The 144179-nt window shown below is 47.1% G+C and overlaps 1 protein-coding gene across 1 annotated transcript; it reads right to left on the reverse strand.

Annotated features, from left to right (window-relative positions):
- Window positions 1–10772: 10772 nt before the first annotated feature.
- On the reverse strand, window positions 10773–113502 carry BCAS2 (BCAS2 pre-mRNA processing factor). Its single transcript, XM_063955428.1, has 7 exons — window positions 113311–113502; window positions 81138–81230; window positions 38530–38600; window positions 37566–37727; window positions 37237–37287; window positions 36436–36516; window positions 10773–11286 (listed from the first exon to the last, which is right to left on the reverse strand). The coding sequence occupies exons 1-7, from the start codon at window positions 113401–113403 to the stop codon at window positions 11166–11168; spliced, it is 672 nt and encodes a 223-aa protein (XP_063811498.1). The 5' UTR covers window positions 113404–113502; the 3' UTR covers window positions 10773–11165.
- Window positions 113503–144179: the final 30677 nt, after the last annotated feature.

The following is a 144179-nucleotide window of genomic DNA, read 5'->3' on the forward strand; positions in this document are numbered from 1 at the left end:
AGGCTTGAGAAATGGTCTAGAATGTGGCAACTACAGTTTAATGCTAAAAAATGCAAAATCATGCACTTGGGTCTCAAAAACCCAAAGGCAAAATATAGTATCAAGGGTACTATGATGGAAACTACTGAGGAGGAAAGGGATTTAGGAGTGACTTAAAGGCAGGAAAGCAATGCAACAAAGCAATGAGAAAAGCAAGTCAGATGCTTGGTTGCATAGGGAGAGGAATCAGTAGCAGGAAAAGTAATAATGCCACTGTATAGGTCGCTGGGCAGGAGGAGGCGTGCCAATGGCATTAGAATGAAGTTGGCGGGGCGCGGTCTGGACAATGGAGACATGTCCAGACCGTTGGGGGGGGGGGGCGGGCCGCGGCAGCTGCGTGACGTCACATGCAGCCGCTGCGACCCGGGATGCATCCAGTAGCTCCATGCCAGAGCGCAGGGGTTGCGCTGACAGGGAGCTACTCATCAGGAACAATAGCATCTCCACAATGCAATGCTTTTGTACCTGTGCGGGAGGGGGGTAGGGCCTGACATGCGGGGCGGATTAGCCCTGTGCTGGGCATCCCCCCTCATGCCAGAGTAACTGATCGTAGATGTGCTAAACTTAGCACATCTACTATCAACTCTGAATTACCCCCATATCTCCAGAAGGATATAAATACATTAGAGAGTATACAAAGAAGGGCAACTAAAATGTTGCATGGGACAAAACTTACCCAGAAAGGCTAAACGATCTTAACATGTATAGTTTGGAGCAGAGAAGGGAAAGGGGGGACATGATAGAAACTTTCTCCGGCAGGGTCCACAGGTTATCCACAGGATAACAATGGGATATGATGGAGCGACAGCAGATTGGCACCAAACAATCACAAGCTTTCCGTCCTCCCAGGGTGCAACGGGCTCGTCCATATATCCCTGCCCACTGGCTCAGGCAAATCAGTTTTTTGTTTGGTGCGGCAGGAGCCGGACCATGGTCACAGGGCTGCTGTGTTTAGCAGCCCTAAGCTTTCTTATTTTATTTTTATAGTCTTACTACATTGTTTTTGAGTGATCTTTCCTAACAGCGTCTTACACGCATATCGGAAAGAGTCGCTCCAACAACTCTCCGCCGGGTCGCAACAACGCTTACCCACAGTACAAGTGCTGTCTCGACGGACGTCTGTGTCGGATATACTAGCAGGTCCAGCAGACGTTACCAGCTGTGGCCGGAGCAAGGGGAGAAGGTAAGGCATCGGTTCCGCTTAGAAGGGGAATTCGGACACAGCCGCACTGTTTTGGGAGGAGACTACCAAACAGTAGCTGGCACGCTGCCACCACGGGTGCTCCAGCGCTAGGCCTTAGGAATCAAAAGGCACCAGGGTTAGTTTGAGGCTACGATCCCTAGGGTTGATGTCAGCGGTGGGAAGTCAGACGCTCTCCTGGTCACCCCTCCCCCCAGTTCATGACCAGTTTCCGCGCGTCTCCCGCCATGAACTGATTGCCTCACTTCTCAGACGCTACCACGAGGGGTCTCGGTCGCAGCATAGGCCGCTGCATCTGTGTACACTAAGGTTACCGCTAGGAGACCGGGTCGCAGACGGGTGCATCTGCATGCACTAGCGTTCACTGAGCGTCTGTGTCCACTAAAAAAGTTCCCGGAGCGGCAGTGTACACTAGTAGCATTTGGATCCACTCAGTGTTCGCTAACGTATTGATCGATCCTGGAAGTGGGGCGAGTCTCCCTGTATCCCACTCTACGGAGTACGGGTTATACAGCACTAAAATTCTATCTACTTTTGTTAGTATGAATAGTTAACTTTAGTGCCTATTACATATGAGTTTGTGTACATTCCTGTGGTTTTCTTCGCAATGCGTCTGAATACGTTAAATAACTGTATAGAACAGAATGCAGTAATATGTACTCCTACATACTTTGAAATGTGTTCGTAGTTGATAATATGCTCATATGACTAATATATAACATGTGACTGACTGCTAGTGTGATTGCTGACTTTATATATGTTTGTCAGTGGTTTCTTCTGAACCTCAATGCTGGTGCTTGGGTTGGGGTCAGATCGATATCATTTTAATACAGTAGAGTGATTACAGTCACAGATTGTGTAGTATACTGTGAAAAGCTGATTATTTATCATGTCTAAGAGCGGCAAAGGTGACGAGGTTACATTAACAGTAACACCAACACTCATAACATGTTTATCCTGCAAGGTGAAATTATCTACTCAGCATCTGGCACATGACAGGTTATGTGCAAATTGTTTTGCGTTTCAGCAGATTGCAAGGCAGATCTCTGTTCAACGACAAATAGATCCACCTTGGGCTGTGTTTGCACAAACCTTATCCAGTATAGCTGACAGGTTGGTCCCTACAGCTTCAACCTCAGGAATAGGGTACACTATTAACCCATACATGCAGCGCCCTTCTTATGGTATAGCCCCAACAGCTTTTACAAATCAACAAGCTGATAAACCAAGGGTAAATATATCATCAAATTCATAGGCTACACAGGCTGATACATCAGATGAGGATAGCTCTATATACTCTACTTCGCCATATGAAGAACAGATAGAAGGTATCAGCTCAGAGGATATAGCTGAGTTCATTGGAGCAATGAAGGATATTCTGTCTCTAGAGGATCCAGCAGAGCCATTAATAAAACCTAAGGCACCTGTGTTTAAACGTCCCAAAACAGTTAGGGTTGAGTTTCCAGGGTCAGTGGAGCCGACGGAAATTATGGAGGAAGCTTGGGCTACACCCAATAGGAAACATAGAATTCCAATAAAATGGGATTCCTATTACCCTTTTCCAACTGGGGACTGTTTAAAAAGAGAAGTGCCTCCTAAGGTAGATACGCACATCATCCGTTTAGTGCGAAAATCTATTTTGCCTTTACGATCAACATCATTAAATGATGTCACAGACAGAAGAGTGGATGGTTTTTTGAAAAACATATTTTCTCTGTCGGGGGCAGTCATAAGGCCAGCTATGGCCTCAGCCTGGATGGCAAAGGCGGTAGCTGAATAGGCTGACGAAGTGGAAAACGGGCTTTCGGCACCTACTAGGGAGCAGGAATCCCATATAGCTCATATGAAACAGGCTGCGTTATTCTTAGAAGAAGCAGCAATGGATATGGGTACTATTGCTTCCAAAGCGTCAGCCTTAACGGTAACTGCTCGCAGAGCAATTTGGCTACGTACATGGAAAGCTGATTCAGAATCCAAGAAGGTTCTGGAATCTTTGCCTTTTGTTGGGAACATTCTCTTTGGTAAGGAATTGACAGATATTCTGGAGTCAGAAGCAGAATCCAAGAAGGTCAGGTTTCCTGCCAGTTATAACCCTAAGCCTAGGGGTTCGGGGTTTCAGCCATTTCGGTGGCAAGGTAAACAAAAGGCAAAAATGATTCTAAGCAGACCTAGGACAATAAGTCTGGTAAAAGCAAAGAAGCAATGGGCCACCAGAGGGCCAGCTTCCAAACCAGAACAGAAACCATCAGCCTGATGGTGCGGGCCTTCACCTGGGGGACCCCAAGGTAGGGGGCCGACTTCTTCAGTTTGCACACATATGGCATCAGTCGACAACAGATGCTTGGGTACAAGAAGTGGTATCTCTGGGTTGTTTTCCCTTTCAAGAAGCAGCCTCCTCGAAGGTTTTTTTGCACCAGTCCATCTCATATAGAGGCGAAGGCCAGAGCCCTGCAAGAAGCAGTTCAGAAATTGCTTCAGTCAGGGGTAATTATTCCAGTACCCCCGGCACAACGGGGGCAGGGTTTTTACTCAAACCTATTTTTGGTTCAGAAGCCAAATGGGTCATTCCGGCCAATTCTCAATCTCAAAATGTTAATCAAAAACATTTGGGTCCCACGGTTCCACATGGAGACGTAACGTAACGCTCCATAGTTTTGGCCATGGAACCAGGGGATTACATGGTATCTCTGGATATACAGGATGCTTACCTGCATGTGCCTATAGCATTGTCCCATCAGTGTTATCTCAGGTTCGCCATCCTCCAGCAACATTTTCAGTTCCAGGCTTTACCCTTTGGGTTAGCCACAGCCCCCAGAGTATTTACCAAAATCATGGTGGTTATGCAGATTATCTCCGCAAGGGATCGGCTGTCTTTGACGGCGTGGCTGTTGAAACCTCTATCCTGAAGTCAAGAGGTTTTTCACAACAGGTAATTCAAACTATGCTCAGAGCAAGGAAACCCTCCTCTGCTCGCATTTTCACCGAATATGGCAAGCCTATATTCAGTGGTGCAGTGAAAGAAGTATGGATCCAAAATCTTTCAGAGTATCCAGAATCTTAGATTTCCTTCAGGCAGGAATGGATAAGTGGTTGAAGGTGGCTTCCTTGAGAGTTCAAGTATCATCATTGACTGTATGGTTCCAAAAGAAAACTGCCACTTTACAGGATGTGCGTACTTTTTTCCAGGGAATGCTGCACATTCAACCACCTTTTGTTCCTCCTGCAGTACCTTGGGATTTAAGTCTGGTCCTCAAAGCCCTTCAGGGTGCTCAGTTTGAACCACTTAATAAAGTGGATCTTAAATGGTTGACAGCTAAAGTGCTCTTTCTACCGACTATGACATCAGCTAGAAGAGTATCAGATTTAGGAGCGCTGTCATGTAAGTCTCCTTTTCTGATTTTTTTTATCTAGGTAAAGCAGTTCTCAGAACTAGGTCTGGTTATCCTTCCTAAGGTGGTCTTTAAGTTTCACCTTAACAAAGAAATTGGTGTCCCGGCTTTTCAGGTACCGGGACTTCCTGCGGGAGAAGCGTCGCTGGACATAGTCCGTGCATTAAGACTCTACGTGGATCGTACGAGTGCCATCAGAAAGACAGATTCTCTCTTCATTCTCTACGTATTTCACAAGAGGGGATGGCCTGCTACTAAACAGACGCTAGCAAGATGTCTTCGAATGACGATTTCAGAAGCATATTCTCAAGCTGATCTCCCTGTTCCGGCTAATGTCTCTGCTCACTCTACACATAAGGTAGGTCCTTCATGGGCAGCACAACATGGTGCTTCAGCAGAACAGATATGTAAGGCAGCCACATGGTCTTCCATTAACACATTCATTAGACATTATGCCTTGGATACTTTTGCCTCTCATGACGCTGAAATCGGGCGTAAGGTTCTCCTGTCTAATCAGGAGCGTCCCCACCACTAAAAATTGCTTTGGGAAGTCCCATTGGAAATATACATTATAGTAAGAACTTACCATTGTTAACAGTATTTCTCCTATGTCCACAGGGATCCCACCCTGACGCACCTGATTTGAGAAACTTTATACTCACTAAACTCTTCCCTCTTGCATGGAAGGGTGTGCATGTGTGTTCTTCTCGCCTGAATAGGGTTCTACATAATGCTCCTGCCTAAATGCTTTGGAATACAACTGATTTGCCTGAGCCAGTGGGCGGGGATATATGGACGAGCCCGTTGCATCCTGGGAGGACTGAAAGCTTGTGATCGTTTGGTGCCAATCCGCTGTCGCTCCATCATATCCCATTGTTATCATGTGGAAACCTGTGGACATGAGAAATACCGTTATCAACGGTAAGTTCTTACCATAACGTATATTTCCAATACACCAAGGGTCTTAACAAAGTTCAGGAGGGAAACATTCTTCAAAGGAAGAGAAGTATTAGAACTCAAGTACATGAACTGAAACTGGAGGAAGGCAGGTTCAGGGGAAATTTAAGGAAAAATTACTTCACAGAAAGGGTAGTGGATAAGTGGAATAGCCTCCCATCAGAGGTGGTAGAGGCTAAGCCTGTAGAGCAATTTAAACATGCTTGGGACAGGCATATGAATATCCTTACAAAGAACTAAGGTTCAAAAAGGGTTGAGATTACCTAAAGGATAAAAAAAGGGGCAGACTAGATGGGCCAAGTGGTTCTTATCTGCCATCAAATTCTATGTTTCTATGATGTAATGGCATCCAAGATCGCCGGTGGTGCGGTATGCAGGCCGTTCTCAGACTTTTTTAAAGGAGCAATCACTTACAAGGCATGGTTTTGCCTTTTAAGTGATTGCCCCTTTAAAAAAAAAACCTCTTGAGCTCATCCAGCATCCCGCACCTCCAGCGATCTCAGACACCATTACATCCCACCATTTGTATCTGTTTCTCCCCTCCACTGGTAGTCTTTTCGGATACATGTGTAAAGAGCAAAGTATATAGTAAGGAAGGAAATAAATTAACGATAGGGGGTGGGACAGGAATTCGGGCTAAAGAAAGGAGGTGGCAGAGACAAGGGAGAGAGAGGATGGGGTATAAGGAAAAAGCTGAGTTATAGTAAGGGGTACAGCCAGGCTGGGTAACAGTAAAGGGGTACAGCCAGGTTGGAGGTAGGAGAGGGATCAGGGGGACAGGGAGTAGTAAGAAAAGCAATGAAAGGATGAGGATGTCATAGATGGGGCCGGCTGCTCACACTACTAGGAGTTCTCCAACCTCTGCCTTGGTTCCCCATCTCTGCCCTTCCATGCCATGAAAGCCTGCAGTGCTGCTGAGCTCCGGTCTCTTCCTGGATTGGTCACATGACACATCCAAGGTGTCGATCATAGCTCAAGGCTTATGTCATCTTTTAGTCACAAGTATACAAAGTATTGAGCCATGTTGATATGTTCCAAATTGTGTCACTTTGTCCTTAATTATGTTGAAAAACATAGCAGGAAATATAAGTAGTAGTAGTTGCATTAGTAGCTAGCAAAGATATTGTAATCAGTACACTTTACCATGCAAGCTAAAAATTCTGATGCTGAATTTATCAATTTGTGAGCACACACATAGTAACAGGTCTCCTGAAGGGTGATTCCTTTACAGACTGTGAAAGTAGGCTGATTTATCAAGGATACCTTACACAAGATAGGACTTATTTTATATGGGGTTTATTGTGGGCTGTTGGGTTATGATGATTTGTTCACATTAGTGGTGGCAGTTGTATGATGAATAGAGTTTATCACTGTAATTCCGTTACCGGTGGAATTACCCTCCAAAAATTAGCAAGGAATGAGTTTTTTTTTTCCTTCTTTTATCTCATCCTTTAAAAAAATCTTTCTAGTCCTCCCAAAAGTATAAATTTTGTTAGTTATCCTCTAGTATATTATTTCTGTATGTAACATGTAGCTATTTTTAACTCCTGACAGTAATGTTTGATATACCCATATTGGTTAGCAAGGAGTTGCCTAAGGACTGCTGGAAGGGTTACTGTTCTTGCAATGATATTTTCCCCTACAGTGGCTGAACATCATTATGCAGTTTCATATAAACAATGAGTTCTTCATCAATCACCCAGCAAAATTTGTACAGCTCTGTACCTATTCATCTCAAGTTTTAGTACAGAAATACATTTCAAAACCCTTGCCTGCGTGAAATTAATTCATATGCAAACAAAGTAACTCAGGATATTAGAACGAGAAATGTACTACAAAATTAATTTATAGCTATCCGGTCGCAATCCAACACTGGACTTAATACATTCTTAATCACAATAGGATTCTGTGAGCTATACATTTGTTACAGAGCGCTATAACTGTACCCTAGAGAAAGCAGTGTAAGGAATAATTTACACTAGAGTTGCTCACACCATACTTACTGCTCGTGGCATTTTTAGGACTACAAGAACAGAGTGAGTTAATAGCTGACCACACAAGATATAGAGATACTGGCTCCAGTATTTCAGTGTTGTGATAGATTACCAGTTATTGTGGACCTGTGCTGTATGCAGATGAGAGACATCTACAAATGAGGGGGAAGAGAGATTGAGTAAGAGGGGAAGAGGAGAAATAAAGTGAGTGGAGTGCTAAAGACAGAGAGGAGGAAAGACAGAAACAACTCAGGCAGTACTGGGACATCTTGTACTGTAATTATATAATGACAGTATAATATTTTATACTGTAATTATAAAAGAACGGTTTACACTTGACTGAATATGGGCATTAAGCTGTTTCACTCAGTCATATTAGGAAGGATAGGTTTATCGACCCCATTTAACAAAGACATAAATTTATGATCTACAATGATTCTGTGGCTGGCACCAGGTAAGATTATTAGTTTAATTCTCCATTTCAACTGGTCACAATCAGCCAGCATTGAAACCTCTAAAAATCATACAGATTATGAACAATGAAAACATTTGTGTAACTGAAGAATAAGCATATTGAAAGCAAACAGCTCCACTTAAGGGGATAGTACACACAGGGAGATCCGTGCTTAATTTCTAAGCAATCTGACTAGATTGCTTAGAAATTAAGCACGGATCACTCCATGTGTATGCCCCATAGCGATGCACGGCCCCACGCGTCACTATTGCCGGTACTAGATTGGCCTGCACAATCTAGTAGATCGCTCACTTCACCGCTGTGTGAAGTGAGCGTCCCCCCCTAACCCCCCCACTTGCTCAGCATACATCACTCTTTGTGCCGAGCAGGGGGGAGAGATGTGTGCTGAGCGATCTGTGCTAGATCGCTCAGCGCACATCTCCCCGTGTGTACGGAGCTTAAGGTGTGGTTACTGTTTTTTTTTTTTTTTTTTTTAAACAACATCCAAGTAGGGTCAAGTGTAAAAACAGCACACTGCCCTTCTTATGACTGTTCTAGTGTCTCACTATCCATTTTGTCAGCATAGGGTAATAGTGGGTGGGTGCGCATACTCCTGGACCATGATGTCCGTTAGTGCAAAACAAGAAACTGCTAAATTTTAGCCTGTTGCTGAAAAAACAGAGAACTGCACAAATCAGGATATTAATCATGTTGCAGGGCATAAACACATGGCAAAGCGAGTGTGGGGCAATGACCAGGTCTATGTAAAGTACTAGGAGAATACAGCAGGCGGCACTCCAGCTATGTAGAACATATCCCAATGTACCCTGTCAGGTTTGCTATTTGGGCTTGCTAAAACTATGGCAGGGCATGCTTGGATGTGTAGTTCCACAGCAGCTGGAGGGCTGCATGTTGAATACTCATGCTTAAGTACAGGGGCAAAACCAGAATATTGTGGGCTCCCATAGCTACATTCTGAAAGGGCCCCTCCCCAATGCTTCTAGAGACCTCTCCCAGCACTGGTCGTTCATTTTATGAACCATAGAAGTGCTCTAGGTCACATTATACCACACAGTGCCACCAGTTCATATAATGCCACACTGAATTGTCTCTAGTTAATGTGCCACATTGTAGTGCTGCCAGTACACGTCACACAAGGGGCTGGGACCAACCAGCTCCTTCTTGAGGAGGATATTTCCTAATGCAAGATATTTCATTTTGATTGGAGATCTTCTTAAGACACGCACACGGTCTCTTTCGGGGACAATTGCTCCCCATCCCCCCAAGCTTTGCAAAGGCTGTATACAAGACGACGCCTACTCATGGACAGTGCTGAGCTGACGGATAAGCACAGCTGTGTGGAGCATGAAACAGGATTGTGGGAGATGAATCAGATTAGTCCATAGGTTCTCAAACTCGGTCCTCAGGACCTCACACAGTGCATGTTTTGCAGGTAACCCAGCAGGTGCACAGGTGTATTAATTACTAACAGACACATTTTAAAAGATCCACAGGAGGAGCTAATTATTTAAATTGTGATTCTGTGAGACCTGCAAAACATGAACTGTGTGGGGTCCTGAGGACCGAGTTTGAGAACCTGTGTATTAGTGTGAATGTGGGCGGAGAGGGATAGACAGATTGCCACTGACGAGACCCCCTTTTCATGTCCAGGCAATTGGCTGGATCCAATTTCTTAGCAGGCAATTTCTAAAACTTTGTAGACAACTATATGAGCTGGGTTCAGGGCCCCTAAACCTCTGGGCCCAGTAGCTGTAGCATCCCTTGCACCCACTATAGTTACAACCATGACATTGTGGTTCCAAAATATTGTAGGGTGTCACCATACAAAGGTTTAATAAGAAAGACGCAGATGTTATCCATATTGCATGGCCTTTTCATTCCCCACATCTGAGCGTTTATGGTATATTCTTGATCAGCGCTTGAAGTCTTAGTTTCCAAAATGATGCGAAACCCTTCCACAATGCGATAGCTGGATGTGGTATAGGAGATCCACTTTATCTATATACAGTCATTAGGGCAATGCCATGTGGTCAACATGCAGTAGGTCGACAGTGGGTAAGGTCAACAGGGTCAAAAAGTCCACGACAATGGTCAACAAGTTTTTTATTTTTTTTGTTCTTTGGGTGTCATTATGTATGTTTGATCATATGTGACCACAATCAATGTAAAGGTGTACGCTCGCCATGTTTCGGGCAAGGTTACTATTCCCAAATCGTAGTCCACGTGTATGGTAAATCAGGCATGTTGAAAAACAGGTAAGAAAAACAAAACAAAAAAAAACACTTGTATCAACCATGTGTGTGTCGACCATTGTCACATCAACCTTTTGAAGCCGTCGACTGTATGGTGTCAACCTATTAGAGCCCACAATAGCCATGGCCAGTGGAAATGGGTGTGTGAGACATCATCAGGGAAGGCGCGTGATCTGTATCGGGAAAAACTAACAATATGGCACAGAACATGCCAACTTTCTACAACATAGCTTGTAGATTGTATACTGGGATAACAAGAATATATCCAACATATACATTATCCCATGTTAGGTGCATGAAGAAAAACAACAGTCTTGTTATACATGTATTCAGCCAAATGAAAGCAGGATTAAGCTGAAGGTGCAATGCTGGTGTGTCTTCACTTTCTTATGAACGTGGAGAATAAGCTTACGCATTCTCTAATATCAGTAGTAACCACAATAGGCTGTACAACTCCAAAATGAATAATAGGTTAAAAACAATTTTATTCAAGTCATGCTTAAAAAAGACAAACAAACAAACATTGGGCTCCAATGTCTTTGTCTAAAGTAAAGCATTATCCATATGATGCAGTCACAAACTTCTGGTGCAATAACCTGTTACAACACTTTCGGGTGACAAAGCCAAGAGGTGTTCATATTCAGCAGTTTGTAAGAGATAACATTTTCTATTGCGAAATGATGAATCTCTTGGTAGCCGGCCATCATTCAATAGACCGGGTAAAATTGGTTGACAGCTACGATTACATAGAACTGGAACACAGGCACAATGAAAAAAGAAAGGACAAGTAATCTATACTAGGGATAAATCTTTACTCAATCAGAAAGGCCCAAGAAAATGCTGTATTAGTTGCCCCATTTAATAGTCCTGGATATTCTCTTTGTTTTCCCCATCATTCTGCTTGAGTTGATTGATTTCATTCTCCAGCTGTACAATTGCACGTTCAATCTCATAGTTCTTACTCACAAGCGATACCCACCTGAAGAAAAAATGACACCGAAGATTTAGCACGACAGTATATGCAGATTATTAATACAACAAAGAAGAGCAAGAAAAATTATTATATGAAGGGGAAAAAAATGCTACATATATTTTGCATGTACCACCACATTACACGTTATACCAACAAATCTAACATGTTACATAGACAATGCAATCTGAACAGGTGTTATACTGTGACCCTGCAAGGAGAGAAGCATTGCTGCATGTGCAGTCAGGTGGTGGAATCGAGCATCCTAGATTTTGTTTTGCCTTGCCAAGAATGACTGTTAAGAACTCCAGGTTTATGTTCAGCATACGTCTCGTCTAATTAGTTAGTAACATTTTTATGGGTTCCAAATTACTGGAAATGGCACTAAGACTAGAGGGAAAAGAGACTAGAGTTAAAGATTTGGATTAGGGATTATTGTGATACATTAGCTACAGCAGTCAGAGACTGTAGACTTGAAGAACGGGACTTCAATAAGGACACTGAACTGTAAGTTAAAGCATAGTAGCCAAGGTTAAAAATTGGGGTAATGCATTAAACACTAGTCTGTACAGTATAGAGGGCAGGGGTTACAGAAAGTATTGGGATTGAGACCACTAGATATTGAAAAACGTCTACAAAGTGTTGATAATGAGGGCAACTATAGGTGGATTCAGTGATGAAATGGGCTTTATGGTGGTTCTGAGTTGGCAGCATATTACTTTAATTTTAACACAAGTTACTATAATACTGGTCGCACAGGTAAATATATTCAGTATATGGGAGAGTAAATTCAGATAGATAAGGACATAGACAATATGAAGATCCAGATTACAAACTCCGGGATCTCATGTTGCCAAATAGGTACCATCCGCTGGATGTAACACATGTAATTATGTGCTTGAAGCACTGCACATCACGGATAGGTACTCGATGGATTTGGTCTGAATAATTTAGTTCTCATAGTGACTGTGTTGGATTGATTGGTCTAACCTGAAAAGACAGCATAGAAAGCTTCAGTGTATGCTGATCACGTGACTGGAGTGTCAGCATGTGAGATGGCATAACATGATTGGATATCTGATACTGACAGGCGGTTCCCATTGGTGGAAATACAATTATTGCTGGTATTTAAGGACAAACTGGGAGGCAATCTGGCTCTGCCTCTGATGAAGCAAACAGCGAAGCGTGCGTCAGGCTAGCTGCGCACTTTAGGTAGTCACCGGACAATGCTCAGCTAGATAGATTAGGAAAAATGTATACTGAAGCTGAGAGTGTCTGATCTGTGTTAGCTGTGAGGCTTATCTAAAGCATACAATACTAATAGCTGCTTACAGAATGCTATACTGTGCAAGTAATTACCATGTGTAATGAACCATACTGAACCCTATACTAAGGCAGGTTCTAATCCATATGGTCAATAGACATTTAATGTGCATATGTATCTATATCAGAAATCATTGATTTTGCAAGTGTTTCAGTTCAGGCAAAGTGTGGGAGTTACAGGGAGGAAATTGCACAACTAGATGCTGCTGTGCAAGTAATTACCATGTGTAATGAACCATACTGAACCCTATACTAAGGCAGTACACTAAGGTTCTAATCCATATGGTCAATAGACATTTAATGTGCATATGTATTTATATCAGAAATCATTGATTTTGCAAGTGTTTCAGTTCAGGCAAAGTGTGGGAGTTACAGGGAGGAAATTGCACAACTAGATGCTGATGATAATAATTCACCATGCCGAAATAACACTGTATTATGAATGGTATTAAATAGTGTTCACAAGGCTGAATAATAAAGCCCTGATACGCACACCAAAAGATGTTTAATGTGTATATAACATCCACATCAAAAATTATTTAATAAAAAGCTGGATGTGTGTCAGGATATTAATGACACATTTTACACTCACATTAACTCTATAGTGATTGCAGACCCATTCACAGCAAGTGCTATATACTCACTGTATATATAATCCTCCCAAATAAAAGGGCAACAGAGGGCGCCTAATATACTTAGGCACCTGGTGTAAGACTCACTATCATATACACACCTTGAAGGCTTAACATGATACATTAACGAACCATGTTTATATTGATACTTTGAGCCTACATCCAAATAAGAGTGTGTTGAGCCCTTAACATCCCTATTATAACACAGAGGAATAAACTACTCTTATGATCCGAATTAGATCACTAAACATCTATTTGAATATAAGGATCCCAAGGGAACAAATATGATGTACAACAATATCTGGTTAAAAAGATTTCTGATCATTTATTATCATTAATTGTCACAGCTCTCTATGAGCCATAGCGAAGCTATGATAAAATCTTGTGACAAGTAAAAGATTGGATACTGTCAGAGCTTAATAACTGTTTCCCTTTAGTGGATACATTTGTATCTGAATGTTTCATATGCTCCTTTCTCAGTGGATACAACACTGCTCATGGAGCTAGAACACACAGACATTACTGAGACCTTATGACTGAGCTTGTATATTAACTCTGAGATACAGAGAGACACAGTACACATTTAGCATTCTGATCAGTTTATTGAGAGACAATTCAGCAAAATATATAGTAAATCATTAGCACCACATAAGGTGATATCTGGAATTTGGTTTCAACGATCCCACATCTGGAATCCTGGGAAGGAATACAATTAATTTGTGGGACATTTATTCTTGCAGCTTTCTCAGCTATCTAAAAAGTGTAATATAACACACATAGACATGGAATATTTTTGACACACTCGTGACCATCTATAGATTTTGCTAGCAATACATGAGCGAATCCGGTGACATCTAGTGCGCAGCACTTTTATTTTAAACACTATTTCTTTTCTATTTACACGATTCTACTTTCCTTTTAATATTCGCTGGTTTTAACATATAATTCAATAAAAGTTATATCTTAATACAAGATTGTGTGCACCACCATAGGGCATTTCGAATTCTTTCTTCTCTTTTTTTCTTTTAATTTTAACACATCAAGATGAGCCACAAAACCTTACCAAAGTTGTGGGTGCATAAGCGAGTACAGTATAGTTCAAAGCCTCCATCAAGCAACCAGGAAACAGGATTAGGTATTACAGTTTCCTACCATTCCCCACCAAGCACCACTCCATTCAGAGAGACTGGTAATGTCTCTCCTCATAGCATAGAGGGTTATTACTGTATCATGCCCTCAGATGAGTAGTTCAGTTGTTTATTCTAGCCACATTCATTGCGTTCTTAACCTATCCAGTCTGTAACCCAAACCCTTAACTACAGTTCCTAATATGTATATCATATAACCTAAAGAATTTAAATCAAGGTGGTGCCCAGGTGACACACATACCACTCCACATAAGGGACTTGAAACACAGTAATGCTGCCCTTTTACAATCCAAAGATTTGGAAATCTCCTACATTTTGCTTTTTTAGTCTCTCGTGGCTACTAAAGATTTTGCTGTGTTAAACTATGACAAGTTTTAAGGTCTATAATAAGGAGGTAACATTGAAGTAACCCGTTTTATACAGGTTTCTATGGAGGCAGTTCTTTTGTGGCTAAACCAATATTACTATAATTGAAGCCTAAATAAACTAAGATCAATAAATAAACGGTATCAGGACTATAGATCTACACTAAAAAGGTCTACAGTCTATAGGTATACCAGTAATGGTAGACATGCATTAGGTCGATGGTGTCAAAAGGTCGACACACATGTGGTAGACAATTTATTTTTTCTCAACTTTTTTATACTTTACCATCCACATGAACTATGATTGGGAATAGTAACCTGTGCCAAGCGCAGGTGAGCGAGGCACCTTGCCCGAAGCCCGCGAGCCATGCGACTGGACGTGGTACATTAATGGGGCTCGTTTGTGGCAGACAAGTGGCACCCCCCCCTCCAAAAAAAACCAATAGAAACGGTCTAGTTTTTTGTGCTGCCTATTTACATGTCGACCTTTTGACCCTGTTGACCTTTCCTTCTGTCTACCTATTCTATGTTGACCTTTTGCCCCTGTCGACCTAATGCTTGCCTACCATTAGTGGTAGACCTAGTGACTGTAGACCTTTTTTTTTTTTTAAATAAAGTAATTTTTATTCAAAAGTATGGAGATTGAGTTACAGACATTGCACATCAACGGCACATCTCATATATCAAATATATCACATCCTCATTTATGAGATAGGTTTACAACAGTGGAGTATTAGACTGTGTCCATGAGGAAATGAGCAGAAAGCATACAGTTAATCGGCACGTTTGAGCCTGCAACATCCGCAACCAATATATAAATCCCCATATCTTTTTTTTTTGGGGGGGGGGGTTTCGCCCTTAAACTACCCAAAAAAAACAGAGGGTACATAAAAAAGAAAAGAAAAAAAAAAGAAATAAGAAACATAGAAAGAAACATATTGAAGAGTAATCATCTAGACCAGGACCTTATCAGTCGTGTACGTAATTAGGCGAACCCGCAGAGCTCAGCTGGCAACCATCTAGACATACATCCTTAAACAGTAAATCAGTGGCACAATAGCTCTTCGATATCCATTATGATTGAGGGACCAGGTGGGAGTGGGGAGACTCCAGCCAACGAGACCAGACTCTTTCAAATTTGGCTGAAGCGTTTTGTTTCATGTAGATATATCTTTCCTTGAATATTGTATCATTAACTAAGGTCTTGAGCGCAGAAACTAAAGGGCCACTAGGGGCCATCCAGAGCCTCGCAATGCAAACCTTAGCCAAGGCACATACATTGCGAGCATATAGATCCTCCGGACCAGTCTCAGAAGTAGAGCATCCTATCCCCAAAATACAGAATTGTGGGGTAAGCAGTCCGCCAGTCACTCCCGTACTCTCCAGCATTGACCTAACCCCCGACCAGAACACCCGCAGTCTTGGGCAGTCCCACACCAGATGCCAAAATGTTCCCATATCCGCCTCGCACTTAGGGCAGAGGCCAGATCTGCCAGTCCCAAAAGAGGCTAGTCTAGCTGGAGTCATATATGTTCTATGTAGAATGAAGAATTGGATTTGTTGATATCTGAGGGACTTGGTGACTGTAGCAGGGTATTCCAGAGCAAGGGCCCAGTACTCCTCACCCATCAGACCTATATCCTCCTCCCATTTTCCACGGAGACGTGTCAGAGGGTCCGTATGGAGTTTGGTGAGAAGATATCCATACGCAAGGGAAACCATCTTAGTTCGACCCATTGTAGTTACAAAAGTCTTGATGGGAAATGGGAGGATTCGTGGGGAGGACTCCGCAAACTGGGACCGGAGGGCATGTCGAAGTTGAAGGTATCTGAAAAAATAGGAGTTGGGTAAATCAAACTCATCCTTTAGTTGCTGAAAGGATTTGAATACATTAATTTAGATAGAGTTGGGAAATAGAGACCACAGATCTAGGGGCCCACACCTCCCGTCCCTCAAGCGCATGCAATTCAGGAAGCCAGTCAGAGTACCAAAGGGGGGTGTCTGGGTCCAGGTCGTCGTACCTTAAGAGGTCTCTCAGGGCCCGCCATATCTTTAAGGCCTGAAAGATAATAGGGGGGAGAAACCGGGCCATGCTCCCGCTCAGCAGCACCTGCATAGGAGAGAGGTGAGGAAAATAGCAGCGAATGAACTCACACTGCAAAGAATCATCACCAGAATCCCGCACCCATACACTAATATGGGTCAGCTGAGCAGCGTAGTAATACATCTGGAAATTAGGCAAAGCTAGGCCGCCATCAGAGCGCTGCCTTGTGAGGGTATTTAATTGTATCCTAGGTCGTTTGTTAGCCCAAACAAGTGAGGACAGAACACTATTCAATTTCCTATAGAATGTTGGATAGATATATACAGGGGACTGGAGAATAATGTATAAAAGTTTGGGCAGTATGATCATTTTAATGAGATTAACCCTGCCAGACACTGTCAGTGGAAGCCTACACCAGGTTTTAGATTTGCACATGATCTGCTGCATGGTCGGGTCCAGGTTCAGAGGGATGAAATCAGAAGGGTCATTAGTTATTTGGATTCCGAGGTATTTAAAATAAGATTTTATTTACCGATAAATCTATTTCTCGGAGTCCGTAGTGGATGCTGGGGTTCCTGAAAGGACCATGGGGAATAGCGGCTCCGCAGGAGACAGGGCACAAAAAGTAAAGCTTTTCCAGATCAGGTGGTGTGCACTGGCTCCTCCCCCTATGACCCTCCTCCAGACTCCAGTTAGGTACTGTGCCCGGACGAGCGTACACAATAAGGGAGGATTTTGAATCCCGGGTAAGACTCATACCAGCCACACCAATCACACCGTACAACTTGTGATCTAAACCCAGTTAACAGTATGATAACAGCGGAGCCTCTGAAAGATGGCTTCCTTCAACAATAACCCGAATTAGTTAACAATAACTATGTACAATTATTGCAGATAATCCGCACTTGGGATGGGCGCCCAGCATCCACTACGGACTCCGAGAAATAGATTTATCGGTAAATAAAATCTTATTTTCTCTATCGTCCTAGTGGATGCTGGGGTTCCTGAAAGGACCATGGGGATTATACCAAAGCTCCCAAACGGGCGGGAGAGTGCGGATGACTCTGCAGCACCGAATGAGAGAACTCCAGGTCCTCCTTAGCCAGAGTATCAAATTTGTAAAATTTTACAAACGTGTTCTCCCCTGACCACGTAGCTGCTCGGCAGAGTTGTAATGCCGAGACCCCTCGGGCAGCCGCCCAAGATGAGCCCACCTTCCTTGTGGAGTGGGCCTTTACAGATTTAGGCTGTGGCAGGCCTGCCACAGAATGTGCAAGTTGGATTGTGCTACAGATCCAACGAGCAATCGTCTGCTTAGACGCAGGAGCACCCATCTTGTTGGGTGCATACAATATAAACAACGAGTCAGATTTTCTGACTCCAGCTGTCCTTGCAATATATATTTTTAATGCTCTGACAACGTCCAGTAACTTGGAGTCCTCCAAGTCACTTGTAGCCGCAGGCACTACAATAGGCTGGTTCAGATGAAATGCTGACACCACCTTAGGGAGAAAATGCGGACGAGTCCGCAGTTCTGCCCTGTCCGAATGGAAAATCAGATATGGGCTTTTGTAAGATAAAGCTGCCAGTTCTGACACTCTCCTGGCCGAAGCCAGGGCTAGAAGCATGGTCACTTTCCATGTGAGATATTTCAAATCCACCTTTTTTAGTGGTTCAAACCAATGAGATTTTAGAAATTCCAAAACCACATTGAGATCCCACGGTGCCACTGGAGGCACCACAGGCGGCTGTATATGCAGCACTCCCTTAACAAAGGTCTGGACTTCAGGGACTGAAGCCAATTCTTTTTGAAAGAAAATCGACAGGGCCGAAATTTGAACCTTAATAGATCCCAATTTGAGACCCATAGACAATCCTGATTGCAGGAAATGTAGGAATCGACCCAGTCGAAATTCCTCCGTCGGAGCACTCCGATCTTCGCACCACGCAACATATTTTCGCCAAATTCGGTGATAATGTTGCACGGTTACTTCCTTCCTCGCTTTAATCAAAGTAGGAATGACTTCTTCCGGCATGCCTTTTTCCTTTAGGATCCGGCGTTCAACCGCCATGCCGTCAAACGCAGCCGCGGTAAGTCTTGAAACAGACAGGGACCCTGCTGAAGCAAGTCCCTCCTTAGAGGTAGAGGCCACGGATCTTCCGTGATCATCTCTTGAAGTTCCGGGTACCAAGTCCTTCTTGGCCAATCCGGAACCACTAGTATCGTTCTCACGCCTCTTTGCCGTATAATTCTCAATACTTTTGGTATGAGAGGCAGAGGAGGAAACACATACACCGACTGGTACACCCAAGGCGTTACCAGCGCGTCCACAGCTATTGCCTGCGGATCTGTTGACCTGGCGCAATACCTGTCCAGTTTTTTGTTGAGGCGAGACGCCATCATGTCCACCATTGGTCTTTCCCAACGGGTTACCAGCATGTGGAAGACTTCTGGATGAAGTCCCCACTCTCCCGGGTGAAGATCGTGTCTGCTGAGGAAGTCTGCTTCCCAGTTGTCCACTCCCGGGATGAACACTGCTGACAGTGCTATCACATGATTCTCTGCCCAGCGAAGAATCCTTGCAGCTTCTGCCATTGCACTCCTGCTTCTTGTGCCGCCCTGTCTGTTCACATGGGCGACTGCCGTGATGTTGTCCGACTGGATCAACACCGGTTTTCCTTGAAGCAGAGGTTCTGCCTGGCTTAGAGCATTGTATATTGCTCTTAGTTCCAATATGTTTATGTGAAGAGACGTTTCCAGGCTCGTCCATACTCCCTGGAAGTTTCTTCCTTGTGTGACTGCTCCCCAGCCTCTCAGGCTGGCGTCCGTGGTCACCAGGATCCTATCCTGTATGCCGAATCTGCGGCCCTCCAATAGATGAGGACTCTGCAACCACCACAGAAGAGACACCCTTGTCCTTGGAGACAGGGTTATCCGTAGGTGCATCTGAAGATGCGACCCTGACCATTTGTCCAACAGATCCCTTTGGAAAATTCTTGCGTGGAATCTGCCGAATGGAATTGCTTCGTAAGAAGCCACCATTTTTCCCAGGACTCTTGTGCATTGATGTACAGACACCTTTCCTGGTTTTAGGAGGTTCCTGACAAGCTCGGATAACTCCTTGGCTTTTTCCTCCGGGAGAAAAACCTTTTTCTGAACCGTGTCCAGAATCATCCCTAGGAACAGCAGACGAGTTGTCGGCATTAACTGGGATTTTGGAATATTCAGAATCCACCCGTGCTGTTTTAGCACTTCTTGAGACAGTGCTAATCCCATCTCTAGCTGTTCTCTGGACCTTGCCCTTATTAGGAGATCGTCCAAGTATGGGATAATTAATACGCCTTTTCTTCGAAGAAGAATCATCATCTCGGCCATTACCTTTGTAAAGACCCGAGGTGCCGTGGACAATCCGAACGGCAGCGTCTGAAACGGATAGTGACAGTTTTGTACAACGAACCTGAGGTACCCCTGGTGTGAGGGGTAAATTGGAACGTGGAGATACGCATCCTTGATGTCCAAGGATACCATAAAGTCCCCCTCTTCCAGGTTCGCTATCACTGCTCTGAGTGACTCCATCTTGAACTTGAACTTCTTTATGTACAGGTTCAAGGACTTCAGATTTAGAATAGGCCTTACCGAGCCATCCGGCTTCGGTACCACAAAAAGAGTGGAATAATACCCCTTCCCTTGTTGTAGAAGAGGTACCTTGACTATCACCTGCTGAGAGTACAGCTTGTGAATGGCTTCCAAAACAGTCTCCCTTTCGGAGGGGGACGTTGGTAAAGCAGACTTCAGGAAACGGCGAGGTGGATCTGTCTCTAATTCCAACCTGTACCCCTGAGATATTATCTGCAGGATCCAGGGATCTACTTGCGAGTGAGCCCACTGCGCGCTGTAATTTTTGAGACGACCCCCCACCGTCCCCGAGTCCGCTTGAGAAGCCCCAGCGTCATGCTGAGGCTTTTGTAGAAGCCGGGGAGGGCTTCTGTTCCTGGGAAGGAGCTGCCTGTTGCTGTCTCTTCCCTCGACCTCTGCCTCGTGGCAGATATGAATAGCCCTTTGCTCTCTTATTTTTAAAGGAACGAAAGGGCTGCGGTTGAAAGGTCGGTGCCTTTTTCTGTTGGGGAGTGACTTGAGGTAGAAAGGTGGATTTCCCGGCTGTAGCCGTGGCCACCAAATCTGATAGACCGACTCCAAATAACTCCTCCCCTTTATACTGCAAAACTTCCATATGCCGTTTTGAGTCCGCATCGCCTGTCCACTGTCGCGTCCATAAAGTTCTTCTGGCCGAAATGGACATAGCACTTACCCGTGATGCCAGTGTGCAGATATCCCTCTGTGCATCACGCATATAAAGAAATGCATCCTTTATTTGTTCTAACGACAGTAAAATATTGTCCCTGTCCAGGGTATCAATATTTTCAATCAGGGACTCTGACCAAACTACCCCAGCACTGCACATCCAGGCAGTCGCTATAGCTGGTCGTAGTATAACACCTGCATGTGTGTATATACTTTTTTGGATATTTTCCATCCTCCTATCTGATGGATCTTTAAGTGCGGCCGTCTCAGGAGAGGGTAACGCCACTTGTTTAGATAAGCGTGTTAGCGCCTTGTCCACCCTAGGAGGTGTTTCCCAGCGCTCCCTAACCTCTGGCGGGAAAGGGTATAATGCCAATAATTTCTTTGAAATTATCAGCTTTTTATCAGGGGCAACCCACGCTTCATTACACACGTCATTTAATTCTTCTGATTCAGGAAAAACTATAGGTAGTTTTTTCACACCCCACATAATACCCTGTTTAGTGGTACCTGTAGTATCAGCTAAATGTAACGCCTCCTTCATTGCCAAAATCATATAACGTGTGGCCCTACTGGAAAATACGGTTGATTCGTCACCGTCACCACTGGAGTCATCGCCTGTGTCTGGGTCTGTGTCGACCGACTGAGGCAAAGGGCGTTTCACAGCCCCTGACGGTGTTTGAGTCGCCTGGACAGGCACTAATTGATTGTCCGGCCGTCTCATGTCGTCAAACGACTGCTTTAGCGTGTTGACACTATCCCGTAGTTCCATAAATAAAGGCATCCATTCTGGTGTCGACTCCCTAGGGGGTGACATCCTCATATTTGGCAATTGCTCGCCTCCACGCCAATATCGCCCTCATACATGTCGACACACACGTACCGACACACAGCAGACACACAGGGAATGCTCCTAACGAAGACAGGACCCACTAGCCCTTTGGGGAGACAGAGGGAGAGTTTGCCAGCACACACCAAAAGCGCTATATATATATATCAGGGATAGCCTTATAATAAGTGCTCCCTTATAGCTGCTTTGTTATATCAAAATATCGCCATAAATTTGCCCCCCCTCTCTGTTTTACCCTGTTTCTGTAGTGCAGTGCAGGGGAGAGACTTGGGAGCCGTCCTGACCAGCGGAGCTGTGAGAGGAAATGGCGCCGTGTGCTGAGGAGATAGGCCCCGCCCCTTTTCTGGCGGGCTCGTCTCCCGCTATTTAGAGAAATCAGGCAGGGGTTAAATATCTCCATATAGCCTCTGGGGGCTATATGTGAGGTATTTTTAGCCTTTATATAGGTTACATTTGCCTCCCAGGGCGCCCCCCTCCCAGCGCCCTGCACCCTCAGTGACTGCCGTGTGAAGTGTGCTGAGAGGAAAATGGCGCACAGCTGCAGTGCTGTGTGCTACCTTTAGAAGACTGCAGGAGTCTTCAGCCGCCGATTCTGGACCTCTTCTGACTTCAGCATCTGCAAGGGGGCCGGCGGCGCGGCTCCGGTGACCATCCAGGCTGTACCTGTGATCGTCCCTCTGGAGCTTGATGTCCAGTAGCCAAGAAGCCAATCCATCCTGCACGCAGGTGAGTTGACTCCTTCTCCCCTCAGTCCCTCGCTGCAGTGATCCTGTTGCCAGCAGGAATCACTGTAAAATAAAAAACCTAGCTAAACTTTTTCTAAGCAGCTCTTTAGGAGAGCCACCTAGATTGCACCCTTCTCGGCCGGGCACAAAAATCTAACTGGAGTCTGGAGGAGGGTCATAGGGGGAGGAGCCAGTGCACACCACCTGATCTGGAAAAGCTTTACTTTTTGTGCCCTGTCTCCTGCGGAGCCGCTATTCCCCATGGTCCTTTCAGGAACCCCAGCATCCACTAGGACGATAGAGAAATTGTATTGTCCAACATAATGGTAGGGAAATTTTGGGAACAGTAGGAGGGGGGCCTATGACTGGCATAATGTAAGATTTAGACCAGTTGATCTGAAGACCTGAGTGAGCACCAAAGTCCTCAATCACACGCAGCAGAATGGGCATGGACCTGGCGTAGTCTTGCAAAAATAACAACATGTCGTCGGCATAAAGTGCTATCCTATCCTCGCGTGAACCCGTGCAAATTCCCACAATATCTGGGTGCGATCGTACCAAACAGGCCAAGGGCTCGACGGCCAAAGCAAACAGTGCGGGGGATAAGGGACAGCCCTGCCTGGTACCTCGGGACAATTGAAAGGAGGGGGATACATAGCCATTCACCAAGATCCTGGCACTCGGATGTTGATACAGTAATTTAGTCCATCTGATAAAGTTGGGCCCAAAGCCCATATAAGACATCACCTCCCATAAATAAGCCCATTCAATACTATCAAAGGCCTTGGCCGCGTCCAGCGAGACCACAGCAGAGTCAGAAGGGAAGTCATGTGGGAGTTGTAAAATGGTATACAGTCTACGTAGATTAATAGACGTGGACTTCCCTGGCATGAAGCCAGTCTGGTCCGGATGAACGAGGGAGGTGATCACTGTGTTAAGTCGTACTGCCAATATCTTTGCCAGGATCTTAGCGTCGGTGGGAATTAGGGATATCGGCCTATAGGAGTCCGGAGACCTGGGGTCCTTACCGGGCTTTGGAATCACTATTATAATTGCCTCTGACATAGAGGGGGGAAGTTCATTACTGGTAAATATATCTAGGTATAAGCTAAAAAAATGGGAACTATCAAACTGCGCACAGCTTATGGAAGTAAATATATCAGTCTATGATGTTGATCAGAAGGTTATGGACCAATGTTCCTATATTCTTCTATCTTTCCTTCCAATTCTTTCCTATCTTACTTCTGAAAAGTCCCCTTCAAATTTGTCGAATGTCCCTCAAAAACAAGGAAAGAACAATATTGTGTAGCAGTTCCTGGATTTGAGTGATTCTCTGAGTAATCTGGTTCGACAAGATGGTTCGTACCGTACTCACGTCTGAACGGTGGGATTCACACACATAAAGGTTTCTTTTTTGGGAAGGTTTTCTCCTGACTGGATTTGGTCATGTTCTCTTAAATCCTCGTCAAGTGGTATCCCAACATGAAAAGTACCGAGGAGAAAAAATATCCTAATTAGTGGATATCCCACGGTATAATAAGAATTTACTTACCGATAATTCTATTTCTCGGAGTCCGTAGTGGATGCTGGGGTTCCTGAAAGGACCATGGGGAATAGCGGCTCCGCAGGAGACAGGGCACAAAAAGTAAAGCTTTAGGATCAGGTGGTGTGCACTGGCTCCTCCCCCTATGACCCTCCTCCAAGCCTCAGTTAGGTACTGTGCCCGGACGAGCGTACACAATAAGGAAGGATTTATGAATCCGGGGTAAGACTCATACCAGCCACACCAATCACACTGTACAACCTGTGATCTGAACCCAGTTAACAGTATGATAACAGCGGAGCCTCTGAAAAGATGGCTCACAACAATAATAACCCGATTTTTGTAACTATGTACAAGTAATGCAGATAATCCGCACTTGGGATGGGCGCCCAGCATCCACTACGGACTCCGAGAAATAGAATTATCGGTAAGTAAATTCTTATTTTCTCTATCGTCCTAGTGGATGCTGGGGTTCCTGAAAGGACCATGGGGATTATACCAAAGCTCCCAAACGGGCGGGAGAGTGCGGATGACTCTGCAGCACCGAATGAGAGAACTCCAGGTCCTCCTTAGCCAGGGTATCAAATTTGTAGGATTTTACAAACGTGTTTGCCCCTGACTAAATAGCCGCTCGGCAAAGTTGTAAAGCCGAGACCCCTCGGGCAGCCGCCCAAGATGAGCCCACCTTCCTTGTGGAATGGGCATTTACATATTTTGGCTGTGGCAGGCCTGCCACAGAATGTGCAAGCTGAATTGTATTACACATCCAACTAGCAAAAGTCTGCTTAAAAGCAAGAGCACCCAGTTTGTTGGGTGCATACAGGATAACAGCAAGTCAGTTTTCCTGACTCCAGCCGTCCTGGAACCTATATTTTCAGGGCCCTGACCACATCTAGCAACTTGGAGTCCTCCAAGTCCCTAGTAGGCGCAAGACACCACAATAAGCTGGTTCAGGTGAAACACTGACACCACCTTAGGGAGAGAACTGGGGACGAGTCCGCAGCTCTGCCCTGTCCGAATGGACAAACAGATATGGGCTTTTTTGAGAAAAAAACCACCAATTTGACACTCGCCTGGTCCAGGCCAGGTCCAAGAGCATGTTCACTTTTCATGTGAGATGCTTCAAATCCACAGATTTTACTGGTTTTAAACCAATGTGTTTTGAGGAATCCCAGAACTACGTTGAGATCCCACAGTGCCACTGGAGGCACAAAAGGGGGTTGTATATGCAATACTCCCTTGACAAACTTCTGGACTTCAGGAACTGAAGCCAATTCTTTCTGGAAGAAAAATCGACAGGGCCGAAATTTGAACCTTAATGGACCCCAATTTGAGGCCCATAGACACTCCTGTTTGCAAGAAATGCAGGAATCGACCGAGTTGAAATTTCTTCGTGGGGCCTTCCTGGCCTCACACCACGCAACATATTTTCGCCACATGTGGTGATAATGTTGTGCGGTCACCTCCTTTCTGGCTTTGACCAGGGTAGGAATGACCTCTTCCTGAATGCCTTTTCCCTTAGGATCCGGCGTTCCACCGCCATGCCGTCAAACGCAGCTGCGGTAAGTCTTGGAACAGACATGGTACTTGCTGAAACAAGTCCCTTCTTAGCGGCAGAGGCCATAAGTCCTCTGTGAGCATCTCTTGAAGTTCCGGGTACCAAGTCCTTCTTGGCCAATCCGGAGCCATGAGTATAGTTCTTACTCCTCTACGTCTTATAATTCTCAGTACCTTAGGTATGAAAAGCAGAGGATGGAACACATACACCGACTGGTACACCCACGGTGTTACCAGAACGTCCACAGCTATTGCCTGAGGGTCTCTTAACCTGGCGCAATACCTGTCCCGTTTTTTGTTCAGACGGGACGCCATCATGTCCACCTTTGGTAATTCCCAACGGTTTACAATTATGTGGAAAACTTCCCCATGAAGTTCCCACTCTGCCGGGTGGAGGTCGTGCCTACTGAGGAAGTCTGCTTCCCAGTTTCCATTCCAGGAATGAAACACTGCTGACAGTGCTATCACATGATTTTCCGCCCAGCGAAAAATCCTTGCAGTTTTTGCCACTGCCCTCCTGCTTCTTGTGCCGCCCTGTCTATTTACGTGGGCGACTGCCGTGATGTTTTATCCCACTGGATCAATACCAGCTGACCTTGAAGCAGAGGTCTTGCTAAGCTTAGAGCATTATAAATTTACCCTTAGCTATATTTATGTGGAGAAAAATCTCCAGACTTGATCACACTCCCTGGAAATTTTTTCCTTGTGTGACTGCTCCCCAGCCTCTCGGGCTGGCCTCCGTGGTCACCAACATCCAAAACTGAATGCCGAATCTGCGGCCCTCTAGAAGATGAGCACTCTGTAACCACCACAGGAGAGACACCCTTGTCCTTGGATATAGGGTTATCCGCTGATGCATCTGAAGATGCGATCCGGACCATTTGTCCAGCAGATCCCACTGAAAAGTTCTTGCATGAAATCTGCCGACTGGAATTGCTTCGAAGGAAGTCACCATTTTTTTTACCATGGCCCTTGTGCAATGATGCACTGATTTTAGGAGGTTCCTGACTAGCTCGGATAACTCCCTGGCTTTCTCTTCCGGGAGAAACACCTTTTTCTGGACTGTGTCCAGAATCATCCCTAAGCACAGGAGACTTGTTGTCGGGATCAGCTGCGATTTTGGAATATTTAGAATCCACCCCTGCTGTTGTAACAGTATCCGAGATAGTGCTACTCCGACCTCCAACTGTTCCCTGGACTTTGCCCTTATCAGGAGATCGTCCAAGTAAGGGATAATTAAGACGCCTTTTCTTCGAAGAAGAACCATCATTTCGGCCATTACCTTGGTAAAGACCCGGGGTGCCGTAGACAATCCAAACGGCAGCGTCTGAAACTGATAGTGACAGTTCTGTACCACGAACCTGAGGTACCCTTAGTGATAAGGGCAAATTTGGGACATGGAGGTAAGCATCCCTGATGTCTCGGGACACCAGATAGTCCCCTTCTTCCCGGTTCGTTATCACTGCTCTGAGTGACTCCATCTTGATTTGAACCTTTGTAAGTGTTCAAATTTTTTTAGATTTAGAATAGGTCTCACCTAGCCTTCTGGCTTCAGTACCACAATATAGTGTGGAATAATACCCCCTTTTCTTGTTGTAGGAGGGGTAATTTAATTATCACCTGCTGGGAATACAGCTCGTGAATTTTTTCCCATACTGCCTCCTTGTCGGAGGGAGACCTTGGTAAAGCAGACTTCAGGAGCCTGAGCAGGGGAAACGTCTCGACATTCCAAACTGTACCCCTGGGATACTACTTGTAGGATCCAGGGGTCCTGTACGGTCTCAGCGTCATGCTGAGAGCTTGTCAGAAGCGGTGGAACGCTTCTGTTCCTGGGAATGGGCTGCCTGCTGCAGTCTTCTTCCCTTTCCTCTATCCCTGGGCAGATATGACTCTTATAGGGACGAAAGGACTGAAGCTGAAAAGACGGTGTCTTTTTCTGCAGAGATGTGACTTAGGGTAAAAACGGTGGATTTTCCAGCAGTTGCCGTGGCCACCAGGTCCGATGGACCGACCCCAAATAACTCCTCTTCCTTTATACGGCAATACACCTTTGTGCCGTTTGGAATCTGCATCACCTGACCACTGTCGTGTCCATAAACATCTTCTGGCAGATATGGACATCGCACTTACTCTTGATGCCAGAGTGCAAATATCCCTCTGTGCATCTCGCATATATAGAAATACATCCTTTAAATGCTCTATAGTCAATAAAATACTGTCCCTGTCAAGGGTATCAATATTTTTAGTCAGGGAATCCGACCAAGCCACCCCAGCTCTGCACATCCAGGCTGAGGCGATCGCTGGTCGCAGTATAACACCAGTATGTGTGTATATACTTTTTATGATATTTTTCCAGCCTCCTGTCAGCTGGCTCCTTGAGGACGGCCCTATCTATAGACGGTACCGCCACTTGTTCTGATAAGCGTGTGAGCGCCTTATCCACCCTAAGGGGTGTTTCCCAACGCGCCCTAACTTCTGGCGGGAAAGGGTATACCGCCCATATTTTCTATCGGGGGGAACCCACGCATCATCACACACTTCATTTAATTTATCTGATTCAGGAAAAACTACGGTAGTTTTTTCACATCCCACATAATACCCTCTTTTGTGGTACTTGTAGTATCAGAAATATGTAACACCTCCTTCATTGCCCTTAACGTGTGGCCCTAATAAGGAATACGTTTGTTTATTCACCGTCGACACTGGATTCAGTGTCCCTGTCTGTGTCTGTGTCGACCGACTAAAGTAAACAGGCGTTTTAAAACCCCTGACGGTGTTTTTGAGACGTCTGGACCGGTACTAATTGTTTGTCGGCCGTCTCATGTCGTCAACCGACCTTGGCGCGTGTTGACATTATCACGTAATTCCCTAAATAAGCCATCCATTCCGGTGTCGACTCCCTAGAGAGTGACATCACCATTACAGGCAATTGCTCCGCCTCCTCACCAACATCGTCCTCATACATGTCGACACACACGTACCGACACACAGCACACACACAGGGAATGCTCTGATAGAGGACAGGACCTACTAGCCCTTTGGAGAGACAGAGGGAGAGTTTGCCAGCACACACCAAAAACGCTATAATTATATAGGGACAACCTTATATAAGTGTTTTCCCTTATAGCATCTTTTTTTATATATTTCTAACGCCAAATTAGTGCCCCCCCCTCTCTGTTTTAACCCTGTTTCTGTAGTGCAGTGCAGGGGAGAGCCTGGGAGCCTTCCCTCCAGCCTTTCTGTGAGGGAAAATGGCGCTGTGTGCTGAGGAGATAGGCCCCGCCCCTTTTTCGGCGGCCTCGTCTCCCGCTCTTAACGGATTCTGGCAGGGGTTAAATATCTCCATATAGCCCCCGGAGGCTATATGTGAGGTATTTTTAGCCAAAAAAGGTTTTCATTTGCCTCCCAGGGCGCCCCCCTCCCAGCGCCCTGCACCCTCAGTGACTGCCGTGTGAAGTGTGCGGAGAGGAAAATGGCGCACAGCTGCAGTGCTGTGCGCTACCTTAAGAAGACTGAGGAGTCTTCTGCCGCCGATTCTGGACCTCTTCTCGTTTCAGCATCTGCAAGGGGGCCGGCGGCGAGGCTCCGGTGACCATCCAGGCTGTACCTGTGATCGTCCCTCTGGAGCTAATGTCCAGTAGCCAAGAAGCCAATCCATCCTGCACGCAGGTGAGTTCACTTCTTCTCCCCTAAGTCCCTCGTTGCAGTGATCCTGTTGCCAGCAGGACTCACTGTAAAATAAAAAACCTAAGCTAAACTTTTCTAAGCAGCTCTTTAGGAGAGCCACCTAGATTGCACCCTTCTCGGCCGGGCACAAAAATCTAACTGAGGCTTGGAGGAGGGTCATAGGGGGAGGAGCCAGTGCACACCACCTGATCCTAAAGCTTTACTTTTTGTGCCCTGTCTCCTGCGGAGCCGCTATTCCCCATGGTCCTTTCAGGAACCCCAGCATCCACTAGGACGATAGAGAAAATATATTCAGTCAGTCAACCGGAGAAATGGACTCGCGTACCGTACTCACACTCAAAGTGTATTCAATATACCCATAAAGGTATCTTTAACTGTAATTCATACTCCAACAGATAAAATAAAAAGACGTAGATGGGCAGGCGTACCCCACTTACAATCTTCTATGATGTTGTCTTGCCCGTAGCGGTTTCTTTTTCCACTTTCTTCCCAGGAAGTGGAACTCCACTATCGGCTCCCAATCTCGGTATAATGGAAATATATATCGAAAAATGGAAGTTTAATAAAAAGGAGTTTTATTGAATTCAAACAATAAAAGTATCAGCAATGGGGCAGAAAAAAACTCTAATAGGCCGACCAGAAGATGTTGATAACCATTCAAAAAAAGGTGAAATAGATCCGGATTACCTCACCTCAAAAGATGGTAGTCTGGAAGGTCTACAGGTGATGTCTGTCCCTCACACCAACGCGTTTCGACCAGAGGGTCTTTTTCAAGGTGTGTTAAGAGGGAGATTGTAGTTCTATTTATACCCCTAAACAGGAAGTGGTTATAAAGTGGGTGTGGTTAGTCTTAATGCTAATCGTGAACATAGGGGCCTTTAAGACTTATAATAAATTATTATAGATTGCCTGTCCGTCCCTTATACATTGGAGGGACGTCCTTGCGGGTTAGAAACAGTTTTGACTGTTTAGAAACAGTTTTAACAGTATATGTGTAGTGTTTAAGCGCTATGCGTTCCACCTGTCCGGGGTGGAACGCACCACTTCCGCCGGATATCGTGCGTTCCACCTGTCCGGAGTGGAACGCACCGTCTCCGTCTGACGAGAAACCGGAAGTGACGCGCCGGGAGGATGATATGCGGAAGCTGTGCGTTCCATCTATCTGAAGTGGAACGCACTGCTCCCTTGGTAACTGCTGACGTGACCTCCCTATACACGGTGATTGATCATCAACATGGCCTAGATGCCGTTACATCATTTTTGGAAAAGGAACAAATGATTGGGGATTACGAAACATTTATCATTGAAAGTATACGTTTTATTCTTCTGAATAACTTCTTTTGGTTCAACGAGACCTACTATTTACAGCAACATGGGACAGCGATGGGCACCAGGTTCGCCCCAAGTTACGCTAATTTGTTTATGGCACACTGGGAGGAAAATTCTGTCTACAGTGGCCATGAATTCGGGGCGAACCTGGTGCTATGGAAGAGATACATCGACGACATCCTCTTCATCTGGAAAGGAGATGTAAATAGCCTTAACATCTTTTTTGAACATCTCAACAACAACAGCAAGAATATCCATCTAACCTTTGAGAGCAGTCAAGAATCCGTCCATTTTTTGGATCTATCAATATTCATTGAGGACAACCATTTGAATACACGGACATATATCAAACCTACGGATTGTAATTCCTATATCCCCTCTTCCAGTAACCACCACCCGAATTGGCTCGCCTCAGTCCCAAAAAGTCAGTTCCACCGGTTACGAAAAAACTGTTCCAAGTTGGACGACTACAAAGAACAAGGAGAGACCCTCATGAGACAGTTTGAGGGAAAGGGTTATGGTAGGACACGACTTGAGGAACCGTATCAGGAATATGAAACCACTGATAGAAACATGATGTTAAAACCTATAAGAAAGGATGGGAACAAAAAGAAAGAAGAAAACAGGATTATGTTCATATACTGTTAAAACTGTTTCTAAACAGTCAAAACTGTTTCTAACCCGCAAGGACGTCCCTCCAATGTATAAGGGACGGACAGGCAATCTATAATAATTTATTATAAGTCTTAAAGGCCCCTATGTTCACGATTAGCATTAAGGCTAACCACACCCACTTTATAACCACTTCCTGTTTAGGGGTATAAATAGAACTACAATCTCCCTCTTAACACACCTTGAAAAAGACCCTCTGGTCGAAACGCGTTGGTGTGAGGGACAGACATCACCTGTAGACCTTCCAGACTACCATCTTTTGAGGTGAGGTAATCCGGATCTATTTCACCTTTTTTTGAATGGTTATCAACATCTTCTGGTCGGCCTATTAGAGTTTTTTTCTGCCCCATTGCTGATACTTTTATTGTTTGAATTCAATAAAACTCCTTTTTATTAAACTTCCATTTTTCGATATATATTTCCATTATACCGAGATTGGGAGCCGATAGTGGAGTTCCACTTCCTGGGAAGAAAGTGGAAAAAGAAACCGCTACGGGCAAGACAACATCATAGAAGATTGTAAGTGGGGTACGCCTGCCCATCTACGTCTTTTTATTTTATCTGTTGGAGTATGAATTACAGTTAAAGATACCTTTATGGGTATATTGAATACACTTTGAGTGTGAGTACGGTACGCGAGTCCATTTCTCCGGTTGACTGACTGAATATATTATACCGTGGGATATCCACTAATTAGGATATTTTTTCTCCTCGGTACTTTTCATGTTGGGATACCACTTGACGAGGATTTAAGAGAACACGACCAAATCCAGTCAGGAGAAAACCTTCCCAAAAAAGAAACCTTTATGTGTGTGAATCCCACCGTTCAGACGTGAGTACGGTACGAACCATCTTGTCGAACCAGATTACTCAGAGAATCACTCAAATCCAGGAACTGCTACACAATATTGTTCTTTCCTTGTTTTTGAGGGACATTCGACAAATTTGAAGGGGACTTTTCAGAAGTAAGATAGGAAAGAATTGGAAGGAAAGATAGAAGAATATAGGAACATTGGTCCATAACCTTCTGATCAACATCATAGACCGATATATTTACTTCCATAAGCTGTGCGCAGTTTGATAGTTCCCATTTTTTTAGCTAATGTTCAGGATATATGGTGTTGAGTGACACCAGGGTTCTACAAAACTGCAGCCGCTGTGAGCGCAGTGGTCTACTATCCCTGTATTTCTTGTATATCTAGGTATAAGGCATGGAGCCTGGGCCCGAAAAAATCAATATGAGTTTTGTATACCTCTGAGGGAATTCCGTCGCACCCCGGGGCCTTGCCATTGGGGGGACACACCAATAGCCGCAGTCACCTCCGCGAGCGTCAAGGGCGCCTCCAGTCCCTCACGGGCCGCAGAGGAGAGCGCGGGCAGCGGAATACCCCCCAAATAGCAGGAGAGATCTATAGTGGAGCATGTCAACTGTGAGCTATAAACCTTGGTGTAATAGGATCGGAATAACTGCGCAATGTCCGGCGTGGTGTCAACAAAGGACCCATCCCCATCGGACATTTGAGTAATCACAGTCCCAGGACGATCCTGATGTATCAGCCGGGCCAGGAGGCCACCCGTCCTATCAGCCTGCATATAAATATTAGTGGCCCTAAAGAGGAGGGACCGTGAGTTTTTAATCAGACAGGTGGGCAAGCCAAGCCGACTGGGCCACCAGCCAACGTGCTTTCGTCGTGGGGGTACCATCTAGCAAGTATTGGGACTCCAAATCTCTGGCGTCACTCTCCAGGGCCTTTTCCCTTTCTCTAGAGGACACTTTATGAGCTGCTATGCGTCCTATATAAGAGCCCCTCAAAAAAGCCTTGAATGAATCCCATACCATAGTTCCCGGGGCAGACCCTGTGTTGTCGCTAAAGTAACCCTCCCACTGAGTCTCCAGATCACTGCAGTCACCCAGCTGAGTCAGCCAAGAAGGGTGCAGCTTCCAATAAGAGTGCCCCTTCTGACTCTTTACAGCAAGAGTCATCAGCAAAGGGGAGTGGTCAGAGACCCCACGGGCCTCATAGCGGACGTCAGTGATCACAGGGACAAGGGCGGGGGACACCAGTACTAGGTCTATTCTAGAAAAGGAGCCATATGTGCTGGAGAAACAGGAGAACTGACGGACCGCAGGGTGGCGAAGCCTCCACACATCTACCCACTGTAAATTATTCAAGAAATCAGCAAATTTGGTAGAACCACTACCCACCATCGCATCATTCGGAGAATGCCATCTGTCCAGAGACACATCTAGTATATTATTAAAGTCGCCCAGACATATCACCGGGGTGGTAGGGGAGGAAGCTATAAAAGATGCAGCTTGCTGCAATACAGCGTATGAAAAAGGAGGGGGGACATACACTGCTAAAATGTAATAGGGCTGGGAACTCAGTTTGCATTTCAGAAATACAAATCTGCCATACGTGTCAGTTTTGACCGATATTAACTCAAATTGCACCGTTTTTTTAATCAGAACAGACACACCCCTGGAGAAGGAGGAATGAGAGGCATGGTAAGCCCATCCCACCCAGGCCCGTCTTAGAGATAACAACCGATTTCCCTCCAAGTGGGTCTCGCTGAGGCATGCAATATCCGGGTCATATTTCCTAATCATATTTAGAACCAAAGAACGTTTGATTTTGTTATTTAGACCCCGGACATTCCATGCCAGAAATTTCAGGTTAATCATGACCCCAGGTATACTCTATGTGCCACACGGATAGACATCTCACAATATATATCCTAGAATCAACACCATTAGCCATAGCAACATATATCTCATAGAAGCTCTGCGTTGTAAGCCATAACACACGGTATGTCAAACATCCTAGTTTCAGAAAAAACATAGATATGAAAAATAACAAACTAAAGAAAGAAAACCAAAAACAACAAGAGGAGCCGCAACTAGCAGCTTCCCAATCATCCTTTCCCTCCCCGTATACCACCCCGAACTCTGGCATACTTATATCCCAAACAGCCAACCCCAACTACCAAATGCTAAGAAGGCCCAGATTCTCAACTTAACCTAAACCTCCTTAACCAATAGCACTTGAACGTGAAAAGTCTTGAGCCACCAATGCAAAGGGGGGGGCTCCCCGAATTGTGGTCGTCTCCTCCGGTAGTCAAGATCCCAGCATCTTCAGCGCAGGGAATCAGTCCGGAGCCAGCTGGCGAGCACCCGGCGCATATCTGTCCAGCCACTGGGCCGCCTCTCTAGGAGAATTAAAGAACTTGGTCTCCCCATCCGCCACTACCCGGAGCCGAGAGGGAAACAGCATGGAATATGAGAGGTTGAGGTCCCGCAGACGTCGTTTAATAGGCATAAACTGGGCTCTGTCCTTCTGGACGTCCGCGGCAAAGTCCGGGAAGGCCGACACTCTGACTCCGTTATGGACCAACGGGCCCTTCGTACGGCCAAGGCGGAGGACCGAGTCACGATCCTTATAGTGCAGGAATTTGGCGATGAAGGTGCGAGGAGGGGCACCAGGAGGTAGCGGCCGAGATGGTATCCTATGTGCGCGCTCCACCGTAAATTGGGCCGTAAAGGACTCAGCGCCATATATCTCTTTGAGCCAGGATTCGAGGAATTCCTCCGGCTGCGAGCCCTCCTCTCTCTCAGGCAGACCCACAAATCGTACATTGTTTCTGCGCAGTCGACCCTCCATGTCTAGGAGCTTGGTTTGGAGAGATGAGACCTGCTGGGTCACTGCGGACACGGATTGCTTAAGGGGGCCACACACATCCTCCAAGTTGGAGACACGCGTCTCCGCCTCACCCACTCTCTCACGGATACGTTGAACATCTTGTCGGAGTAAGGAGAGGTCGCACTGCACCTTTTCCATCTTATCGGAGAGACGCTGCTCACTGCCGGCTATAGCCTCCAACACCTGCTGAATAGACGGCGCCTCCGCTGCCGTTGGGGAGTTGGCAGTAGACGCAGAAGGGGAGCTTGAGTGTGTTGGAGAGGCACCCTGAGGTGGAGCTGATGATCCCCTGGGGTTGGGTTGCCTAACAAATCTCTCCAGTTTGGCCGCGGCCGCACTCTGGCCGTTCCTAACCATACTGACAGAGAGCGGTCACACACACCTCCGGGTAAGGTTGCAGTATAGAAGTGTAATTAGAGGACAGCAGGCAATTTGCTCTTAAAGCCGGGAAGCAACCGTGGCGGATCTTTGGGTCAAAATATCAATGGATAAGAGCCCAGGCTTTGTGTAAAGGTAAAAAATAATATATAGGATATTGAAGTTGTTGAGGGGAGAATGTCCTGCAGCAAATTCCAGGTAGAGGCAGGGTATTGGTGTGTAATACACTGTGTGCTATTAGTGCACCACTATAGTGCAATGAGTTCCAAGGTGCATGCAGTCCTTGCAGGGTAGACAGGGAGAGCTGTGTGCTGAGGCTGTCTATGGAACTGCACCTAAAATGGCCCCCGGGTTTTCAGGCACTTTTCCCCTTCCCTGGAGTACCTGTGCCTTATTGTCCAGCCAGCCGTCCCAGGTCCCCTTCAGCCAGGTACAGGAGGGCTATCAGTGTCCCCTGCAGTGTGTCCAGCGCCAGACAGTGCCGCCCGCCCGTCCGTCCGTCCGTCAATGAGGCCCCGGAAGCTGCGCGGCCGGGAGCGCCAAACTCGAGGCCGGGGATCCGGAGGAATCACAGGCCGCAATGCCGGGAATCGTCTGCCGCGGTCAGCCAGCACCCAGAGATCCCGGGCAAAGGTGCCCGCCGCTGCCCGGAGGTGAGGGGGGTCCAGCACTGGGGGGTAGACAGTCCGGAGGGACTCAGGATGGGTGCAGGAGTTATTAGATCGGGGAGCTCCCGGGATCCGCTGCTTACTCCTTCACCGCCGTGGCCACGCCCCCGACTGTAGACCTTTTTAGTGTAGATCTAATAATCCGCACCCAGTAAAAACATGACACCCATATTGACCTAAATGCAGTCATTTACCCACTTAGAACATTATAACAAACACATTACATCACTTACGTTGATTCCATCTCTCTGAGCTTAGCCCCAGATGTAAGTTGGGAGTTTTTCCTTTGCCAGTTCAAATCCTGAATCCTTTTTCTGAATGTGAAAAGACAAAAGTAAACCGAATTTAAATAGAGAACACTAACTCTTAAATCTGGAAAAAAAATAAAAATAAATCCAGAACACACAGATATGAATACAAAGTTTTTATTTGTGCTCAACAAATAAAATTGTTTAAAAAATAATAATGAAACCTTTAAGTGCATAAAGCAACAGAAGTAGGGTTGGCCCTTTTTAAACAACGTATGTATGTATTGATACTGTATGTATGAATCCTTGTATTGATTCTGCAACGGAGACATCAAGCAGAAAAGAAAATTGGTTTATAAATACTTAGACAATGTTGGAGGAATATATATTAGATGGAAGCACTTAGAAGTAAACAAATTCTTCTTTGTCCTACTAGTATAAGATAAACAATACCTAAATGTAGCCCTGACATGTAGTACTGCCACCTACTGTTATATAAAAATGTAATTTTTATACCAAGCGCACTACTGTCATATACAGTCTAAGTATTTCTATAGGACTTTAGATGGTATATAATAAGGTGCACTGTATGGGAGGAGTCTTTGGAATGTCCCCGATAAAGAGTTAGTGTGACCCATATTTCTGTGTGTAAAAGACGAAAGTGAAATGGATACCAAATCATGAGCAAAGATTCCTGCACAGATCCAGGTATTATCTATTGATAATGTCACATTAAAACTGTCCCATCTCTTTTCATGTTCAAATGAGAATTTGAGATTTACTAACCTTAACTTTTGAAGATCCTTTTGTGCAGACTCAATCATACGGACAAGATTTCTAAAATAACAACATTCCTTTATTAGTTTGCCAAGAGAGAGCTTCCGTTTACCAAACCTCATCACATTGATACATTTTTCTCATTATAGGACATCGCTTATCATTGTAATCTAATTTAATTGTGCCTGTGGATGCTTATGTAGGAATAATATGTTCCTAAAATTATATTAAAACAGAAAAATATGCTTTATTAGAATCAAAATAAAAAAAAGCAAAAAAATAAAAAGAAATAAAATGAAGAGACCCTTTTAATTTATGTTCCTTCCAACTGGACTCACTCGTTGTAGACTCTCCATGCGTTACAGCCGTGCTGCGACATGATGTCCAGATTCTCAATGCGCACAGCCTGGTGCTCCAGTTGAGCCATGGAGTTATTGACACAATCCTGCCACGCAGTAATATCATTCCTCTGACCTGAAGAAGGAGCAGGCAATTCATATCTGAAAAAGAAAAATACAGCCAAAGTAACTAGATACAACCTTATACAAACAGGCCGCCATATTACACAGCACTGTACGAGATCTTTCATTATGGAACATCATTCCCTACATGGTGAAGCTTACAAGCAAATTATCCTACCAACCAACGGGAACAATTATACTCAGAAGTCATAAGTGATCAGTATATTTCTGGTAATTGGGAGGACCCCTCATGCTATACAGGGTGACTGTGCCACTTAAGCAGACAGAATCTGAAACTATTTTTGTTACTATTGTCAAGTAAAAATAAATATGGACAGATATCTAAAAACATAGTAAACAAACAAAAAACATCCCTTTATATCTCCAATATAGCACAGTAGAGTATTCAGTAGCTGATTACATAATCACAATAACTTAAGTGGCTGCTCCTTTCAAATCTCTTAACTGAATATTACTTTTTTACTATATAAAATTGTGCCCAAGATACACTGACGGATCTTGTGCAACTCAGCTCAGTTGTATTACTGATTTGTGGTTTTCTTGTCACCTCCATGTTTAGAATCTTGACGATGTCTCCAAATACTATATTTAGCTAAACATTTCTTGATATCAATGTACTTGTGCCTGTTTCAGAATCAAATGCTTTAATTAAAAAAAAAGAAGGCCGAGAAATTCAAGATTTATGAAACAAGGATAGTACAAGTTGAGTAAGAAAATAATCAGAGCAAAGCTGTCCTTGGCGTAGGACAACGGTATATGAGACATTCAATGTCTATAAAACCAGAGATACAAACACTGCTAGAAACCACCTGGGACTCACCTCTTCATGCTGAGAAGTTCAAGTGGCTGGCGTGACGCTAGTCTCTCAAACTCATTCCTCATAATTTCTGTCTGTAAGGCACAAAAGTGATATTATACAAACCATCAAACTGTGGTAAATACTAATCACTAACATGGGTGCAAACTCAGACAGCTACCAATAAGACCTGTACCTTCTATGATCAAACTAGTTGTTGATTTGTTAGTTTAGGCTGTTTACACCTTAATAAAGAAGTCCCAGTAAATTGCATCCCACTAAACACTTTTATTACCAGAAATGAGTCACAGTGGTTGCACAGTGTTTAGCATTGCTGACTCCAGTGCTGGGGTCATTGGCTTGATTCAGGGTTTTGGGTCTTCTCGTGTGTGTGTGTGTGGAACTACACATTGAAAAATATTTGAAAATTATGGAAAATAAATAGTGTGAAGCATACAGATAATGACGATGTGCTAAACTATCGCCTGAGCACTTTGTTCAATCATCTGGGAGGTCATCTGTTTTCAAAAGGGAGGGGAAGAGAACAGCCGGTAGTAAGGTAGGTTGCTGGAACGGTCACAGCTTGTTTCAAAATTCTGTAGGAAAAGAATGGTGGCAAACAACCCTATTTATTAATAATTATTCAGATAGCACTATATGAAGCTCTCTCACATCAGTCCTTATCCCACTGGAACTTGCAACCTATATTCCATGGCAACAAGGACAGATGGTCTGTGTTATTCAACTGTTCTCTATCTGATATAAAATCCCCCCCCCCCCCCCCCTTATGCTCACTTCTAATTGAATCTGCTGGTGTGCATTATAGGCAGAATTCTCACCTGGTATGTGTGGCTCTCAACCGTTCTTACAAAAAAAAAATAATAGAATTTTAAATACCTACTGGTAAATCCTTTTCTCGTAGTCCATAAGGGATATTGGGGACACATTAGTACGATGGGTATAGATGGGGTCCAAAGGAGCCAGTGCACTTACAATTTCTTCCACCGAGTGTGCTGGCTCCTCCCCTCTATGCCGCCTCCCACAGGCAGTTATAGGTAAAACAGTGCCCGAAGGAGAAAGGACATACTTGAGAGAAGGAACATAACAATGAGAAGTGTGGTGAGATTTACACACCAGCACACCACTAACATACAATGACCAGCAACGGCTGGCAACAAAACAGCAACAGCTGAACAGGTAACCATATAAAGAGAACCTGCAGAAAAGTCACCGCACAGAGGTGGGCGCCCAATATCCCTTATGGACTACGAGAAAAGGATTTACCAGTAGGTATTTAAAATCCTATTTTCTCTAGCATCCATATGGGATACTGGGGACACATTAGTACGATGGGGATGTCCCAAAGCTTCCAGAACGTGCGGAGACATCTGCAGCACCACCTGCCCAAACTGGGTGTCCTCTCTGGCCAGGGTATCAAACTTGTAGAACTTCACAAAGGTGTGCTTCCCCAACCAGGTAGCGGCTCTGCATAGTTGCAAGGCCGAGACTCCACGGGCAGCCGCCCAGGAAGAGCCCACCGATCTAGTAGAGTGAGCCTTTAGAGACTTAGGACCAGGTAAGGCTGCCGACACATAGGCCTGTTGGATAGTAAGTCGAATCCAACGAGCAATGGACTGCTTTGAAGCAGTGCAACCCTTCTTCTGTGCATCAGAGCACGAACAAGGAATCTGTATTTCTGATCCGAGCTGTACGCTTGACATAGATCTTCAAGGCCCGCACAGCATCCAATGCCTTCGGAAGAGCAGAAGCGTCAGAACAGGATGGAATCACAATAGGTTGATTCAGATGAAACGCGGAAACAAACCTTCGGCAGGAACTGCCGTCTAGTCCAGAGCTCCGCTCTGTTCTCATAAAAGACCAAATACGGACTTTTATACGACAAGGCCCCCCAATTCTGAGACACGTCTAGCAGAAGACAGGGCCAGTAACATCACAGTCTTCCACGTGAGGTACTTGTCTTCTACCGTCATCAAAGGTTCAAACCAGGAGGACTGTAGAAATCGTAATACCACATCCAAATCCCAAGGAGCCGTAGGCAGTACATGAAGCACCCCTTGCAAGAAGAAGGTCTGAACTTCAGGCAGTATAGCAAACTTATTTTGGAAGAAGATTGAAAGAGCCGAAATTTGAACCTTAATGGATCCCAGACGTAAGCCTTGATCCACTCCAGCCTGCTGGAAACGAAGGAATCTTCCCAAGTGAAAATCGGCAGATGGATATGTCCATTTCTCGCACCAGGACACATATCTCCGCCAGATATTATGATAGTGTTTTTATGTCACAGGTTTCCTGGCTGGCACCATAGTGGCAATGACCTTTTTGGAACGTTCCTTGTGAGCTAGGATGTACCGCTCAATTTCCATGCCGTCAAGTGAAGCTCCATTAAGTCCAGGAAGACTAACGGGCCTTGTTGAAGAAGATCTCTTCTGAGTGGTAGAGGCCAAGGGTCTTCGACGGACATGACCAGAAGATCCGTGTACCCTGCTCTCAGGGGCAAGCAGAATTGCTAGTACTCCTTGATGCTGGATCCTCTTGAACACCTTTGGGATCAACGGAATCAGAGGAAATATGTAGACCAGCTGGTAAGGCCAAGGTGACGTCAGTGCATCCACTGCGCACAGCTGAGGGTCTCTGGTTCGCAAGCAATGTTTCTTGTTGAGGCGAGACGCCATCATGTCTATCTGGAGGCAACCCCATTGGTCAATGATCTGTTGCAACACTTGAGGATGTAGGCCCCACTCACCTGGGTGGAGATCGTGGCGACTTAGGAAGTCCGCTTCCCAATTGTCCACTCCCGGAATGAAGATTGCGGACAGTGCTAGCGCATTTCTTTCCACCCAGAGGAGTATTCTTGATACTTCTTGTATGCAGGCCCTGCTTTTTGGCCCACCTTGTCGATTGATATACGCCACAGCCGTGGCCCTGTCCGACTGTACCTGGATTGCTTGATCCCGGAGCAGAAGGGAGGCCTGAATCAGGGCATTGTAGATAGCCTGAAGTTCCAGGATGTTGATCGGACGTAGGGCTTTTTGGGTAGACCACCTGCCCTGGAACTGCATCCCTTGGGTGACAGACCCCCATCCTCTCAGACTCGCATCTGTCGTGAGGAGAATCCAATCCTGAATTCCGAAGCAACGACCTTCCTGGAGACTGGAAGACTGCAGCCACCACAGGAGTGAAATCCTGGCCCGGGGTGACAGTTGGATCATCCGGTGTATCTGAAGATGAGAACTGGACCACTGGTTCAGGATGTCCAGTTGAAAGAGTCTGTTATGGAACTGTCCATACTGGATGGCCTTGAATGAGGCTACCATCTTTCCCAACAATCTTATGCAAAGATAAATGGAAACTCGAGTCGGTCGGGGAACCATTTCCTGGAGAGTTCTCACTTTGTCCTCTGGGAGGAACACTTTCTGCACCACAGTATCCAGTAGCATTCCCAGAAACAAGAGCTGCTGAGATGGCTTCAGGTGGGACTTCTGTAAATTGAGGATCCACCTGTGGTGGGACAGGTGGTGTATAATGCGATCTATATGGAGCAGTAGGAGCTCCCTGGAACTCGCTTCTATCAGGAGATTGTCCAGGTAAGGGACCACATTGACCACCTGGACCCTGAGCTGGAACATAATTTCCGCCATCAACTTCGTGAATACCCTCGGAGCTGTAGATAGGCCAAAGGGTAACGCCTGGAACTGGTAGCGATTGTTCAGCAGGGCGAACCTCAAATAGGCCTGATGAGGCGGCCAAATTGGGATATGGAGGTAGGTGTCCTTGATATCCAGGGACACTAGGAATTCCTGAGGTTCCAGGCCTGCGATCACTGCTATCAAAGATTCCATCTTGAATATGAAAACCTTTAGGTAAGGATTCAAGGATTTCAGATTCAAAATTGGCCTCACAGAACCATCTGATTTTGGCACAGCGAACAGACTGGAGTAGTAGCCTTGTCCTTGCTGTTGCAGGGGTACAGGAACAATGACTTGGGACTGGACCAACTTTATGATGGCCTGTAGAAGCGTAACATGCATATTTTCCAAAGCTGGTAAGCTTGATTTGAAAAACTGTTGGGGAGGAGCACTGTTGAACTCAAGCTTGTAACCCTGAGAAATAAGGTCCCTTACCCAGGAGTCCTGGCAGGAACTTTCCCAGATGTGGCTGAAGTGACGTAACCGGGCTCCCACCTCGAGAACTTTCTACCCTCAGGGTCAAATGGGAATGTATGGAAAAACCATTTTGACACCTGATATTTTTTATCTGGATTCTTCCAGGCTAGCTTAAATAAACCATCTTATTCTTTAGAATCAGGAAATGTGACAGTTTGTCTTGAGGGAGGAAAAACAACTGACTTGCAGTGTCCTCTAGGGGGAGCTTTACCACATCCCTTATAGCTAAAATGAGGGGTTCAATACCCTGTGTAGGAGTGGAATCCCCACCTATGGCATCCACATTGTCCCCATCATCCTGTACATCATCAGCAGTATCTGATAGAAGTGCAAGTAAAGCACGTTTATGTGGACCTGCAGTAGAAAGGGGGGGATGGGGAACATCAGTCCTGGCAGCTAGATCTGCTACTGCTTTTAGCAGTTCTTGTTTTTTGTTGGCATTTGCAGTGAGCTGAGATGACATATCAGACATCATAGTTTTGATAGCCCCCAGCCAGGTGGGCTCGTGACTCTCCCCCTTATTGTCCCCAGCATTTTGTGAGGACTGACTACACTGCTCACATGATATGGAAAGAGGGGAGAATCTGGCATTATACACACTGCATAACTTTTGTTTTACCATAATGAAAACACAATACACATACAATACAGACTTATTTACAATGCAAGCCTGCCCTATTGCATGTGAGAGGAGATGCAGAGGAAGAGAGGACCCAGAACACCCAATGCTGCAGAGCCCCAGTGAGGCTGTCAGCGTTTTTACAGAACAGTGAGAACTGCTTATAATATGTAATTCCCTCTAGAGGAATAATATCTGTGCATAATTAGCGGCTCTCCCCCTAATCAACACCCTGGACCAGTGATCCAGCGTGTGACAGTCTGGAGGAGCTGTGTGAGGCTGCTGCTTATGCAGAGGACGTCGCCAAAATGCAGCTGAGCCCGCTCTGATGTAGCTTCGCCCCCCCCCCATAATATTACACAGTTATATTTATACTGGCCCTGTCTCCTAACTATGCTGTAGCCTTACATGAATGTTTGGTACAGCCATCGTTAGCCAGTCTCACGCTGGGGCTATAGCGGGTCCCCCCCAGAAGGGACCCGTTTTCCGCACCAAGAACCGGGGGACCCCCCCTAGCGGGGTCTCCGGCGTGTACTCCCTTCAGGCAGTGTTAGGGGTGTGCGGCGTGCTGCGACAGCCAAGGCGCAGTGCCCCGCTGAACAAACAACCCCTCCGGACGGTGGACCTGCAGCAGGGAAGCGGCTCTGCACCTCACAAGGCCGGTGACCGCCCCCTCCCCTAACTCCCACGGCGCAGGTATCGTCCAAACAGCATACCGAAATAAATAAAAGTTTAAAATGAAGAAAAACTCTGGAGCTAGCAGAGTGTGCAGCCTCTCCTGAGGGCATTTTTTTCTAAACTGCCTGTGGGAGGGGGCACAGAGGGGAGAAGCCAGCTCACCCAGTGGAAGAAATTTCAAGTGCACTGGCTCCTTTGGACCTCGTCTATACCCATCGTACTAATGTGTCCCCAATATCCCTTATGGATGCTAGAGAAAAAAATTCTGCAAGAACACACAGGATTTTGGTCATCACTAAAGTGTTTGGTACTAGAGTGTAAATGCGGAGACCAAACACTTTAAGAGACATCATGACACACTGCAGGCATTAAGACAGGAGATAGTATATTGCACAGATTCATAACTTTCAGGTTTATAAAGTATCATTAAAATGGTGCTTTAAAAAGATAAATGACATAAACAGTAACAAATACTGTACATATACTTGAGCCATTCCAACAGAGACATTATGCTCTCAACAATCCCACTAATTTACAATTACATTTTCTTAAGAACCAATTTACTTTTAATACATAAAACATTAAAAATGACAACCTTTCATGGATCCACTCATTCAGCACTGATAATGAATTAAGAGTTAAATTCTGTAGCATAGCATACTGTATTTTTAAGAAGAGCGCATGTTGGAAGGGGGTGTGGTTCATCAAATCGACAGTATCTAGGTCGACAATGTTTAGGTCGACCACTATAGGTCGACATGGATGGAAGGTCGACAGGGTTTCTAGGTCGACATGTGCTAGGTCGACAGGTCTAAAGGTCGACATGAGGTGGTTTTTTTGTGTCGTTTTCTTCGTAGAGTGACCGGGATCCCAAATTAGTGCACCGCGTTCGCTCGCCATGCTTCGGGCATGGTGCCTTCGCTTGGCACACTTTACCATTCCAATCGTAGTCCACGTGGATCGTTAAGTATGAAAAAATAAAAAAAAGAATTTATTTTTTTTAAACTCATGTCGACCTTTAGACCTGACGACCTAGCACATGTCGACCTCGAAACCCTGTCGACCTTCCATCCATGTCGACCTAGTGACTGTCGACCTATAGTGGTCGACCTAAACATTGGCGACCTAGATACTGTCGATCTTCAGACCGGATCCCGTTGGAAGGTAATGTCACACTGCCGTTTTTCATTTCCCATATAAAGTACAGCGTAAACCTGCTATAAAATAACTGCTTATTTCTATTAGAAGGATAAATAGGACAATAGGGGGAGCTGTATGATGCACTGAAAACAGTGGAAAAAGTGCCCATAGCAACTAATTATTAAAGAAAGCACTTGGTAAATGCAATCATTAAGCAGACTGATCAATATAGGCAACTTTACCGTTTTCACTGCTTGATACATCTCCATCACTTTTTTTGTTTTAATAGTAATTCAGTCATACCCCACAGTTGCAAGGTACAGCATCAATTCCAGTCCTGTCCCACCCACAGACAATACACTGTTGTTGTAAACTATTACTTCACAGGCTATTGTGACAGAATTTTGTGGATGGCGAGACACCACATAAATCAGGCCATTTTGGAGGAGGGCACGGAGGCCAGCGCCATTTTAAACAACGTTGATTTCAAAATAAAGAGCAGCTGGAGGGGTGACAGTTGGGTAAATGGAAGCTGGAGGGCGCTACCGAGCAGAGTGAAGCATATCAAGAGATAACCAACTGAGAGGGAAAGACATAGAAACATAGAATTTGACGGCAGATAAGAACCATTTGGCCCATCTAGTCTGCCCCCCCCCCCCCCCCTTTTTTTTTTTTTTTATCCGTTAGGCAATCTCAACCCTTTTTGAACCTTAATTCTTTGTAAGGATATTCATATGTCTATCCCAAGCATGTTTAAATTGCTCTACAGTCCTGGGGGGAGTCAATCCGACCCGTTCGCACGCAGCTGTTTTTTTTAGCTGCGGTGCAAATTGGTCGGGACTGCGCACGGGAATTGCCGGGAACAAGGAAAGCGGTCGCAGTGGCGATCCACAAGAAGATTTATACGAGGAAGGCGTGTCGGGGCGGCAAATGACCGTTTTCCGGGAGTGGTCCAGTGAACGCAGGCGTGTCCATACGTTTTGAGGGCGGATGTCTGACGTCAAATCTGGGACCTGCTGGATCCGTTGCAAAGGGTAACTAGGTATAGGGCTAGTCTCGTGTTGCTTGAAACTTTTTTAGCATAGCAGGGCTGCACAAGCGATCGCAGCCCTGCTAAGCTAAAATACACTCCCCCATAGGCAGCGTCTAGTTGATCGCACGAGCAGCAAAAAGTTGCTACGTGCGATCAACTCTGAATGACCCCCTTAGCCTCTACCACCTCTGATGGGAGACTATTACACTTATCCACTACCCTTTATGTGAAGTAATTTTTCCTTAAATTTCCCCTGAACTTCCCCCCCCCCTCCAGTCTCAGTGTTTCCCTCCTGAGCTTTGTTAAAACCCTTGATATATTTTAAAGTTTCTATCATGTCCCCCCTTTCCATTCTCTCCTCCAAACTATACATGTTAAGATCTTTTAGCCTTTTCCGGGTAAGTTTTGTGATGTAGGCCATGCACCATTTTAGTTGTCCTTCTTTGTACACTCTCTACTGTATTTATATTCTTCTGGAGATATGGTCTCCAGAACTGGACACAGTATTCCAGATGGGGCCGTACTAATGACATACACAGTGGCATTATCACTTTTTGTCCTGCTAGCGATTTCTCTCCATGCAACCAAGCATCTGACTTGCCCTTCTCATTGCTTTGTTGCATTGCTTTCCTGCCTTCAAGTCACTTGAAAAAATGACTCCTAAATCCCTTTCCTCCTCAGTAGTTTCCATTATAGTACCCTTGATACTATATTTAGCCAGTGCCGTTTCTAGGGGCGGGCGAGCCGTGCAACCGCACGGGGCGCCCGCCGCGGCACTTTGTTAATCCTTGTCGCCTCTCCCGAGCGCTCCTGCTCGGGGGGCGGAGTTTCGCGAAATGATGCGTTGCGCCGTGACGTCACGACGCAAACGCGTCATTCCGCAAAGCCCCGCCCCCCGAGCAGGAGCGCTCGGGAGAGGCGACAAGGAGAACGAGAAGCAAGAAGGAGGAGGCGGCCGGCGCGAGGGACGTGAGGCGGCGGGACCGAAGAGCGGGAAGACGTAAGTATTCTCTCTCCCCCCCCCCCCCTCTCCTCAGCTTGAAACCTGCCTGCCGCACTGTGTAAAATGGGGGCACCTGCCTATGGGGATACCTGCCTGCCACACTGTGTAATATGGGGGCACCTGCCTATGGGGATACCTGCCTGCCACACTGTAATATGGGGGCACCTGCCTATGGGGATACCTGCCTGCCACACTGTGTAATATGGGGGCACCTGCCTATGGGGATACCTGCCTGCCACACTGTGTAATATGGGGGCACCTGCCTATGGGGACACCTGCCTGCCACACTGTGTAATATGGGGGCACCTGCCTGCGTCCTGTGTAATATGGGGGCACCTGCCTGCGTACTGTGTAATATGGGGGCACCTGCCTATGGGGATACCTGCCTGCCACACTGTGTAATATGGGGGCACCTGCCTATGGGGACACCTGCCTGCCACACTGTGTAATATGGGGGCACCTGCCTGCGTACTGTGTAATATGGGGGCACCTGCCTGCGTACTGTGTAATATGGGGGCACCTGCCTGCGTACTGTGTAATATGGGGGCACCTGCCTGCGTACTGTGTAATATGGGGGCACCTGCCTGCGTACTGTGTAAAATGGGGGCACCTGCCTGCGTACTGTGTAAAATGGGGGCACCTGCCTGCGTACTGTGTAAAATGGGGATACCTGCCTGCGTACTGTGTAAAATGGGGATACCAGCCTTCCGCGCTGTGTAATATGGGGACACTTGCCTGCTGTAATGTGTAAAAAGGGGACTTTTTTATTTTTATTTTTTCCCCACTGTGGTGGGTGTGATGATATTAGATGAGGCCATGCCCACTTTAATGAGACCACGCCCATTTTAATCAGGCCACACACCCTTGTCGGGAGCGCGCGCGCGCGCGCGCCTACGGCGCGCGCATGCTTTTTCTTTTTATGGCTATATGGGGGGGGGTCCCACACTTTTTTTTTTTTTTTTTTAGAGCAATGGGGGAGGGGGGGGGGGGGGGCGCATTTTGAAATCTCGCACTGGGAGCCAAATTGTCTAGAAACGGCCCTGTATTTAGCCTTTGGGTTTTTGAGACCCAAGTGCATGATTTTGCATTTTTTATCATTAAACTGTAGTTGCCACGTTCTTGACCATTTCTCAAGCCTACCTAGGTCATCAATCATTTGTTATACCCCTCCCTTTTGCATATCTTGTATAATCTGCAAAAAGGCATACTTTCTCTTCAATACCATTTGCAATGTCACCAACAAAGATATTAAAGAGAACTAGACCAAGTACAGATCCCTGGGGTACTCCACTGGAAACATTTCCCTCCATAGATTGCACTCCATTTACTACAATTGTGTTTCCTATCCTGCAACCAGGTTCTTAACCATTTAACTGTTTTGTAATCCACCCCCACGCTTTCAAGTTTATTTAGCAGTCTGCGATGTGGGACAGTGTCAAATGCCTTACTAAAGTCTAGATATGCTCCCCATTGATCTACATGAAGAAGTCACAGGGGGCCAAATCTGGAGAATACGGCAGCAATTTGTGGCCCAAGTTTGCTATGGGACGAGTGTGCCACTGCATTGTTGTGGTGGAACAGCACTTTTTTCTTCACCAAGTGGGTCCGTTTTCTCTTCAATGCGTCGTCAAATCTGCCCAATAATTGAGCATAATACTGCCCTGTGATCGTTCTTCCCTTTTCCCAAATAGTCGATGAAGATTATGCCTTTCGAATCCCAGAAAACGGTGGCCATGACCTTTCCAGCCGATGGAAGAGTCTTTGCCTTCTTTGGTGCACGTTCGCCGGGTGAAGTCCACTGTTTTGACTGTTCCTTTATTTCTGGCGTGTAGTGATGGATCCATGTTTCATCAACAGTCACGAAACGGTGCAGAAACTCCTTCTGATTGCACTTAAACAGGTCCAAACACTGCTTCAAAGTGGTCATTCGATTCTGCCTGTTGTCCACAGTGAGCAAAACCCATCTTGCCGATAGCTTTGTCATGCACAAATGTTCATGTAGGATATTCTGCACACGTTCAAATGAGAGGCCTATGATCTCAACAATCTCTCTGATCTTCACTAGCCGGTCTGCCAATGCGATATCATGTATTTTGTTGACCATTTCATCCATAGTCACCTGAATTGGGCGACCTGGACGCTCTTCATCGAGGACGGATGTACGACCATGCTTGGATTCATTGAACCAATATCTGATGGTTGTCATCGAAGGTGAAAGGTCCCCATAAACGGCTTCCAACGAATCTTCGATTTCCTCACACGTCTTCCCATCCAAAAACAAAAATCTAATCACTGATCGGTACTGTACTTTCTCCATAGTTAGAAAAAACTCAAACTTGCTCACTTCCAACAGGTACCAAAACAAAAGTACACAATGAATTTATCTGAAATTCTGACAGACGTCGTTTGACAGATGACACTAAACGATAAAATACAGGTTTGATGTCAGGGTCGCCATCTGTCTTCAAACACGGGTACTTAAAGTATGTATGTATGTATGTATGTATGTATGTATGTATGTATGTATGTATGTATATATATATATATATACACATATATATATACACACATATATATACACACATATATACACACACACACACACACACACACACTACAGTGCTGCAACATTACTACTATCAGACTCCTAGTTGTGTAGTCACATACAGGCTCAGATGAGGTCCAGATTACCAGCATTCCTGTCCCTTACAGAGTCTGCATCGGATTTCATAGTGATCTGGACATTGGTATTTGGGTTAAAGGACCCTCCATTACTGAAAGGGACATTTGTATCGTTCTAGCAGAATGCATAGTATGTTAGATTTATATGAAAATTCAGTTTTTGTGTAGGTTGACAGAATTCGTCCAAAGAAACATACTGCAATTTTATAGTAACAGCCTGTGAAATATTTAATAGGTTTATAGGTCCCTTACTACTTGTATTGGTAGTAGAAAGACTATCCATATAATCACTGTAAGCTCGGTAGCACAATCCTATTGCTGGTGGATAGAGACAGTGACTTAATCGCAAAGCCTTTGCTTGGCTCTACATAAAGCTGTGTGACATGGTCTGCTTAAAAAAAAATAATGTATTGAAATGGAAAGTGTTTATTGTTTATTCAGATTTGGACACTTTTCCATAACATCCCTTTCAGCATTTTTAAAAGCAACTGAAGTTACTGAAGCTTGTGTGTGACATTCTGTCATATTTACTTGTAGAAATTATTTCAATACTGAGCAATAAGATGGTGCAATGTGGGGTGAAAAGTGCTGCTGTGACACTAGCTTAAAGCTGGAAAAATGCAAAAAATTTATAGCAGCTATGTGACACCAACCTAAGGGGAGAATTCAATTCAAAGTGATCTGCCACCAGACATTAATGGGATGTCTGACTGCGCACATTAACATCTATAATGGTATAAAAGCTCTGCTAATTTTTTTAAATTTAAAATTCTCCAAAATACTGGTCGCAAAATGCCTTCACCCAACTGTTATGGAGGCATTTTGGGTCATTGCTATAGATTTAAGTACCCCCTAAGGGTGTTGTCACAAAAGAGTTTTTCACACAGCAGAAGAACACATAGGAAAAGTTGTATTAAGCGATTTTCTGCCGGAAAGTTCTACATACAGTAGTAGTGCAGTACTTTATTCACAGCTTGCGTAGTAGAAAGAGACTGTTGGCAGCTGTCTTATCTGGTAAGTGCTGGGGAAAAAATCTCTCCTCCTTCTAATTAAGCTATTTAAATACACTGTGTGATACTATTTAGGCTTAACCCATCTGCTTTTATTAGACCACAATTAAATAAAGTACGACAATAACAGTAGCAGCCCTTGCGGGCTCGGTGGCTCACTACAGGTTCTATTCCCACCCTATGGGTGTTGTGGGAATACAAGTGGAAATAGTCCCTGTTGGTCGGCATGCCGACCGTCGGGCTATTCATTGTTCGGGAATCCCGGTATCGGTATAGTGACTGGCGGTCTCCCGACCGCTGGTCACATAACCGCATCCCCCATATTTATATTAATATGCGAACAATGCTGGGATACACTCACTTTTGAAATAAAATTACCTACCGGTAAATCCTTTTCTCGTAGTCCATAAGGGATATAGGGGAGACTTAGTACGATGGGGTATAGACAGGGTCCAAAGGAGCCGGTGCACTTTAAATTTCTTTAACTGAGTGCTGGCTACTTCCCTCTATGCCCCCTCCCACAGGCAGTTATAGGTAAAACAGTGCCCGAAGGAGAAAGGACATACTTGAGAGGAGGAACATAACAAAGAGTGGCAAGATTTTCACACCAGCACACCACTAACATACAACGACCAGCAATGGCTGGCAACAAAAACAGCAACAGCTGAACAGGTAACCATATAAAGAGAACCTGCAGAAGAGTCAACGCACAGAAGCGGGTACCCAATATCCCTTATGGAGTATGAAAAAAGGATTTACCGGTAGGTAATTAAAATTCTATTTTCTCTAGCATCCATAAGGGATATTGGGGAGACTTAGTACGATGGGGACGTCCCAAAACTTCCAGAACGGTCGGGAATGTGCGGAGACGTCTGTAGCACAGTCTGCCCAAACTGGGAATCCTCTTTGGCCAGGGTTTCAAACCTGTAGAACTTTACAAAAAAGCGTTCTTCCCCGACCAGGTAGCAGCTTGGCATAGCTGCAAGGCAGAGACACCATGGGCAGCCGCCCAAGAAGAGCCCACTGATCTAGTAGAGTGGGCCTTCAGAGACTTCGGCATAGGTAAGGCTGCCGATGCATAGGCCTTTTGGATAATAAGTCGGAGCCAACGAGCAATGGACTGCTTCGAAGCAAGGCAACCCTTTTTCTGCGCATCATATAGCATGAACAAGGAAACAGTCTTTCTGATTCGAGCTGTTCTCTTGACATAGATCTTCAAGGCTCGCACAACATCCAATGCCTCCGGAGGAGCAGAAGTGCCAGAACGTGACGAAACCACAACAGGCTGATTCAAGTGGAACGCAGAGACGACCTTCGGCAGGAACTGCTGCCTAGTCCTGAGCTCCGCTCTGTCCCATAAAAGACCAAGTAGGGTCTTTTACACGCTAAGGCCCCCAATTCTGAAACACGCCTAGCAGACGCCAGTAACATCACCGTCCTCCACGTGAGGTACTTGTCTTCCACCGTCATCAGAGGTTCAAACCAGGAGGACTGTAGAAATTCCAACACTACATTCAAATCCCAGGATGCCGTTGGCAGCACAAAGTGAAGTTGTATGTGTAGTACCCCTTGCAAGAAGATCTGAACTTCTGGCAACACTCAATTTTCTTTCAGAAGAAATTGGCAGAGAGCAAGAAATCTGGACCTTAATGGAACCCAGACGTAAGCCTTTATCCACACCAGCCTGCAGGAAACGTTTCAAGAGGAACTATGCAGGCGGATAAGTGCATTCCTCGCACCAAGAGACATCTTCTCCAGATATGATGATAGTGTTTTGACGTCACAGGTTTCCTGGCCTGAACCATGGTAGCAATAACCTAACCTTTTTGGAAAGGACTTTGTGAGCTAGGATGTTCTGCTCAACCTTCATGCTGTCAAACGAAGTTGCTGTAAGTCCGGGTAGACGAACGGTCCTGGTTGAAGATCTCTTCTTAGTGGCGGAGGCCAAGGGTCTTCGACGGACATGTCCAGAAGAGTCGCGTACCAAGCCCTCCGAGGCCAATCTGGGGCAATCAGAATTGCCTGAACTCTTTGATTCCTGACTCGCTTGAGCACCCTTGGGAGCAATGGAATCGGAGGAAACAGGTAGACCAGCCGGTAAGGCCACGGCGATGTTAGGGCATCTACTTCCCTCGTCTTAGGGTCCCTGGTTAGTGAGCAATACCAATGAAGCTTCATGTTGAGTCGAGAAGCCACCATGTCTATTTGTGGGCAATCCCACCGGTCGATGATCTGCTAAAACACCTGATGGTGAAGCCCCCACTCTCCCAGGTGGAGATTGTGATGACTCAGGAACTCCACTTTCCAGTTGTCTACTGCCGGAATGAAGATTGCGGACAGTGCTCTTTCATTTCTTTATGCCCAGAGGAGTATTTTTGGCACCTCTCGCATTCAGGCCCTGCTTTTTGTCCCTCCTTGTCGATTGATGTACGCCACTGCATTGTGGCATTGTCCGACTGTACCTGGATCGCGTGAACCCTGAGTAGAGGAGAGGCCTGAAGCAGAGCATTGTAGATCGCCGAAAGTTCCAGAATGTTGATCGGAAAGGAGGGCTTCGTGGGTTGACCACCTGCCTTGGAACTGAGCCCCCTGGGTGACAGCTCCCCATCCTCTAAGACTCGCATCTGTCTTAAGGAGGATCCAATCCTGAATCCCGAAACTTAGGCCTTGAAGGACTGCAGCCAACACAGGAGAGAAATCCTTGCCTGAGGTGACAGCCAAGTTATCAGAAGCATCTGAAGATGTGATCCGGACCACTTGCTCAGGAGATCCAATTGAAAAAGTACTTGCTTGGAATCTTCCATAATGGATCGCCTCGTACGAGGCAACCGTTTTTTCCTGCAATCTTCTGCAAAGATGGATGGATACCCGAGGAGGCCGGAGAACCATGCGGACCATCTCCTTAAGTGTTCTCGCCTTGTCCTCTGGGAGGAACACATTTTGGGCCACAGTATCCAGCAACATTCTCAGGAACAGGAGACTGAGTGGGCTCCAGGTTGGACTTCTGTCACACCACAGGTGGATCCTCAATTTACAGAAGCTGGATAGTGCTGTCTATATGGAGCAATAAAAGCTCCCTGGATCTTGCTCTGATCAGTAGATCGTCCAGATAAGGGACAACATTGACCCCGGAGTTGGAACATCATCTCCGCCATCACCTTCATGAACACCCTCGGAGCTGTGGACAGGCCAAAGGGCAGTGCTTGGAACTGGTAGTGATCGTTCAGCAGGGCAAACCTCAGGTAAGCCTGATGAGGTGGCCAAATCGGGATATGGAGATAGGAGTCTTTGACCTCAAGGGAGACCACGAACGTCTGTTCTTCCAGGCTCGCAATCACTGTTCGCAAAGGATTCCATCTTGAACTTGAAAACCTTTAGGTAAGGATTCAAGGATTTTAGAGATTCAAAATGGGCCTTACTGAACAGTCTGGTTTCGGTACCACGAACAGGTTGCTGTAGTAACCCTGTCCCTGTTGTTGCAGCGGCACTAGAACAAGGACTTGGGATTGGACCAATTTTAGGATGGCCTGTTGCACCGTAACACGCGTATCCTACAAAGCTGGCAAATTTAATTTGAAAAATCGTTTGGGAGCAGCACTGTCAAACTCCAGCTTGTAGCACTGAGAAATTAGGTCCTTGACCCAGGTATCCTGGCAGGGACTTTCCCAGATGCGGCTGAAGTGACGCAGCTGAGCTCACACCTCGAGATCCCCTCAGGGTGGGTGGGCACCGTCATGCTGAGGCCTTAGTGGAAGCAGTACTGGTGTTCTCCTGAGAACTGTCGATTGTTGGTTTTCTTGTCTTACCTGTGGTGCCTCTAGCCGCATTGCTACACCCCTGTACCAGTTTTCCAGCATTATCTGAGTGTCTGGAGGAGCTGTGTGTGCCTACTGCTGCAGCTGTAAGCAGAGGAAGGTGACAAAACGCAACTGGTCCCAGTCTGAGGAAGCTCCGCCCCCTGTAATGGCGCCGGAGTTTCTGTAGTTTTTATATTGGCAAGTCTCCCCATGAGTAGAAAACATCACACAAGTGCTAGCTTTACCCACTGCTGCCAGTGTACGCAGGGGGGCTGTAGCGGGTCCCCCCCAGGAGGGTCCTGTATGCCACCCCTGCGTTCTGCCGCACCATGAACGGGGGGACCCCCTAGCGGGGCCCCCCGGATTGTACTCGTCACCGATGTCACCTTCAGACTAATGTTAGGGGGGTGCGACGTGCTGCGATTGTGACCGCCAAGGCGCAGTGCCCTGCTGTACAACAACCTCTCAGAACGGTGGTCCTGCAGTGGGGAAGAGGCTCTGACACCTCGCAAGGCCGGTAACTGCCCCCCCCCCCCCTAACTCCCATGGTGCAGGTATGCTGTTGCCCAAACAGCATACCGAAAATAACAAAGATTGAAAAAGAAACTCAAGAAAAATTCTGGAGCTTGCAAAGTGTGCACCCTCTCCCGAGGGTACTTTTTTCTAAACTGCCTGTGGGAGGGGGCATAGAGGGGAGGAGCCAGCACCCAGTTGAATAAATGTATAATGCACCGGCTCCTTTGGGCCCCGTCTACACCCCATCGTACTATGTCTCCCCAATATCCCTTATGGATGCTAGAGAAAGATTAATAATTCAATCCTCAAATTTACAATAGAAGTACAAATAATAAATAGGCTTTTGGTACTTACCAGATAAATCCTTTTCTTTGAATCCATAGGAGGCACTGGAGTACTCTTGGGATATGGATGGTGCGATAACAGGGACAGACACATTTAAATATTTAAATGTGTAACCCTCCTCCTCCTCCATATTCCCCAGATGCCTCAGTGTTTTTTCAGTGCTGAGACAAACCGGAGCGAAAGAGGATGAACAATGGAGAATTACATATAACATTATAATATAACAAATTGAAACGTAAACAGATAATCACCTTAACCTTTAAACAAGCAGGTGATAAAGTGTACTATAAGTATAAACGGAACCTACCACAACACAGGTGAAACTGCTCTGGGTGGGCGTCCAGTGCCCCCTATGGATTCAAAGAAAAGAATTTATCTGGTAAGTACCGAAATCCTATTTTCTTTTTCATCCACTAGGGGTCACTGGAGTACTCTTGGGACATGCCAAAGTTTCTCCCAGAGCTGGTTGCCACCTGTAACAGTAGACGGTTAAAGCTAAATGCTGATGCCGTCAACTTAGAAAACTTGGAAAAGCGCACAAACGTGTGCACTGACAACCATGTAACCGCATGGCAAATTTATGTTGTGAAAACCACACGACCTGCTGCCCATGACATTGAAGTCGCTGAAATAGATGCAGGAGGTTTATAAACTAGTATGAAATTAAGCCTGACGAATAGTTAACTTAAATCGATCTAGCCAAGGTCTGTTTGGAAGCTGGCCAAATTATCTTAACTACATTATACTGAACAAACAACGTATATGTGTACAGTATGTACTGTTGATGTTCGGGCTACAACAATGCGAAGCACCTGAACCCCATTCAAAGTAGCTGGAGTTCCTGAACTTTCTGAGAAAGCATGAACCACGATTGATTAATTTATGAACTGAGGATACTACCTTAGCTAGAAAAGCAGAATTTGTTTGGAGGTCTGCTGCGTTATCATAAAACACTAGATATGGTGGTTTGTATGATAACGCACCTAATTCAGAACACAATTTGACAAAGTTAAGGCTAGGAAAACTTGTTTCCTATGTGAGAACTTAACCTCCACCTATTGTACGAGTTCAAAAAGTGGAGACTATAAAAAAAAAAACTAAAACTAGATTCAAGTCTTATGGCGCTGTAGGTGGTAAAAACGGAGGTTGAAACCTTGCAGAAACATATGTGCTGTTGGCAATAGAGCCAAACGCTGCTGAAAGAAATTGACAAAGCAGAAACATGCACTTTTAGTGTCTGTAAACGTAGTCCTTCATCTAATACCATCTTGAAGAAATAGCAAAAGACGGGATAGCCTGAAAGAAGATGTCGGAAACTTCCGAGCTTCACACCAACCAAAATAAGCTTGCCCAATTGTGTGATAATGAGCTGCTGTAACTGGCTTCCTTGCATGTAACATGGTTGGTATAACAGATTCTGGAATGCCCTCTCGTCTCAAGACAGCGGTTTCAACAGCGGGTCTGGGACTCCAGGTCGACAACAAAAAGGTCGACGCCAATTGGTTGACACCTTATGTCGACATGGACAAAAGGTCGACAGGGACAAGGTCGACATGGAAAAAGGTCGACATGAGTTTTTTTATGTTTTTTTGGTGTCGTTTTCTTCGTAGAGTGACCGGGAACCCCAATTAGTGCACCGCATCCGCTCGCCATGCTTCGGGCATGGTGCCTTCGCTCCGCTCCGCTTGGCACAGATTACCATTCCAATCGTAGTCCACGTGGATCGTTAAGTATGAAAAGGTTCCAAAAAATAAACAAAATTGTGAAAATCTAATGTCGACCTTTTTCCATGTCGACCTTGTTCCTGTCGACCTTTTGTCCATGTCGACCTAAGGTGTGTCGACCAATTGGCGTCGACCTAAGGTGTGTCGACCTTTTTGTTGTCGACCTGGAGTCCGGATACCTCAACAGCCACCCCGTGAAATGCAGCCGCGCTGAACTGGGGTAAAGAAATGGACCCTGTTGCAAAAAGTATAGACGTAGCAGAAAGGCCACGGATTATCAGCGAGTAGACAGCAGAGATCGGAGAACCACGCTCTACGAGGTTAATGAGGCGCAACTAGTATGACGGTCGTGGACTTCCCTTACTTCATTACATGACTAAACAGGGGGAATGGTGGAAATCGATACAAGGCTGTACGGCCACGCTATTGTGAAAGCACCCACTGCCTTTGGATATCTTGTTTTGGACACATACTTGGGTGTCTGATGATTTTGGCAAGATGTCATTAGATCCACCTGTGGGTAACCCCACCGCTGGACTAACATCTGGAACACTTGTGGATGTAACGTCCATGCTCCTTGGTGAAAATCCTGACGACTGAGTCAGTCTGTTTTCCAGGTGTCCACTACTGGAATAAACAGTGTCGATAAATTGAGCCGAGAATCACCCGGTGATATTATGAATAAAGAGACGTCTCGCATGGCCATGCTACTCCAAGTCTTTCTTTGTGTGTTGAAGTATTCGACTGTCGTCACGTTGTTTGACTGAACATGAACAGTGTGAGACTGTAAAGTGTGAACTGCCTATGCAGAGTCTTTTCCAGAGCATTGACAGTAATCTTTTCTGGCCTGACCACAGACCCGGAAGCTGACCATGTTGGACTTTAGCTGTCCAACAGTTGAGAATTGCGTCAGTGGTCAGAAAAATCCAATTACAGACGCTGAATCTTTTTCCCCTAGTGAAATTTTGTATCTGGAGCCACTTGAGAAGTGATACTCTGGCCCCTGGAGACAACTGCACTGTTTGATGAATTTGTAGATGAGAGCCCGACCACTGTACGAGCAGATTAAGGTGAAAAGGACGTGAGTGAAATATTACGAACTGGAGTGCTTGGAAAGAGGCCCTTATGTTTACTAACAATCGAATGCACTGAAACAGTCCATGGTTAGAGCACTAACTTTACCATGATGACGAATACTTTGTGCTTTTACCGCTGACCGGTAAAATCATGTTAAACTAGGCCAATGTACAGCCGGAAGTCATGCTGAAAGAGTATGTGTTGTTACAATGTCTTGAGTAGGTTGTCTAAGTACAGACATATTATCCCTTTCATGTATCTGAGTTGAGCAATGAACACAGACATCGCTTTTGTGAATACTGGAGTCACTGGTGAGAGACCAACCGACAGTGCCTGAGTGATAATGGGTTTGTTTTACCGCAAACTGAAAATACGCCTGTGTGGTGGCCAAATTGTAATGAGTAAGTACGCACTCTTGAGATTCAGTGAAAACCTGAATTCCTGTGGTTTAGACCCAAAATCACTGACCACAGTGATGACATCTTGAATCTGTAGTAAGTGACATACTGATTGAGCCCTGTTAGGTTCAATATCAGTATGACTGAGCCGTCCGGCTTTGGTACTACAAAAAGAATTGATATATAATCCCTGAACCAGTGTTCCGGATAAATTAAAACTTTACGAGAGACTGAATAGCGGTCAACAACACTGCCTTCTTGTCTGCTGATACAGGCAAACGTGTCCTTAAAAAAAAAAAAATGCATTGGTGGAAAACCATTGAACTGCATTGTGTAGTCTGAACTTGAAATTGCAGGCCACCTATCTGTTTTTGAAACAACGTCAAAAGAAATGTTTGAGGACATGCTCGCACAACCAAAGAGCAGAGAAAGGCTAGAAGGCCGTCATGCCATTGGTGTGTTAGCTGGCTTTGCGTGTGGACAACGGCTAGTGATTTGTTGAAAAGCACGTTCTCTACCACGTGTACTGTGTACGGTTGTTTGAGTATGGACTCAAAAGGACTGAGGTGTGAAAATTGTGAACACTGGACTATCGGATGTCCTTTTAGGATCTTGTGTGTGCAACGGTAGGAAAACAGACTTTCCCCCAGTAGCCTGAGAAATCTAATTTGTTGTAATAAGGACTAATAGCATATCGCCACCATAAGACAACGCCACTATTTGCGAATCAGCCTTGGCCTCAAAGCAGCCGCAATAATAACAAGAACTTACTTGGCCAACATCCAGATATACAGTAAGCAAATACTGTGTTGATTCGCAAATGTGACCGTTTAGAAGTAAAGGTAGTTTGAGAAATGACCCTGTTGTAGGCCTAACTTCAGTTGCATCGCCTATGCAAATAGTCATGTTAACCAAAACTCCAACTAAAGCAATTCTAAACACTACTGCTGCAGTATAAAAAGGACTTTAGCAAGGCTCTCAGCTTATGCTGCGACCATTCTTATAGCATTGTTACAGCTGGGACTGGAATAGTTAACTTTGTTAAACTAAAGAGTCCAGTGGTGACGAAACGTCACAGTTAGTTAGGGAAAACGAGATTTATGGTAAGAACTTACCATTGTTAAATCTCTTTCTGCGAGGTACACTGGGCTCCACAAGGAATAACATCGGGGTGTAGAGTAGGATCTTGATCCGAGGCACCAACAGGCTCAAAGCTTTAGACTGTTCCCAAGATGCACAGCACTGCATCCTCTATAACCCCGCCTCCATGCCAGTGAGCTCAGTTTAGTTAACCAGCCCAATGCAGTAGCAGGTACCAGAGACGACAACCGCTTGTAGCCAAATACACCACGCACTCATCACAGGAGAGGGTGTCAGCGGCTATGCCAATACCAACCCAAAAAAGCTAAGTGCGTCAAGGTGGGCGCCTTGTGGAGCCCAGTGTACCTCGCAGAAAGAGATTTAACAACGGTAAGTTCTTCTTACTATAAATCTTGATTTCTGCTGTGGGGTACACTGGGCTCCACAAGGCATAACATCGGGGATGTCCTAAAGCAGCTCCTTATGGGAGGGGACGCACTGTAGCGGGCACAAGAACCCGGGGTCCAAAGGAAGCATCCTGGGAAGCGGCAGTGTCAAAGGCATAGAACCTAATAAACGTGTTCCTCGAGGACCACGTAGCCGCCTTGCACAATTGTTCAAGGGTCGCACCACGATGGGCCGCCCAAGAAGGTCCAACCGAGCGAGTAGAATGTGCTTTTATGGTAGCAGGAACCGGACGACCAGCCTGTACATAAGCATGTGCAATCACCATTCTAATCCATCTGGCCAAAGTCTGCTTGGAAGCAGGCCAGCCACGTTTGTGAAAACCAAACACAAAAAAAAATAAGAATTTACTCACCGGTAATTCTATTTCTCGTAGTCCGTAGTGGATGCTGGGAACTCCGTAAGGACCATGGGGAATAGACGGCTCCGAAGGAGGCTGGGCACTCTAGAAAGATTTACGACTACCTGGTGTGCACTGGCTCCTCCCACTATGACCCTCCTCCAAGCCTCAGTTAGGACACTGTGCCCGGACGAGCTGACATAATAAGGAAGGATTTTGAATCCCGGGTAAGACTCATACCAGCCACACCGTACAACTCGTGATACTATATCCAGTTTGACAGTATGAAAACAACTGAGCCTATCAACAGATGGCTCAACAATAACCCTTTAGTTAGCAATAACTATTTACAAGTATTGCAGACAATCCGCACTTGGGATGGGCGCCCAGCATCCACTACGGACTACGAGAAATAGAATTACCGGTGAGTAAATTCTTATTTTCTCTGACGTCCTAGTGGATGCTGGGAACTCCGTAAGGACCATGGGGATTATACCAAAGCTCCCAAACGGGCGGGAGAGTGCGGATGACTCTGCAGCACCGAATGAGAGAACTCCAGGTCCTCCTCAGCCAGGGTATCAAATTTGTAGAATTTTGCAAACGTGTTTGCCCCTGACCAAGTAGCTGCTCGGCAAAGTTGTAAAGCCGAGACCCCTCGGGCAGCCGCCCAAGATGAGCCCACCTTCCTTGTGGAATGGGCATTTACAGATTTTGGCTGTGGCAGGCCTGCCACAGAATGTGCAAGCTGAATTGTACTACAAATCCAGCGAGCAATAGTCTGCTTAGAAGCAGGAGCACCCAGCTTGTTGGGTGCATACAGGATAAACAGCGAGTCAGATTTTCTGACTCCAGCCGTCCTGGAAACATATTTTCAGGGCCCTGACAACGTCTAGCAACTTGGAGTCCTCCAAGTCCCTAGTAGCCGCAGGCACCACAATAGGCTGGTTCAGGTGAAACGCTGACACCACCTTAGGGAGAAACTGGGGACGAGTCCTCAATTCTGCCCTATCCATATGGAAAATCAGATAAGGGCTTTTACATGATAAAGCCGCCAATTCTGACACTCGCCTGGCTGAAGCCAAGGCCAATAACATGACCACTTTCCACGCGAGATATTTCAGATCCACGGTTTTTAGTGGCTCAAACCAATGTGATTTTAAGAAACTCAACACCACGTTGAGATCCCAAGGTGCCACAGGAGGCACAAACGGGGGCTGAATATGCAGCACTCCTTTCACAAATGTCTGAACTTCAGGTACTGAAGCTAGTTCTTTTTGAAAGAAAATCGACAGAGCCGAGATCTGTACTTTAATGGAGCCTAGTTTTAGGCCCATATTCACTCCTGCTTGCAGGAAATGCAGAAATCGACCTAGTTGAAATTCATCCGTTGGGGCCTTTTCGGCCTCGCACCATGCAACATATTTCCGCCATATGCGGTGATAATGATTTGCCGTAACATCTTTCCTGGCTTTAATAAGTGTAGGAATGACTTCCTCCGGAATGCTCTTTTCCTTCAGGATCCGGCGTTCAACCGCCATGCCGTCAAACGCAGCCGCGGTAAGTCTTGGAACAGACAGGGCCCCTGCTGTAGCAGGTCTTGTCTGAGCGGCAGAGGCCACGGGTCCTCTGAGATCATCTCTTGAAGTTCCGGGTACCACGCTCGTCTTGGCCAATCCGGAACCACGAGAATTGTGTTTACTCCTCGCTTTCTTATTATTCTCAATACCTTTGGTATGAGAGGCAGAGGAGGGAACACATAAACAGACTGGTACACCCACGGTGTCACTAGAGCGTCCACAGCTATCGCCTGAGGGTCCCTTGACCTGGCGCAATATCTTTTTAACTTTTTGTTGAGGCGGGACGCCATCATGTCCACCTGTGGTTTTTCCCAACGGTTTACCAGCATCTGGAAGACTTCTGGATGAAGTCCCCACTCTCCCGGGTGGAGGTCGTGTCTGCTGAGGAAGTCTGCTTCCCAGTTGTCCACTCCCGGAATGAACACTGCTGACAGTGCTAGTACATGATTCTCCGCCCATCGGAGAATTCTTGTGGCTTCTGCCATTGCCATCCTGCTTCTTGTGCCGCCCTGTCGATTTACATGGGTGACTGCCGTGATGTTGTCTGACTGGATCAGCACCGGCTGGTGTAGGAGCAGGGATTTTGCTTGACTTAGGGAATTGTAAATGGCCCTTAGTTCCAGAATATTTATGTGAAGGGAAGTCTCCTGACTCGACCATAGTCCTTGGAACTTTATTCCCCGTGTGACTGCCCCCCAGCCTCGAAGGCTGGCATCCGTGGTCACCAGGACCCAGTCCTGTATGCCGAACCTGCGGCCCTCTAGAAGATGGGCGCTCTGCAGCCACCACAGTAGAGACACCCTGGTTCTTGGAGACAGGGTTATTAAGCGATGCATCTGAAGATGCGATCCGGACCATTTGTCCAACAGGTCCCACTGAAAGATTCTGGCATGTAACCTGCCGAAGGGAATTGCTTTGTAAGAAGCTACCATCTTTCCCAGGACCCGCGTGCAGTGATGCACCGATACCTGTTTTGGTTTCAGGAGGTCTCTGACTAGAGATGACAACTCCCTGGCTTTCTCCTCCGGGAGAAACACTTTTTTCTGGACTGTATCCAGAATCATACCCAGGAACAGTAGACGTGTCGTCGGAACCAGCTGTGACTTTGGGATATTCAGAATCCAGCCGTGCTGGTGCAGCACTTCCTGAGATAGTGCTACTCCCACCAACAACTGTTCCTTGGACCTCGCCTTTATTAGGAGATCGTCCAAGTACGGGATAATTAAAACTCCCTTTTTTCGAAGGAGTATCATCATTTCCGCCATAACCTTGGTAAATACCCTCGGTGCCGTGGACAGTCCAAACGGCAGCGTCTGGAATTGGTAATGGCAATCCTGTACCACAAATCTGAGGTACTCCTGGTGAGGATGGTAAATGGGGACATGCAAGTAAGCATCCTTGATGTCCAGGGATACCATGTAATCCCCCTCGTCCAGGCTTGCAATAACCGCCCTGAGCGATTCCATCTTGAACTTGAATTTTTTTACGTATGTGTTCAAGGATTTCAAATTTAAAATGGGTCTCACCGAACCGTCCGGTTTCGGCACCACAAATAGTGTGGAATAGTAACCCCGGCCTTGTTGAAGTAGGGGTACCTTGATTATCACCTGCTGGGAATACAGCTTGTGAATTGCCGCTAGCACCGCCTCCCTGTCTGAGGGAGCAATCGGCAAGGCAGATTTTAGGAACCGGTGGGGTGGAGACGCCTCGAATTCCAGTTTGTACCCCTGAGATACTATTTGAAGAATCCAGGGATCTACCTGTGAGCGAGCCCACTGATCGCTGAAATTCTTGAGGCGGCCCCCCACCGTACCTGGCTCCGCCTGTGGAGCCCCACCGTCATGCGGCGGACTTGGAAGAAGAAGCGGGGGAGGACTTTTGCTCCTGGGAACCTGCTGTTTGCTGCAGCCTTTTTCCCCTACCTCTGCCTCTGGACAGAAAAGACCCGCCTTTTCCACGCTTGTTTTTCTGGGTCCGAAAGGACTGAACCTGATAAAACGGCGCCTTCTTAGGCTGTGAGGGGACATGGGGTAAAAATGCTGACTTCCCAGACGTTGCTGTGGAAACTAGGTCCGAGAGACCATACCCAAATAATTCCTCACCCTTATAAGGCAAAACTTCCATGTGCCTTTTAGAATCTGCATCTCCTGTCCACTGGCGAGTCCATAAGCCTCTCCTAGCAGAAATGGACAATGCACTTACTTTAGATGCCAGCCGGCAGATTTCCCTCTGTGCATCTCTCATATATAAGACTGAGTCTTTGATATGGTCTATGGTTAGCAGAATCGTGTCTCTGTCTAGTGTGTCAATATTTTCTGACAGTTTATCTGACCACGCAGCGGCAGCACTGCACATCCATGCTGACGCAATAGCTGGCCTAAGTATAATGCCTGAGTGTGTGTATACAGACTTCAGGATCGCCTCCTGCTTTCTATCAGCAGGTTCCTTGAGGGCGGCCGTATCCGGAGACGGTAGTGCCACCTTTTTAGACAAACGTGTGAGCGCTTTATCCACCCTAGGAGGTGTTTCCCAACGTGACCTATCCTCTGGCGGGAAAGGGAACGCCATTAGTACCTTCTTAGGAATTACCAATTTTTTATCAGGGAAGGCCCACGCTTCTTCACACACTTCATTTAATTCATCTGATGGGGGAAAAACTACGGGTAGTTTTTTCTCCCCAAACATAATACCCTTTTTAGTGGTACCTGTATTTATATCAGAAATGTGTAACACCTCTTTCATTGCCTCAATCATGCAGTGAATGGCCTTAGTGGGCATCAGGTTAGACTCATAGTCGTCGACACTGGTGTCAGTATCAGTGTCGACATCTGCGTCTGCGATCTGAGGTAGCGGGCGTTTCAGAGCCCCTGATGACCTTTGAGACGCCTGGACAGGCACGAGCTGAGAAGTCGGCTGTCCCACATTTGGCATGTCGTCAAATTTCTTATGCAAGGAGTCTATACGTGCACTCATTTCTTTCCATAAGCACATCCACTCAGGTGTCTGCCCCGCAGGGGGTGACATCCCTTCTAAAGGCATCTGCTCCGTCTCCACATCATTATCCTCATCAAACATGTCGACACAGCCGTACCGACACACCGCACACACACAGGGAATGCTCTAACAGAGGACAGGACCCACAAAAGCCCTTTGGGGGGACAGAGTGAGAGTATGCCAGCACACACCAGAGCGCTATATAATGCAGGGACTAACTGAGTTATGTCCCCTATAGCTGCTTTTTCTATATAATGTATACTGCGCCTAAATTTAGTGCCCCCCCTCTCTTTTTTACCCTTTGGGGAGAGTCAGGGAGCTTCCTTCCAGCGGAGCTGTGAGGGAAAATGGCGCCAGTGTGCTGAAGGAGATAGCTCCGCCCCTTTTCCGCTGACTATTCTCCCGCTTTTTCCTATATTCTGGCAGGGGTATTTTCCACATATATAGCCTCTGGGGCAATATATTGTGGTATTTTTGCCAGCCAAGGTGTTATTATTGCTTCTCAGGGCGCCCCCCCCCAGCGCCCTGCACCCTCAGTGACCGGAGTATGAAGTGTGTGTGAGGCTCTGGGAACGGACGACGAGGTCGGGTCCTGTGTTCGATCCCTCTGGAGCTAATGGTGTCCAGTAGCCTAAGAAGCCCAAGCTACCACCACTTAGGTAGGTTCGCTTCTTCTCCCCTTAGTCCCTCGCTGCAGTGAGCCTGTTGCCAGCAGGTCTCACTGAAAATAAAAAAACTAATTTCTATACTTTCTTTCTAAAGGCTCAGGAGAGCCCCTAGTGTGCATCCAACCTCGGCCGGGCACAAAATCTAACTGAGGCTTGGAGGAGGGTCATAGTGGGAGGAGCCAGTGCACACCAGGTAGTCATAAATCTTTCTAGAGTGCCCAGCCTCCTTCGGAGCCCGCTATTCCCCATGGTCCTTACGGAGTTCCCAGCATCCACTAGGACGTCAGAGAAAGAATCGGATTTCCTAATGGAGGAAGTTCTCTTCACATAGATATAGAGAGCCCGTACTACATCCAAAGATCGCTCTTTGGAAGACAACTCAGGAGAATTAAAGGCCGATACCACAATCTCCTGGTTAAGGTGGAAAGAAGACACTACCTTTGGTAAATAACCAGGGCGTGTCCGAAGAACCGCCCGGTCACGGTGAAAAATCAAAATAGGGGGACTCATAGGATAAGGCACCCAAGTCCGAGACCCTTCTAGCTGAAGCAATAGCCAGCAAAAACAACACCTTAAGGGAAAGCCACTTAAGGTCAGCAGAGGTAAGAGGCTCAAATGGAGACTCCTGTAAAGCCTCCAAAACCACCGACAGATCCCAAGGGGCCACAGGTGGCACATGAGGCTTAATCCTCAGCACACCCTGAGTGAATGTATGGCAGGGTAGCGATCTTTCTCTGAAACCAAACCGACAAGGCCGAGATGTGAACCTTGAGGAAGGCCAGACGCAGGCCTAAATCCAAGCCTTGTTGTAGAAAGGCCAATAGTTTGGCCGTACTAAACTTGAAAACGTCATAATTGTGAGACACACACCAAGTAAAGTAAGCATTCCAGACCCTATGGTATATCCGAGCAGAAGCCGGCTTACGGGCCTTCAACATAGTTTTAACGACCGCCTCAGAAAAACCCTTGGCCCTCAAGACGGAAGCTTCAAGAGCCATGCCGTCAAAGCCAGACGAGCCAAATCCTGGTAAACACAAGGGCCCTGAACAAGGAGGTCTGGTCGTTGTGGAAGTAGAAGGGAACGATCCCACGAGAGGCCCTGTAGATCAGATAACCAGTGCCGCCTGGGCCACGCTGGAGCGACTTCTTGCTTGAACTTCCATATTACTCTGGGCAGTAGTGACACTGGAGGGAACACATACGGCAGCCGAAAGTTCCACAGGATTGACAGAGCATCCAGGAACGCTGCTTGAGGATCCCTCGTCCTTGCTCCAAAGACCGGAACCTTGTGATTGTGTAGAGACGCCATCAGGTCCACAACTGGGAGGCCCCACTTGTCCACGAGAAGTTGAAACACCTCCGGATGTAGGCTCCATTCTCCGGCGTGCACGTCCTGACTACTGAGATAGTCCACCTCTCAGTTCAGAACACCCGGAATGAACAATGCTGATATGGCCGGCAGATGGCGTTCTGCTCACTGAAGAATCCTTGATACTTCCTTCATTGCCATGCGGATTCGAGTGTCGCCTTGACGATTGATGTACGCCACCGTGGTGGCGTTGTCCGATTGTACTTTAACAGGTCTGTTCTGTATCAGATGCTGGGCCATTGTCAACGCATTGAACACTGCCCGCAGTTCCAGATTGTTTATCGGGAGTAGAGACTCCTCCTCGGTCCACCGACCCTGGAGGGAGTGTTTTTCCAACACCGCGCCCCAACCTCTCAGACTGGCATCCGTCATCAGCAGGACCCAGTTGGATATCCAGAAGGGACAGCCTCTGCTCAATCGTTGGTCCTGAAGCCAACAGCTCAGTGACAGACGGACCTCCGGAGATAGGGAGATCATGTGAGATCTGATCCGGTGAAGCAGGCCGTCCCACTTGGACAGATTTAACTTCTGCAGAGGGCGAGAATTGAATTAAGCATACTCCACCATGTCGAAAGCAGACACCATGAGACCTAGCTCTTGCATCGCCGAAGGAATAGACACTTGCGGAAGGGACAGGAAGCATCAGATCTTGTCCTGAAGCTTCAGGACTTTCTCCTGAGACAGGAACAACTGCTGGTTGTGGGTGTCCAATAACACTCCCAGGTGTACCATGCATCGAGCCAGAACCAGGGAGGATTTCTTCCAGTTGATCAGCCATCCGTGGGGTTTCATGCACTGGATTGTCAAATTGAGATGACACAGGAGAAGTTCTGGGGAACTCGCCAGGATCAACAAATCGTCTAGGTATGGTAGAATCCTGACCCCTTGACGACGTAGCGTGGCCGTCATGACCGCCATCACCTTGGTGAATACTTGCGGAGCCGTAGTCAAACCAAAAGGTAACGCCCGAAATTGGTAATGAAGGTTGCCCACTGCAAACCGCAGGTACTGCTGATGAGATACCGCATGTAGGTAGGCATCCTGTATGTCCAGGGAGACGATATAGTCCCCAGGCTCCATGGCCAGAACAATAGAGCGCAGCGTTTCCATACGGAACTTGGAGACCCGCACATGCTTGTTCAAGGACTTCAGACTGAGAATGGGCCGCGAGGACCCGTTCGATTTCGGGACTAGAAACAGCGGTGAAAAGAACCCCTCACCTCTCTGAGTCAGAGGCACCTGTACCACCACTCCTGACTATTAAGTATAGAGAACTGTAGATTTACTCAGTGAGATAACAAGCAGCACCGCACTAGCTAACAGATTCTCTGAAACAATATAAGGAATAACAAGCAATTATGTGGAGTTGAGAAAAGATACATTGTATTCTTATATGATGAACTTAGGAATGTTATGAGACATCAGTGATACAATTCAGCAGTGATAATTGCAACAAATGTTTCAGATTATACTCTGCAATAAACACACAGAAACATTCAGGATACAATTAAACTGAATGCAGGGATAATTCTTTCCTTAATAGTACTAGTGCAAAGCAGCTGATAGATGATCATTAACTATTAAGAACTGTGGTCTTACTCAGTAGGTAATGACTCAGTGAGATAACCAGCAACACTGCACTAGCTAATGGATAATAGATTTTCTGAAACGATACAAGGAATAACAGGCAATTATATTGAGTTGAGAAAAGATATATTATACTCATATAAGATAAATCTAGGAATGTTATGAGACACCTGTGATATAAGCTAACAGTGACAGCTGTAATAAATGTTTCAGACTACACTCTGTAATAAATAAATAAAAACACTTAGGACACAGTTAAGCTGAATATAAAGATAATTCTTTTTTTAACATCAACAGTCTAATCAATTCAGAAAATATACACTGCAGTCATGTGGTCTATATAAGCCACAATAAACTTACTGCATGGTAACTTAGTGAAATGTTGGTTGGTGACATATAATCTATTGATTCAATATATACAACTATTCAGGAAGATATCATTGTCGTTTAATAATGGAGGTGTTTTTCCCTGCAATGGTAGAAACACTACGAACATCATAATAGCTGAACTGATTATTTTATATTCATCTGCTACTAGATACAACTACAGTGTAGATAATCAGGAACCCGATAAGGGAGCAAATTGAGTTTTGGGGAGGTGTCACCAGTCCTTAATAATGAAGGTGCCTTTCTTCTAGGGACAGTAATAGTGTGTACACCAGAATGTCACAATAGATCAAATATATGATATTGTGTTACCCATATTCAACCTGATAATACACTATGATGAATGTTCCAATATATATGAATTGATTCTGAATAATCTAAAAGGTGTCACCAGTCCCAGATAAAGAAGGTGTTTTCCTTCTAGGGATAATAATAGTGTGTACACTTTAATACCATAATTGTATGAACAGTGAGAATATATGGACATCACAACAGTATGTCATACACCTAACAATATATTATCTAAATTCTACTTGACTGCATCTCAGCATATTTGAATTGAATCTGAACAGCTTCTAGGTGTCATTAGTCCCTAATATAGAAGGTGTTTTTCCCTTTACGGATAAAGATAACATGTATACTGAACACTAAAACAGAGTATATTGTAACAGGGTGTCACACGTTAAATAATATTTTGTTCATATTTGACCTGTCAGTACATTTATGCTGATTCTGAACAGTCTTAAGGTGTCATAAGTCCCTAATAAAGAAGGTGTTCCCCTTCTTGGGATAACAACAATATATACACCTAAGCATTTGAACAGAGTGTCATACATTCGACAGTATATCACCTATATTTGTCTCATTTACATCTTTTAATGCCCCTTTCAGAAATCGTTTATTGACTGGACAAATAAAACAATCAATGATATAATCAAGGATTAATATATTATATTTACTTAGACATTAGAGTAAACACGCGGACACATTTTTTAATCTTTAAATCACCTTTATTATATCTTATCGCACTTTTTTGTTTTGCCTATGTCATATTTTAACCTCTATGTTTCGCCTATACTCCTAGTTTGTGTGTAACCATTTTTGCACTAATCTTAAGCATATATTAATAAAAGTAAAATTTTAAATCAATACAGGTGGATGTGATAACCAGATCTAATTCTCCTCACGTGCACCGATAGTACAGCTCTTTCCTTCTTTTTCTTTTTGTATCTACCAAAGCTGTAGTTGGTAGCACCCCCGGAGTAAATGGTAATTACCAATAACTTAATAGGGGTTTGATATGGAACTTATGTTCCAAATCTTTATCTGACAAAAAAGAGCGAGTGTGCAGATACAATACCGTTTTCCACCACTCCTGTGGACAGGAGGGAACATACCACCAAGTGCAACGTGTTTTCTTTTGCCGGATCCAGAGGCACATCTGTTAGGTAGAATCGATGAGGGCGGCGATTCTTGAAGGGTATGGCGTAACCTCGAGCAACGACTTCACTCACCCAGGTATCCGAAGTGGTCTTCAACCATACCTGGGTAAACCCTAGAAGTCGGCCCCTCACCCTGGGATCCCCCAGAGGGAGGCACGCCCCGTCATGTGGCCGGCTTATCAGTTTTTGAAGCTGGCTGACGGGCGGCCCAAGCACGCTTCGGTCTGGGCTTGGCAGGCCTGGAAGTACGGGCTTGCTTCGGGTACGTCTGACCTTTTGCTTTACCTGGAGTACGAAAAGGGCCAAGGGAAAGTATTTTTAGCCTTCTGCGCGGAAGGAGCCGTACTAGGTAGGCAGGCTGTTTTAGCAGTAGTGTGCACAAAAATATCAGAAGGCAGTTCTACCTCGAGTTCCTGAGCCCACGCCTCAACAGCTTCAGCAGTCCAAGTCGCTGCAATAGTTGGCCTTTGAACAGCCCCAGACAGGGTATAAATCGCTTTTAAACAGCCCTCCACCAGATGATCCGTCAGTTCCTTCAGAGAGGTGACGGTAGTTACTGGCAGGGCAGAGGAAACAACCATACGCGCCACCTGAGAATCTACAGGCAGAGGGGTTTCCCAATTTTTAGAAACTTTCGCAGAGAGAGGATAGCGAGCCAACAGTCTCTTATTCGGTGTAAACTTTGTCCCCGGATTTTCCCAGGATTCCTGACGTATGTCAATCAGGTGTTTAGAGTAGGCTAGAACCTGCTTAACCACCTTCTTACGCTTAAACCTGTCAGGTTTCTTGGAGACAGTCTCAGGCTCAGAGTCATCAGCCACCTGAAGAATGAGCCGTATCGCTTCAATCAAATCAGAGACATCCACGGACGATTTCCCCTCCCCTTCTGAAGCATCAGAGTCCGCGTCCGAGGGGTTAGTATAAGCACCGTCCGCCTCGGACGACGTGTCATTTAAGGCCGCGGATCGGGAGGAAGTAATGACCCTTTTAGAAGACGACTTAGTCTTATGCGGGCAAGAGTGACCCTTAGATTTGGACATGGATCGGTTCAAATGCTGTAACTGAGTGGAAAGCTGATCCGCCCATGACGGGTTCACAGCGGGACCATAATCTGTGATAGTGGCACAGGTGGACCCACAGGGGGCGTCAAGTTAGTTACAAGCGTGTTTAACAATGTGGAAAATGTAGCCCAAGGTGGATCTGTGTTGCCCCGAGTGCTACCGACCACTAGGGGGCAAGGAAGCCCCTGAACCTGAACTCTCAGCTGCTAAATTATCCTCCAAGCAGTCAGTGGCCTCACTACCACACAGTGTGGGAGAGGCCCCAACGTCGTTGCCACGTGTAGCAGACATAACAATGCACACAGTAATGGGCAACCCGGGAAAAACAAGATATTTATTATTTTGTAGCAGCGCTATACCCAGTAAGAACTCTCAGAGAAACAGCCGAAGCTGGACAGACAGAGGGTTCAATAGGAATAGAACATATAGTGACTATAATTCACAAGTGAAAAATACTCCAGTAGCATATCTTGTGAAACAAACCTATATTATCAGAGAAAACCTGAAACACTTGGCCCCCACAGGTACAGTAATGTAGGAATAGCATGCTGAGTGAAATACCCCGCAATAAGGCAACCACGCAGCAGCTACATGCACACACACGTATATAGTCACACATGTACCATGCAGAAATTATGTACCATAAACTGCACTGGACTAGCAATACAAAGTAATACTCAGTATGGCTATATGTGATAACAATAGATATAACAAACACAGTAAACACTGGATGTATATCACAGGGTGTTTGTACCACACAACCCTGACAGTATGCACTCTTTCTTAAGTAACACAGTCGCAGTGACAGGTAGAATACTCAAGTGTCCTGTAGGAAACACAGCACTGGCAGTCAGGCGGTTCCACAGAGGAGGATTTGCCCCTGCAATCCTAGAAACAGCTCAGCTCAATCTATGATGGCCGCTGGTCAGGAGTGTGGGAGAGATATGCAGCTCCAGGGCGGGAACATTGTAGAAATGGTGCCCTGGGGCTGGGGGGAGGGGCCTCAGGTCCAAACTGCTCCACCTGCTGGCATCCCCACCGGGCGTGCGGGAAGGGGGTGTAACTGTACAACGTCCCCCTTGACCTGTGCCCACATATAATCAACCTGGTGGCCAGTGGAGCAAGCAGCCCAGTAATCTGTGCCAGCGCGCGCGGCCCGCTTCCTACGGCCGCGCAGTGCAAAGTGCGGCACAGAAGCCCCTTACCTCCCCCTTGTTATCGGCCCCTCGATCCGGGAGACGGAGGCGCGTGTGACTCACGTGAGGACAGAGGAAGAAGCCGGCGCCTCCGCTGTAGTGACCCGGCAACCGCGGCGCGGGAGTATACAGCGCCGCTGGGGGTGATGGAGCTGCAGCAGGGATGTCGATCAGACACAGCCCGCTGCAGCCCTTTGTATAGTTCTCTTCTGTCTGTTCAAGTTTAAGCTAAGAAAAGGCTGCCTGAAGCAGCCCCCCTGTAAAAAGTGACCTGCTACTGCAGGTACCAACTACAAACTGAGCTCACTGACATGGAGGCGGGGTTATAGAGGAGGCGGCGCTGTGCATCTTGGGAACAGTCTAAAGCTTTGAGCCTGTTGGTGCCTCGGATCAAGATCCTACTCTACACCCCGATGTTATTCCTTGTGGAGCCCAGTGTACCCCGCAGCAGAAAGGATAGTAAAACAGAAAATCGCTTGCACAGAAAGAGTCTATCTGGATTTAATAAAACCTCATCTGTTCATGAGATATTCAGGACTAGCATTGAATCGTTAGATTGTAACAGAGGAAAACGGTAAACTCTAAGACAAAAGATGACTATACTGCTCAAAAAAAATAAGAATTTACTCACCGGTAATTCTATTTCTCGTAGTCCGTAGTGGATGCTGGGAACTCCGTAAGGACCATGGGAAATAGACGGCTCCGCAGGAGACTGGGCACATCTAAAGAAAGATTTAGGACTATCTGGTGTGCACTGGCTCCTCCCCCTATGACCCTCCTCCAAGCCTCAGTTAGGACACTGTGCCCAGAAGAGCTGACACAATAAGGAAGGATTCTGAATCCCGGGTAAGACTCATACCAGCCACACCAATCACACCGTATAACTCGTGATAGGAACCCCGGTTAACAGTATGATAACAAAAGGAGCCTCTGAACAGATGGCTCGCAATAACAACCCGATTTGTGTAACAATAACTATTTACAAGTATTGCAGACAATCCGCACTTGGGATGGGCGCCCAGCATCCACTACGGACTACGAGAAATAGAATTACCGGTGAGTAAATTCTTATTTTCTCTGACGTCCTAGTGGATGCTGGGAACTCCGTAAGGACCATGGGGATTATACCAAAGCTCCCAAACGGGCGGGAGAGTGCGGATGACTCTGCAGCACCGAATGAGAGAACTCCAGGTCCTTCTCAGCCAGGGTATCAAATTTATAGAATTTTGCAAACGTGTTTGCCCCTGACCAAGTAGCAGCTCGGCAAAGTTGTAAAGCCGAGACCCCTCGGGCAGCCACCCAAGATGAGCCCACCTTCCTTGTGGAATGGGCTTTTACAGATTTAGGCTGCGGTAGTACCACCGCAGAATGCGCCATCTGAATAGTGCAACAAATCCAGCGCGCGATAGTCTGCTTAGAAGCAGGAGCACCCAGTTTGTTGGGTGCATACAGGATAAACAGCGAGTCAGTTTTCCTGACTCCAGCCGTCCTGGAAACACAAATTTTCAGGGCCCTGACTACGTCCAGTAACTTGGAATCCTCCAAGTCCCTAGTAGCCGCAGGCACCACAATAGGCTGGTTCAAGTGAAACGCTGATACCACCTTCGGGAGAAACTGAGGACGAGTCCTCAACTCTGCCCTATCCATATGGAAAATCAGATAAGGGCTTTTATAGGACAAAGCCGCCAATTCTGACACACGCCTGGCCGAAGCCAGGGCCAACAGCATGACCACTTTCCACGTGAGATATTTCAAATCAACAGTCTTAAGTGGTTCAAACCAATGTGATTTCAGGAACTCCAAAACCACATTGAGATCCCAAGGTGCCACTGGGGGCACAAAAGGAGGCTGAATATGCAGAACTCCTTTGACAAAAGTCTGAACTTCAGGCAGTGAAGCCAGTTTCTGGAAGAAAATCGAGCCAGTTTCTGGAAGAAAATCGACAGGGCCGAAATCTGGACCTTAATGGACCCCAATTTGAGGCCCAACGTCACCTCCGTTGGGGCCTTCCTGGCCTCACACCAAGCAACATATTTCCGCCAAATGCGGTGATAATGTTTTGCGGTGACATCCTTCCTGGCTTTGATCAGGGAAGGGATGACTTCCTCCGGAATGCCCTTTTCCTTCAGGATCCGGTGTTCAACCACCATGCCGTCAAACGTAGCCGCGGTAAGTCTTGGAACAGACAGGGCCCCTGCTGCAGCAGGTCCTGTCTGAGCGGCAGAGGCCAAGGGTCCTCTGAAAGCATCTCTTGAAGTTACGGGTACCAAGCTCTTCTTGGCCAATCCGGAACCACGAGTATAGTTTTCACTCCTCGCCTTCGTATTATTCTCAGTACCTTGGGAATGAGAGGCAGAGGAGGAAACACATAAACCGACTGGTACACCCACGGTGTTACTAGAGCGTCCACAGCGATCGCCTGAGGGTCCCTTGACCTGGCGCAATATCTTTTTATTGAGGTGGGACGCCATCATGTCCACTTGTGGTCTTTCCCAACGGTTTACCAGCATTTGGAAGACTTCTGGATGAAGTCCCCATTCTCCCGGGTGGAGGTCGTGCCTGCTGAGGAAGTCTGCTTCCCAGTTGTCCACTCCCGGAATGAACACTGCTGTCAGTGCTAACACATGATTTTCCGCCCATCGGAGAATCCTTGTGGCTTCTGCCAATGCCCTCCTGCTTCTTGTGCCGCCCTGTCTGTTTACATGGGCGACCGCCGTGATGTTGTCTGATTGGATCAGTACCGGCTGGTTCTGAAGCAGGGGCCTTGCTTGGCTTAGGGCATTGTAATTGGCCCTTAGCTCCAGAATATTTATGTGAAGCAAAATCTCCTGATTTGACCACAGTCCTTGGAAATTTCTTCCCTGTGTGACTGCACCCCAGCCCCGAAGGCTGGCATCCGTGGTCACCAGGACCCAGTCCTGTATTCCGAATCTGCGGCCCTCTAGTAGATGAGCCCTCTGCAGCCACCACAGCAGCGACACCCTGGTCCCTGCCGACAGGATTATCCGCTGTTGCATCTGGAGATGGGACCCAGACCATTTGTCCAACAGGTCCCACTGGAAAGTCCTTGCGTGGAACCTTCCGAATGGAATTGCTTCGTACGAAGCTACCATTTTTCCCAGGACTCGTGTGCATTGATGTACCGACACCTGTCTCGGTTTTAGGGGGTCTCTGACTAGAGATGACAACTCCTCGGCTTTTTCCACTGGAAGAAACACTTTTTTCTGGTCTGTGTCCAGAATCATTCCCAGGAACAGAAGACGTGTCATCGGGACCAGCTGTGACTTTGGAATATTGAGAATCCAGCCGTGCTGTTGCCGCACTTCCCGAGAAAGTGCTACCCCCACTACCAACTGTTCCTTGGACCTCGCCTTTATCAGGAGATCGTCCAAGTACGGGATAATTAAAAACTCCCTTCTTGCGAAGGAGTATCATCATGTCGGCCATTACCTTGGTAAAGACCCTCGGTGCCGTGGATAACCCAAACGGCAGCGTCTGGAACTGATACTGACAGTCCTGTACCACAAACCTGAGGTACTCCTGGTGAGGAGGGTAAATGGGGACATGCAGGTAAGTATCCTTGATGTCCAGAGAGACCCTGTAATCCCCCTCGTCCAGGTTCGCAATAACCGCCCTGAGCGATTCCATCTTGAACTTGAATCTTTTGATATATGTGTTCAAGGTTGTTAAATTTAATATGGGTCTCACCGAACCTTCCGGTTTCGGTACCACAAACATTGTGGAATAGTAACCCTTTCCTTGTTGAAGGAGGGGTACCTTGACAATCACTTGCAGTGAATACAGTTTTTAGATCACCACCACACTGCCTCCCTGGCAGAGGGAGTTGCCGGTAAGGCAGATTTTAGGAAACGGCGGGGGGGGGGGGGGGGGGGGGACGTCTCGAATTCCAGCCTGTACCCCTGAGATACTGTTTGAAGAACCCCGGGATCCGCCTGTGAGAGAGCCCACTGTGCGCTGAAATTTTTGAGACGGGCCCCCACCGTACCCGGGTCCGCCTGAGCAGTCCCAGCGTCATGCTGTGGACTTACCGGACGCAGGGGAGGACTTCTGCTCTTGGGAACTAGCTGTGTGTGCAGCTTTTTCCCTCTACCTTTTCCTCTTGGCAGAAAAGATGAGCCTCCAGCCCTCTTGCTTTTCTGGGGCCGAAAGGACTGTACCTGATAATACAGTGCTTTCTTGAATCGGCATCGCTTTTACATAGCGCTTATTTGTGATGCCAGCCGGCAAATATCCCTCTGTGCATCACGCATGTATAAGACAGCGTCTTTCATATGCTCTATTGTCAGAAAAATATTGTCCCTATCCATAGTATTATCCGACAGGGAATCTGACCACGCAGCTGCCGCACTGCACCTCCATGCCGAGGCAATAGCTGGTCTCAATATAATGCCCGTGTGTGTGTGTGTATATAGCTTTAAGGGTAGTTTCCTGCTTTCTATCAGCAGGTTCCTTTAGGGCGGCCGTATCCGGAGACGGTAGTGCCACCTTTTTTAATAAGCGTGTCAGCGCTTTATCTACCCTAGGGGGTATTTCCCAACGTGACCTATCCTCTGGCGGAAAAGGGTACGCTGCTTAGAAATTATCAATTTCTTATCGGGGGAAGTCCACGCTTCCTCACACACCTCATATTAATTTCTCAGATGCAGGAAAAACTACAGGTAGTTTTTTTTTTTTTTTCTCACCAACATAATACCCTTTTTTGTGGTACCTGGGGTATTATCAGAAATGTGTAATACATTTTTCATTGCCTCAATCATGTAACGGGTGGACCTATTGGAGGGTACACTAGTCTCATAGTCGTCGACACTGGAGTCGGTATCCGTGTCGACATCTGTGTCTGTCACCTGAGGTAGCGGGCGTTTTAAAGCCCCTGATGACATTTGAGACGCTGGAACAGGCACAAGCTGAGTAGCCGGCTGTCCTATGTCGTCAAACCTTTTGTGTAAGGAGTTGACACCTTCCATAAGTCCATCCACACAGGTGTCGACCCCGCAGGGGGTGACATCACATTCACAGGCATTTGCTCCGCCTCCACATCATTTTCCTCATCATACATGTCGACACAGCAGTACCGACACACAGCACACACACAGGGAATGCTCTGACAGAGGACAGGACCCCACAAAGCCCTTTGGGGAGACAGAGGGAGAGTATGCCAGCACACACCAGAGCGCTATATATCACAGGGATATCACCTATAGAGAGTGTTTTCCCTTATAGCTGCATTATTATAATATACTGCGCCTAATTTTTGTGCCCCCCTCTTTTTAACCCTTTCTGTAGTGCAGGACTGCAGGGGAGAGCCAGGGAGCGATCCTTCCAGCTGAGCTGTGAGGGAAAATGGCGCCAGTGTGCTGAGGGAGATGGCTCCGCCCCTTTTTCAGCGGGCTTTCTCCCGCTTTTTGTGTTATTCTGGCAGGAGTAATATACACCTATATAGCCTCTGGGGCTATATATGGTGTCAGTTTGCCAGCCAAGGTGCTATTTATTGCTGCTCAGGGCGCCCCCCCCCCCCCCACAGCGCCCTGCACCCATCAGTGACCACAGTGTGTGGTGTGCATGAGGAGCAATGGCGCACAGCTGCAGTGCTGCGCGCTACCTTGGAGAAGACAGAAGTCTTCAGCCGCCGATTTTCCGGACCTTCTTGCTTCTGGCTCTGTAAGGGGGACGGCGGCGCGGCTCCGGGAACGGACGACGAGGTCGGGTCCTGTGTTCGATCCCTCTGGAGCTAATGGTGTCCAGTAGCCTAAGAAGCCCAAGCTACCACCACTTAGGTAGGTTCGCTTCTTCTCCCCTTAGTCCCTCGGTGCAGTGAGCCTGTTGCCAGCAGGTCTCACTGTAAAATAAAAAACCTAAACTATACTTTCTTTCTAGGAGCTCAGGAGAGCCCCTAGTGTGCATCCAGCTCGGCCGGGCACAGAAATCTAACTGAGGCTTGGAGGAGGGTCATAGGGGGAGGAGCCAGTGCACACCAGATAGTCCTAAATCTTTCTTTAGATGTGCCCAGTCTCCTGCGGAGCCGTCTATTCCCCATGGTCCTTACGGAGTTCCCAGCATCCACTAGGACGTCAGAGAAATAAAGGGAACACTTAAACAACACACTGTAACTCCAAGTCAAATCACACTTCTGTGAAATCAAACTGTCCACTTAGGAAGCCACACTGATTGACAATCAATTTCACATGGTGTTGTGCAAATGGAATAGACAACAGGTGGGAATTACAGGCAATTAGCAAGACACCCCCAATAAAGGAGTTGTTCTGCAGGTGGTGACCACAGACCACTTCTCAGCTCCTATGCTTTCTGGCTGATGTTTTGGTAACTTTTGAAAGCTGGCGGTGCTTTCACTCTAGTGGTAGCATGAGACGGAGTCTACAACCCACACAAGTGGCTCAGGTAGTGCAGCTCATCCAGGATGGCACATCAATGCGAGCTGTGGCAAGAAGGTTTGCTGCGTCTGTCAGCGCAGTGTCCAGAGCATGGAGGCGCTACCAGGAGACAGGCCAGTACATCAAGAGACATGGAGGAGACCGTAGGAGGGCAACAACCCAGCAGCAGGACCGCTAACTCCGCCTTTGTGCAAGGAGGAACAGGAGGAGCACTGCCAGAGCCCTGCAAAATGACCTCCAGCAAGCCACAAATGTGCAAGTGTCTACTCAAATGATCAGAAACAGACTCCACGGGGGTGGTATGATGGCCCGACGTCCACAGGTGGGTGTTGTGCTTACAGCCCAACAACGTGCAGGATGTTTGACATTTGCCAGAGAACACCAAGATTGGCAAATTCGCCACTGGCGCCCAGTGCTCTTCACAGATGAAAGCAGGTTCTCACTGAGCACATGTGACAGACGTGACAGAGTCTGGAGATGCCAAAGAGAACGTTCTGAGCGGGAGCTGACCGCCGCGGTTATATTAGTCAGTGGAGCGGAACAGCGCTCGATAGCTGGGGAGCAGTGACAGTGGGCAGCGGAAGCTGTTCGTGGCCATCTGCTGTCACATAAGTTTCCCACACACGGCGGGGCGGCAGCATGAGGTGACCACCCCGCTACCCTCTGTGAGTAACGGGCGGGCGCAGAGACTAAGTGCTGGTGGAGCAATGACGGCGCCCAGCGGCGGCAGATAGAGCTGTTCGCGGCTGGGCGCTGTGGGAACATAGTAATGAAAACTACCCTAATGGAGCGGGCAGTGGAAGCTGCCTGCCGCCTGCTACCACCAGTGACCTGGAGTGGCGGCAGCAGGGCTGACCGCCGCGTGTATTCAGTCCTTTCACATGCACACAGGATGGCAGCAGCTGCACCTTGTAGTTCCACAGCAGCGGTGGTAGGGAGAGGGTGTTGGCGCAGCGGCTGTAACACCCCCACCCCCCCTCCCCCACCAACAGTGAAATTACACACGAATCGGCGGCAGCCTGAGCTTCGTACTCACTGCACCTGCCGGGATCTGGAGGCAATGACGGGGCTTCTCTGTAAGCTCCATCCTGCTCCTGCAGCCATGGCTGAGTCAGCAACTGCTGATAAGGTCTATGGCGGAACAGCCCTCCAGCTGTTGAGAAACTACACATCCCAGCATGCCCCGACACAGCTTTTGCATTCTCTGACAGCAAAACTGTGTCAGGGCATGCTGGGATATGTTGTTTCACAACAGCAGGAGGGCCGCAGTTTGGACATGCCTGCCTTAAGGATATATCTTCAGGATGGGACCCAAGGCTAAGCACAGAAACATGTATGTTTCATATACACCTTATACACATAGCCAGAAGGTAATTTTACTACAGTAGGGTCAATCCACTTACCAACGAAGGGTGCGAGTTGCTGGGGCAGCAGCGTGTAAAATCTGGAAACAGTACCCAGACTCACACCCCTCGCTGCCCCCTCTAGTGCCTGACACGCATATTTTAAAATTTGCGAGTCGGCAGGACCGTAAATTCGGCATACAGCCACACTTACTCGCACCTGTGAAAACATTGCAGGTAATTGGATTCAACCAAATATTTTTAATAGGTGTGTGCATTAAACAAAATTTATGTAGCTTGAACCATCTGAAAACAAAAAGGTGTTTAGGTCATTCACGTTCAAAAAATTATATAAATTAATTCATAATATTTCGTATTTCAGAATTTTGGTTATAGGGCACTAAACCTGTAATTGCAATAACTCACAAATCTGAATGGATTAAACATGCACAGATTCTGAAAAAAATTATAACAAGGCGGAAAGCAGATTAAAGTGAAGTGTCATACCTCAAATGCAGAGTAATCTGGAGTTGGTAAGTAGCTTAGGTAATTTTTTGTTGGACGATATCGTCTGGTCTCCTCTTCCACCAAAGCAGCTGCCTATTTACCAAACAAAACATAAGTTATCTAAATACAATGACATTTTTACACTGTGCAAAATAATAATATAGCACTTTTCTCATAATAGAACTCAAAAGGGGCAGATTCAATTGTTTTGTAGGCACCCAAACGTATTGGGTGCCCACCGGGGCTATTCAATTGTTGTCCCCATTGGGCACGTATGCCCCATATGCGCACCCATTAGTACCGGGCTTAGTCGTGCAAATCAGCTTAACCCGTCTGAAGTACAGGTTTGGGCACTGAAACCACAGTGTTTACGCACATTTCAGCCTTCACCTTCAGTGAAATGAAACGTGTATCCCTGGCTGCATGCACGCCTGAACAGAGCAAAAAATTGAATTGCTCCACTGGATGGTATCTAGGAGGGTTCCGGTATGAAAGATAGATAGTGTCTAGTTAGACAGTCAATAGATAGACACCATATGTTAGATGGACATTAGGTCGACAGGGTCAAAAGGTCGACAGAGTCAAAAGGTCGACAGAGTCAAAAGGTCGACATTGAAAAGGTCGACATTGAAAAGGTCGACAGGGTCAAAAGGTCGACAGGGTCAAAAGGTCGACAGGGTCAAAAGGTCGACAGGGTCAAAAGGTCGACAGGGTCAAAAGGTCGACATGAAAAAGGTAGACACCATGTTTTTTGCATTTTTGTGGTTTGTGTGGATAGTTTTGTCATCTGGGACCCCCAATTGTAGAAAGGCATACCCTCGCGGGGCTCGCCACGCTTCGGGCTCGCTGCACTCGCCACAAGGTTTATAACCAACTCTATGCCGACATGGATAGAGAAAGTATGAAATAATCCAAAAACATGTTACAGTTAAAAAAAAACATTTGTCTATCTTTTTTATGTCGACCATTTTCATGTCGACCTTTTGACCATGTCGACCTTTTGACCAGTCGACCTTTTGACCAGTCGACCTTTTGACCAGTCGACCTTTTGACCTGTCGACCTTTTGACCTGTCGACCTTTTGACCTGTCGACCTTTTGACCTGTCGACCTTTTGACCTGTCGACCTTTTGACCTGTCGACCTTTTGACCTGTCGACCTTTTGACCCTGTCGACCTTTTGACCCTGTCGACCTTTTGACCCTGTCGACCTTTTGACCCTGTCGACCTTTTGACCCTGTCGACCTTTTGACCCTGTCGACCTTTTGACCCTGTCGACCTTTTGACCCTGTCGACCTTTTGACCCTGTCGACCTTTTGACCCTGTCGACCTTTTGACCCTGTCGACCTAATGTCTGTCTAATATATGGTGTCTATCTATTGACTGTCTAACTAGACACTGTCTATCTATCAAACGGATAGGATCTAGGAGAACAAGCACATAAATGGCAACGTGAATGGGGACACTGAACCCCCGAACCAACCACTTCTCTGTTGAACAGTGTGGCTTATCTCCAGGACAAGTACATAGGCAATTATGTATATTACACAAGTTTTTGTTTTTTTTTGTAGGGGGAAAGGGGAGGGGTGGGTGGGGGTCAGTTACTTATCTATTTGAAACAAGTGTGGCTAGCCGAGAGTAAGTTTCACTTAGACCCCTTTCAGTAGGGATGGCCATCGGTGGGTTATCCATCGAGGGTTGCCATCAATGGTACCAACGGTGGATACCTTCGATGGTGGGAAACCATCTGTAAAAGAACCATCAATGGTTTTGCCCATCGATGGTCCCCATTACTGTAGTACTGAGGTAGACGCGGGCCAATCAGAACCTGGGGGCGTGGCTTCACAGGTGTCTGGGGGCGGAGCTATGCTCCGTGTCCCTGACACCCTAGAGAAAAAGAAAAAAAAAATTGATAGCTCTTTACCATCGATGGCAGGAAACCATCTGGTTCTCCCCCATCGATGGTAAAAGTAGTTCCCATCGGTCATAGAACATCAATGATTTCGAATCCTCGATGGTCATCCCTACCTTTCAGACACTCAACAATATCCCGGGTTTATGCATCAACCCGGGGATATGGTCCGTGTCTATGCATCAACCCGGGGATATGGTCCGTGTCCCGACACCACATAAAAAATAAAAAAAAGAAGGGAAGAAGTATTTGATTATAACTTTCCATCGATGGAGAGAAACCATCTGGTTCTCCCCCATCGATGGCAAAAGTATTCTACATTTTTTGAATCATCGATGGCCATCCCTACCGTGATCCTGCTTCTGACCAGGGTTACAGAGAGGAGACCCGGGAAGTTGTCGCCGTGCTAGACCCGGCAATTTCCCGAGTCTGATTTGTGAAAGTGGTAGATAATTAGAAACCATTGGTCTAAACGGCCCCAAAAAATATATATATTATAATAATAATAATAATAAAATATATATATATATTGATAATGTCGATATTACCTTAAAACACAAAGCTATACCTTAAATCACACCTTTACCATGGAGCCACTGCAGCCGCTAGATTTAATACACACGCTACGCACTTTGTACGCTATTTGCGTACAGAGTCCCGTACCTTGTACGGACTTTGCGTACAAACGCCGCGCTGGTGGTACAAAGTACACACAGCACGTACACACTCAATTGATATACTTTAAACCTTATTAGTAATACAATGCAATGATATGATTACACTTTAAACCTTATGCAGCAAAGCACTGCAATGATGTTACACCTTAAACCTTATGCAGCCTTGACGGTACAAAGTACCCGCAGCGCGTACACACCTTATCAATACACTTTTAAACCTTATACAGTTAGGTAATGTAATACGCTTTAAACCTTAGCAGGGAAATGAGGACACAACACAGATTTGTAGTTAACCGGTGGGTTCTAACACCACAGTGGATTATTTGAAAGGGGATAACAATACAAATTATACACTACAAGGATAACAAGATAAATCTACAACAGAATAATGGCTACAGTCAATGTACATACGTGAGAATATTCGCTTGCGCAACCTGGACCAGTCCTCTGCTCATCAGGTAGATAGCGTTCAGAGTCTGTGATAGTGACCTGGCCTGCAGCTCGCTCTTTATTCAGTAGATCAAAACATAATACAATAGACACTGTGTGCTCTTCTTCCATTGGTTCGGGGGTAGGACATATCCTGTGCACCGGGGACCATTGGTCAGTTCAAGAAGTGGGCGATGGCTAGGACTTGAGATGTGGTTTCTGTTGTTTACATCTGAGTTCCCGCCCCATGACCAGTTAAACCCATCACATTAATCATACATAAATCTGGTATTATTAATAACTTAATGAGGTAATATATAATAATGTTCTTATTCCCACCAGATTAATGTTTACGTGACTCTGAACAATATGATCCCACACATGATATGATTATCTATTTCAATCCTCAAGATGTCCATAACATATATATCTATATATATCTATATATATCTATATATATATATATATCTATCTATCTATCTATCTATCTCTATCTACACACACATACTCCTGCTATTACAATTTGTTAGGAATTTTATTTATATATATATATATATATATATATATATATATATATATATATATATATATATATATATATACACATACACACACACACACACACACACACACACACAAACAGAGAACCCAGCACTCACCAAAGTAAACTCACTTATCCTCAACAATTCAATAAATAAATGATGGGGGTTTAGTTGGTGGATTGGCCAATGCACGGAAGCCCGCATACCGATTTTCAAGGTACCCCACCTTCATGCAGTTCCTACACTATCACAGAGTCTTAAAACCTGACTACCACACTGCTGCATCATCTGCCTGCTAGATGTAATGTGTACCTGCCACAGACTTTATGGCTTTTAAAGGCACACTAGTCTGCAGATGATGCAGCAGTGTGGTAGTCAGGTTTTAAGACTCTGTGATAGTGTAGGACCTGCATGAAGGTGGGGTACCTTGAAAATCGGTATGCGGGCTTCCGTGCATTGGCCAATCCACCAACTAAACCCCCATAATTTATTTATTGAATTGTTGAGGATAAGTGAGTTTACTTTGGTGAGTGCTGGGTTCTCTGTTTGTATTTATTAGAGCGATGTAGTCATGGGCTACATGCACCCCGCCCTGTGAGTGGTAAGTACAGCTGTGTACCCCGCTTCTGTGGTGGAGAGTGCAGTGTTACATGCACCCCACCCTGTGAGTGGTAAGTGCATAGCTGTGCCCCGCTTCTGGTGCGGTGAGTGCTGTGGTTTTTCCTCTGTATGTATATGAAGGGGTTAATCTATGGTTAGCTTTTATTAACCATGGCCACTAGCTTTCTCATGCACCCCTGTGTGGACTTTATTATCCTGAACCTGTCTCAGCTGTTTTTTAGCAATCATCTTTGAGCCAGTGCAATAGGTGACTAGTGTGCCTTTAAAAGCCATAAAGTCTGTGGCAGGTACACATTACATCTAGCAGGCAGATGATGCAGCAGTGTGGTAGTCAGGTTTTAAGACTCTGTGATAGTGTAGGACCTGCATGAAGGTGGGGTACCTTGAAAATCGGTATGCGGGCTTCCGTGCATTGGCCAATCCACCAACTAAACCCCCATCATTTATTTATTGAATTGTTGAGGATAAGTGAGTTTACTTTGGTGAGTGCTGGGTTCTCTGTTTGTATTTATTAGAGCAATGTGGTCATGGGCTACATGCACCCCGCCCTGTGAGTGGTAAGTACAGCTGTGTACCCCGCTTCTGTGGTGGAGAGTGCAGTGCTACATGCACCCCACCCTGTGAGTGGTAAGTGCATAGCTGTGCCCCGCTTCTGGTGCGGTGAGTGCTGTGGTTTTTTTTTGTGTGTGTGTGTATATATATATATATATATATATATATATATATATATATATATATATATATATATATATATATATATATATATATATATATATATATATATATATATATATTACAGTCAGAACAAGTGAATGTTCAGAACAGGACACGGCACTCCAGGACTTATGAATAAATGCTTGTAGTTTAATGTAACAAAAGCCTGCATCAGTGCTAGTGCCCAGCAAACAGCATTTTTTTTTTTTATGCTGTTTGCTGGGCACTAGCATCACCTGAGGAAGGGACCTGATGCGTCCCGAAATGCTGCATCGTGTTTTGTATGCCTGTGCCATGTAAGATCCATCCTGCATCTTAGCTGTCTGTGGTTGTGCTCACCCAGACAATGCACTGATGCAGGCTTTTGTTACATTAAACTACAAGCATTTATTCATAAGTCCTGGAGTGCCGTGTCCTGTTCTGAACATTCACTTGTTCTGACTGTACTACATACCATTGTTTGGACAAAGGCACACAGGCGGCTGGACTATTACCAGGAGTGCCGGATTATTTGGATAATTTATATATATATATATATATATATATATATATATATATATATATATATATATATATATATATATATATATATATATATATATATATATATATATATATATATATATATATATATATATATATATATATATACACACACCCACATCTCCATGAGTTTTAGACTATGAATGTTAATATCTTAGATTTCTAACTGTCTGGTCTTGTGTTTTGGTTAGCTATTGTTAATTGATTTTCTTAAACAGCTTCGGTTCCTGGGTATTGTCTCTTCGTTTGTTTTTGCCTTCAGGCGAGACAATGACAATCCAGTACTCATTGTTTAAAATAGAAACTCTGCTCTCCTAGTAAACAAAGGTGTTTGCCTTCTTCATAGAATTTCAAAGCTTAGTGTAAATAAGGCCATTGTATTTTAGTCTCTGGGAGTTTTAATTTATATGTGACTGACCTTCATGCTATTTAGAAGAAAGATCAGACAGTGTGGGATTTTTACAATATATATATTAGATCTATGATATATCTTTGTGGCTTTTCCATGAGAGTACAAATTCCACTGTAATTACTCGTACCACGCTCTAATGCGCCGGACCGCGGGTGCGACCATACGCAATTTGCGGATATGTGCACGCATGGCAGAACAAGTGCACGCGCAGCGGGCATGTGTGTGTGGTTTGTACGTGATGTGTGTACTGCAATATTTTTCGACTTTGACATTATATATATATATATATATATATATATATATATATATATATATATATTTATTTATTTTTATTTTATTTTTTCAATACCTACTGGTAATTTCTTTTCTCCTAGTCCGTATTGGATACTGGGGTTTTGTACTTTAGTACCATGGGGTATGGATCAGGTCCAGAGCCTGGCACTTTAAAACTTTTAGTGTGTGTATATGTGTGTGCCGGCTCCTCTCCTCTATGCCCCCCCCCCTACCAGACTCAGTCTAGGAAAACTGTGCCCGAGGAGACGGACATAATATGAGAGAAGAACAATACAACAGCGGTGAGGCAACAAGCCAAACACACAACCATGAACAAAAGGAGGGCGCTAACCAGCACAGAGGATAGCAACACCAACTTAACCCGGATAGCACGGCTATCCCAACTACATAATGGAACTGCAACAATGGTCCAACAGAATACTTACATAGGTAAGCAGGAACGAAGCACTGAGGCGGGCGCCCTGTATCTACTACAGACTAGGAGAAAAGGAATTACCGGTAGGTATTAAATTCCTATCTTCTCTTACTTCCTAGTGGATACTGGGGTCTTGTACTTTAGTACCATGGGGAGAGCACAGAGACCCCTGTAAAACCGCCTGACCAAACTGAAGGTCATCCTTGGCCAAGGTATCGAACCTATAGAATTTAACAAACGTGTTCGAACCAGACCAAGTTGCAGCTCGGCTCAACTGTAGGGCCGATACACCCCAGGCAGGTGCCCAGGAAAAGCCCACAGACCTCGTCGAGTGGGCCTGAATAGATGTTGGCAAAGGCAGAGCCGCCGAAGTATAGGCCTGCTGAATGGTCAACTGGGGCCAACGAGCAATAGATTGCTTAGAAGCCGGATGACCAATCTTAGAGGCATCATAAAAGGACAAACATTGAGTCAGATTCCCAATGACGGGCCGTCCTTTTGACATAAATCTTCAGAGCCCTGACCACATCCAAGGACTCAGGACCCACGGAAGCGTCAGATAACACCAGAACTACAATATGCTGATTCACATGAAAAGCTGACACCACTTTAGGCAAAAACTGAGGACGAGTTCTAAGTGCCGCCCTGTCTTCATGAAAAATCAAATAAGGGCTCTTACAGGATAAGGCCCCTAATTCAGAGACACGCCTGGCAGACACCAATGCCAATAACATTACCGTCTTCCAGGTGAGAAATTTCAACTCCACCCTATGTAAGAGTTCAAACCAGTCAGATTGGAGAAAAGACAACCACATTGGAGGTCCCACAGAGCCATGGGAGGTACAAAGGGCGGTTGCATATAAAGAACACCCTTCAGGAAAGTGTGTATTTCTGGTAACATGGCAAGCTGTTTCTGGAAGAAAATAGAGAGCGCCGAAATCTGAACTTTGATGGAGCCTAAACATAGGCCCATATCCACTCCTGCTTGCAGGAAAAGTAGAAAACGACCAATTCTAAATTCCACGAGAGAAACCTTTCTACTGTCACACCAGGAAACATACTTTTTCCAGATACGATAATAATGTTTCAACGTAACCATCTTCCTGGCCTGGACCATGGTGGAAATAACCCGGGAGGGACGACCATTTCTCGCTAGAATCTCCCTCTCCGTCAAACTTAGCCGCCTGGATAGATGAAGTCTGGATAGATGAACAGACCTTGCTGAAGAAGATAGTCTTGTAGTGGCAAATGCCAGGGATCCTCCAGAGACATGGCCAGGAGGTCCGAGTACCACTCCCATCAAGGCCAATCCGGGGCAATTAGAACTGCCTGAACGCTTTACCTTCTTAGTCTTCAAGGCACCCTTGGGATCAGCGGTAGAGGAGGGAACAGGTACACAAACCGGTACGTCCACGGTGTCGTCAGTGCGTCCACTGCTACAGCCAGCGGGTCCCTTGTTCTGGAACAGTAATGGCATAGCTTCTTGTTGAGACAAAAAGCTATCAGATCTATCTGCGGACAGCCCCGCCGGCTAATCAACTGTTGAAACACCTGGGGATGTAGGCCCCATTTCCCCGTATAGAGGTCGTGCCTGCTGAGGAAGTCTGCTTCCCAGTTGTCCACTCCTGGAATGAATATGGCTGAGATGGCCCTTGCGTTGGCCTCCGCCCAGAGGAGGATTTCTGACACCTCTTGCATCGCCGCTCTGCTTCTTGTTCCCCCTTGTCGGTTTATGTGCGCTACCGCCGTTGCGCTGTCCAATTGAACCTGGATCGCCTGACCCTTCAGGAGATGGGAGGCTTGTAGAAGAGCATTGCAAATTACCCAGAGTTCCACTGTGGTGTTTATCGGTAATGCCGACTCCCGAACTGACAATAACCCTTGGAACTGGGCCCTTTGGGTCACCGCTCCCCATTGTCAATAGAATCACGAGTGGATATTGAAACTTCTGGCCTCGACCACATGAGGAATTTGAAGCCACCATAAGAGAGAAATCCGGTCACTTCCTGATGCATATGGAGGTAAGAACCCGACCATTTGTCTAGCAGATCCAGATGAAATGGCTGGGCATGAAACCTGCCGTATTGAATTGCATCGTAAGCAGCCACCATCTTTCCCAGTAATCGGATGCAAAAGATGTATGGACACCCTGCGAGGGCAGATCACATAGCCTGGATAGTCAAGGCCTTGTCCATCGCAAGAAACACCTTTTGAGATACCATATCCAGTATCATTCCCAGGAACTGAAGACGCTGGATCGGTTCCAGGTGAGATTTCTGAAAATTTAGGATCTACCCATGATCCGTGAGTAGGCGAGTAGTTAGATCGATGCTGGACACCGCCTTTCTTAGGAGATCGTCCAAATAGGGGACTATGTTCACTCTCATCATACACAGCTGCAGCATCATCTCTGCCATGACCTTGGTGAAGACCCTTGGAGCTGTGGATAATCCAAAGGGTAAGTCCTGAAACTGGAAATGGTCGTCCAAGATGGCGAACCTGAGCCTGATGAGGGGGCCACATGGGAATGTGTAGGTAAGCATCCTTGACATCCAGAGACACCAGGAACTCCCCCTCCTCCAGAGCGGATATCACCACCCGCAGGGACTCCATCTTGAATTTGAACACCCGCAGATACAGGTTTAGAGACTTCAGGTTCAAGATGGGGCGCACCGAACCGTCTGGTTCGGGAATGACAAAAAGACTGGAGTAAAAACCCCTGTTGCGTAACAGAGGAGGTACAGAAACTACCACCCCTGTCTGCAAAAGTTTTCGAATAGCCTCTTGCAAGGTAACTTGCTGTGGGTAAAGTTGGTAAGTCTGACTTGAAAAACCTGTGAGGAGGGAGTGCTTGAAATTCCAGCCGGTATCCGTAGCAAATGAGGTCCCTCACCCAAGGATCCCGGCAGGACACCGCCCACACGTGGGCGAAGTGTTGAAGGTGAGCACCTACCTGAAAGTTACCTTGTCGCTGGGGCCAACCGTCACGCGGAAGGCTTAGCGGCAGGGGATCTGGTGGTCTGGTCCAGGGAGACAGCAGGTGCAGTTTACAGGACTTACGAGATCCTCTGGAAGTGGTGGAGACCCCTTGGCCCCTGCCTCTGAACCTTGCCACACGAAAGGCCTGCAAGGAGGGTCCGGTATAAGAAAGTCCAGCAGGTGGCACAGTCGACAGCAGATAGGTAGACTTACCCGCCGTTGCTTGGGAGATCCACTTTTTTAATTCATCTCCAATAGAGATAAGAAATCAAAAAGACAACTCTCTTTGTTGAGGCACTCTTAATTAGATTAAAATTTAACTTATAATATGACTTCAAAGTGACCACACAGACATATCATGTAACAAAATATTGGCACACACACAGATAAAGCCGTGTTTAATGGACTCTCTCCTGTAAAAATTATGTTTACCTAAATAAAGTGTTCCTTTAATTGTGTTTTTCTTAAAAATTCTGTTACTGGATTTCATTCAACCCAGTATTTACTAAATATTCTCAATTGTCACTTAATGTGCAACAATATAACAGTATGCGGCTTGACAAGTCCCTGAATAGAATCAAGGTGGTTAGCTGCTACTCACTGTAACATTATCAATTGGAAACATATGTTGCTAAAACACACTGGTTACAGTAGCAAGGCATAACAAGGAGAACTGAGTTGTTTAAATATCTCATGGTCCTGCAATATAAATAAAATATATATAATAATATATATATAATAATATATATAAGATTTTACTTACCGATAAATCTATTTCTCGTAGTCCGTAGTGGATGCTGGGACTCCGTCAGGACCATGGGGATTAGCGGCTCCGCAGGAGACAGGGCACAAAAATAAAAGCTTTAGGACTAGGTGGTGTGCACTGGCTCCTCCCCCTATGACCCTCCTCCAAGCCTCAGTTAGGATACTGTGCCCGGACGAGCGTACACAATAAGGAAGGATTTTGAATCCCGGGTAAGACTCATACCAGCCACACCAATCACACCGTACAACCTGTGATCTGAACCCAGTTAACAGTATGACAAACGTAGGAGCCTCTGAACAGACGGCTCACAACAATAACAACCCGATTTTTTTTTTTTGTAACAATAACTATGTACAAGTATTGCAGACAATCCGCACTTGGGATGGGCGCCCAGCATCCACTACGGACTACGAGAAATAGATTTATCGGTAAGTAAAATCTTATTTTCTCTGACGTCCTAGTGGATGCTGGGACTCCGTCAGGACCATGGGGATTATACCAAAGCTCCCAAACGGGCGGGAGAGTGCGGATGACTCTGCAGCACCGAATGAGAGAACTCCAGGTCCTCTTTAGCCAGGGTATCAAATTTGTAGAATTTTACAAACGTGTTCTCCCCCGACCACGTAGCTGCTCGGCAGAGTTGTAATGCCGAGACCCCTCGGGCAACCGCCCAAGATGAGCCCACCTTCCTTGTGGAATGGGCCTTGATAGATTTAGGCTGTGGCAGGCCTGCCACAGAATGTGCAAGTTGAATTGTGCTACAAATCCAACGAGCAATCGTCTGCTTAGAAGCAGGAGCACCCAGCTTGTTGGGTGCACACAGTATAAACAGAGAGTCAGATTTTCTGACTCCAGCCGTCCTTGAAATATATATTTTCAATGGGTGGTCTTCTGTTTGCCGGCGGTCGGGCTCCCGGCGCTCAGTATACCGGCGCCGGGAGCCCGACCGCCGGCTTACCGACACTTATTTTCCCTCGTGGGGGTCCACGACCCCCATAGAGGGAGAATAAAATAGTGTGGCGCGCGTAGCGCGCCACCGTGCCCGTAGCGTGGCGAGCGCAGCGAGCCCGCAAGGGGCTCATTTGCGCTCGCCAAGCTGTCGGTAAGCCGGCGGTCGGGCTCCCGGCGCCGGGATGCTGGTCGCCGGGAGCCCGACCGCCGGCCACCCGTAGTGAACCCATTTTCAATGCCCTGACAACGTCCAGCAACTTGGAATCCTCCAAATCGCTAGTAGCCGCAGGCACCACAATAGGCTGGTTCAGGTGAAACACTGAAACCACCTTAGGCAGAAACTGAGGACGCGTCCGCAGTTCTGCCCTGTCCGAATGGAAAATCAGATATGGGCTTTTATACGATAAAGCCGCCAATTCTGACACTCTCCTGGCTGAAGCCAGGGCCAGTAGCATGGTTACTTTCCATGTAAGATATTTCAAATCCACCGATTTGAGTGGCTCAAACCAATGGGATTTGAGAAAATTCAAAACTACATTAAGATCCCACGGAGCCACAACCGGGGGCTGTATATGTAGTACTCCTTTTACAAAAGTCTGGACTTCAGGAACTGAAGCCAATTCTTTCTGGAAGAAAATCGACAGGGCCGAAATTTGAACCTTAATGGACCCTAATTTGAGGCCCATAGACAATCCTGTTTGCAGGAAATGTAGGAATCGACCCAGTTGAAATTCCTCCGTCGGGGCCTTCCTGGCCTCACACCACGCAACATATTTTCTCCAAATGCAGTGATAATGTTGTGCAGTCACCTCCTTCCTGGCTTTTACCAGGGTAGGGATGACCTCTTCCGGAATGCCTTTTTCCCTTAGAATTCAGCGTTCAACCGCCATGCCGTCAAACGCAGCCGCGGTAAGTCTTGGAATAGACACGGTCCCTGCTGAAGCAGGTCCCGTCTTAGAGGTAGAGGCCACGGATCTTCCGTGAGCATCTCCTGAAGTTCCGGGTACCAAGTTCTTCTTGGCCAATCCGGAGCCACGAGTATCGTTCTTACTCCCCTTTGCCGTATAATTCTCAGTACTTTTGGTATGAGAGGCAGAGGAGGAAACACATACACTGACTGGAACACCCACGGTGTTACCAGAGCGTCCACAGCTATTGCCTGAGGGTCTCTTGACCTGGCGCAATACCTGTCCAGTTTTTTGTTGAGGCGGGACGCCATCATATCCACCTTTGGTTTTTCCCAACGGTTCACAATCATGTGGAAGACTTCTGGATGAAGTCCCCACTCTCCCGGGTGTAGATCGTGTCTGCTGAGGAAGTCCGCTTCCCAGTTGTCCACTCCCGGAATGAACACTGCTGACAGTGCTATCACATGATCTTCCGCCCAGCGAAGAATCCTTGCAGCTTCTGCCATTGCCCTCCTGCTTCTTGTGCCGCCCTGTCTGTTTACGTGGGCGACTGCCGTGATGTTGTCCGACTGGATCAACACCGGCTGACCCTGAAGCAGGGGTTTTGCCAGGCTTAGAGCATTGTAAATCGCTCTTAGCTCCAGTATATTTATGTGAAGAGACATCTCCAGGCTTGACCAAACTCCCTGGAAGTTTCTTCCCTGTGTGACCGCTCCCCAGCCTCTCAGACTGGCATCCGTGGTCACCAGGACCCAGTCCTGTATGCCGAATCTGCGGCCCTCTAACAGATGAGCACTCTGCAACCACCACAGAAGAGACACCCTTGTCCGTGGAGACAAAGTTATCCGCTGATGCATCTGCAGATGCGATCCGGACCATTTGTCCAGCAGACCCCACTGAAAAGTTCGTGCGTGGAATCTGCCGAATGGAATCGCTTCGTAAGAAGCCACCATCTTTCCCAGGACTCTTGTGCATTGATGCACAGACACTTTTCCTGGTTTTAGGAGGTTCCTGACAAGTTCGGATAACTCCCTGGCTTTCTCCTCCGGAAGAAACACCTTTTTCTGAACCGTGTCCAGAATCATTCCCAGGAACAGCAGACGTGTCGTCGGGGTCAATTGAGATTTTGGAAAATTCAGAATCCACCCGTGCTGTTGCAGCACTACTTGGGTTAGTGCTACTACGTCCTCCAGCTGTTCTCTGGACCTTGCCCTTATCAGGAGATCGTCCAAGTAAGGGATAATTAATACGCCTTTTCTTTGCAGAAGAAACATCATTTCGGCCATTACCTTGGTAAAGACCCGAGGTGCCGTGGACAATCCAAACGGCAGCGTCTGAAACTGATAATGACAGTTTTGCACCACGAACCTGAGGTACCCTTGATGTGAAGGGCAAATTGGGACATGCAGGTAAGCATCCTTGATGTCCAGGGACACCATAAAGTCCCCTTCTTCCAGATTCGCTATCACTGCTCTGAGTGACTCCATCTTAAACTTGAATTTTTGTATGTACAGGTTCAAAGATTTCAGATTTAGAATAGGTCTTACCGAGCCGTCCGGCTTCGGTACCACAAATAGTGTGGAATAATACCCCTTTCCCTGTTGTAGGAGGGGTACCTTGACTATCACCTGCTGAGAATACAGCTTGTGAATGGCTTCCAATACCGTCGCCCTGTCTGAGGGAGACGTTGGCAGAGCAGACTTTAGGAACCGGCGAGGGGGAGACTTCTCGAATTCCAACCTGTAACCCTGAGATACTACCTGCAGGATCCAGGGGTCCACCTGTGAGTGAGCCCACTGTGCGCTGAAATTCTTGAGTCGACCCCCCACCGCCCCTGAGTCCGCTTGTAAAGCCCCAACGTCATGCTGAGGGCTTTGCAGAAGCCGGGGAGGGCTTCTGCTCCTGGGAGGGAGCTGCTTGGTGCACTCTCTTACCCTTTCCTTTGCCTCGGGGCAGATATGACTGTCCTTTTGCCCGCTTGTTCTTATAGGAACGAAAGGACTGCGGCTGAAAAGACGGTGTCTTTTTCTGTTGGGAGGGGACCTGAGGTAAAAAGGTGGATTTCCCGGCTGTTGCCGTGGCCACCAAATCCGATAGACCGACCCCAAATAATTCCTCCCCTTTATACGGCAATACTTCCATATGCCGTTTGGAATCCGCATCACCTGACCACTGTCGCGTCCATAAACTTCTTCTGGCAGATATGGACAACGCACTTACTCTCGATGCCAGAGTGCAAATATCCCTCTGAGCATCTCGCATATAAAGAAAAGCATCCTTTAATTGCTCTATAGTCAATAAAATACTGTCCCTATCCAGGGTATCAATATTTTCAGTCAGGGAATCCGACCAAACCACCCCAGCACTGCACATCCATGCTGAGGCGATGGCTGGTCGCAGTATAACACCAGTATGAGTGTATATACTTTACAGGGTAGTTTCCAGCCTCCTATCAGCTGGATCCTTGAGGGCGGCCGTTTCAGGAGACGGTAACGCCACTTGTTTTGATAAGCGTGTGAGTGCCTTATCCACCCTAGGGGGTGTTTCCCAGCGCGCCCTAACCTCTGGCGGGAAAGGATATAATGCCAATAACTTCTTTGAAATTAGCAGTTTTCTATCGGGGTTAACCCACGCTTCATCACACACTTCATTCAATTCCTCCGATTCAGGAAAAACTACAGGTAATTTTTTCAGACCCCACATAATACCCCTTTTTGTGGTACTTGCAGTATCAGAGATATGCAAAGCCTCCTTCATTGCCGTGATCATATAACGTGTGGCCCTACTGGAAAATACGTTTGTTTCTTCACCGTCGACACTAGATTCGGTGTCCGTGTCTGGGTCTGTGTCGACCGACTGAGGTAAAGGGCGTTTTACAGCCCCTGACGGTGTCTGAGACGCCTGGACAGGTACTAACTGGTTTGCCGGCCGTCTCATGTCGTCAACTGATTTTTGTAACGTGCTGACATTATCACGTAATTCCATAAACAAAGCCATCCATTCCGGTGTCGACTCCCTAGGGGGTGACATCACCATTACCGGCAATTGCTCCGCCTCCACACCAACATCGTCCTCATACATGTCGACACACACGTACCGACACACAGCAGACACACAGGGAATGCTCTTATCGAAGACAGGACCCCACTAGCCCTTTGGGGAGACAGAGGGAGAGTTTGCCAGCACACACCCAAGCGCTATAAATATATAGGAACAACCCTACAGAAGTGTTGTTTCCTTTATAGCAGCTTAATATATCAATATCGCCAAAAAAGTGCCCCCCCTCTCTGTTTTTTTACCCTGTTTCTGTAGTGCAGTGCAGGGGAGAGTCCTGGGAGCCTTCCTCGCAGCGGAGCTGTGCAGGAAAATGGCGCTGTGTGCTGAGGAGATAGGCCCCGCCCCCTATTTCGGCGGGCTCTTCTCCCGGTGTTTGTGAGACCTGGCAGGGGTTAAATACATCCATATAGCCCCAGGGGCTATATGTGATGTATTTTTAGCCAGAACAAGGTATTATCATTGCTGCCCAGGGCGCCCCCCCCAGCGCCCTGCACCCTCAGTGACCGCTGGTGTGAAGTGTGCTGACAACTATGGCGCACAGCTGCAGTGCTGTGCGCTACCTCATGAAGACTGAAAAGTCTTCTGCCGCCGGTTTCTGGACCTCTTCACTTTTCGGCATCTGCAAGGGGGTCGGCGGCGCGGCTCCGGGACCGGACTCCATGGCTGGGCCTGTGTTCGATCCCTCTGGAGCTAATGGTGTCCAGTAGCCTAAGAAGCCAATCCATCCTGCACGCAGGTGAGTTCACTTCTTCTCCCCTAAGTCCCTCGCTGCAGTGAGCCTGTTGCCAGCAGGACTCACTGAAAATAAAAAACCTAATAACTTTTTCTAAGCAGCTCTTTAGGAGAGCCACCTAGATTGCACCCTGCTCGGACGGGCACAAAAACCTAACTGAGGCTTGGAGGAGGGTCATAGGGGGAGGAGCCAGTGCACACCACCTAGTCCTAAAGCTTTTATTTTTGTGCCCTGTCTCCTGCGGAGCCGCTAATCCCCATGGTCCTGACGGAGTCCCAGCATCCACTAGGACGTCAGAGAAATATATATATATATATATATATATATATATATATATATATATATATATATATATATATATACACACACACACACACACACACACACATACACACACATTTGAGAAAGAGGATATAAAGGTCAGAAGGAAGAGGGGTATAAACAGTGTACCCGGTTTCTGCTTTTGCATATCTGCTAATTAGCATAGAATCTGCAATGAGAGAACCGTGCTTGGCACACGTATAAACCACAAAGACCTGTATCTGCTTTTAACCTTTCACATGCCCATGGGTTGGCAGAGGTTAATGAGAGTACAGTGGAGAGGTCCCTATAAGAAATACATTTTCAAGTGTACCCAACACCTCACAACAACAACTCCTGGGAGCACCACCGGTTACATAAATACCTGCTACATAAATAAGTTCTGGTCATTTAAGGACTATAATCTGTTAACGCATATTAACCACTTTATCTAGCCCATATAATTAAGTATTCATCCCCCTTTGGGATTAACCCAGTACACCATTTTCTATCCCCACCCAATGCCTTTTCTTATCTTAATTCGTATCCAAACAAGGCATCATCCGTAAAGGGAAGATTTTCTACATCCTTTTTGGAATCCGCGTCCGCCACCCATTGACGTAACCACAGAGCTCTGCGTACTGAGACAGCCATAGCAGTAGTGCGGCCATTTATCTTACACAATTCCTTAACAGCCTCGCTCATAAAATTTGCAGCCTCGTGGGGGCGTGGCTTGGCTGCCATTGAGGAAGGATAAGCTTTGTGTGGGCTCCTGCTTTAATAGCCATATAAACCCCTTTATTGTGGCTTACTCCCCTTCCTACTGCATCCACATACACCATACACCCCCTGGGCGCCAGGACACCTTCCCTGTCACAGGAGACGGGCTCGGGGAGACGGGGGGGGGGGGGTGGTTGCGGCCTGTCTCCTCTCCTGAAGCCGAGGACTCAATTTCCCTCTCTATCCGGCTGGTGACACCCGCGGTGCGGCCTGGTTCCTCTCCCGCCCCGCGACCCCTCTGCTGTGTTCCTCTACCTGCAAGCACCGTGAGACCGTCCTCAGCACCGGCCCTGCCGCCAGCTAGCCTCTCCTCCTGCTGTCCGCACAGCCGCACTCAACCACGGCCGCGGCTCCAATCTCCGCCCGCATCACGTGACCCTGCTGCGGCTTCTACCTCTGGGCTCGGCGCCCGACGTTGGAGCTCTCCCCGTCACCCGACCTCAGTTCTCCTGCCTCTGCAGTACAGAGAGGTGCGGAGAGGATTGCCTGCTGCGGCCTCCCTCTCCTGCTTGCACACCTGGGGGCCATCTTTCCCTGGATCAGGAGAACACTGCTGCAGCTGGGAACCGGCCACATGATTGGGTGAGACCTCTCCATTGCCCCTACTGCTGATGCCCCCTCTCTTTGTCCCACCATTAGTTAGAGGGCTATTTGTCCCCACCGGGACTAGTGCTGTTCCTGTGAAATTAACCTTTCCTTGCTGTTCATTTTCCTTGTGCAGTCTATTAGCTGGGTTGGAGCTCCCCCTAGTGGCTCTTATTGACACACTGACTCATTTTTGTAATTCCATTGCCCTTAGACCTACTTGACAGATTTTGCAAATGATCTCTGGACGCTTGCTGCGTGCCGGTGACACAGTTGTTGTCCTGCACCCGTCCTCTCCTCCCTGGAGCATGAGGAACCCTGTTTCCATTGTATCCTTGCTGCCCTATCGGTTGAAAATTGGTTAATGGCGTGCTAATGCCATTCCACTGAGAGTCACCATACTGAAGGCACTTAACAGCGTACTGAGCAGTTCCCTTGCAATTCGTCTCTCTACCTCATGACCTCGCTTAATCATCTGTCCTACTCTCAGCATGGTCAGGTCCGGGAAAAAGAAAGGTAATACAACGCAATCTAGGGAGACCGCAACCCAACCGGGAATGAGATCATTCCTACAACCTACTCCTGCTACACTCTCTGGAGATCTCTCTCCGTCATGTCCCTCTTCCTGTCACTCCACCTCTCCTGCCTCCTCAGTGATGGATCAACCTACTCCGCCCGTTCAGAGCGATACCGCTCTCCAGGACATTGTGAGGTTCATGAAAACTCTACCCACTGAGCAGGATCTCCAGGATACCATGCGTAGAGAGTTGGCATCTATCAAACAGGACATCTCACAACTTTCTGACAGGGTGACCGCATTGGAGGACCATCGTGATTCTGCGGATGTCTTTATGGGATCCCTGACGATCATTATCAAGGCTCAATCAGATGAAATCCGGTCGCTGCGGTCCCGTGTGTTGGATTTGGATAATAGGGGTAGGAGAAATAATATCCGGGTGAGAGGTATTCCCGAGGATGTCCCCCAGACAGATTTAGTGGACGCTCTGACGAAAATATTTAACAGTCCTGGGCAAGGATCCGGCTAACACCATAACCTTCGACAGAGCTCACCGTGCCCTTAAACCAAGAGGGCTCCCTACTGACTGACCCAGGGATGTCATATGCCGTTTGCATTACTACGCTCAGAAAGAGGAAATTATGGGCAAAGTGCGCCGCCTAGATGGCCTGGACTTTAATGGCGACCCAATTGCCATCTTCCAAGATTTCTCCTGGCACACACTTCAACAACGAAAGTCCCTCCGTCCCCTCACAGAGGAACTCCGCAAGCGTCAATTGAAATACCGGTGGGGCTTCCTTTTTAGCCTTCAGGTCTCCTCTTCTGGAAAGATCCACACCCTACATACTCCCTCCGACCTTCCCGCTTTCTGCTCCGGTCTCGGGCTCCCGCCCATAAAGATTCCTGATTGGGACTTTGTTTCTCCTGATCTGCATCCGCCTCAACCTTCTGGAAGTGGAGCGTCATGGCAGGTTGTACGTAATTCCCAGAGGAATTCCTCTAAAACCATCATCACTTGCCAGGACTCCCCCGCCACTTGATTGTGTTTTCTCCTGTTGCCTTGAAAATTGACTTTTTCTTTTTTACAGGAGTGTGGAACTGTCCAGATGTGGCATAATGGGTGAGATACATTTTACGCTGACCCGTGTTACTACTACCCCGTTTTGCCTAATTCTCTTCGGTTCCATCTGCAAATCTGGAGATTATTATTGAGACTTTGCTGTTATGCAGTTAGTAGTTACTGTCAGTTACTGTTTTTCTATATGTTCTTAGTTGATATAGTGCCTATGGGGGCGACTCCCTTTCCCCGTTCCCGCACACGACCATAGTGCCCTATGGGATTTCTGGTGTACCCGTTTACCAGTCCTCCCATGGCGGGTTTTTTCTTGTTATTGATGTTTCTATTTTCTGTGACTTGCTCTCCTTCTTTTCTGCTCTTTGTCTCTTTTTTCTTAGTGGCCCATCCAAGTCTCCTACTACGATGTACTGTTATATGATTTGATGCCTATCCCAGGTAGACTTAAATTTGCCTCAATCAATGCTAAAGGTCTTAACGTCCCTGAGAAGAGGTCCCATCTATTTAGGACACTGTGGTCAGATAGAGTGGATGTCGCTCTGATACAGGAGACACGCTTTAAGAACTCTGCCTACCGCCCCTCTTTTGTGAACCATAGATTTCCTCTTGCATTCTACTCCAATAACCCCGAAAGTAAATCCAAGGGGGTTGCAATACTTTTTTCTAAATCTTTACAAATTACTGACGTTTCAGTTCACAAATTGGTCCCCGGTAGATTATTGGAGGTCAATTGCGCTATATTCTCACAAACATACACTCTTATAGCTCTCTATGCCCCGAATCAAGGCCAACTATCTTTCTTTTGGTCCCAGTTTCCCCGTCTTGAAGCCATTTTGACAGGAATTGTTATTCTGGGAGGTGACTTAAATTGGTCTATGGATCCATCTATTGACACTTCCCCTCCTACCCCTAAATTTTCTGAACAAAAACACAGACAGGTTAGGAAGGCCTTTCACGAACTTCAACTTGCTGATTCCTGGAGGGTCACACACCCTTCTGATCGGGATTTCTCATTTTTCTCTCACCCCCACCAGGTTTACTCACGCTTAGATCATCTGTTCCTGAGTCATAGACACCTCCCATTATTAGTAGACGCCTCCATTGGCTCCATCACTTGGTCGGACCATGCCCCGGTGTTCCTGTCTCTCTCAGCCCCATCCCCTGGCCATTGGACTTGGCGCCTTAATGAACCCCTCCTACATGACAAATTTTGCAAAGATGAATTGGATAGGGAGTTATCTGACTATTTTGCCATTAACGACACGGAGGAGGTGTCCAAAATAACTATTTGGGAAACTCACAAATGTGTTATCCGGGGCCAATTGATCCAATTAGGCTCTTATGTGAAGAAAGAAAGATTGGCCCTAACCACCGCCCTATTGCAGAAAATTCATTCTTTAGAGGCCCTCCATAAATCCTCCCTATCCCCCTCCGAGTTGGTGGATCTGTCTGAAGCCCGGGCACTCCTAAAGAAAATCCTCAACAACAAAACCCAATTCTCTCTGCGTAAATGTAGTAATAAATATTATCGATGGGGTAATAAACCTGGCCGTTTGTTGGCACAGGCACTTAGATCCCAGAAAACAGCCTCCTTTATTCCCTCTATGAAAAATGGTGCGGGCTCTATCTGCTTTAAAACGCCTGAGATAGCAGCATGCTTTAACCATTATTATAATGCCTTATATAACCTAGGCGATCTCTCTCCGGCCCACGATCCCCTTTCTAATCTGCTCAGATCCAAGAAATATTTGGTTAAAGTGGCGTACCCTAAATTGTCTCTTTCTGATCGAGACTCCTTAGAAGAATCCTTTACCTTACAAGAGGTTGAACAAGTTATATCCTCTACGCCCTCGGGTAAAAGTCCGGGCCCGGACGGTTTTACCGCCACTTACCATAAGATTTTTAAAGATATTCTTGCCCCCAGATTATTACAGGCCTTTAACTCCATCTCGGCTGATACCCATTTCTCCGATCAATCCCTGGCAGCCCAAATCACTGTGATTCCTAAACCAGGGAAGGACCCCTCAGTGTGCTCCAGTTATAGACCCATATCCTTGCTCAATGTGGATCTTAAACTTTTTGCAAAATTGATGGCTCTCAGATTGAACAAATTCCTCCCATCCCTTATTCACAGTGATCAAGTGGGCTTTGTCCCAGGCCGCGAGGCTAAAGATAATACTACAAAGATCCTTAGCCTTATCCATTTGGCCTCTGAAAGTCGAACTTCTACAGTTTTACTATCTACAGACGCCGAAAAGGCCTTTGACAGGGTGTGTTGGAGCACAGTGGGCTGGGTCCACAAGCACTTCACAGAGTGTTATCCCTTTATACACGGCCATCAGCTAGAGTTCGGGTTAATGGGGTCCTCTCCGACAATTTTTCTATAAGCAATGGAACAAGACAGGGTTGCCCCTTATCCCCCATGATATTCGTCCTCTGTATTGAAGCCTTGGCCAGGGCTATTAGAGCAAATGACAACATTAAGGGGCTTCGAGTAGGTGACACGGATTATAAACTTGCTCTATTCGGCGATGACTTGCTACAGTCGTCACACAACCCACTCACTCACTTCCTCACCTCATGTGTGAATTGGACATCTTTAGTTCACTTTCTGGCTTTAAAGTCAATACATCCAAATCATACGCCCTCAATATTTCAATCCCCCATGCGACATTAGCTTTGTTAAAAATAAGATTTTACTTACCGGTAAATCTATTTCTCGTAGTCCGTAGTGGATGCTGGGGACTCCGTAAGGACCATGGGGAATAGACGGGCTCCGCAGGAGACAGGGCACTTTAAGAAAGAATTTGGATACTGGTGTGCTCTGGCTCCTCCCTCTATGTCCCTCCTCCAGACCTCAGTTAGAGAAACTGCCCGGAAGAGCTGACAGTACAAGGAAAGGATTTTGGAATCCAGGGCAAGATTCATACCAATCACACCGCACAACTTGTGATAAACTTACCCAGTTAACAGTATGAACAACAATGGAGCATCAGATAAACCCTGATGCAACCAAACATAACCCTTATTTAAGCAACTATATACAAGTATTGCAGAAGAAGTCCGCACTTGGGACGGGCGCCCAGCATCCACTACGGACTACGAGAAATAGATTTACCGGTAAGTAAAATCTTATTTTCTCTAACGTCCTAGTGGATGCTGGGGACTCCGTAAGTACCATGGGGATTATACCAAAGCTCCCAAACGGGCGGGAGAGTGCGGATGACTCTGCAGCACCGAATGAGCAAACACAAGGTCCTCCTCAGCCAGGGTATTAAACTTGTAGAACTTTGCAAAAGTGTTTGAACCTGACCAAGTAGCCGCTCGGCAAAGCTGTAATGCCGAGACCCCTCGGGCAGCCGCCCAAGAAGAGCCCACCTTCCTTGTGGAGTGGGCTTTTACTGATTTTGGAAGCGGCAATCCAGCCGCAGAATGAGCCTGCTGAATCGTGTTACAGATCCAGCGAGCAATAGTTTGCTTTGAAGCAGGAGCACCCAGCTTGTTGGGTGCATAGAGGATAAACAACGACTCAGTTTTCCTGACTCTAGCCGTTCTGGCTACATAAACCTTCAAAGCCCTGACCACATCTAGTAACTCGGAATCCTCCAAGTCACGAGTAGCCACAGGCACCACAATAGGTTGGTTCATATGAAAGGATGACACCACTTTTGGCAGAAATTGTGGACGGGTCCGCAATTCTGCCCTGTCCATATGGAAAACCAGATAGGGGCTTTTATGTGACAAAGCCGCTAATTCTGACACACGCCTAGCTGAAGCCAAGGCCAATAGCATGACCACCTTCCACGTGAGAAATTTCAACTCCACGGTTTTGAGTGGCTCAAACCAGTGTGACTTCAGGAAACTCAACACCACGTTAAGATCCCAAGGTGCCACAGGAGGCACAAAAGGAGGCTGAATATGCAGCACTCCCTTTACAAACGTCTGGACTTCCGGAGGAGAAGCCAGTTCTTTTTGAAAGAAAATGGATAGGGCCGAAATCTGGACCTTAATGGAACCCAATTTTAGGCCCAAAGTCACTCCCGACTGTAGGAAGTGAAGGAAACGGCCCAGCTGGAATTCCTCCGTAGGAGCATTCCGGGCCGCACACCAAGCAACATATTTTCGCCATATACGGTGATAATGTTTAGCCGTCACGTCCTTCCTAGCCTTTATCAGCGTAGGAATAACCTTATCCGGAATGCCTTTTTCTGCTAGGATCCGGCGTTCAACCGCCATGCCGTCAAACGCAGCCGCGGTAAGTCTTGGAACAGACAGGGCCCCTGTCGCAACAGGTCCTGTCTTAGAGGCAGAGGCCATGGGTCCTCTGTGAGCATTTCTTGCAGCTCTGGATACCAAGTCCTTCTTGGCCAATCCGGAACAATGAGTATTGTTCTCACTCCTCTTTTTCTTATGATTCTCAGCACCTTGGGTATGAGAGGAAGAGGAGGAAATACATAAACCGGCTGGAACACCCACAGTGTCACTAGTGCGTCTACAGCTATCGCCTGAGGGTCTCTTGACCTGGCGCAATACCTCTGTAGCTTTTTGTTGAGGCGGGATGCCATCATGTCCACCTGTGGCAGTTCCCACCGACTTGCAATCTGCGCGAAGACTTCTTGATGAAGTCCCCACTCTCCCAGGTGGAGGTCATGCTTGCCGAGGAAGTCTGCTTCCCAGTTGTCCACTCCCGGCAGTGCTCTTACGTGATTCTCCGCCCAGCGAAGAATTCCGGTGATATTGTCTGACTGAATCAGCACCGATTGGTCGCGAAGCAAGGTCTCTGCTTGACTTAGGGCGTTGTATATGGCCCTTAGTTCCAGGATGTTGATGTGAAGGCAAGTCTCCTGACTTGACCACAGACCTTGGAAATTTCTTCCCTGTGTGACTGCCCCCCACCCTCGGAGGCTTGCATCCGTGGTCACCAGGACCCAGTCCTGAATGCCGAATCTGCGGCCCTCCAGAAGGTGAGCACTCTGCAGCCACCACAGAAGAGACACCCTGGCCCTGGGGGATAGGGTGATCAGCTGATGCATCTGTAGATGTGATCCGGACCACTTGTCCAACAGATCCCATTGAAAGGTCCTTGCATGGAACCTGCCGAAAAGAATGGCCTCGTATGATGCCACCATCTTTCCCAGGACTCGCGTGCAGTGATGCACCGACACCTGTTTTGGTTTTAATAGGTCTCTGACCAGTGTCATGAGCTCCTGAGCCTTCTCCATCGGGAGATAAACCCTCTTCTGGTCTGTGTCCAGAATCATGCCCAGGAAGGGCAGACGAGTCGTAGGAATCAACTGCGACTTTGGAATATTTAGAATCCAGCCGTGCTGTTGTAACACTTCCCGAGAGCGTGCTACGCTGATCAGCAACTGCTCTCTGGACCTCGCCTTTATGAGGAGATCGTCCAAGTATGGGATAATTGTGACCCCTTGCTTTCGCAGGAGCACCATCATTTCCGCCATTACCTTGGTAAATATTCTCGGTGCCGTGGACAGACCAAACGGCAACGTCTGGAATTGGTAATGACAATCCTGTACCACAAATCTGAGGTACGCCTGATGAGGTGGATAAATGGGGACATGCAGGTATGCATCCTTTATGTCCAGAGACACCATAAAATCCCCCCCTTCCAGGCTTGCGATGACCGCTCTGAGCGATTCCATCCTGAACTTGAACCTTTTCAGGTATATGTTCAGGGATTTTAAATTCAATATGGGTCTGACCGAACCGTCCGGTTTTGGTACCACAAACATGGTCGAATAATAACCCTTTCCTTGTTGAAGGAGGGGAACCTTGACCACCACCTGCTGAAGATACAATTTGTGAATTGCAGCTAACACTATTTCCCTCTCTAAGGGGGAAGCTGGCAGGGCCGATTTGAGGTATCGGTGAGGGGGCATCTCTTCGAATTCCAGCTTGTATCCCTGAGACACAATCTCTATCGCCCAGGGATCCACCTGGGAGTGAACCCACTTGTAGCTGAAATTTCGGAGACGCGCCCCCACCGGGCCTAGCTCCGCCTGAGGAGCCCCAGCGTCATGCGGTGGATTTAGTGGAAGCCGGGGAGGACTTCTGTTCCTGGGAACTAGCTGTGTTATGCAGCCTCTTTCCTTTGCCACTGCCTCTGGCAAGAAAGGACGCACCTCAGACTTTCTTGCTCTTTTGTGATCGAAAGGACTGCATTTGGTAATACGGTGCTTTCTTAGGTTGTGAGGGAACATACGGCAAAAAATTTGACTTTCCAGCAGTAGCTGTGGAGACCAGGTCCGAGAGACCGTCCCCAAACAACTCCTCACCCTTGTAAGGTAAAACCTCCATGTGCCTCTTTGAGTCGGCATCGCCTGTCCATTGCAGAGTCCACAGGACCCTTCTGGCAGAAATCGACATTGCATTTATTCTAGAGCCCAGAAGGCTAATGTCTCTTTGAGCATCTCTCATATATAGGACAGCGTCTTTTATATGCCCCAGGGTCATTACTATAGTATCCTTGTCTAAGGTATCAAGTTCCTCTGATAAGGTATCCGTCCATGCTGCTAGAGCACTACACACCCAGGCCGACGCAATTGCCGGCCTTAGTAAGGTACCTGAATGTGTATAAATGGACTTCAGGGTACTCTCCTGCTTTCTATCCGCAGCATCTTTAAGGGTGGCCGTATCCTGTGACGGCAGGGCTACCCTCTTGGATAAGCGTGTTAGAGCTTTGTCCACCCTAGGGGAGGATTCCCATAGTAACCTGTCCGATGGCGGGAAGGGATACGCCATAAGCATCCTCTTGGAAATCTGCAGTTTTTTATCTGGAGATTCCCAAGCCTTTTCACATAACTCATTTAGCTCATGTGAAGGGGGAAAGGTCACCTCCTGCCTTTTCTCCCCATACATATGAACCCTCATGTCAGGGACTGGGGTTTCCTCTGTGATGTGCAACACATCTTTTATTGCTATAATCATATAACGGATGGCTTTAGCCAATTTAGGCTGTAACTTTGCATCATCGCCATCAACAGTGAAGTCAGAATCCGTGTCGATATCTGTGTCAACAATTTGGGATAGTGGGCACTTCTGAGACCCTGACGGCTTCTGCGGCATAGGATCAGGCATGGGCTGAGACCCCGACTGTCCTAAGGTTCCAGCTTTATCCAACCTTTTATGCAAGGAATTAACATTATCATTTAAAACCTTCCACATATCCATCCAATCAGGTGTCGGCACCGTCGGCGGCGACCCCACATTCATTTGCTCCCGCTCTGCTTCCACATAGCCTTCCTCGTCAAACACAAGCGTACCGACACACCACACACATACAGGGGATGCTCTTTTTGAAGACCGTTCCCCCACAAGGCCCTTTAGAGAGACAGAGAGAGAGTATGCCAGCACACACCCCAGCGCTATATGTCCCAGGAATCACACAGTAACTTAGTGTTAACCCAGTAGCTGCTGTATATAAAGCTTTTGCGCCTAATTTATGTGCCCCCCCCTCTCTTTTTACCCTCTTCTACCGTGAGTCTGCAGGGGAGAGCCTGGGGAGCTTCCTCTCAGCGGAGCTGTGGAGAGAAAATGGCGCTGGTGAGTGCTGAGAAAGAAGCCCCGCCCCCTCAGCGGCGGGCTTCTGTCCCGCGTTTCTGTGTAAAATAATGGCGGGGGCTCATGCATATATACAGTGCCCAACTGTATATATGCTCACTTTTTGCCAAGAGGTTCCTAATTGCTGCCCAGGGCGCCCCCCCTGCGCCCTGCACCCTACAGTGACCGGAGTATGTGGGTTTAATGTGGGAGCAATGGCGCACAGCTGCAGTGCTGTGCGCTACCTCAGTTTGAAGACTGGAGTCTTCTGCCGCCGTTTTTGAAGTCTTCTTGCTTCTGTCACCGGCTTCTGTCTTCCGGCTCTGCGAGGGGGACGGCGGCGCGGCTCCGGGATCGGACGACAAAGGGTGAGATCCTGTGTACGATCCCTCTGGAGCTAATGGTGTCCAGTAGCCTAAGAAGCAGGACCTATCTTCAGTGAGTAAGGCTGCTTCTCTCCCCTCAGTCCCACGCTGCAGAGAGTCTGTTGCCAGCAGATCTCTCTGAAAATAAAAAAAGCTAACAAAATACTTTCTTATAGCAAGCTCAGGAGAGCTCACTAAGTAGCACCCAGCTCGTCCGGGCACAGATTCAAACTGAGGTCTGGAGGAGGGACATAGAGGGAGGAGCCAGAGCACACCAGTATCCAAATTCTTTCTTAAAGTGCCCCGTCTCCTGCGGAGCCCGTCTATTCCCCATGGTCCTTACGGAGTCCCCAGCATCCACTAGGACGTTAAAGAAATCTACGTTCCCATTCATATGGAGGGATTCCCATATAACGTACTTAGGGGTCCAGCTGCCCAGCGATTTATCGCGCCTGATGTCCCTGAACTTTTACCCCCTACTCCAATCCATTAAAAATGACTACTGTAGATGGCAATATAATACCCTATCCTGGTTAGGCAGAATTAATGTTGTAAAAATGAACACCTTGCCCAAACTGCTCTACCTCCTCCAAACATTGCCAATCCGTATCCCGGACTCCTGGTTTCGGTCCATACGATCCTTAATCCAACAATTTATTTGGCGTCGTAAGAAGCCCAGGATTAGTAGATCCATCCTGTCACGCCTACCTAAAAAAGGCAGATTTCAACTCCCAGATATCAAAAATTACTATCATGCAATCACGTTGAACAGGGTCTTGGACTGGACCAGGAGTCAGGAGGTTAAACAATGGGTGGTCTTAGAAGGCCTATATGTTCAACTATACCCTGAAATTTTCCCTTGGCTTCCGACCTTACCCAAGCTTCCACAATCCCACCCGACTATCTCTCCTACGCTCTCCTTTTGGAAAGTGATGAGACGGCGATCATCTCTCTCTTCGGATTTTGGCCCTCTTACCTCTTTTTTGAGTAACCCTGCTTTCCCACCTGGCCTCTCCCTTGTTTACTATCAAAACTGGGCTCTGGAAGGACTTTTTAGAGTGGGTCAGCTAGTACAGCCATCTGGGGTCAAGCAATTTTCAGATATTCGGGCAAAATGGGATATTCCACATACTGATTTCTGGAAGTTTTTGCAGGTGCGACACTTCCTGTATACGGGCAATATCTACTGTCAAGCATCTCGGGAGATGACTCCATTTGAAAGGATGTGCGTTGCACCCCTACATCCTATGCACACGATTTCCACCCTATATAAACTCCTGCAATTATCTGACTCCATGACCCCTCCTCCTTTCACTCAGAAATGGGAGAGAGATCTGAACCTCACACTTTCAGATAGGGAATAAGAATCTATATTTCTTAAGGCTCATGGGAGCTCCATTTGTATACAAGAGAAACGCAATATAAGATACTGATGAGATGGTACAGACACCCTTCTCTTCTACACGCTATTTCTCCATCTATCTCCCCCTCATGTTGGAGGTGCCATAAGGACCTAGGTTCTTTGTTACACATTTGGTGGACTTGTCCCCTTATTAAAAATTTTTGGGATGATGTAGTCTCCATCTCGGGTACTATCCTACACACTCCTGTGCCATCCGACTCCGCCTTTTGGTTATTGAATCATTCCTCTACCCCCTCTATCCACTTATAAGACATCATTGTTGAGACACCTATGCAACGCCGCCCGTGCAGTAATTCCCATTTTGTGGAAGTCCTCTAATCCCCCTACTCGGTACGTCTGGTTTTCTAGACTAGATTACTATATGAATATGGAAGATATTTTATTGAGCTCTGGGGACAGACGGACCGAGTTTACAACAGTGTGGCTGACTTAGATAGAATATAAATCCTCTGAGTCCTACAAAACCTATATCTCTTCCCTGAAATGATGTGGCGGTCAATCTGTTCCTAGTTTGCATATATGGATGTGTCCATTTTCTTCTTTTCTTTTCTCGCTTATATTCTCTGCATTCTCGGCTCGGTCACATTTTCTTTCTTTCTCCCTCTTCCTTCCCTCTTTTTCTGTTTCTCTCTAACTTTCCTATTTTAAAACATATTAACGCAGACTTTTGCCATATCGGACACGTTGCTTTGATTTTGCTCATACTATTGTACACTGCTGTGGGCAGCTGTTTTCTATGTGTTCGATACTTGGTTTTCTTGTGCTTGTATATCGATTTATGTCTGTGTTATTTTCAATAAAAACAGATTAAAAAAAAAAGAAAAAATGTGCAGCCTCTTGTATATGTTGCAGAAGAGTAATGACCTCATCCCAGTGTAGAGAGTCTAAACCATCAATAACATTATCAGATCACTTTACCACGGCCCTGGAGACCCACCCGCAAACTATTGTGGGGCTTTGTGATGCGCCTACTGCCGTATAACTTGCCTTGAGCGTTGTCTCAATTTTACGGTCAGCGGGCTCCTTCAGGGATATAGCCCCAGGAACAGGCAGTACCAATTCCTTAGACAGTCTGAATACAGATGTTTCGACCGACGGGGGGTTTTCCCAGACCTTCCTATCCTTAGCTGGAAGGGGAAAGGTAGATAAAAACCTCTGAGGAATTTTACATTTTTTTATCAGGGTTTAACCAAGCCTCCCTGGCCAGGGCGTTTAACTCTTTAGACACCGGAAAGATAGCTGAACTCTTGGGTCTAACATTAAAGTATACCTCCTGATCTGGTATGTGGAGGACCTCTCTTACAGCAAAAATGAGGGCCTCCACCCCAGGGGACAGAGAACTGTCCTCGTCCATATCATCATCCACATCTGGCTGATGAGAATCAGACTGGAGCACCTGTGGCAGTGAGCGTTTATGTGAGGCCACTAGAGGGGGCTGAGAAGCCTTCTTGGAATCTGCTGCTTTAGCCACACAATCAATGGAGTGTTTTAACACCGGTCTCTCTCTTTTAGCTGCAGCCAATTCAGAGTTTACATTTTGAATCATGCTCTTAAAGCCATCTAACCAGTCAGGTGTCTGTGAGCTGGACCCTTGAGGAGATAAGGAACATTGCTCACACATGAGTGACCCCGCTGAAGATGGGGTAGAATTACAAACAGCACACATAACCATGTATACAGACATTATACAGGAAAACTACAGCGCAGCCCCTTGACCAACACTTCACACAGACCCGAGAGAGCCCTTGGAGTGACACTGAGGAGCGGACCCAGCACACAGAACAGAGCAGCACAATGTGTGGATATAAGTGTATGTGCTATAAGTGCAGCGGCGCTACCGCTGGCGTGCTCCCCTGTCTATGATCCCCTAGTACCAGTTTTAACAGTGTGTAACAGCGTGGGTTCTGGAGGAGCAGCGGGCATGCAGCCTTGATGATCCGCAGCAGCAGGAAATGGCACCTTTCCGTCGCTGGTCCTGCTCCGGGAAACCCCGCCCCTTGCAATGGCGTGCGGTCCCTCACAAAGATTATACTGGCCACAGTAGAAAAACATGAGAAATGCATTAAATAATCCACACAAAGCCTTAAAGACAGTGAGCACTGCGGGGCAACAGCCCTGAGCCAGTTTGTCCGTGTCGGGCACTGCAGAGCCGGGCCCATGACATATCGCCACACTGCACCAGGGACCCGATAACCGGGGCCCCGCTGTAACACTCACCGCACCTGGGTCTTCGGCATCTGTTAGAGGGTGGCGGCTAGCTGCTGGCGTGGGCACACATACCGACGATGAGTGATCAGTACCTCAGGGGTCTATTTACTAAGCCTTGGATGGAGATAAAGTCGCTGGAGATAAAGTACCAGCCAATCCGCTCCTAACTGCCATGTTGGCTGGTACTTTATCTCCAGCAACTTCATCTCCATCCAAGGCTTAGTAAGTAGACCCCTCAGTGTCCTGTCAGCTGGGATTACGAACCATTAACCCTCAGGTGGTTGGTTCATTCCCCCCTCTATGTCCCACGAGCAGGTAGTCCGTCTGCCAAGCAGAGCTACCTGAAAATAATAAACTAAATTAAAATTTAAAGAAAAATCTCTGGAGCTCCAAGAGAAGTGCACCCGGCTCCTTGGGCAGATTTTTCTAAAAAAGTGAGTCTGGTAGGAGGGGCAGGAGCCAGCGCGCACACACACTAAAAGTTTTAAAAAGTGCCAGGCTCCAGTGGACCCAATCTATATCCCATGGCATACCTCCCAACATGACCCTCTCTAGGAGGGACAGAATGCCCTGCTTCTGGACTTTTTCTCTTAATGTAGGATAGCCAGCACCTGTCCTGAACAGGTTAATGAATAAGAAAGGTGTTTTAGCACAGGTGACAGCAATCATAAATTAAGAGGGAAGTCCAGGAGCAGAGCATTCTGTCCCTCCTGGAGAGGGTCATGTTGGGAGGTATGCCCCATGGTACTAAAAGCACAAGACCCCAGTATCCGCTAGGACGTAAGAGAAAAATAATTTGGGACCTTCAGCAATTATTATTAAGCCATAATAACTTGCACTTTTCACAAGTAGTATATGCTAACTATATAGCCAATACATAATGTTACAATTATGTTGGAAAGCAGGGGCCAAGCACAGCAGATATATTTTTACCACATAAATAGAATTTACTTAATTTAGATTATAATCCGAGTTTCTGTATGTTAGTGTCCTGAACTTTTATTGCACTTTGGTTTTGAACTTTCTAGTTATATTATATAAAGTACTAGTATACTTGTATATAACATTGCTCTGATACATACATAGACTCACAATTTCATTGATTCATACACAAATTGTGCAATTTACTTACACTATAGGGGTAGCTTTATCAAGTTCTGGAGAAAGATAGAATGCAAAAAGAGCACAGCCTGTGTGTCCCTCCACTTTATCTCTCTCCCAGCTTTGATAAATCTCCCCCACAGTTATCTCCTGGTCACACGGTGTGGGAGACATAGTGACTATCTTGCACATGGAGTGTAAGGAGACTGGAGCACAGTGACAGGGGAATCGGTGCTGTGCGCGTCCATGCTAGTAATGCCCGAGTCTCCAACACAAACCTATAAAGTCATATACTAGCATTGAACTCACCGCCTCCCGTACTCCGGGAGCATCATATCCCTGATCAAAATACGGTAACGCGTCCACCACCACATCTCCAGCCACCAGACTGGTGCCCGCCATCTTGGAACCTGGCAATAATAGAGAGCATGCATGCGCACTGGAACCTATTACATGCACACTGACGTTGCTTCCTGATAGGAAACCGCTAAGACTGAACACAGCGCCGGCAAAGTATCTGGGATGTGATTGGTTGTCAGCGTCAGCGGTCACTCAGTCTGTCTGCACTCAGATCTAACGTGAGCGCTCTCTGGGGGGGATTCACTAAAAAGATTGCAATTGGAAAGCTGCTTGTAGCAGCTTTGTGATTGATGAGCATGAATGCAAATGCAGGAGGAGGTGCTATGTATTTGCGATTAGATTGCTTGTGAGATGAATATCGGCTCTCATTCCGAGTTCGCTCGCTGGGTGGTCTTCTGTATGCCGGCGGCCGGGCTCCCGACGTCCAGCATCCCGGCGCCGGAACCCCGACCGCCGGCATACCGACATTTATTCTCCCTCTCGGGGGTCCACGCCCCCCCTGGAGGGAGAATAAATAGCGTGGCCTGCATAGCGCGCCACCGTGCCTGCATAGCGCGCCACTGTGCCCGCATAGCGCGCCACCGTGCCCGCAGCGTGGCGAGCGCAGCGTGGCGAGCGCAGCGAGCCCGCAATGGGCTCATTTGCGCTCTCGCCCAGCTGTCGGTATGCCGGCGGTCGGGATTCTGGCGCCGGTATGCTGGTCGCCGGGAGCCCGGCCGCCGGCATACACTACTACACCCGACTCGCTAGCTGCTTTTAGCAGCATTGCACACGCTAAGCCGCCGCCCTCTGGTAGTGTATCTTAGCTTAGCAGAATTGCGAACGAAAGATTAGCAGAATTGCGATTAGAAATTTCTTAGCAGTTTCTGAGTAGCTCCAGACTTACTCCTACACTGTGATCAGTTCTGTCAGTTTCGTTCCTGGTTTGACGTCACAAACACACCCAGCGTTCGCCCAGACACTCCCCCGTTTCTTCAGACACTCCCGCGTTTTTCCCAGAAACGCCAGCGTTTTTCCGCACACTCCCATAAAACGGCAAGTATCCGCCCAGAAACACCCACTTCCTGTCAATCACACTCCGATCACCAGAACGATGAAAAATCCTCGTTAGGCCGTGTGTAAAATACCAAACTTTTGTGCTAATTTACTTGGCGCAGGCGCACTGCGAACATTGCGCATGCGCAGTTTGCGACTAATCGCTCCATAGCAAAAAAAAATAACGAGCGAACAACTTGGAATGACCCCCATCGTGACCATGGGGTCTATTCATGTAGCAGTGATACCAGTGGAGAAGGGAGCCAGTGGAGAAGTTATAACATTTATGAAGTGAATTCTATAAATTAGACGTAGCAGCTGATTGGTTGCCATGGGCAACTTTTCCACTGGCTCAATTCTCCACTCTTTTCACTGTTTCATGAATAAACCCCCATGAGTCACGAAGTTCATCTGCGATGGCTTACATAGTCTTGCCATCACAGGTAGCCTTGAGAGGCCAAGGAAACTGAGTCCACGGCGCATACCTTGGCGACGATGCTCCCGGAAAACGGGTCGACACTCCTCCGTTTCCAGCAACGCCGGCCACTCCTGCTCCTATCTCTCCCTTCGAATGCTGCAGCTGCTGATTCCTGGGGAAGGAAGCCAGGATATATGTTACAACTTCACATGTATGTTCATATGTCCTGGAAAGCACCTCCCTGCACACTTTAGATGGCACTGCAGCCCAGGCCAGCTGGTGCAAACCACATAGCGCAGGGGGAAGTCAAGGGATACTGTAGGTAATATATGTGCTCTCTGGTTATCCCGTAAATCAGCAGCGCTGTGTGTATTAAGCAGCCGTGCGGTACCAGGTCTCAGCATAAGGCTTCTCTCTCTTAAGCCCGCCCACAGACTCCCATTGACTAGTTTCACGGGAGTCTGTAGGCAGGCCTAGAAGGAGAGTGAAGCCTGAGTGTAGCGTTGGCTGTAATACAAATATCACTGCCGACGCCCGGAATAACCAGCCTGCGCATATATTACATAGAGCATAACATATATGTTTCTGCAGCGGGGTACACTGGGGTTCCACAGTGATAACATTGGGTGTAGATTTGGATCTTGATCCGAGGCACCAACAGACTAAAAGCTTTGACTGTTCCCAGGATTCTTAGCGCCGCCTCCTCTATAACCCCGCCTCCGTGCACAGGAGCTCAGTTTGTAGGTTGGTGCCTGCAGTGCAGGCAGCTAACAGGGAGGGCTGCGCTGAGCAGCCCTGAAAAGAGCTTTTCTAGAAGAAAGAAGACTTCAAGGGCCGCAGCATAGGCATTTAAAAGTGCTATATGTCATTTCTGACATATCATGCTGCTGCTCCCTCACCTCCCAGCGGCACTGTATACTCCCGCGCCCTGGTTGCTGGGTACTTACAGCGGAGGGCTCCGGTATTTCTTAGGGCACACACACTGACCGCTGCTATCTGGGATAGCGTGGCCGCATCAAGGAGAAGGTAAGAGGGTCCCCCAGGTGGGACCCGCTGCAAATTGCGATCCGGTGCGGTCTCTAGGAGACGGACCGCGCGCGCTGGCATGGACCCCACTAGACCACAGGGCAAGGCCACAGGTCGGATTCTGTACATAATCCGTTTTCTAAGGCCCGCAGTACCCGGTGGTGAAGTCCAGCAAGGGGATAAGGCTCTCACCTGTAGCCCCAACCCCAGGGCGCCATTTACTGCTAATGTTCCCCCCTGGAGCTGCATCTCTCTGTCTCCCTCACTCCCTGTCAGCGTTTGGGCGCCATTACACACACAGCTGCGCTGATCTGGGACTGCTGCACAAAGTCTCCTTTGTAAAGCCGCCTGCATCATCAGCGCTGTGCATTTAGAGAACACTTAAGCAGGGGTGTAGCGAGGGTGGCTTCGGTGGAGCGCGAGCTCCAGGCGCCGGCAAAGTAAGAGGGCGCGTTGCTGCCTCCAGCTGTGCCACAGACCGCTGTACAGACAGCCGCAGAGCAGGAAGAGGATACATTGACTCAAGAGGTGACAGCAGGAGATACTGAAAGCTGGTATATGCTGGTGCCCTGCCCGTCATATTTATATGGGTGGTCTTCTGTATACCGGCGGTCGGGCTCCCGGCGCTCAGTATACCGGCGCCGGGAGCCCGACCGCCGGCATACCGACACTTATTTTCCCTCGTGGGGGTCCACGACCCCCATAGAGGGAGAATAAAATAGTGTGGCGCGCGTAGCGCGCCACCGTGCCCGTAGCGTGGCGAGCGCAGCGAGCCCGCAAGGGGCTCATTTGCGCTCGCCACACTGTCGGTCAGCCGGCGGTCGGGCTCCCGGCGCCGGTATGCTGGGCGCCGGGAGCCCGACCGCCGGCCAGCCGTAGTGAACCCATTTATATGGCTCATTGTGTGCTTACAGCTGTGCAGCAGGGTTACTTCTGTTTTGCAGCACAACTCCCTGCCTCCGCTGCTGCTGTTGCAGCACCTTTCTCTGCACCAGTTGCCGCATAATCTCTCTCTACCCCAGCTTTTGCAACATCTCTCTCTTTCCTGGAAGCTGCAGCACATGTCCCTACTTCATATGCTGCAGCACCGTTCTCTGCCCTAGTTGCTGCAGCACCTCTTTCTGCCCCAGCAGCTGCAGCACTTCTCTCTACATTGATGCTGCAGCACCTCTCTCCGCCCCAGCTGCTGCCGCGGCACCTCAATCTGCCTCTCAGGCAGCTGCAGCACCTGTCTTTGCCCCTCAGGCAATTTTGGGACATTAGTTTCATTGATGCATAGTAGGATTATCAGGTTTGGCATAGCAGTTTTATGGAATTATTTTAATTGAGGCATTGAGGGAATATTACTGTAAATCAGCAGGGAAGTTTTGGTGCATTATTTTTATTGAGAGTTTGGGGGGATTGTTCAGGTCTGTGGGGGGTGGTCACATTTAGGGCATTATTTTTATTGAGGCATTGGCGGGTTGTGGGGTCAGGTCAGTCGGGGCATACATAACATTTTTTATTTATATTAATAACAAGTAAATAGTTAAATACAGCTACTTCCATAGTGACTCTACTGTGGTGTAACATGTATAAGGGGCTCTATCATGGCATAACATTTATAAGGGGTCTACCATGGTGTAACGTGTATAAGGAGTTCTACTGTGTGGCATAACGTATACAGTAAGGGGTTCTACTGTTTGGTGTAGTGTGAATAACGGACACTACTGTACGGTGTAATGTGAATTGGTACTATTCTGTGACTACGCCCCTTCCCCATGGAGCCCAATATTTTAGTTGCGTGCCTTCAGCACGCACTCTCCATATTTTAAACCTGGTGGGTACCCAAAGTAAACTATCGCCCTGAGCTCCTCAAGGTCTAGAACTGGCTCTGTCACCATTTTATGATTTTTAAATATTTCTTCTTTTCAAATATAACATTCCACCATGTTAGCCAGAACCCCAATTCAGTACAGGGGAGGGGGGCGCCAAAACATACCCTGCTCCGGGCACCATGGCACCTAGCTACACCTCTGCACTTAAGTATTCTACATGTCTTTAGACAGTGTTAGTTAAGAACAAGTGCATACTGTCAGGGATATTTAGTACAAGTACCCTGTGATATACATCCAGTCTTTACTGTGCATTGTAATATCTATATACCTAATTAGCTTTACTTAAGTAGTGCAGTTACTTAGTATTGCTAGTCCAGTGCAGCTTTATTTTGTTTGTGATAATTTCTGCATTGTACATGTGACTGTGTGTGTGCCATTAGCTGCTGTGTGATTTCCATTCCGTGTATCTCACATATATTGCTATTCCTATAGTCTGTACCCTGAAGGAGGCTAAGTGCTTCAGGGTTTTCATATTATATAGGGTCTCACAGGTTATACAGTACTATATTGGTATTTTTCTCTGTGTTTTACAGTCACCATTTGCCTCTTAAATCCTCCGTGTGTGCTCTGCCTGTAGTCACACTACCCAGGGGGATTTTTGTCAGGTATTTTGTCTGCTTTTATTGTACTTTTTCACCCTATGGTAAAGCTTTCGTATAATGGGTGTCATTCCGAGTTGTTAGCTAGCTGAAAATGTTCGCTGCGCAGCGATGATGAAAAAAACGGCACTTCTGCGCATGCGTATGCGGCACAATGCGCATACGTGACGTACTTTCACAACGGCCGAAGTAGTTTCACACAAGGTCTAGCAAAGTTTTTCAGTCGCAGTGCTGGCCGCAGAGTGATTGACAGGAAGGGGGCATTTCTGGGTGTCAACTGACCGTTTTCAGGGAGTGATCAAAAAAACGCAGGCATGCCAGGAAAAACGCAGGCGTGGCTGGCCGAACGCACGGCGTGTTTGTGACATCAAATCCGTAACTAAACAGTCTGAAGTGATTGCAATCTAGGAGTAGGTCTGGAGCTACTCTGAAACTGCACAATTTTTTTTTTTTTAGCCGCTCTGCGATCCTTTTGTTCGCACTTCTGCTAAGCTAAGATACACTCCCAGAGGGCGGCGGCTAAGCGTTTGTACGGCTGCTAAAAACAGCTAGTGAGCGATCAACTCGGAATGACCCCCATTGTCAGCTCAGCAGGGTGGGGATTCTGTGGCTGACCTTGCATCCTGCAATGCTCATGCCATGGATGTCTCTGAGGAAAATATTGCAGCTGAGGGTTCAGGTACTGGGGGTTTTGTACTCCTCAGTCAGTCTACTACAACGGGGGCAACTAATGACCAGCCGTGTGCTACATTTTCTAATTTCTCTAACGTCCTAAGTGGATGCTGGGGACTCCGTAAGGACCATGGGGATTAGCGGCTCCGCAGGAGACTGGGCACAACTATAAAGAAAGCTTTTAGACTACTGGTGTGCACTGGCTCCTCCCACTAAGACCATCCTCCAGACCTCAGTTAGATTCTTGTGCCCGGCTGAGCAGGATGCACACTAGGGGCTCTCCTGAGCACCTAGAAAGAAAGTATATTTAGGTTTTTTATTTTACAGTGAGATCTGCTGGCAACAGACTCACTGCAGCGAGGGACTAAGGGGAGAAGAAGCAAACCTACCTAACAGGTGGTAGTTTGGGCTTCTTAGGCTACTGGACACCATTAGCTCCAGAGGGATCGACCGCAGGACCCGACCTTGGTGTTCGTTCCCGGAGCCGCGCCGCCGTCCCCCTTACAGAGCCAGAAGCACGAAGAGGTCCGGAAAATCGGCGGCAGAAGACTTCGGTCTTCACCAAGGTAGCGCACAGCACTGCAGCTGTGCGCCATTGCTCCTCATGTACACCTCACACTCCGGTCACTGATGGGTGCAGGGCGCTGGGGGGGGGCGCCCTGAGGGCAATATATGACACCTTGGCTGGCAAATATACGTCATATATAGTCCTAGAGGCTATATAGATGTAAAAATAAGAATTTACTTACCGATAATTCTATTTCTCATAGTCCGTAGTGGATGCTGGGAACTCCGTAAGGACCATGGGGAATAGCGGCTCCGCAGGAGACTGGGCACAAAGAGTAAAAGCTTTAGACTAGCTGGTGTGCACTGGCTCCTCCCCCTATGACCCTCCTCCAAGCCTCAGTTAAGATACTGTGCCCGGACGAGCGTACATAATAAGGAAGGATCTTGAATCCCGGGTAAGACTCATACCAGCCACACCAATCACACCGTACAACTCGTGATATGAACCCAGTTAACAGTATGATAACCGTAGGAGCCTCTGAAAAGATGGCTTCCAACAATAAACAACCCGATTTGTTTGTAACAATAACTATATACAAGTATTGCAGACAATCCGCACTTGGGATGGGCGCCCAGCATCCACTACGGACTATGAGAAATAGAATTATCGGTAAGTAAATTCTTATTTTCTCTGACGTCCTAGTGGATGCTGGGAACTCCGTAAGGACCATGGGGATTATACCAAAGCTCCCAAACGGGCGGGAGAGTGCGGATGACTCTGCAGCACCGAATGAGAGAACTCCAGGTCCTCCTCAGCCAGGGTATCAAATTTGTAGAATTTAGCAAACGTGTTTGCCCCTGACCAAGTAGCTGCTCGGCAAAGTTGTAAAGCCGAGACCCCTCGGGCAGCCGCCCAAGATGAGCCCACCTTCCTTGTGGAATGGGCTTTTACAGATTTTGGCTGTGGCAGGCCTGCCACAGAATGTGCAAGTTGAATTGTACTACAAATCCAACGAGCAATCGTCTGCTTAGAAGCAGGAGCACCCAGCTTGTTGGGTGCATACAGTATAAACAGCGAGTCAGATTTTCTGACTCCAGCCGTCCTGGAAACATATATTTTCAGGGCCCTGACTACGTCCAGCAACTTGGAGTCCTCCAAGTCCTTAGTAGCCACAGGTACCACAATAGGTTGATTCATGTGAAACGCTGAAACCACCTTAGGGAGAAATTGAGGACGAGTCCTCAATTCCGCCCTATCCGAATGAAATATCAGGTAAGGGCTTTTATAGGATAAAGCCGCCAATTCTGATACGCGCCTGGCTGAAGCCAGGGCCAACAGCATTACCACTTTCCATGTGAGATATTTCAAATCCACTGTGGCAAGTGGTTCAAACCAATGTGATTTTAGGAACCCTAAAACTACATTGAGATCCCAAGGTGCCACTGGAGGCACAAAAGGAGGCTGTATATGCAGTACCCCTTTGACAAACGTCTGAACTTCAGGCACTGAAGCCAGTTCTTTCTGGAAGAAGATCGACAGGGCCGAAATTTGAACCTTAATGGATCCTAATTTTAGGCCCATAGACAATCCTGCTTGCAGGAAATGTAGGAAACGACCCAGTTGAAATTCCTCCGTAGGGGCCTTCTTGGCCTCATACCACGCAACATATTTTCGCCAAATGCGATGATAATGTTTTGCAGTTACATCCTTCCTGGCCTTGATCAGGGTAGGGATGACTTCATCTGGAATGCCTTTTTCCTTCAGGATCCGGCGTTCAACCGCCATGCCGTCAAACGCAGCCGCGGTAAGTCTTGGAACAGACAAGGTCCCTGCTGGAGCAGGTCCTTCCTTAGAGGTAGAGGCCACGGGTCCTCCGTGAGCATCTCTTGCAGCTCCGGGTACCAAGTTCTTCTTGGCCAATCCGGAGCCACGAGTATCGTTCTTACTCCTCTCCTTCTTATGATTCTCAGTACTTTTGGTATGAGAGGAAGAGGAGGGAACACATATACCGACTGGAACACCCACGGAGTTACCAGAGCGTCCACCGCTATTGCCTGAGGGTCCCTTGACCTGGCGCAATATCTGTCCAGTTTCTTGTTGAGACGGGACGCCATCATGTCCACCTTTGGTTTTTCCCAACGGTTTACAATCACTTGGAAGACTTCTGGATGAAGTCCCCACTCCCCCGGGTGGAGGTCGTGTCTGCTGAGGAAGTCTGCTTCCCAGTTGTCCACTCCCGGAATGAACACTGCTGACAGTGCTATCACATGATTTTCCGCCCAGCGGAGAATCCTTGCAGCTTCTGCCATTGCCCTCCTGCTTCTTGTGCCGCCCTGTCTGTTTACGTGGGCGACAGCCGTGATGTTGTCCGACTGGATCAATACCGGTTGACCCTGAAGCAGAGGCCTTGCTTGACTTAGGGCATTGTAAATGGCCCTTAGCTCTAGGATATTTATGTGAAGAGACGTTTCCATGCTTGACCACAAGCCCTGGAAATTTCTTCCCTGTGTGACTGCTCCCCAGCCTCTCAGGCTGGCATCCGTGGTTACCAGCATCCAATCCTGAATGCCGAATCTGCGGCCGTCTAGAAGATGAGCCTTCTGTAACCACCACAGGAGAGATACCCTTGTCCTTGGAGATAGGTGTCACGATCCGGGTATCTGGACGCCATTTCTTACCCATCAGATGCCTCCTAAGGCTGGCTCAGCGCTCCAGGACCGGATCCCATCTGTTATCCTGATGTGTACATTCCTGTATCCTCTCCTGTCACTCTGGGACGCTGTCACAGTAAACGCCATATTACACCTGGCATGGCGTCTCCCGCGGCCTCCGCCGCCGTCCCTGAACTTCTGCATGCAGAGTGTCTGAGTGGCGATTACGTCAGCCGCGGCCTCCGCTGTGTCCGCGTGGTTGGATGTGCATCTGTCAGCCTGGCGCCTCCTGTCTCCGGTGGCCGGCGCCGCCATTACTGTTTTCATTACCACATGGATTACAAACCAAACTTCCCTCCAAGTGTCTGCATGGGCGCAGCCATCTTGGATTCTGTCAGCTGATCATTTCCACCAATCTGTTCTCAGTATTGATAATCTGCATAATTGCCTAGCCAATCCCTTCCTTGCTGCAGGTATAAATACACTGTGCCTGAGCAAGGAAGGCGTCAGTGCTTTGGTTGTCAAACCTAGTTCCTGTTTGTCTCTCTCCTGTGATTGTCTTCCAGGTTCCAGCTCCTGTCTCAAGACTTCCACCATAGAGACCCGCACCAGCATTCCACCTGCGGTGTAGCCTGACTCTCCAATCCATTGTGGATTCATCTGTTTCCAGCTACAACATTACCTGCTTCCAGCTCAGCTTCCAGCAGAGTACAGCTTCTCTTAAAGGGCCGGTGTCCTTTCTACACTTTACCACTCTCCACCGGTATTATTATTTCTCCGCTCTCAAGTTCTACATTTCAGTTCATATTTCATCGCTCCCAAGTTCATTTATTATTTAACTGGTTCCAGCCAGTATCCACTCCGTGCTAACAACAGTCTGGTTCCAGCCAGTATCCACAGCAGCCGTTTTATCTTCAGCAACCCAGCTTTTCCTGGAACACCAGCTGGCACAATCCTGGGTTATCTCCATTGCTACAGTCGGGCCTGGTAAGGACTTTCCATCTAGAAGATTATAAGAACTATCTCACACTACCAGTGCCCTGTGGCTCCTGCCATCCTGTAGTACCCAGGAACTGTATTTATTCTTTGCTGACTTTTACGTTTTCTTTTACTGCTGCTGTGTTGCGGAGTTGTCATAATAAACATCATTGACTTTTATCCAAGTTGTCGTGGTCACGCCTTCGGGCAGTTATTATTCATGTTACTTACATGTCCAGGGGTCTGATACAACCTCCCAGGTTCCGGTACATCTCAGCCCCTACAACTGAGGCTGCCTCCCGTCAGCTCAGGCCCTCAGTTGTGACAGTAAGCACTGACCTAATGAATCCAGCCGGAGACCAGGATCAAGCGGCCAGGCCGATGCAAGAACTGGCAGCCCGACTAGAACATCAGGAGGCTGCACAGGGCCACATCATCCGCTGTCTCCAGGATCTCTCTACTCGGCTGGATGGGATTCAGACAACTCTCCGTGGATCAGGCGCGTCTGGTGCGTCAACCACAGTGACTCCAGCTATAACCCCACCCACCTTACCCATTTCTGCTCCACGTCTTCATCTTCCAACGCCAGCAAAATTTGACGGATCTCCAAGATTCTGCAGGGGATTTCTCAACCAGTGTGAGATTCAGTTTGAGCTACAACCTGGCAATTTTCCCAGTGACCGTACAAAAATTGCCTACATTATTTCTCTTCTCAGTGGCTCAGCCCTTGATTGGGCATCACCGTTATGGGAGAGGTCCGACACCCTGCTATCTTCCTACACTGCCTTCGTGTCAACATTCAGGCGCATCTTCGACGAGCCAGGCCGGGTAACCTCAGCTTCATCCGAGATTCTCCGTTTACGCCAGGGGTCACGTACTGTAGGACAATATCTGATACAGTTCCAGATCCTGGCATCCGAACTGGCATGGAACGACGAGGCCCTGTATGCTGCATTCTGGCATGGCTTATCTGAGCGTATTAAAGATGAGTTAGCTACCAGAGACTTACCTTCTAAGTTAGATGAGCTAATCTCACTCTGCACGAAAGTTGATTTACGTTTCAGAGAGAGAGCAACTGAGCGTGGAAGATCATCTGCTCCAAAATCTTCTGCTCCTCCTCCTCGTCAACTGTCACCATCTAAAGATGAGCCCATGCAACTTGGCCGTTCCCGTATAACTCCTGCTGAGCGCCGAAGACGTCTCTCCGAGTCTCTCTGTCTCTATTGTGCAGCTCCGTCTCACACCATTAATGCCTGTCCCAAACGTCCGGGAAACTCCAAATCCTAGCTCGCCAAGGAGAGGGCCGGCTAGGAGTAATGATCTCCTCTCCATCTCCTCAAGATTGTAATCTCCCAGTCTCGCTTCAAGTTGCTCAACGTTATCGGAACGTCATTGCCCTCCTTGATTCCGGAGCAGCTGGGAACTTTATTACCGAAGCCTATGTTAAACGGTGGTCCCTACCCACCGAGAGACTTCCTTCGTCCATTTCTTTAACTGCCGTGGATGGCAGCAAAATTTTTGATGCAGTTATTTCTTTAAGGACTCTACCAGTTCGTCTGAGAGTGGGAGTTCTTCATTCCGAACTTATTTCTTTTTTAGTGATTCCAAGAGCCACACATCCTGTGGTCCTGGGCCTTCCATGGCTTCGTCTTCACAATCCTACAATTGATTGGACGACTACGCAAATCCTGGCATGGGGTTCCTCCTGTGCTGAGACATGTTTGTTTAAAGTATTGCCTGTCTGTTCTTCCTCCCCCCAGGTCGTCTGATGTTCCACCTCCTCCATATCAAGATTTCACGGATGTGTTCAGTAAAGCTTCTGCTGATATCCTTCCTCCTCATAGAGAATGGGACTGCCCGATTGATCTCGTTCCAGGGAAGGTTCCACCTCGAGGCCGAACTTATCCGTTGTCTCTGCCTGAGACGCATTCTATGGAGGAATATATTAAAGAGAACCTAGCAAAGGGGTTCATTCGACCTTCTTCTTCTCCAGCCGGCGCAGGCTTCTTTTTTGTAAAAAAGAAAGATGGTGGTCTGCGGCCGTGCATCGACTACAGAGGTTTGAACGACATTACCATCAAGAACCGTTATCCTTTACCCCTGATTACTGAGCTCTTTGACAGAGTTAGCGGAGCTACCATCTTTACAAAGCTGGACTTGAGAGGTGCATACAATCTCATCCGGATCCGTGAGGGTGACGAGTGGAAGACCGCCTTTAACACCCGTGACGGACATTATGAGTACCTCGTCATGCCCTTCGGATTGAGCAATGCTCCAGCTGTCTTCCAGCATTTTGTCAATGAGATCTTCAGAGACATTCTATACCGTCATGTCGTGGTCTATCTAGACGATATCCTCATTTTTGCCAACGATTTAGAGGAACATCGTTTTTGGGTTAAAGAGGTTCTGTCCCGTCTCCGTGTCAATCATCTGTATTGCAAATTAGAAAAATGCGTCTTTGAAGTCAAGTCCATTCCGTTTCTAGGGTACATTGTGTCCGGTTCCGGACTAGAGATGGATCCTGAGAAACTACAAGCAATCCAAAATTGGCCGGTACCCTTAACCCTCAAAGGGGTCCAGAGGTTCTTAGGGTTCGCCAACTATTACCGAAAGTTTATACGAGACTTTTCCACCATTGTGGCGCCTATTACTGCTTTCACTAAGAAGGGTGCTAACCCGTCCAAGTGGTCTGAAGAAGCCATGCAAGCATTTCATCTTTTAAAACAAAGGTTCATCTCTGCGCCTGTTCTGAAACAGCCTGACATCGACTCTCCTTTCATCTTAGAGGTGGATGCCTCCTCCGTTGGAGTAGGAGCGGTGTTATCTCAGAGGGCTAAAGATGGCCATTTACACCCTTGCAGTTTCTTCTCCCGGAAGTTCTCCCCAGCTGAGCGCAACTATGCCATTGGCGACCAGGAGTTGCTAGCCATCAAGCTCGCTCTAGAAGAGTGGAGGTATCTGTTGGAGGGAGCTTCTCATTCAATCACCATACTTACAGACCACAAGAACCTTTTATATCTGAAAGGCGCACAATGTCTCAACCCTCGTCAGGCCAGATGGGCACTTTTCTTTTCCAGGTTCGACTTTAAACTCCAGTTCTGTCCGGGCTCTCAGAATCGCAAGGCCGATGCCCTTTCCCGCTCATGGGAGCAAGAAAATGAGTCAGAGTCTTCAGACAAGCATCCTATTATAAATCCGTTGGCATTCTCCACGGTAGGGATGGACTCTACGCCCCCATCAGGGAAAAGTTTTGTGAAACCGATGCTAAGGAAGAAGCTCATGCATTGGGCCCATGCTTCCCGTTTTGCCGGACATACAGGTATCCAAAAAACCCTGGAGTTTATCTCTAGGTCCTATTGGTGGCCAACTCTGAAAAAGGACGTCTTGGAGTTTATTGCATCTTGCCCAAAGTGTGCTCAACATAAGGTATCCCGCCAGTCGCCTGCGGGGCAACTGGTTCCACTATCTGTTCCCCGTCGACCTTGGACCCATTTGTCGATGGATTTTATTACAGATTTACCCATGTGCAACAAGTTCAATACCATCTGGGTGGTAGTTGACCGGTTCACCAAGATGGCACACTTCATTCCTCTCACCGGTCTTCCGTCAGCTTCCAAGTTGGCTCAAGTATTCATACAAGAGATCTTCCGACTCCACGGTCTTCCTGAAGAAATTATCTCAGATCGAGGAGTTCAATTCACAGCCAAATTCTGGCGAAGTTTATGTCAAGTCCTCCAAGTCAAGCTAAAGTTTTCCACGGCTTACCATCCTCAGACCAATGGTCAAACCGAGAGGGTGAATCAGGACTTGGAGGCCTTCCTCCGCATCTATGTGTCCTCCTCTCAAGATGACTGGGTTCAATTACTTCCCTGGGCCGAGTTCTGTCATAACAACCAGTATCATTCTTCATCTGCTTCAACACCATTCTTCACTAACTTTGGATTCCACCCTAAAGTCCCTGAGTTCCAACCGCTTCCAGCAACTTCTGTTCCCGCAGTGGATATCACCTTGCATCAGTTTGCCAATATCTGGAAGAGCGTACGATCAGCTCTGCTCAAGGCATCGTTCAGGTACAAGAAGTTTGCGGATAAGAAGCGTCGAGCAGTTCCTGCTCTCAAGGTGGGTGATCGGGTATGGTTATCCACGAAGAATTTGAGGTTAAGAGTTCCCAGTATGAAGTTTGCACCTCGCTATATCGGTCCTTTCAAGATTGAACAAGTCATCAATCCTGTTGCTTACAGACTCCAGTTGCCTCCCTTCTTAAAAATACCCAGGACATTCCATGTTTCCCTGTTGAAACCGCTGATCTTGAATCGGTTTCATTCCTCACTTCCTCCAACTCCGAAAGTCCAAACTCAACGAGGCGTTGAGTATGAAGTGGCCAAGATCCTGGACTCACGTCACCGTTACGGTCAACTACAATATCTTATTGACTGGAAGGGTTATGGTCCTGAGGAACGTTCATGGACCAATGCTTCTGATGTCCATGCTCCTGCCTTGGTCCGGAGATTCCATTCCAAGTTTCCTCAAAAGCCAAAGAAGTGTCCTGGGGCCACTCCTAAAGGGGGGGGTGCTGTCACGATCCGGGTATCTGGACGCCATTTCTTACCCATCAGATGCCTCCTAAGGCTGGCTCAGCGCTCCAGGACCGGATCCCATCTGTTATCCTGATGTGTACATTCCTGTATCCTCTCCTGTCACTCTGGGACGCTGTCACAGTAAACGCCATATTACACCTGGCATGGCGTCTCCCGCGGCCTCCGCCGCCGTCCCTGAACTTCTGCATGCAGAGTGTCTGAGTGGCGATTACGTCAGCCGCGGCCTCCGCTGTGTCCGCGTGGTTGGATGTGCATCTGTCAGCCTGGCGCCTCCTGTCTCCGGTGGCCGGCGCCGCCATTACTGTTTTCATTACCACATGGATTACAAACCAAACTTCCCTCCAAGTGTCTGCATGGGCGCAGCCAACTTGGATTCTGTCAGCTGATCATTTCCACCAATCTGTTCTCAGTATTGATAATCTGTATAATTGCCTAGCCAATCCCTTCCTTGCTGCAGGTATAAATACACTGTGCCTGAGCAAGGAAGGCGTCAGTGCTTTGGTTGTCAAACCTAGTTCCTGTTTGTCTCTCTCCTGTGATTGTCTTCCAGGTTCCAGCTCCTGTCTCAAGACTTCCACCATAGAGACCCGCACCAGCATTCCACCTGCGGTGTAGCCTGACTCTCCAATCCATTGTGGATTCATCTGTTTCCAGCTACAACATTACCTGCTTCCAGCTCAGCTTCCAGCAGAGTACAGCTTCTCTTAAAGGGCCGGTGTCCTTTCTACACTTTACCACTCTCCACCGGTATTATTATTTCTCCGCTCTCAAGTTCTACATTTCAGTTCATATTTCATCGCTCCCAAGTTCATTTATTATTTAACTGGTTCCAGCCAGTATCCACTCCGTGCTAACAACAGTCTGGTTCCAGCCAGTATCCACAGCAGCCGTTTTATCTTCAGCAACCCAGCTTTTCCTGGAACACCAGCTGGCACAATCCTGGGTTATCTCCATTGCTACAGTCGGGCCTGGTAAGGACTTTCCATCTAGAAGATTATAAGAACTATCTCACACTACCAGTGCCCTGTGGCTCCTGCCATCCTGTAGTACCCAGGAACTGTATTTATTCTTTGCTGACTTTTACGTTTTCTTTTACTGCTGCTGTGTTGCGGAGTTGTCATAATAAACATCATTGACTTTTATCCAAGTTGTCGTGGTCACGCCTTCGGGCAGTTATTATTCATGTTACTTACATGTCCAGGGGTCTGATACAACCTCCCAGGTTCCGGTACATCTCAGCCCCTACAACTGAGGCTGCCTCCCGTCAGCTCAGGCCCTCAGTTGTGACAATAGGGTTATCCGCTGATGCATCTGAAGATGCGATCCGGACCATTTGTCCAGCAGATCCCACTGAAAAGTTCTTGCATGGAATCTTCCGAATGGAATCGCTTCGTAAGAAGCCACCATTTTTCCCAGGACTCTCGTGCACTGATGCACTGACACTTGTCCTGGTTTTAGGAGGTTCCTGACTAGCTCGGATAACTCCCTGGCCTTCTCCTCCGGGAGAAACACCTTTTTCTGGACTGTGTCCAGAATCATCCCTAGGAACAGTAGACGTGTTGTTGGAATCAGCTGTGATTTTGGGATATTTAGAATCCACCCGTGCTGACGTAGCACTACCTGAGATAGTGCTACTCCGACCTCTAACTGTTCCCTGGACCTTGCCCTTATCAGGAGATCGTCCAAGTAAGGGATAATTAATACGCCTTTTCTTCGAAGAAGAATCATCATTTCGGCCATTACCTTGGTAAAGACCCGTGGTGCCGTGGACAATCCAAACGGCAGCGTCTGAAACTGATAATGACAGTTTTGTATCACAAACCTGAGGTACCCTTGGTGAGAAGGGTAGATTGGGACATGGAGATAAGCATCCTTGATGTCTAGAGATACCATATAGTCCCCTTCTTCCAGGTTCGCTATCACTGCTCTGAGTGACTCCATCTTGAATTTGAACCTTTTTATGTAAGTGTTCAAAGATTTTAGATTTAAAATTGGTCTCACCGAGCCGTCCGGCTTCGGTACCACAAACAGCGTGGCATAATACCCCTTTCCCTGTTGTAGGAGGGGTACCTTGATTATCACCTGCTGGGAATACAGCTTGTGAATAGCTTCCAATACTGCCTCCCTGTCGGAGGGAGACGTTGGTAGAGTAGACTTCAGGAACCGGCGAGGGGGAGACGTCTTGAATTCCAATTTGTACCCCTATGATACTACCTGCAGGATCCAGGGGTCCACTTGCGAGTGAGCCCACTGCGCGCTGAAATTCTTGAGACGGCCCCCCACCGTGCCCGAGTCTGCTTGCAGAGCCCCAGCGTCATGCTGAGGACTTGGCAGAAGCGGGGGAGGGCTTCTGCTCCTGGGAAGAGGCTGCATGGTGCAGTCTTTTTCCCCTTCCTCTGCCCCGGGGCAGGAACGAGCGGCCTTTTTCCCTCTTGCCCTTATAGGGACGAAAGGACTGGGTTTGAAAAGACGGTGTCTTTTTCTGCTGAGAGGTGATCTGGGGTAAAAAGGTGGATTTTCCAGCCGTTGCTGTGGCCACCAGGTCCGATAGACCGACCCCAAATAACTCCTCCCCTTTATACGGCAATACTTCCATATGTCGTTTGGAATCCGCATCACCTGACCACTGTCGCGTCCATAACGTTCTTCTGGCAGAAATGGACATCGCACTTACTCTAGATGCCAGGGTGCAAATATCCCTCTGTGCATCTCGCATATATAGTAATGCATCCTTCAAATGCTCTATAGTTAATAATATACTGTCCCTATCCAGGGTATCAATATTTTCAGTCAGGGAATCCGACCAAGCCACTCCAGCGCTGCACATCCAGGCTGAGGCGATCGCTGGTCGCAGTATAACACCGGTATGTGTGTATATACCTTTTAAGATATTTTCCAGCCTTCTATCAGCTGGTTCCTTGAGAGCGGCCGTATCAGGAGACGGTAACGCCACTTGTTTTGATAAGCGTGTGAGCGCCTTATCTACCCTAGGGGGTGTTTCCCAACGTGCCCTAACCTCTGGCGGGAAAGGGTATAGTGCCAATAATTTATTAGAAATCAGCAGTTTTTTATCGGGGGAAACCCACGCTTTATCACACACCTCATTTAATTCATCTGACTCAGGAAAAACCACTGGTAGTTTTTTCACACCCCACATAATACCCTTTTTTGTGGTACTTGTAGTGTCAGAAATGTTCAATGCCTCCTTCATTGCCGTGATCATGTAACGTGTGGCCCTACTGGACATTACGTTTGTCTCGTCACCGTCGACACTGGATTCAGTATCCGTGTCAGGGTCTGTGTCGACCATCTGAGGTAACGGGCGTTTTAGAGCCCCTGACGGTGTCTGAGACGTCTGAACAGGCACTAATTGATTTGTCGGCTGTCTCATGTCGTCAACAGTTTTTTGCAAAGTGCTGACATTGTCACGTAATTCTTTAATTACTACCATCCAGTCAGGTGTCGACTCCCTAGGGGGTGACATCACTAACACAGGCAATTGCTCTGCTTCCACATCATTTTCCTCCTCATACATGTCGACACAATCGTACCGACACCCAGCACACACACAGGGAATGCTCTGATAGAGGACAGGACCCCACTAGCCCTTTGGGGAGACAGAGGGAGAGTTTGCCAGCACACACCAGAGCGCTATATATATACAGGGATAACCTTATATAAGTGTTACTCCCTGTTATAGCTGCTGTATTTATATATTAGCTGCCAATAGTGCCCCCCTCTCTGTTTTACCCGGTTTCTGTAGTGCAGGACTGCAGGGGAGAGTCAGGGAGCCGTCCTTCCAGCGGAGCTGTGAAAGAAAATGGCGCTTGTGTGCTGAGGAGAAAGGCTCCGCCCCCTTCACGGCGGCCTTTTCTCCCGCTTTTTTCAGGAAACTGGCAGGGGATAAATGCATCCATATAGCCCAGGAGCTATATGTGATGCATTTTTTTTTAGCCATATAAGGTTTTTATATCGTTTTTATTGCGTCTCAGGGCGCTCCCCCCCCAGCGCCCTGCACCCTCAGTGACCGGAGTGTGAAGTGTGCTGAGAGCAATGGCGCACAGCTGCAGTGCTGTGCGCTACCTTATTTGAAGACAGGAACGTCTTCTGCCGCCGCTTTCTCCGGACCTCTTCGCTCTTCTGGCTCTGTAAGGGGGCCGGCGGCGCGGCTCCGGGACCCATCCAGGCTGAACCTGTGATCGTCCCTCTGGAGCTAATGTCCAGTAGCCAAGAAGCCCAATCCACTCTGCAGTCAGGTGAGTTCGCTTCTTCTCCCCTTAGTCCCACGATGCAGTGAGCCTGTTGCCAGCAGGACTCACTGAAAATAAAAAACCTATTTAAACTTTTACTTCTAAGCAGCTCAGGAGAGCCACCTAGCTTGCACCCTTCTCGTTCGGGCACAAAAATCTAACTGAGGCTTGGAGGAGGGTCATAGGGGGAGGAGCCAGTGCACACCAGCTAGTCTAAAGCTTTTACTTTTTGTGCCCAGTCTCCTGCGGAGCCGCTATTCCCCATGGTCCTTACGGAGTTCCCAGCATCCACTAGGACGTCAGAGAAATTACCCCTGCCAGTATTCCAGAAAAAGTGGGAGAAAGTCTGCCGAAAAGGGGCGGGGCTTCTCCCTCAGCACACTGGCGCCATTTTTCCCTCACAGCTCCGCTGGAAGGAAGCTCCCCTGCAGTCTGAACGCTACAGAAGGGTAAAAAAGAGAGGGGGGGCACTAAATTTAGGCACAGTATAGATAATATATATATAAGATATATATAAAAAAAAAGCAGCTATAAGGGAAAACACTCATTGATAGTGGGATCCCAGTGTTATATAGCGCTCTGGTGTGTGCTGGCATACTCTCTCTCTGTCTCCCCAAAGGGCTTTGTGGGGTCCTGTCCTCTGTCAGAGCATTCCCTGTGTGTTTGCGGTGTGTTGGTACGGCTGTGTCGACATGTTTGATGAGGAGGCTTATGTGGAGGCGGAGCAGATGCCTGTAAATGTGATGTCACCCCCTGCGGGGTCGACACCTGAGTGGATGGTGCTGTGAAAGGAATTACGTGATAGTGTCGACTCCTTACATAAAAGGTTTGACGACATACCAAATGTGGGACAGCCGGCTTCTCAGCCTGTGTCTGCCCAGGCGTCTCAAAAGCCATCAGGGGCTCTAAAACGCCCGCTACCTCAGATGGCTGACACAGATGTCGACACGGATACTGACTCCAGTGTCGACGACGAGGAGACTAATGTAACTTCCAGTAGGGCCACACGTTACATGATTGAGGCAATGAAAAATGTGTTGCACATTTCTGATGTTACCCCCGGTACCACAAAAAAGGGTATAATGTTTGGAGAGAAAAAACTACCAGTAGCTTTTCCTCCATCTGAAGAGGTAAATGAAGTGTGTGAAGAAGCGTGGGCTTCCCCTGATAAAAAGCTGGTAATTTCTAAGAGGTTACTAATGGCGTACCCTTTCCCGCCAGAGGATAGGTCACGCTGGGAAACATCCCCTAGGGTGGATAAAGCGCTCACACGCTTGTCAATGAAGGTGGCACTACCGTCTCCGGATACGGCCGCCCTGAAGGAATCTGCTGATAGAAAGCAGGAGGCTATCCTGAAATCTATATATACACACACAGGTGTTATACTGAGACCGGCTATAGCTTCAGCCTGGATGTGCAGTGCTGCTGCTGCGTGGTCAGATTCCCTGTCAGAAAATATAGATACCCTAGACAGGGACACTATTTTGCTAAACGTAGAGCATATAAAAGACGCACTTTTATACATGAGGGATGCACAGAGGGATATTTGCCGGCTGGCATCCAAAATTAGTGCAATGTCCATTTCTGCCAGGAGAGGGTTATGGACTCGGCAGTGGACAGGTGATGCAGATTCCAAATGACATATGGAAGTTCTGCCTTATAAGGGTGAGGAATTGTTCGGGGATGGTCTCTCGGACCTCGTTTCCACAGCAACAGCTGGGAAGTCTACATTTTTACCCCATGTTCCCTCACAACCAAAGAAAGCACCGTATTATCAGGTACAGTCCTTTCGGCCCAATAGGGGCAAGCGGGTTAAAGGCGCGTCCTTTCTGCCCAGAGGCAGAGGTAGGGGAAAGAAGCTGCAGCATACAGCCAGTTCCCAGGAGCAAAAGTCCTCCCCCGTTTCCTCTAAGTCCACAGCATGACGCTGGGGCTTCACAGGCGGAGCCAGGTACGGTGGGGGCCCGTCTCAAAAACTTCAGCAATCAGTGGGCTTGCTCACGGGTGGATCCCTGGATCCTTCAAGTAGTATCTCAGGGGTACAAGCTGGAATTCGAGACGTCTCCTCCCCGCCGTTTCCTCAAATCTGCCTTGCCAACCACTCCCTCAGGCAGGGAGGCAGTGTTACAGGCAATTCACAAGCTGTATTCACAACAAGTGATAGTAAAGGTGCCCCTACTTCAACAAGGAAGGGGTTACTATTCCACAATGTTTGTGGTACCGAAACCGGACGGTTCGGTAAGACCCATTTTAAATTTGAAATCCTTGAACACATATATAAAAAAATTCAAGTTCAAGATGGAATCGCTCAGGGCGGTTATTGCAAGCCTGGACGAGGGGGATTACATGGTATCGCTGGACATCAAGGATGCTTACCTACATGTCCCCATTTACCATCCTCCCCAGGAGTACCTCAGATTTGTGGTACAAGATTGTCATTACCAATTCCAGACGTTGCCGTTCGGTCTATCCACGGCTCCGAGGGTCTTTACCAAGGTAATGGCCGAAATGATGATACTCCTTCGAAAGAAGGGAGTTTTAATTATCCCGTACTTGGACGATCTCCTGATAAAGGCGAGGTCCAGAGAGCAGTTGTTGGTAGGGGTAGCACTATCTCGGGAAGTGCTACAACAGCACGGCTGGATTCTAAACATTCCAAAGTCACAGCTGGTCCCTACGACACGCCTGCTGTTCCTAGGGATGGTTATGGACACAGAACAGAGAAAAGTGTTTCTCCCGGAGGAAAAGGCCAAGGAGCTATCATCTCTAGTCAGAGGCCTCCTAAAACCAAAACAGGTGTCGGTGCATCACTGCACACGGATCCTGGGAAAAATGGTAGCTTCCTACGAAGCGATTCCATTCAGCAGGTTTCATGCAAGAACCTTTCAGTGGGACCTGTTAGACAAGTGGTCCGGATCGCATCTTCAGATGCATCGTCTGATAACCCTGTCTCCGAGGACAAGGGTGTCTCTGCTGTGGTGGCTGCAGAGTGCTTATCTTCAAGAGGGCCGCAGATTCGGCATACAGGACTGGGTCCTGGTGACCACGGATGCCAGCCTTCGAGGCTGGGGAGCAGTCACACAGGGAAGAAACTTCCAAGGACTATGGTCAAGTCAGGAGACTTCCCTGCACATAAATATTCTGGAACTAAGGGCCATTTACAATGCCCTAAGTCAGGCAAAACCCCTGCTTCAAAACCAGCCGGTACTGATCCAGTCAGACAACATCACGGCGGTCGCCCATGTAAATCGACAGAGCGGCACGAGAAGCAGGACGGCGATGGCAGAAGCCACAAGGATTCTCCGATGGGCGGAAAATCACGTGTTAGCACTGTCAGCAGTGTTCATTCCGGGAGTGGACAACTGGGAAGCAGACTTCCTCAGCAGGCACGACCTCCACCCGGGAGAGTGGGGACTTCATCCAGAAGTCTTTCAAATGATTGTAAACCAGTGGGAAAAGCCACAGGTGGACATGATGGCGTCCTGCCTAAACAAAAAGCTAGAAAAATATTGCGCCAGGTCGAGAGACCCGCAGGCGATAGCTGTGGACGCTCTAGTAACACCGTGGGTGTACCGATCAGTTTATGTGTTCCCTCCTCTTCCTCTCATACCAAAGGTACTGAGGATAATAAGGAGAAGAGGAGTAAGAACTATACTCATTGTTCCGGATTGGCCAAGAAGAGCGTGGTATCCGGAACTTCAAGAAATGATGTCAGAGGACCCATGGCCTCTACCGCTCAGACAAGACCTGCTGCAGCAGGGGCCCTGTCTGTTCCAAGACTTACCGCGGCTGCGTTTGACGGCATGGCGGTTGAACACCGGATCCTGAAGGTAAAGGGCATTCCGGAGGAAGTCATTCCTACGCTGATTAAAGCTAGGAAAGAAGTAACCGCAAACCATTATCACCGCATATGGCGTAAATATGGTGCGTGGTGTGAGGCCAGGAAGGCCCCAACGGAAGAATTTCAGCTGGGCCGTTTCCTGCACTTCCTACAGTCAGGGGTGACTATGGGCCTTAAATTGGGTTCCATTAAGGTCCAGATTTCGGCTCTATCGATTTTCTTCCAGAGAGAATTGGCTTCACTACCTGAAGTTCAGACTTTTGTTAAGGGAGTGCTGCATATTCAGCCCCCTTTTGTGCCTCCAGTGGCACCTTGGGATCTCAACGTGGTGTTGGATTTCCTAAAGTCACATTGGTTTGAGCCACTGAAAACCGTGGATTTGAAATATCTCACGTGGAAAGTGGTCATGTTGTTGGCCTTGGCTTCGGCCAGGCGTGTTTCAGAATTGGCGGCTTTGTCATGTAAAAGCCCTTATCTGATTTTCCATATGGATAGGGCAGAATTGAGGACTCGTCCCCAGTTTCTCCCCAAAGTGGTTTCAGCTTTTCATCTGAACCAACCTATCGTGGTGCCTGCGGCTACAAATGACTTGGAGGCTTCCAAGTTGTTGGATGTAGTCAGGGCCCTAAAAATTTATGTTTCCAGGACAGCTGGAGTCAGAAAGACTGACTCGCTCTTTATCCTGTATGCGCCCAACAAGTTGGGTGCACCTGCTTCAAAGCAGACTATTGCTCGCTGGATCTGTAGTACGATTCAGCTTGCACATTCTGCGGCTGGACTGCCGCATCCTAAATCAGTAAAAGCCCATTCCACAAGGAAGGTGGGCTCTTCTTGGGCGGCTGCCCGAGGGGTCTCGGCTCTTCAACTTTGCCGAGCAGCTACTTGGTCGGGGTCAAACACGTTTGCTAAATTCTACAAATTTGACACCCTGGCTGAGGAGGACCTTGAGTTTGCTCATTCGGTGCTGCAGAGTCATCCGCACTCTCCCGCCCGTTTGGGAGCTTTGGTATAATCCCCATGGTCCTTACGGAGTCCCCAGCATCCACTTAGGACGTTAGAGAAAATAAGAATTTACTCACCGGTAATTCTATTTCTCATAGTCCGTAGTGGATGCTGGGCGCCCATCCCAAGTGCGGATTGTCTGCAATACTTGTATATAGTTATTGCTTAACTTAAGGGTTATTGTTGAGCCATCTGTTGTGAGGCTCAGTTGTTATCATACTGTTAACTGGGTATTGTATCAAGAGTTATACGGTGTGATTGGTGTGGCTGGTATGAGTCTTACCCGGGATTCAAAATCCTTCCTTATTGTGTCAGCTCTTCCGGGCACAGTATCCTAACTGAAGTCTGGAGGAGGGTCTTAGTGGGAGGAGCCAGTGCACACCAGTAGTCTAAAAGCTTTCTTTATAGTTGTGCCCAGTCTCCTGCGGAGCCGCTAATCCCCATGGTCCTTACGGAGTCCCCAGCATCCACTACGGACTATGAGAAATAGAATTACCGGTGAGTAAATTATTATTTTACTGACTAAGCTGGTAACTAGACTTGCGCCCCCTATGGGACCTCCTGTGCCATTACAGCCACATATTGTCCTTGCTGTTAATCCGCCATGGGCAGATACTCTTCCTTCTCAGTTACAGCAATTAAATCAGTCTTTAGCCAAGCAAAATCCTAACCCTCGCCCGCCTAAGACCAAGGTGTCATCTAAGCGGGCCATTACATCCTCACAATCCACGCATGTTACAGATACTTCATCTGATGACGATGGCGCATATACCAACCCCTCAGACACTGATGCAGATGCTTCTGATGGGGAATCCTTGACTCAAGTGGATGTTCCTGACCTCTTAGAGGCTATAAGGCTGATTCTTTAAATTGATGATGATGAAGAAGCCCTGGCTACCTATAAGAAACCAGATAAGTTCAAGCGTCAGAAGGTTACTAAGTTAGTCTTACCACATTCTGTCCATTTAGTTGACATACGTCAGGAATCCTGGGAATATCCAGGAAAGAAATTCTCCTTGTCCAAAAAGATGCTAGCTGGTTATCCCCTCGCTGCAGAGTTAAGCAAAAATTGGGAAACACCGCCGCCGGTGGACTCACAAGTCGCACGTCTGGTGGTGTCATCTGCTCTGCCTGTCACTACCGTCACCTCTCTGAAGGAACCGACGGATAAACGTGTGGAGGGTTGCTTGAAGTCCATTTACACTTGTCACGATCCTGACTGTAGTTCTCATATTTGGTGACTTACCTCTGCCATCTGTCCTGGATCCTGTGTCTTTTTGCTCACTGGGATAAATAGCTTGTCAGTACCATGAGTTTCCTGAGTGCAGAGTTAACGAGCTCCATCTGTGGTGATTAATCTTCTGTGTGAATCTGAAGTCAGCAATCTGAAGTTTAGGCCTAAAGGCCAGCATCCTCTGTTCGTTTGCAGAAGTTCAGGCTTCAGTGTTCTTTCGGCCTGCTAGGCCTCACACCACATCAGAGCCTAGTCTAGAGTACTCACGTAACAGTGACTGTTCACCTGACCCAGAGCTGTCCAATCCTGTGCCAGCCTGAGACTCTCTGAATCACCTGACACTGCTCACCAATCACCAAGGACCAGGAAGTATAAGTCAGGAGAGTTAGTTGGAGACTCTGCTAGTTCCTTGTGTCACACACAGCTCTGTGTGAGCTTAGAAGCTGAGCTCCCTAAAGGTAATACTTGTACTTCGGTTCCTGTAAAATTCTGTTCTTTTGCTACCCAGTCTGGATTACAGTTGTGTTACCATTGATATCCAGTATTTCTACAGTCCCATCTTAAAGCCACAGCTGCAGTATTCTACAGTCTCATCTTAAAGCCACAGCTGCAGTATTCTACAGTCTCATCTTAAAGCCACAGCTGCAGTATTCTTCAGTCTCATCTTAAAGCCACAGCTGCAGTATTCTTCAGTCTCATCTTAAAGCCACAGCTGCAGTATTCTTCAGTCTCATCTTAAAGCCACAGCTGCAGTATTCTTCAGTCTCATCTTAAAACCACAGCTGCAGTATTCTTCAGTCTCATCTTAAAGTCACAGCCGCAGTATTCTTCAGTCTCGTCTTAAAGCCGCAGTGTTCTTCAGCCTTGTCTTAAAGTCACAGCCACAGTCATCGTTCTACTTTCAGTTGCGTTTCCAGTTATATCCGGTACCAGCCCGGATTACAGTTGCGTTCCAGTATACCGGTACAACAGCCCGGTTCACAGTGCAGTTCCCAGTCTCACCGGTAACTGTAAGGATTATATCTCTGAACCACCTCGATTTGATGACCCCTTAGGTACCCGTGAGAGTAACTCTTAACACAAAGAGTAAGCACGCAGCTGTAGTTAAGAATCACTCTGTTTATTGTAAAAATTACAGCGTACTATATAGATAAGAAACATGGGTGTATACAATATGTGCAAGCATATGATTGGATAAATAGAAGTAGCATACGACATTACATGCAGGATATTTAGTAACACACAGAAGTAGAAGTAACAGGTTTGAACTGGTATGTAACTGCCCTTGAAGATAAGACACAAACAAGCCTTATATTGTATGAACAGACAAGGGCATCCTGTAGAGAGTGCGTACGTGTCTATTCAAGCACATAACAGTTCATATAGCATGTTTAACCCTTCAATCCCCTCTTAGAATCATATATTTATATAACATGATTCTTTACATGGAGCTTTTTATTTCTATATTCAGTTAGGTATTGCTTATAGGCTGCAGGGGAGTTAGGAGGGATTGTAAGGACGGCTTTATACATAAGCGAGTTTTCAATACCTTTTGTGGCGAGTTTGCTGCAGCAGGGTATAATGCAAAAGAAAACAACACAAAAAATTGCTATCACAATCAATATGTAGATTCCTAGTTGAACAAGACCCTGTTTCCAATTTTCAAACCAATCAAAGTATTGGCTCCAGGGGTTGTCAATACCAGAATTTCTTTTTTTGCTCTATGGATAAATCATCTAGTTTTTTTATGGCTAGGGTAACTTTACCATTTGGCCCTGTGTTGTCAGGGATAAAGGTACAACATCCTTCTACCTGTTTTATGTAGACACAAACTCCACCCTTTTCAGCCAGTATCATGTCTAAGGCCATACGGTTTTGGAATGTCATTTGAGAGGTGGCTTCTAATTGTTCAGCTATACCTTTAAGTGCAACTTTGGTATCATTAATGAATCTCTGTTGGTTATAGTAGATATAATTGATCCATGCAACATTTTTATTGGCAGTTATTATAGGGATTAAGGATTCAAATCCTGCAGCTACTTCATCTCTAGCTTTGAATTCGTCTGGCACCCCTCTTGGGACCCCAATTGTGTCAATATAAACATGTGGATCGAAGCTACCTATTGGAGTTTCCCTTTTTCTTCTATGTGTGGGAGCAGTGTTTGAGGTAGGGGAACCTTCATTAGTTGGGAGTATGTGTAATGGCATAATTATTTTGGCTAAGGCACATTGACCTTTCCATGGGATATTTAATCTAGTTCTGAGTTTTAAATCTCCACAGATATAATAAATGTCCCCTAGGGACTTGGTTTGATTAACTAGGATGGTGTTACGTGTTTCTGAGCAGTATCCAGGAGGAAAAATTTTAAAATCCTTGCCAGAGTGGCTAGTGGAGTTGTAGCAGGTGTAGTTACCTGGGTATATGGTTATTGTGTTACCAGGGTTGGGGTTTTTTGAGAGTATGGGGTATTCCTTTTTCCACATTTCACATTGGCTGTCATTGGTTTTGGTGCCGTTGTAAAGGCTGAAAAAACAACTTTCTTGTTCTAGGGGTATATTAAGGGGCACGGTGCCTAGGTGAGGCCTAGATCTGCCACAAACATAGCAGTTACTTTTATTATGTTTATTGGCGCTATATTTCATCCATTCTAACCAGAAATTGATGTCAGAGAAACCAGTTTCAATAGCTAGGGTGTCTTCAAAGGTGGGATTGTTAATGGCTATCATATCCTTGAAGGTAGCTATATGAGGCCTTAGGGGTTTACCTTGGGGGATAGCTTTAGACTGATACGCTGGATTGTTAAACATGTCCCATAAATGAAAGCTTTGCCTTTCGCTATAGTACCCTGTTCCCCACCATATTCCAACTACATAGGTACCTTTATCTGCTCTGCTGGGGCGTTCTATGTTTAATCTGAACCTATATGCACTTGGGCCCTCGTCCATCTTAAAGATAGACATTCTAGAGAGTAGAGGTATTCCACCAGGTTGGCTCCATCTATTTAAGGCATCTGATGGTCTGTACCCCCAGTCAATTCCTGTGTTCCACCCCACAGATCCCCAGGAATCACAGTTGTATCCCCACCATGAATCAGTAACACAAATATAAACTGTCTCAGATATTCCTGATTTTCTTTTTTTGTGTATAGAGTGTTTTGCTTCAGCAAGCTTGGAGAACCTAAAGTAATCTAAGACATAGGTGGCTACGTGTGTGTTGGAGGAGTTATACCATAAGGTGGTCACCCCTTCCTTTTGTGAGATGTTAACCTCAGTTCTTACAGGGAAGTGTTAGGACTGTGATGAGGGTTAGGATAACACATGCCCAGCGGGGTCCGTGGTTCACAATCATCTTCTCCATGTGTGAGGTCATCTTGGTTGGAGGTCAGGGCTGTCTGCCCCCGTTAGTACCTCTCCTCGTTGGAGGTCAGGGCTGTCTGCCCCCGTTAGTACCTCTCCTGGACTTGCTTCGCGGTTTGGGCTGGGTATCTTCTTTACTCAGGATGCATGGATCCAGGTGGGCCCCTCCTCAGTAAGGACAGCTGTTCTGGTTACTGCAACAACTTCTGTTTCTGGACCATAGGTGAAGTCTCCTGGACTCTTATTCCTGGGAAGCACCTTCACCACGACTCTGTCTCCGACCTGCAAAGGGTGTGTTGGTTCCTGTGGGTTAAAAGGATTTTTACAAACAACCTTGTGTTCAATTTCATCTAGTTTTGTTATCAGGGACCTAACGTACTCTTCCCTTATGAGTTCTAAGTCGCCTTCCTGTATTATTAGTGGTTTCTTAGCCCAGGGTGTGGGGAAGGGTCTTCCCATGAGTATTTCAAAAGGTGAATAACCTAGGGTTTTCTGGGGAGTCATTCTGATTTCTGCTAGTATGATAGGGAGGGCTTGCTTGAGGTATACATGGTTTCCCCTCTTTGCAGATTAATCCTGTTTTAGGATTCTTCTGCATTATTGGAAACAACCAATCAGCTAAATCTTTGGGGGAGGCAGAAACTTGGAGTTCAGTAAATAGATACTGATCATCTATCATGGGTGGGGTCATGACGGCCATGGCTTGGTATGTGGAGTCATTTGGTCTAGCACAAGAGCCGTCAACAGAAACATGGTCAGAGCCAGGAACAGGTATGGGGGACATGTCCAGTCTGGGAGATGTCTCAGTCTCTATGGTCAGACAGCAGTCATGGTCGTCGGGCAAGTCATCTTGGGGACCTTTGAGACCAAGAAGAGCGTTTAGAATAGGGGCAGGACCTGAAGTTGTATTAGCATACTTGATGGTGAGGGAGGGATTTCCCAGCAATTGTACTTCATAGCCACTAAGGCGTTGGGCAGACATGTGTTGTGTATGTAATCCTTTAAGAATGGCCAAAACATCATGGGTTGTGTGAAGTACAGTGGTGTGTCCTAGGGTGAGTGTAGTTGCCATTTCAGCTACCATTGCACAGGCCGCTAGTGCCCGAAGACAGGCAGGCATACCTTGGACCGACACAGGCATTACTTTGGAAAAGAATGCCACGGGGCGCAGCTTGCCTCCATGAAATTGAGTCAGTACCCCCGCCATGGTTTTACAGTTGTCCCTTGCATATAAATGAAACGGCAGTACATAGTTTGGGAGGCCCAGTGCCGGACTTTTTACCAACATACATTTTAGACTTTCATATGCAGTTAACATTTCTTGTGACCATTGAATCTGTTTAGGTTTGTCATTGAGAGTGGCTTGTCTCAAGATATTGTCATAGTAGGAACAATCAGATATCCACTGTCTGCAATAATTAATCATGCCCAGAAAGGATAGCATTTCCTTCTGAGTAGTTGGGGTGACCAGGCCCAATACAGACTGAATGCGTTGTGGACTGATTTTCCTTTCTCCCTCTGTGAGTACAAAACCCAAATAATCGACATGCTTTTTACACCATTGCATTTTTGTTTTAGACACATTCACAGAGCCAGTTTAACAGTGATATACCATCCTCTCGGCAGGCCTCCTCCGTTTGACTACAGAGAAGCAGATCATCTGCATACTGTAGCAGGAGAGAACCATAGGGGGGGTGCCAGGGAACTGCTTGCCCTCAAAAGAAAAAGCAAAAAGTAATTGTGTCTGAGGGTCCACTGGTATGCTGAAAAATGCATTTTTTAAATCAATTACTGAGAAAAATGCAGCGTGTACAGGGATGGCTGAGATGAGTGAGTTTACATCAGGTACAATAGGTGCAATGGGAACAATTAGCTGATTAATTGCCCTAAGATCTTGTACAAACCTTATAGTCCCATCTGATTTAGCTACAGGGTTAACTGGTGTGCAGTATGGGGATACTACATGTTTGAGAATGCCTTGCTTTATGAATTGCTCTACCATGGGCTTTAGACCATCCATTTTTTCTTTAGACAATGGATATTGTTTCTGGTAAACGGGGTGTACATTAGGTTTCAGTGTGGCCTTGTATGGTGTGCAAGATATCAGTCCTGTGTCGAAGGGACCTTCTGCCCACACAAGGGGGTCTATTGTATCTAGTTCAGTGGTCTCAGTGAGCACGGGGAAGTGTGGTGAGGTTATGTCCATACCCCCACCAGTAGGGGTGATGGTTATCTGTAGTTCAGTAAGGAGGTCTCCTCCCAGCAAGTTAACTGGACAGTCAGGTATGACAGTGAATGAGTGAGTCCCTATGTAATGTCCCCGTGGTGTGTCAATAGGGATAGGTACAGTGGAGTAAGCTTTTGTGGGTATCCCATTGATTCTCATTGAAGGAGCGGACTTTCTCAGGGGCCCATGGTACTGGTCCCTGCACAGAACACTGGTGGTGGCCCCGCTGTCAATCAGGAATGGGACACTTGTTCCATTGACACCTAGATTGATCATTGGGGGTTCCTTCCAGTGTTCTGTGAGCTGCATGAAAGTCGGGACACCCTCCTCCGGGCCCCGTCAGCGGGGCTGTCCCTACCAGTCAATCTGGAACCTTGGGGGGTCCCTGGGAACGTTGCTAAGGGGGGCAGATTCAGTTGATGGCTGCCTAGGTTTGTTAAGGGGGTAGGGGCAGTCCCTAGCCCAGTGTCCATCCTTGCCACAGTTAAAGCAGGATGTATGTCGTCTGTTTGGAGGTGCAGGGGGACCCCTATTATGTGGGGTGT

Source organism: Pseudophryne corroboree, chromosome 2, assembly GCF_028390025.1.
Source record: "Pseudophryne corroboree isolate aPseCor3 chromosome 2, aPseCor3.hap2, whole genome shotgun sequence".
NCBI lineage: Eukaryota > Metazoa > Chordata > Amphibia > Anura > Myobatrachidae > Pseudophryne > Pseudophryne corroboree.

Bases quoted from the DNA above. Each gene is read 5' to 3' on its own strand.
- BCAS2 (XM_063955428.1), bottom strand. From the start codon at position 113,403: ATGGCGGGCACCAGTCTGGTGGCTGGAGATGTGGTGGTGGACGCGTTA. The intron at 81,231-113,310 runs GTGAGTTCAATG...TTTGGTAAATAG, and splicing joins CTCCCGGAGTACGGGAGGCG to GCAGCTGCTTTGGTGGAAGA. The intron at 38,601-81,137 runs GTATGACACTTC...TGTGCCTTACAG, and splicing joins CAGATTACTCTGCATTTGAG to ACAGAAATTATGAGGAATGA.